Raw genomic sequence first — 144,179 nt, 5'->3', positions numbered from 1 at the left:
AGGTATCAAATCAAAGCAATAGAACACTACAGTCAAATATGACCTCAAATTGAATTGCGGATACTTCAGGTTTTATTATAGACTATTCGTAGCTTTTGGTTTTTTTTCACTATTATTACTGCTTCCATATAGTTTTATCTGTTGTTGCGTATTTAACTCTGGTTAATATCTATTACATTATAAGTTTTGTACCTATATCCCCCCTTTTTTTCCTTGCAACGTACCACACACTTCAAAAGTATTCCATATAAAAAAAGAAGATGTGATATGATTGCAAATGAGGCAACCCTCCAAATGAGACATAAATTATCAATACGTCCAGTATGGGCTTCAACAATGAGTAAAATTTATAATGCATAGTCTTCAATTCACGAAATGAATATTGTAAAACAAACGAAAAATCTCTCGACCTGATTGATGTACAAAATGAATAGGAAACAAAAAAATATAGTATATAGAAACATACGACAAACACTGCATTACCGTCTCGTGACTTGAAACAGACACAAACAGAATGTGGTGGGGTTTGACTTTTTTAAGGGCACGTCAACACTCCCTAAACCCGGGGCTGGGACCGTGTGTTTAAGTTCAACAAGCTCTGTACCTAATCAACCGTTATCTCCATCATCTTCATTTTCACCAAACGTCACAAGACATGTTTTTAATATTTCTATACATTTCACTCATGGCCACAGGTATGCACATGAAAGGTTCTGCTCAAAGCAAACACGTTATTTTGAGTTTTTCTTTATAAGTACAGACAAGGTATTGTAGGAAGTCCGAAGACATTTGTTCCCAAAGAAATACCAGCTTCAAACCATCCCTTTCAATTCATCCAACTTTGAAGATTTAACAGAGATCTAAAATGGGGTTAAGATGACATCCATACGCTTGTCTGCAAAGATGATGGGGAAACATTATGCATGAGACATACACACTATATATATTGATTTCGCTCAATTTCATGATTGGCAACACATTAGATGTAGCGTCGCACTCTACTTTAAGAAGCACAAAATCCATTGGCATTCAATATTTCAACAAGGTGTTTCGAACCAAAATCATGGTACATTTGTAAAGCCAATCCTAAGTGAAAAGGATTAAAAAAAAAATGGTCACACAAACGGTTGACCCAACAATTGCTTAAGCAATTACGCAATTTCTGTGATGCCATTTCCTGAGAATAGTCTTGGCTATGCAGTTTCATCGAGTTACCATAAAATGAATTGCAATAAAGACGAAGGCATTGACTGAATTGAAGAAGAAAGAGACAATTTATCCGAAGTTGGGAATACTTCTATAGAGTGTAGAGCTGTCTTTTCTATTGTATACTTGCAGTGGAATGACATATCTGTCCGTTATTTGTGTCTATTACATTTGACATAAAAAATTTGAGTTCAGTTTTCAATCGACTAACATCTGATATGGCATCTCAAATAGTTATTTTGCTACAAAATATTGTTATATTTGCCTTGAACTTGTTGAAGTTGTTTGACAACTGAATTTCTATAGAAATCAATGAGTTAAGACTGCATTTTAAGTAGAATATTTTAAATTAGAATCAGCTGGAAGAAAAGATCTACTACTAAGTAGTATATTTATCTGGTAACGGTGTCATGAGGAATGACCATTATGTCGTTGTCAATTGCCAAAATAATATTAGTAAAAGCTGTATCGTGATCTGATATATCTGCTTTTTTTTCGTTTTTAGCAAATAATTTGTAATGCAACCAAAATGACAGAGTGCTCAAGAAGTTTAAAAGATGGACGGGAAACTATTTCAACTTTAACTTTATCTGACACGGTTAAAACCTTCTTAATACGCTCATCTGATTCAAACTTGAGTAGTTTTTTATCTTTCTAAAATGTTTTGTTGCAACAAAATATACAAGCGCTCCAGTTGAACGACTGCATTCTAGAACGCGTACATATACCCGAAACTGAGGGACAACAGTCCGATAGTTGTATGTCGTCATTAAATATCAGATTAGAAGCTTCCTCGCTCTAAAAGGGGGGACACATATGTTTACTTGTGTAACTTTTGAAGCACGAACAATGATACACAGCCTGCACGGAGTTCTGTAAATTAACAGCTTTCGCATGGAACAGTTTGATGTTCACCTCATCTAATCATTTATTCAATACAGATACAAAAATCGACTTTCCTATACTGGGAAATTGACTCAAAATTTCAGTCCATTTTTTCAATTTAACAACTTTTGTCTTTTCTTTGGACTTAATGGAGCAAGTTGAAACATACTTGACATATCACGGAATATTTACTGAAACTATCCGTCAATTATTTTGATTTTACAATAAGACTTTTCTGAGAAAGTATATTTAATGTTTTATAACAAAAAAACAGAGAATATAAACACATACAAACAAAGAATGTAGCATATATCAGTGCAAATATGTGTATATACTAGCGAACAGGTAGTAATATCATATATCAGTTGAGAGCAAATTATTGACTAATATACAAAATGTGACGGAAGGCAAGTGATTAAGTTCCGTGTTGAAATTGAAGTTTTTTATTCCATTCTTTTTCCATTGATTTCTTAAGGTTTTTTTCATATTTTGGTTCCGAAATTTTTATCACTGATTAGTTTTATAAAATACTATATGCTAAAAATATTATGGAATAATTTTTATTGCTACTATGAAGAAGAAACTAAAGTTTGTGTCTGAATTTGCAATTAAAAATACCTCAATTTTTAACAGTCTTAACTTTGCAAATTTTATAGAGTATAAGAAAATGAAATACTAAATAGAATATTTCGATATATGATAAAAGCTTCAGGAAAAACTAATTCAGTTAAATGTAAGTGAACATACACAATTTTTCATTTTGAAAAAGGGGGGTTGAAACTCTCCAATATACTACTAGTCATTAAAACGACTTTTTATAAAAATGTGACCGTACGAAATTCTGACGACAGGGCAAAAACTTAAGAAGACATATTTGTCTTTAAGTTAAGACCATTTTTAGCCGTGTGTTATTTGGGGAGATTAAACTCGCGATCTAGACGACTTTTTACACTTCTGTCACCGCACTATTACTTGTAAGCTTACCAGCTGTTCCGTTGTACCCAGCTAATGTTAATCTATAATCGTCAGACTCGTCTGCTATTTTGAAAGTATCGTATTGGGCGTAGCGCCATTCTCCATTCACGTTTTCTATGTCAAATCTCAAACTATACGACTTTCCATTCAACAAATTAAAGAGGTTGTCGTTACCTTCAGATATAAAACAAGATTGTCTTTTCAAGGTTAATTTTGAGTATTATTTTACTGACAATATGATGATGTCATTGCACGGCAGACTGTTATAGTGATCATTTTAAAACAACATAAATTGTCGTCATTCGAAATATTTTTCCATTTTTAATAACGACATACAACGTCGTGATAACTATTTATTATTTTTTCTCTGTTGACTGACTGACTTCTGTAACATAAGTCTTTTAAGATTCAATCAATGTTCTGTTTGATTTCAACATCTTCTTATTACTATTTTCATAATACAAAGAAATAAATTCATTATAGTTATAAGGATTACAATTTGATTTTTGCACCAGACGCGCGTTTCGTTAGTAAAAGTTTCATCAATGACGTTTGAATAAAATAATCTTAAAATTGCCAATTAAGTACGAAGTTGAAGAATATTGAGGACAAGAAATTCCTAAAAGTTTTGACAGGTACAATTAATGTAACCTATCACTGATATAGTTAGTTTATAAGTTTGACCATAATTTATCAATTAAAATCCATGTCAACACAGAAGTGCAACGATGGAAAATGCTTAATCTTAATCTTATGTTATGTGAATTTTTACCTGAGTTATAATAAGATTTATCAGAGAAACTAAAGTTGTGTTTAGATTCTTGCTTTTTCAGGTGCTAAATTTCACTTTTTAATTTGGTTTGTAACTACGAAAACACAAATAACAATATGTTACTTATACTCAAACTTACCAAGCCAGTATTCTCCCGAAACGTTTCCAAATCCTTTTTTATAGTCTGACCAGTCTCTATAGAAATCTTCCGACCCATCTAGTCGTCTTTGGATAACCTATAACATAGATAATGAATCTAATCATAGTAATCCAGTTTAAATGTAGGAACGGTGTATTAAGAACTCACACGTCAATCTTAACAAACTAAGAAGTTTTGGTCCCATTGAAGGCTAATCGATTTAGTTACTTGTATAAATTAAGGCGACATTAGTCTACCGATAAAGTAAACAAAAACTTGGGTATTCGGATAAATCCTGAAAATAATGGTACTTGGTGCGTTAAAAGGGTAAGCATATCATGTTGTTCCATGCGTCCGTCTGTATTTTCTACTTAATTTTTACTAAATATATGTCTGTCTTACAGTGAAGAAGTATACAAAAAGTCATCAATGCCGTCTTTTCGTCAATTCTAATATTTGGGTAATTAACATCAAGTGAATATAATACTAATTAAATGAAAGACGGGCGAAAAATACCCGAGGACCGGTTAAACTCATCAATCGAAAGAAAAAAAAATGTCAACGGCATGACTAAAATTTAAAAAAAAACAAGAGAAATAATGGTACACGGGAAACAACATAGAACAACTAAAGATTAAGCCACAAGAACCCCACCAAAAACTGGAGGTGATATCAGGTGCTCCGGAAGGGTACGCATGTTCTGCTCAATATGCGGCACCCGTCGTGTTCCACATTTTATTACAAACCCAGTAAAAAGTCTAATTAGGAAGGTCACATTCATTAAAAGAGAGGGGGATTTCACTAACGACGTTAAAAACATTTTCGATAGCATCTGTGAACCAGTTTTTCCTTACCGATCTAACAACTCGTGATGGCGTTCGTAAAATTTACGAAGGGATGATTTCAACTTCCCGATTCGGAAATCTTGGTTTAATAGCTTTCCTGTGGGCAGCAAACCTTTATCAAGAAAATCATGGTAGGAAATACAAGCGCTGAAGTATTGTTTTAATTTGGATAAATATAATCCGTATGCAGGCGCTGATGGAATGTTGCTACAAAGAAATGAACAGTTTACAAGTTGCGTTGATAAATATATGACTTGGATTTGTATGTATAAATCCTGCATTGAGTTAATGTTCCATAGTACATCAGTATATCCTTGTCTTTAATTGTTGCTAATACGCTTGATTTATATGCTACTTTGAGCGTCTTTGTAACATATTTGTTTGGTTTTTAGTGATTAAAATGATTAAACATTATTGACAACTGTAACCATTTTTTACCTATAATGTATGTTTGTTTTATTCACGTATTGTTGTCAATATGATTGAATTTGCTGCGACTGTCATACAAATGACACATTTGACCAGCTATAAACCAGGTTGAATTCACAATGTTCTACATAGGAAAATGCCTGTACCAGGTCAAGAATATGACAGTTGTAATTTATTTGTTTGATGAGATCGAGCTCTTTACTTTGCCAATTGATTAGGGACTTCCCATTTGAGTTTTCCTCGGGGTTCATTATTTTTGTGATTTTACTTTTAAATAATCTTTAAAATGTAACAAAGTTTTCCGATAAAATCTATCTTTTATTACAATGTATTATTTATCTTTCTACAATAATAATCGGAGTATTGTCCTATGACAAAACTTAGTAAAAAAGCGATAATTTCCACTTTTGAAGTCTAGTTTAAAATACATTTCGTGTTCGCATTAATTTGTTTTTATATGAACTGGAAACGGATTAGATTGCAAAAAACTAAAATCAATTTGGATATTTAAAATAAAGATAGTTAAAAACAAGAAATATTCAATTTAAGACGACACTCATTAATGTTCATGATAATAAAGCACTTTTTGATAAAGTTCAAAACGTTACTTTTCTTCCGGTTGTAAATAACTGAAATTTATTATCGATTAATCTGTTTGAAAAAAGATTTATTTAAAACAAGAAAATTTAGTATTCAATTGAAGACGATACTCATCAATATTCACAAAAAGGATACTTTTTTCGTCCGATTATATCATCACTATATAACAAAGCTAAAACTGTTTAATTCCTACCTAGCATTATTAATAAATAACATAGTTTCCTATCGAAGTTCTTTTGTTTTTTCCGGGCATTCTAGCTCTTCCACAAAAAAAAATGGCTAAGTTTTTTTTTATATATTTTGGATTTAGTATGACGTTAGTAAGTTATCACATGAAATTAGGATACAAACTCTAAATTGGCATTCAAGTTAGAAAGATCATAGCAAAGGGAACATGACGTGTACTTGGTTTAGAGTTGTTTGGACTACCTCGACCAAAAACTTTAACCTGAAGCGGGACAGACAGACGGACAAACGAATGGACGAACGAACGAACCTACGAACGGACAGATGCACAGACCAGCCAACATAATGCCCATAAAAGTACATTAACACAAATCCATGCTTCTTTCGAAGGCAGATTGTGATTTAAATGAACAGTGACTCCATTTTTTATTTAATTTGTCTATTAAGTAAATGATAAAGTTTGTTTACAGAAAACATAGCGTTATGTTAAGAAAGAAAATGGATTGGTTTCCTCATTCCCCCTTAAATCTTAAATTGTACATACCATCCATCCACCGGCCGTCATATCGCAATACACAGTTCTACATCTGTTGTTTGCAAAAATCCAGTACACACCGTTGTCACTTTCCTGTGGAATGTTTGAACAGTCTGTTGGTTCATGACCTATAATTTAAATATACCCCTTCATATAGATAGTGTATCTAGCACCAGTGTGGTACATAACATTGATAAAATACCCCTACATATTTATAGTGTTTCTAGCACCAGTGTGGTACATAACATTGAGAAAATACCCCAACATATTTATAGTGTATCTAGCACCAGTATGGTACATAACATTGATAAAATACCCCAACATATTTATAGTGTATCTAGCACCAGTGTGGTACATTATATTGATTCTCATCATCTTTAATAAATTGGGGTTACATAAACTGATTACAATTAATACTACACCATACAGATAAACTCAATGCATTCACATTACAACACTTGGGTTACATCAACTGATTACAACTAATACTACACCATACAGATAAACTCAATGCATTCACATTACAACACTGGGGTTACATCAACTGATTACAATTAATACTACACCATACAGATAAACTCAATGCATTCACTAACAACACTGGGGTTACATCAACGGATTACAATTAAAACTGTATCATACAGATTAACTCAATGCATTCACATTACAACACTGGGGTTACATTAACTGATTACAACTAATACTACACCATACAGATAAACTCAATGCATTCACATTACAACACTGGGGTTACATCAACTGATTACAATTAATACTACACCATACAGATAAACTCATTGCATTCACATTACAACACTGGGGTTACATCAACTGATATCAATTAATACTACACCATACAGATAAACTCAATGCATTCACATTACAACACTGGGGTTACATCAACTGATTACAATTAATACTACACCATACAGATAAACTCAATGCATTCACTAAGAACACTGGGGTTACATCAACTGATTACAATTAATACTACACCATACAGATAAACTCAATGCATTCACTAAGAACACTGGGGTTACATAAACTGATTACAATTAATACTACACCATACAGATAAACTCAATGCATTCACATTACAACACTGGGGTTACATCAACTGATTACAATTAATACTACACCATACAGATAAACTCATTGCATTCACATTACAACACTGGGGTTACATCAACTGATAACAATTAATACTACACCATACAGATAAACTCAATGCATTCACATTACAACACTGGGGTTACATCAACTGATTACAATTAATACTACACCATACAGATAAACTCAATGCATTCACATTACAACACTGGGGTTACATCAACTGATTACAATTAATACTACACCATACAGATAAACTCAATGCATTCACATTACAACACTGGGGTTACATCAACTGATTACAATTAATACTACACCATACAGATAAACTCAATGCATTCACATTACAACACTGGGGTTACATCAACTGATTACAATTAATACTACACCATACAGATAAACTCAATGCATTCACATTACAACACTGGGGTTACATCAACTGATTACAATTAATACTACACCATACAGATAAACTCAATGCATTCACTAAGAACACTGGGGTTACATCAACTGATTACAATTAATACTACACCATACAGATAAACTCAATGCATTCACATTACAACACTGGGGTTACATAAACTGATTACAATTAATACTACACCATACAGATAAACTCAATGCATTCACTAAGAACACTGGGGTTACATCAACTGATTACAATTAATACTACACCATACAGATAAACTCAATGCATTCACATTACAACAATGGGGTTACATCAACTGATTAAAATTAATACTACACCATACAGATAAACTCAATGCATTCACTAAGAACACTGGGGTTACATCAACTGATTACAATTAATACTACACCATACAGATAAACTCAATGCATTCACATTACAACACTGGGGTTACATAAACTGATTACAATTAATACTACACCATACAGATAAACTCAATGCATTCACATTACAACACTGGGGTTACATCAACTGATTACAATTAATACTACACCATACAGATAAACTCAATGCATTCACTAAGAACACTGGGGTTACATCAACTGATTACAATTAATACTACACCATACAGATAAACTCAATGCATTCACATTACAACACTGGGGTTACATCAACTGATTACAATAAATACTACACCATACAGATAAACTCAATGCATTCACATTACAACACTGGGGTTACATCAACTGATTACAATTAATACTACACCATACAGATAAACTCAATGCATTCACATTACAACACTGGGGTTACATCAACTGATTACAATTAATACTACACCATACAGATAAACTCAATGCATTCACATTACAACACTGGGGTTACATCAACTGATTACAATTAATACTACACCATACATATAAACTCAATGCATTCACTAACAACACTGGGGTTACATCAACTGATTACAATTAATACTACACCATACAGATAAACTCAATGCATTCACATTACAACACTGGGGTTACATCAACTGATTACAATTAATACTACACCATACAGATAAACTCAATGCATTCACTAAGAACACTGGGGTTACATCAACTGATTACAATTAATACTACACCATACAGATAAACTCAATGCATTCACATTACAACACTGGGGTTACATAAACTGATTACAATTAATACTACACCATACAGATAAACTCAATGCATTCACATTACAACACTGGGGTTACATCAACTGATTACAATTAATACTACACCATACAGATAAACTCAATGCATTCACATTACAACACTGGGGTTACATCAACTGATTACAACTAATACTACTCCATACAGATTTTTAATAAAATCTTCCATTTACATCACACCAAACTGGTGTTTGATAGCCACTTTATATCAGATCACGATACACTTAGGCTAAAAATAACTCATTTGAATTGGTGATAAGATATGTATGTTCATATCACTGAAAACTGGTAATTGTTAAACTAATTACTTCACCCAACACCCCACACCCCACTGATTGATGATTATACCACAAGATTCATTCATACTTGTGTTGAATTAACTCTTACCAGTCACATCAAAGCAGATTGGTATTTGATACATCTTTCGCCTCTTTTCTTTTCAGAAAGAATTTTAAAATAAGTTGTTTGCTATGTACATTAACAACGTAGTATAAAGTAAAATCACAAAAATACTTAACTCCTAGGAAAATTCAATCGGAAAGTCCCTATCAAATAAAAAAATAAAATGAAAAAGCATATCATGGACAGCAACTGTCATATTCCGGTCCAAGAAAAAAAATAATATATTATTATAACTCAATCGCGATATATCTCCTTGAGAAATTATTGCCTTTTTTAAAGCTAACCTTCTTAACGTAATTCTTACAAGCGTGCTCATAATTATAATTATTATAAGTATATTCATATTGCATTTTGAAGAAAACTTCATCTGTATAATTCAATTGTGTCTCTTCCATGTTGACTAATAAATTAAAACTTCACACCAGTCTGTTGTTAAATAAAGACATTACATTTACATTACACCACACTGTTGTTAGATTTTCACAGTACATTATTCTTTTTTAATAGATCTACCAACAAAGACCAAATAAGACCAACAACGTATGGTCCAGCTATCCTGTAGATGTTGATCCATTTAATTCCGTTCAGCTCAGAAACTACTAGTATACTGTAAACCAACTTATTTTCGCGGATACTTTATTTCGCGTTTAGTCCTTTCTAATACACTTTGCGGCGATTTAATGTCGCGATTATCTAATTTGTTTGATGTAGTTAGATAGGAAAAGATCCAAGTTAAACATATTCGCGACTATTTAAATTCGCGTTATTTTTCTCCTCGCGAAAGTCGCGAAATTAAATCTCTCGCAAAAATTAGTTGGTTTACAGTATAGGCTGTACACAATGGGATCACGATACCGAGGTAATATATTAAACAGGAGGAAACGAAGATTTCAAATCCTTGTAAAGGAATCTCAAACCCATTTTATATTTCGAATGTGTGAATTTCTGAAACAATATTTTGTTTTAAATATCGGTGAAAATATTGCTAAGTGAAATATTTACATGTATCTTATATATGTTAATCTTACTTACTTTTAAAGACGAGAGTTCCAGTTTTAATTTTTTCTGTCTCTGGGTTACAGCTGGAATCCAATTTGCATTGTTCTGTGGTACGATCATAGCTTGCAGTCTCGCACCCCTGTTCGCTCGTACACATCATGATACACTCTATTACAGAATCTGCTTTAGTTGTGATTGTTGAACCACTTGAAATAATTGTCTCTTCCTTTTCTAATATGAATTTCATTTTATTCTTAATATCTAACGTTCCATGGCAAATTGGGTATATTACAAAGACACCATACATAATTATGATGAGAATCATGCTGTCCCTATTCATCAGTAGTTAAAATAGATGAAATATGTGTTCATTAATAAAACTAGCTCTTTTATAGCAGGATGACACAGTCAACAGAATTGATGCAAAGATACAGTAAAGATTTAATTCCTATATATATAGTATCCAATATATTTTCAGAAGGAAGGTAGAAAGTATCGATTTCATTTACTAGTAAATTTTTCTAGTAGTGTAATACGCCTTTCTACCGGATGTTTTTAATGTGCTAAATATTCTCATTTGTTTATATTGAACAATAATTCGTAAAATATGTGCGAGCTAATTTCTCAATGCATGTAAAGCAAGACTTTGGTTAATTTACTAGCTTTGTTTGTATAGTGTACAATTGTATTTGGAATAAAGTCCAATCAAATTTAAATATAATATATTAATATTTAACTATGCCTGTATATATTGTTTAAAGATGTCAAACTTGATAACCAAGCTTGCGTAAACGTTTATACTATCAAAGCAGGAGAAACAAACGACGTTTTATTCTACAAGTATTTAAAAAGGGCTGTAATATAAATGTAAAGAGATATGATGGCCAATAAGATTACTATCCAACAAACACCAAAATGACGTATAAAGTAACAACTACAGATCACCGTATGACCTTCATTTTCGAATAAAAAAAGACCCAAAAATGGTTAATTCATATGACGGAACTAACGACCTAATATATTTCTAAACAATAAACGAAAAGAATTACGCAAATGTATGACACACAACAACAAACTCCAAACATTGAATCTCAGCCTTCTGAATGTGGCGTGTTCAAACATTTATGATGACGCCAACCCTCTCGAAACAGAAACAATTACAATTGAAAAGTAAACCACAAAAACACCGAACTTAGAGAAAATTCTAATCGGAAAGTCCATAATCACATGGCAAAATCTAATAATAAAACACATCAAAAACGAATGGACAAGAATCTCATATTCCTGACTTGGTACAGGCATTTTCAAATGTAGAAAATGGTGGATCAAACATGGTTTTATAGCGCTAAACCTTTCATGTTGATGACAGTCTCATCAAGTTGCAAGAATACTCTGTAACATAGAATGCAGGACAGTCCAGGGTACAAATTTGTACAAAAGAAAAAAAGCAAAGTGGCAGAAAGAAAATAACCATGTGTAGCAACAGACCCCCACCCCCATGTTGAGTTTAAGAGTGTAGTCAAATTTTATATCCGCCATGTAGCCACTTCATATTTGTCGACATTATCGAATTTACACTTATTGCAGATTAATAAGTTTTCATAGAAGATATTTTTTGGCTTCGTTCGATAATTGGTTATAAAAAATGCTCAGTTCTGCTCAAATTAATCTGTTACCACAATCAATTGCATGCAGCAACGCAGACCCAGACATAGTATTGGTCTTGTTTCTGTCAGAGTTGAACAATTGTGTTTGTCCCTCCTTATTTCCAACCCCCATGGAAAATAAAAGGTCGATGCCTTAGAAACGGGAAACATCTGATTAATATTTACACTGAATTTGAAATCTTTGGAATTGGTTTAGAATTTCAGAATTTACTGAAAACGTTGATAAAAGATGTGTATGGGTCATTTTGAAACATTTTAATGCTTAACAAATGCAGACTTAAATATTTCAAATAACTAAAGAAATTCTAAGAGAAGCATTTAAGTTAAGATGTATTCTGCATACAGGCTTAGGTATAATATGTGTACAGTATAACTGTATTTTCAATAGTTTATTTTTCTGCACTTTTAGAATTAGCCAGATTCTGAGGTTAATATTATGTTACTTGTGTTTTTCTCTGTGGTGAGTGTTATTGTGTGTGTTTTTGTTGTATTTCTGTCACGTCATTTTATGGATATTTTTTTAACAAAGCGGGATGTTTGGCTATCAATTTACCCAAGTTCGGTCAACCACTTGTTCTTGACATGTCCTGTACCAAGTCAGAAATATGGCACTTGTTAACAAATATTTTGTTTCTATTTTTGTTGGGTTTGGTTTTGTTGCACTCCAATGTTTCTTTTATTCCTTTATTTTCCTCTTATAGTTGGTGCATTTCCCTTGGTTTTAGTTTGTAACCCGCCGGATGTGTTTTCTCTAAACCGATTGATGAACACCGGTATACTTCTATTGCCTTAAGTTTATTAAATTTAAAACAAAAGTGTCATACCATTCATTTAACTAACTAAGCTTGTTGATGATTGAAGAAAGAGAACTTCTTCCTGGTTTAGTAAGAACACATAATAATCAAAGTATGGTTCTTTGTATTTCTTTTTTATATTTATCGTCAGTATTTCCGTATGAAAATTGTATCTGTATATGCCATTGAAGCCAAAATATCCATGTTTATTCTTGTTATCCATATAAAAAAATCTAATCGTCTATATTCACTTTTAAATGACTAAACAGGCTGCTTTGAAGACATTTCTTTAAAAAAAATCAATAAAGGTACATTCATGTGTCGGGTACATGCTATTATTATGAGATTGTCAGTGATTTTTACAAACGCATGCCTGCAAAATCCAAACAGCTTGACAGTGGTAATAAAAGTAGCACGCTGATATTTTTAGTGTTTTATAATGTAGTGAATACATTGATTTTTTATGTTTTATATTTCCCTTTTTCCTTTTTGCATAGATTTTTTATTTTATGGTTTTTGTTCAATGTCGGTATTTCAGAATCTGAATAAAGATTTGTGACAGCATTGATGCCGTTACAATAATGAAACGTCCTTTATCTATGAGACACAAACAGAAATTGTACTGCTGATTGCATCAGAAAAGAGGAAAACAAACACATGGCAATAGTAATTTCAAAAATAAATATTCTGATGATGTCGACTGTTCAAAACTAAACTAATAATGAATAAGAAAAAATAATAAAGAAATTGTTAACATGTGACTTTAAAGAGCAATAACTCCTTAAGGGTTCAATTGACATTTGATCATGCTTTCTGATTTGTATATCTAACTTTGAAGAACATTATGGCTGTTTACAGTTTATCTCTATCTATGATAATATTCAATATGATAATAAATAACTGCACAATTTCCGTAAAACTACAAATTCAGGGGCAGCAACCACACAAAATATTGTCTAATTCGTCTGAAATTTATAAGGCAGATAGATCTCAATCTAGTAAAAATGTTAACACATTGTCAGATTTGCTCTTTTAAATGCTTATGAGATATATTAAGCCAAAATCTCTATTTTACCCCTGTGTTCAATTTTTAGCCACGTTTGACATGTTGGTTGGTAGGCAGTGTCAATGGATTCAACAAGATACGATGATGATTATTGTAGCCAGGCTGAATGAATTCAATTGATTTTTGTAAAAGATTACAAAAACAAATTTATAAAAATGTTAAAAATGACTTGAAATGGCAATAACTCCTAAAGGGGCCAATTGATAATAAAATTGAAGAGATAAGCCAAAAAACTGGAAAGTTTCCTTTTAAAAAAAATTATTCAAGGGAAGCAACACAACAGCAGGTTGTCTGAATATTTCAGGACAGAAAGATCTTGACCTGGTGGACAACTCAACGATATCAGGTTTAATTCAAATACTTTGATTCAAAAGATATAAGCCAAATTCTACATTTGACCCGATTGTTCTATTTTTAGTCTTCGTGGCCATCTTCTATGGCCGGATAGTTTATCGGACACATATTTGTTTTAAATTAGACATCACAATGAATATTTTCACCAAGTTTTGTTAAATTTTGCCTTGTTGTTTCAGAGGAGAATGAATTTGAAAAAATTATCTGACGACGACGATAAACGATAGACGACGGACTCCAAGCTATAAGCCCAATGGGTAACGCGACCTAAATATTAGAAGGCTTGTATAATTGAAAATCAGAAATTTATTAACCATAGCCTAAAGGGCAAGACATTTTATGTTTACGTTAAATCAATCTATAAAGGCAACAGTAGTATACCGCTGTTCACAACTCGTAAATATATGGACAAAAACAAAAATAGGGCAACAAACTAAAACTGAGAGAAACGCATCAAATATAAGAGGAGAACAACGACACAATATTCAAATGTAACACACACAGAAATTGACTAAGCATAAGACAAAATCTGATTAGAATAACAAATATAACATCAAAACCAAATACATGAATATGGGATAGAAAAATGCCGTCTTATAGTAATGTGAATTCACACTCAAATATAAGAGAAAACAAACGACACAACGGAAACACAACGTTAAAATGTTACACACACAGAATATTTTTTTCCAGAATGCATTTCTATTTGCTATTTAGACAGGTTCCTACGTGTTTGCATATTACTGGTCATCCATATGTGAAGCACCCTTGGTCGGTGTCAATGTAACATTACCAATGTATGTATACAGTAGAAATTTCAAGGTATGTTTAATGTTCTGGATTTCTTAATAGAATTTCAATTTTGAGCAAACTTAAAGATTGTTGCGATTCTTGTCTGTTCGAAAGTAAACTAAGCAAACAAGCTTACGTTGTCGGAAGCAGATCCGACCTCCATGGAAGTGTTCTATATGGCTTTTGTGGTAGACTAAAAGATCGCTGACGAAATAATTGCAATGGTAATTTCAAAATTGACAATGTATATATTCTAAATGTTATTCAAGACTGACTTATTAATTTGCTGAATCGTATTTGTAGTTTAGCTAGTCAGCTAAAATTGTACCTTTCCTCGCATACTTTCCTCCTGTATATTTAGTCATAAAACTTGATGAGAACCAAAGACAAAATATCTATCAGAAATTGTCAAAATTGATTAAGCGATGGGCCTTCGTTTCGTTAATTATTTGCCACTGGACTTTAAGCAACCAACAATATATTAATCCTAAGCTATCATAACATACCACCTTCTTATGTATGTATCAAATATTTGTATAAATGAAAGAACATATAGAAAGTTTTGTCAACGAAATACTTGATTGGCTACAGGATTTACTAGACATGTCTAGAAACTTTGTAAAACGCAATAACAGTCTCGGAAAAGTGAACTAATATGAAAAAATAGACCCCCATCAGAAGGGACAATAAAAACATTACCGTCCAAAAATTAATCAGTAAAATACAAATCGTCTCCATTGTCATATTTTTACATAGAGTTTTAAATGGAGTTTTTTAATGTAATTGCAGTAACAGAAAATATTGAATGTCACAGTCAAAATTTCCCGCTAAAATTCAGGGTCTAATCATTCTTTGAAAAATACATATTTTGCTCTTGCGAAGTATATAGACGCAGATATATAAAAGATATAAGTTAATTCAATCAATGTTCAGCACCATTCATCAACAACACTTTGATCGCACGTCCGGCTATATCCAGTGGGTAACGATAATTCTGAACGTCCTTTAATCTGTCAATTATATTGTAAATTCGTTTATCAACAGTAACATCAGCAAGGAACATACGCTGAAAGACTTCCACAGGAAATGAGACTGGAACTTCTGATTATCAATCTTGGATGGGATAAATAATGGGAGGGTAGGTTTTCGGCTATCGACGGCAGAATGAAAAACTTAAAATTCTTTAAATCACAAGTATATAATAGAAACAATCAAAATGCATTGTTACGTTATGAAATTCATAATAAGTTGTATCATATGTAAACATGGTAAAGAACCGAAATAATTCGAACAGTATAACGTCTGTTTCTTTGATCTCCAGTCGCCAGTTATATATTTTTAATTAATTGAAAATAGCAAAATTAATTTACGTACTAATAGAGAAATTTAACACCAAAACAAAAAATAAATGATAGATCGGATATCGAGTTACCTGTGTCACTTCATAAAGAAATGAAATGTGGATTTTAGCATTAATTTATAATTAACTACCCTGTCATTAAAGTTAGACATCTTATGACTGCATGACTTCGTTAAGGACCGAAATATGGATTTGAGAATGCATATTTTTGTTTTTATTTTTATTCATTTAAATTTCGTTCAAGATTTACGTACATTGTACATGTAAGTCAATAATTTAAGTTGATCTCAAACTTATATAATTGTTTATCAGTCTCCCTTAAATAACCAGGTCCGATCTGAATAGTTCACAAATAAAGCGCTGTTAACAGATTTTTACTCTTATATAGACTATCATTTTACTATGATTATATTTAAAAAGAAAATATCAAAAGTTTCTCGGTATTGTCTAGAATAAATAGTTTTGTGGCTTTTTTTTAATTAAAAAGTGAGTTAACGAAAAACTTCTCTGTTTTTATAGTGTGCGATATAGTTTTAGAAAGGCTAAATTTTTCTAGTATGGCTTAAAGGAGTAGGGGCATTAAGGCCTAGTTTTGGCCCAAGAAAATAAAATGTTTGATAACCATTTCAAATTGGCACATAATGTTTAGAAATGCATACAGTCAAGAAATATGAATTAAAAACAGAAAATATTTATCTGATGACGTCACAATTACGTCATATTATGTATTGTTATCACAAAAACGATGAAAAATACAGAATTTATGCAGTTTTCTATCATTATTTCTGTTGAGGAAACATCCTGCGCAGCCGAGAAACAACAAAATAATTTAACAGAAGCTTTATCATAACTATTGGCATTATCTCACCAAATATAAAGTTGTTTCTTGGGTGCGCACATACTTTTTCAATCTAAAATATACTTAAAATTTGATGAAAAAACAGGGAAAATCACGAAATTTTACAACATTTGCAAATTAGGTCATGATTCGTTGCCATGGTAACTTGTTAGATGTCAAATTTGTTTTGTTTTTCTTAGTACCTTATACCTTAGTCAAGTTTTCAGTAATTTAAAAATATGTATGATAACTTTTAAATCTGCAGTAATTTTTGGGCCAAATAAGGGCCTTATTGCCCCTACTCCTTTATAATGTTCCAAGGTTGTCATGTCTTATTTCAGTGTGGCATTCAAAATCAAAAATACTCATGTAGGATCATACAAGTTACATTGTGTTTTAAATATGCGAGATATCTTATGAGGAAATGCTTTGGTTGTGCATTTTTCATAGTTTTGGTTTTTTAAAGTATGTCTAGTGTGTTGGCCATCTTGCATTTGGATTGGCTTAACCATCAAAATTAGTATTAGGCTATTTTAAGGGCACGGCGAACTTTAGAAGGAAAGTTATAAATGATTGATCTCGGTGAGGGAAAGTGCAGAAGTAAAAAGGGACATATAGTTTCTAAATCAGGGATTAAGAATAGAACATGGTTGTCATTACCTCAAATATGGACGTAAATGTGTAAATAACGCAATTCAGTTCTTAAAATCAGTAAGGCCTTGTGAGTTTCGTCCTTTTACATGAATATTATCCAAAATTGAATCTCAATGTAGACTTGGTACTTTAAAGTAGGCAGTACAAGTGGTATGAAAAAAACTGACATCATACGTGTATTGCAATAAGCATTCTTTTTCTTTCGTAAAATACTTGATACTTTTCTACAAATACTGCCGAAAATTACCCAAAAGAACTTATTTTAAATCAATCAAATTTAAACAATAATAACTGTCCTTTTCTAGTTTTAGATATTTCGTCTTTACAGAAGAAACTCCATTTTTTTCGTCTTTATTGTTAATTTTCCATTATTGGACATTGTTGATTCTATGACACCATCTTACAAGTTTGCAATACCAGTGTCTGTTGTGGCGTGTTTGAATTAACGAACGCAATCTATATATAACTGGTAAATTATGAAGCCAGGGATTTCGTTACCATAAATTACTTAAAACTTTTACTGAATTCTTCCATAAATATATAAATTTGATTTTAAAGTTTGGTTATATCTGTAGAAAATTTATTTCAAACGGGATAACATATCCTCATTTTTACGTAAATGTTTAGAAACGATCCTGGTAAACTTATCGATCCTTTTAATATAAACTTATTCTCTATAAAGGTTGACAATTCAAAACTATAATTATATCCTTGAATATTGTGTTGGTTTATATTTTATTGATATTTATTTTGTAATTAGTAAATTAAAAGCAAACTAAATTTTATTGTTACATACATATTTACATTCATGAATCTACTATCTGTCGATACTAATATCTTGGCATTGCCCATGGTCATGTTTTTCTCTGATTGTTTATGACGTCTTTACAAGTAATCCCCTGGATGTTGGATGTGTACGGATTGATAGTTTAGTCTTAAATGCATAATTTGTTTTTATTAGTTATAAGTGGGCTCTCAGCCACTGCGAGTACTCTCAGATATATACGTAATGTCCTTTTCTTGATGGATTATATAAGTTCCCGACCACGTTCACTCTTTTTGGTATTTTTATTTGTATTCATGTGATGAGTTCAGCCTTTTCCAACTGATTTTTATAGTTAGTTCTTATGTTGTAATGTTACACCACTGTCCCAGGTTATTAGTGTTTGGATCACGCTAACATGTTTAACCCAGCCACATTCTGTATCAATGTGTCTGTCCAAAGTATGGAGCGAGCCTGTGATTCTGTGGTTGAAGTGTTACATGCTTTTTTTCTTTCATTCTTTTTATATGAATTAGGCCGTTAGTTTTCTAGTTGGAATTGTTTTACATTTTTCATTTCGAGGCCTTTTATAGCTGACATTGCGGTATGGGCTCTGCTCATTGTTGAATGCCGTACGGTGAATTATTAGTTGTTACATTCCGTGTCATTTGGTCTCTTGTGGAGAGTTGTCTCATTGGCAATTATTTTTTTGTAATATACAACATCTTCTTTTTTATATTCTTTTTGTATTTTTAATTATGCATTTCTTTTTTGTGGCCGTTTGCCAGACAAAGAGCGGTTATGTTATTGACAGATGCTTTGTGTCGGTATGATCCAAAATCTTTAATAGGAGGGATTGTGTTTGATTTTGATATGTTGAAGACATAATCTTTCAATCATTTTTATTGAGGTCTGGAGCTGGCATGTAAGTAACAGCTTGTAGTCCGAGTCCTTTTTTATTTATTTATCAATGTTATTTTGTTTTTTGTGTTACCTATTCAGTCATCGGACCTGGAATTCTTTTGAACAGGGTTTCACTGTGCATATTGTTATGTGGTGTTTCATTTTCATTTGCTAAATGTATAGATGGGATTATTATCTTATATAAAACGGTTTACCCTGTCGCATGTTTGCGTCTGTCCCAAGTTAGGACTGCGCCTCTGGCCTTTGTTAGTCTTGTATGTTTTTAATTTTTAGTTCATTTTTATAATTTTCTTTAATTCGGTGTGACGTCTATTTTCATTGAACTAATACTCATTAGATACCAGCTGAAGCCCGCTTCCGGTTGCCGGATTTTGTTGCTGTGTTGAAGACCCATTGGTGGCCTTCGGCTGTTTTCTGCTCTTTGGTCTACTGGGGATTCACTATTATTCGTTGGTATAAATTAGATGTTCAATAAATGATAAAGTTTTTATAGGCTTATATCCATACTTCAGCAAAACCACGAAATTAAATATCCACGAATATGCTAGTTTTCCTTAATCCACGAAAATAGGTACCCACGAAAATAAATGAATCCACAGTAAAAGTTATCTCTTTTTTCAATTTCCATTCAAAAGAAAGTTAGGTTCAAATAAAAATTAAATCCAGTTGTCAGAATATAACAGCCTATTTGTCTCTTTAAACGGTCATGTGACGTTATTTCATATACCTGATTGTTTGAATCCATTTTGAAAGTGTACAGTTCAAATCATTTTCATTAAGCCTGTCCTCTAGCATAGTCCTCAATAAATATTTGTGCATGTCTTCTTCAATTGTGATAATTTAATGTTAAATGTTTTGTAACGAGTCTACATTGTGTAGGGTGTACATGTTGTTTGATGATTTTCATGCATCGTTCCTTAAGTACTTTAGCTAGTAATTTACGTTCACCAATGATACATACAGCTTTCTTCTCTTCTGTTTAACTTATAACATCAACTTAATAGTTAAAGGAGGCGAGATAGATCAAAAATCTATTGTTCACGCAATTCATTTTTTTTCACAGTGAAATTTCTCTAAGTACTTCCACAATGTGATATTTATTAGTATTGTAACTTTCACTGTCATTAATAAATGTTATATCAGTCTTACATATCTTATTTTGAATTCTATCCTTATTCTATCTTATTTTTATGAAATCTTTTTAGAAATTTAAATGTGACGTCAATTTGTGCGTGGGTGGCTTTGACTAACTCGACTGTGTATTCTTATGCCCGAGAACACAGTTATTTCGTAGTGCATTTTTTTAGACAATAAATTCAAATTTAAAAAATTGCACCTGCTCTTTCTCAAAAAGATTTTAACAGTGTAGTATGCTACCAGTGAGACAAATAATATTAAAACTATAGAAACTTCTACCAGCTCTAACTCAAAATATTAAAAATTCTGTGTTAAGGGGGCGTTAAACTCAGTTTGACAGCTTCAGACGTGATAAAATTTGACCTTTTGGAACTGTACCAAATCACTACTTGGTAAAGGATAAGGATGTTCTTATCCTATGCAGAAACCCTATTCTGTCCAACTGTTTTGCCTTCTGAATTTTTTTTTATTTGCGCGTTACTGGTCAGTCTTGTATAAACAAAATGCACGTCTAGGGTATTAAATTGAAAACCTGGTACCTTTTGATAGCTATTATTCGTGTGTTTCTCTGTCCTATATGTTCTCCCATGTATTTGTATTCTAGTGCTGGCATGCTATGTTGTCATTTTAATGTTATATTTAACATAGCCATAAAAATCGGGACGGGTCGCATACAATTCAAACACGTTCAATCCATCTTTTTTTCTACTACGTCCTAAATCAAGTTAAAAAAAATGGCCATTGTTATATTGTAGTTCGTTTCTGTGTATGTTACGCGCGTCTAGCGGATTTAATAATAATCCTGGTACCTTTGATGGCTTGTTTACACCACTGGGTCGGTGCCACTGCTTGTGGATGTTTTATCCCCGTGGGTAGCACTAGCATTTCGGTGTTGACACGAATATCAATTATATGGTCATTTTTTTTTAATTTCCTGTTTAAAAAACTTCGATATTTCTTATCCTAGGAGAAGACGTCAGGCGTATTTTGGGAATTTTTTGGTCCTCAATGCTCTTTAATCTGCACTTGTTTGGCTGTTAAACTGTTTGATATTAGTGTCACCGATGAGTTTTATATAAACAAAACGCGCGTGTGTATCAAATTATAATCCTGGTACCTTCGATAACTAATTTTATTTTTTTTTTATGTTGTGTAAACTGTTTGCAAAAGTATGAATTATTCTAAATAATAAAAATGTTCTTATTAAAGGCAGAAAACCTCAGCTGTATGAGGCACAACTGTTTGGAACTTTTGGTCCTCAATGGTCTTCAACTCTTAACTTGTTTTGGCATTCGAACATTTTCATCTGAGCGTCACATTTTAATGTTGTGTCGTAGTTCTCCTCTTATATATGTGGCGTTTCCTTCAGTTTGTAACCCGGATTTGTTTGAGCGGTTGCCTTTATTTATATTAGTATTGATTATTTTATCCGATTTAACTTTCTCTTCGTGCATCTCAGGTTCAAATCGTATTATATCTTCATAGTGGCCTGCCTTCTGTACATTATTAATGGCCGCAGTAAATTTAGGATTAGGGTTCGATCGCCTATTTTAATATTTTCAGGTTATAGTTAACCTAATGAAGGCATTAGCTCTAACTGTCCTCTGGAATTTTTTAGGATTACTTTTGGAACGTGTGTACTATCTGCTTATTTTTATGAGCGTGTAAAGCTTATATATTGCATTTAATTTTTTTTATGTTGTAGTGTGACACCATCATTAAGCGTTTACCATTCTTGCGTGTGGTTTTTTTTTTTTTTTTTTTGCTCTCATTCGTGAAGTTCTTGATCAACTGTTTGAGATTTATCATTATTTGGGCTACTTGTAATGAAGTCTTTTACATTACTATTTTTTGTGTATTGTTTGATCTGCATGTTGATGTTCTTCAACTTGAGTTTTAAAGTATTAAATCTGTCAATCTAACACAAAAGTGTTCCGTGAAATCTTTCTTTTCCATTTACATATGTTCCAGACCATATGAGTATTTGGACCATACGCGTATGCTTCAGGAAATTTGTAAAAAACAATACACACTTATGTTGACACGTCTTCATTTAAGAGAGTTAGAGTCATGTCATTGATCAAGGGGGATGATTTCGGAATGGGCGTGTCTTTTATATTCCAGAAAATGGCGAAGCATTATAATCACAAGTTTTTGTTTAATCTGCAAAGTGTGGAGAGAAAAGGACGGATTGTTACCATTGGCTAGCAAAGATGAGAGAAAATACCGTTTGAAAATATGCACATACTGTTATCTGCCTCCGTGCAGATTTGAACTATCATTGTTTTGATAGTTTTCTTGTAGTTCAGTGTTAATAAAGTTTTGAAATATTCAAAAGACGATGGCTTTACAAAACCAAGATATAGAATACCTGAGAATAACTTTTTGAATTCAAATGTCCGGTTGCTAGTGCCCTTCAACTTTGTTTTGATTTTTCTATTCAGCTTTTTTAATTCTAGTTCCACTGGGGGTGCGTGTTAGTTACACAACAAATAAGTTATAACAAATATAAGCCTGGAATCTTTAATGAGTTAGCTTTTTATACACAAAATAAACAGTACAGACTGTTAATAAAAACATGATAATATGGTGCATACTTGCCAATGAGAAAATTATCAATAAAAGCCTAAATGTCATCGATGGCCTCCAACAATGAGCAAACCCATACAGTGAGCTGTAAAAGAACCTGACATGAAATAATGTAAAAAATAAATTCCAACAAGAAAATCAACAGCCTTTTTTATGAAGAAAATGATTGACTTCAAAAATATGATAGACTTTAAACAATCCAAATACGAAATAAAATCATGTCTGAGCTCACAATTTAAATCAAGAAATATATATAATTGACTCTCGTTATTTCGAAGTCGACCGGACCAAAAATAAGTTCGAGATATCCTTAGGTCGACTTAAACGAAAAGCTGAAGTTTGACAGTTCGTTGTCTTTTTGACAAGGTATGAGCTTATTCAGAGTCATCTGCTCACAATTTGCAGTATACTTATGCAATCAAAAATGTTTGATCTTCATTGTGATATATTTCATTACTTCATATGAATTTGACCATGGATACCAGTAAATCATATAGGTTTGGTCTGCCCTGTTTCTAAATTTGTACAATCCATTTGGATTGACATAGGTGCACTGACTTCTATACAATACATTTTTAGCAAACCACCATCCACCAAGCGTATAGCTAGTGCATTGCCCTCCTTGCCAGTTGTCATTGTCACGATCTATAGTTGAAAATGGTTGTCCGGATAATTGAGAGGAATTGTTCAGCATTGCATCCCCTTAGTTTAAATGAATAGAAAAAATATATATTAGTCTCAGAACTTGTATTTGTTTGACTTTAAAAATATTTTGATATGAACGTTCTTGATGACACTCGAGTCTTGCGTTCTGAATTATAATCCTGGTACCTTTGATAACTAATTATAGTCTTTGGATGATATATTGGCTCTCAATAATGACGATTTCAGTTTGTATACTAAAGACATTTATCCTTGTGAACTTACTCTTAATAAAGCAAATACCAACAATGATCACTGCCTTTTCCTTGATCTTGATATCTATATTATTAACGGGAAGCTTAATACAAAAATGTATGATAAAAGAGATGACTTTTCATTTCCTATCGTAAATTATCCATTTTTTGATAGTGACATTCCCTTGTCACCATCTAATGGTGTTTACATATCTCAACTTGTACGATTCGCTCGTGTATGTAACAACGAATTAGATTTTAGTGAGAAATGTATGCATTACTGACAAAATATAACATCAGGGTTTTCGAGATCCCAAACTAGTCAAAAAAATTACTAAATTTTATCATCGGGATAAGGAAATAATTCGTAAATATAACTCAACACGCAGACATCTTAAGCGATCAGGTATTTCACATCCAATCTTTTATGGTAATATTCTTTACAAATCACAAAAAAATTCAGTATTCACCTCAAAAGCTTACAAAACCTTTAAACAGACTTATTAAAAAGGAATATTGTTACAATACTGTTGTTAGGTCATTAAAGATTGCATATTTTGGCTTTAATATTAATTCACTTATAGGGTCTTTGCATCGGAACTAAACACATTTTTTTTTTGAAAGTTGTTGGCATGACACGGGTTATGTTCTTCTCATATATTTAAAGATAGTATGACACTAAACCCTTGACGGGAGGGATTTTTCCTGATATTCATATGATGAAGACATAATCTGTCAAACAGTTAAATTAAAGGTCTGAAGCTGACATGTCAGTTAACCGTTAGTAGTATGTTGGTATTTATGTATTATTGCCATTTTATTTATTTTCCTTTGTCACATCTTCTGACATCGGACTCGGACTTCTCTAAAACTGATTTTTAAACTGCGTACTGTTATGCATTTACTTTGCGACATTGGCTAGAGGTATAGGGGGAGAGTTAAGATCTCATAAACCGGTTTAAACCCGCGGAAATTTTGCGTCTGTCCCAAGTCAGGAGACTCTGGCCTCTGATAGTCTTGTCTAAAATTTTATTTTGGTTTCTTGTGTATAATTCGGAGTTTAGTATGACGTCTGTTATCACTGTACTAGTAATCATATTGTTTAAGGGGCCAGCTGAAGGATGTCTACGGATGCGGAAGTTTCCCTCTACATTGAAGACCTATTGGCTGTTGTCTGCTCTAAGGTCGGGTTGTTGTCGCGTTGTTACATTCCCCATTTCCTTTCTCAATTTTATATTTTTGCACAGTAATTGTTAGAATGATAAATACGCTTATAGAAAGGAACAAACTAGAGGCTCTAAAGAGCCTGTGTCGCTCACCTTGGTCTATGTGAATATTAAACAAAGGACGCAGATGGATTCATGACAAAATTGTGTTTTGGTGATGGTGATGTGTTTGTACATCTTAATTTACTGAACCTTCTAGCTGCTTACAATTATCTCTATCTATAATTAACTTGGCCAAGTAGTTTCTAGGGGAGAAGATTTTTGTAAAAGATTACTAAGATTTACCAAAACATAGTTAAAACTTGACTATAAAGGGCAATAACTCCTAAAGGGGTCAACTGACAATTTCGGTCATGTTGACTTATATGTAGATCTTACTTTGCCAACATTTATTGTTTTTTTTACAGTTTATCTCTATCTATAATAATATTCAAGATAATAACCAAAAACAGCAAAATTTCCTTAAAATTACCAATTCAAGGACAGCAACCCAACAACGAGTTGTCCGACTCATCAGAAAATTTCAGGGCAGATAGATCTTGACCTGATGAACAATTTTGCCTCTGTCAGATTTGCTCTTAATGCTTTTGTTTTTTAGTTATAAGCCAAAAACTGCATTTTACCCTTATGTTCTATTTTAAGCCGTGGCGGCCATCTTGGTTGGTTGATCGGGTCACGCCACACGTTTTTTTTAAAGTAGACACCCATGTGACGATTGCAGCTAAGTTTGGTTTAATTTGGCAACGTAGTATCAGAGTAGAAGATTTTTGTAAAAGATTACTTAGATTTACGAAAAATTGTTTAAAATTGACTTTAAAGGGCAATAACTCCTAAAGGGGTCAAATGATCATTTCGGTCATTTGACTTATTTGTAAATCTTACTTTGCTGAACATTATTGCTGTTTACAGTTGATCTCTATCTATAACAATATTCAAGATAATAACCAAAAACAGCAAAATTTCCTTAAAATTACCAATTCAAGGACAGCAACCCAACAACGATTTGTCCAATTCATCTGAAAATTTCAGGGCAGATAGATCTTGACCCGATGAACAATTAAACCACGCTGCAGATTTGCCCTAAATGCTTTGGTTTTTGATTAAAGCCAAAAACTGCATTTTGTTTCAGAGAAGAAGATTTTTGTAAAAGATTACTGAGATTTACGAAAAATGGTTAAAAATTGACTATAAAGGGCAATAACTTCTTAAGGGATCAAATGACAATTTCGGCCTTGTTGACTTATTTATAAATCCTACTTTGCTAAACATTATTGCTTTTTATACTTTATCTTTATCTATAATAAAATTTAAAATAATAACTAAAAACAGCAAACTTTCCTTAAAATTACCAATTCAGGGGCGGCAACCCAACAACGGGTTGTCCGATTCATCTGAAAATTTCAGGGCAGATAGATCTTGACCTGATAAACAATTAAACTTAGTCAGACTTGCTCTAAATGCTTTGATATTTGAGTTGTAGGCCATTTTACCCCTATGTTATATTTTTAGCCGTGGCGACAATCTTGGTTGATTGACCGAGTCACGCCACACGTTTTTAAAAACTAGATACCCCAATGATGATTGTGGCCAAGTTTGGTTAAATTTGGACCAGTAGTTTCTGAGGAAAAGATTTTTGTAAAAGTTAACGACGACGCCGGACGCCAAGTGATGAGAAAAGCTTACTTGGCCCTTCGGCCAGGTGACCTTAAAAACGGCAAAATTTCCTTAAAATTACCAATTCAGCCAGCACTCTAACAACCAGTTGTCCAATACATCTGAAAATTTCAGTGCAGTTAGATCTTGACCTGATGAACAATATCAACCCCAATCAGATTGCTCTAAATGCTTTGGTTTTTGAGTTATAAGCCAAAAACAACATGTTACCCCTATGTTCTATTTTTAGCCGTGGCGGCAATCTTGGTTTGTTGACCGGGTCACTCAACACGTTTTTTAAAGAAGACACTCATGTTACGATTGCAGCCAAGTTTGGTTTAATTTGGCCACGTAGTATCAGAGGAGAAGATTTTTGTAAAAGATTACAAAGATTTCCGAAAAATTGTTTAAATTGACTATAAAGGGCAATAACTCCTAAAGGGGTCAACTGACAATTTCGGTCATGTTGACTTATTTGTAAATCTTACTTTGCTGAACATTATTGCTGTTTATAGTTGATCTCTATCTAAAACAATATTCAAGATAATAACCAAAAACAGCAAAATTTCCTTGAAATTACCAATTCAGGGGTAATAACCCAACAATGGGTTGCCCGATTCATCTGAAAATTTCAGGGCAGATAGATCTTGACCCGATGAACAATTTAACCACAGTCAGATTTGCTCTTAATGCTTTGGTTTTTGATTAAAGCCAAAAACTGCATTTCACACCTATGTTCTATTTTTAGCTGTGGCGGCCATCTTGGTTAGTTGGTCGGGTCACGCCATACATTTTTATAAACTAGATACCCCAATGATAGTTGTGGCCAAGTTTGGTTTAATTTGGCCTAGTTGTTTCAGAGAAGAAGATTTTTGTAAAAGATTACTGAGATTTACGAAAAATGGTTAAAAATTGACTATAAAGGGCAATAACTTCTTAAGGGATCAAATGACCATTTCTGTCTTGTTAACATATTTGTAAATCTTACTTTGCTTAACATTATTGCTGTTTATAGTTTATCTCTATTTATAATAATATTAAAGATAACAACCCAAAACAGCAAAATTTCCTCAAAATTACCAATTCAGGGGTAGCAACCCAACAATAGGTTGTCCGATTCATCTGAAAATTTGAGGGCAGATAGATCTTGACCCGATGAACAATATTACCCCGCAAGATTTGCCCTAAATGCTTTGGTTTTTGAGTAATAAGCCAAAAACTGCATTTCACACCAATGTTCTATTTTTAGCTGTGGCGGCCATCTTGGTTGGTTGGTAGGGTCACGCCATATTTTTTAAACTAGATACCCAAATGATATGTGTGGCCAAGTTTGGTTGAATTTGGCCTAGTTGTTTCAGAGGAGAAGATTTTTGTAAAAGATTACTGAGATTTACGAAAAATGGTTACAAATTGACTATAAAGGGCAATAACTCCTAAAAGGGGTCAACTGACCATTTCGGTCTTGTTGACTTATTTGTAAATCTTACTTTGCTGAACATTATTGCTGTTTATAGTTCATCTCTATCTATAATAAAATTCAAGATAATAACCAAAAACAGCAAAATTTCCATAAAATTACCATTTCAGGGGCAGCAACCCAACAACCAGTTGTCTGATTCATCTGAAAATTAAAGGGCAGATAGATGTTGAACTGATGAACATTTTTTCCAATGTCAGATTTGCTCTCAATGCTTTGGTTTTTGAGTTATAAGCCAAAAACTGCATTTTACCCCATGTTCTATTTTTAGCCATGGCGGCCATCTTGGTTGGTTGGCCGGGTCACCGGACACAAGTGTAAAGGTAGATAACCTAATGATGAATGTCGTCAAGTTTGATTTTATTTGGCCCAATAGTTTCAGAGGAAAAGATTTTTGTAAAAGTTAACGACGACAGACGACGGACGACGAACGCCAAGTGATGAGAAAAGCTCACTTGGCCCTTCGGGCCAGGTGAGCTAAAAGGGACAAACAAATTTTTGTGTAAAGTTAAAAGAATAAAAGCTAGAGCAAAGCTAAGTAGACTTAAGATTCAGCAATAGAAATCCAATCTAAAAGTAACAATATGAGTTACGTTAATTCCAAGTAATATGGAGTTCTTGTTCAATAGATAAAGCCGCTGTATTAATTTTGATAATGCCATACCTAAGAGTTAAAAAGGAAACATAAAGTTTTGTATGCCGTATCTCAATCTGTCTCTTTTATTTATATATACTTATCACAACAGTCACATATATTCGTAATTTTGGCTTATCAATGCTCCGCTAACTATTTACTTTGTACTTTATTTTGCCTTCTTAACATATCTAGGCACCACTGATGATATTTTTAAGACAACAAAGATAGGCAAATTCTTGCCTTTATAATTAGATTGTATAGATATAATAAAATAATATAAAAAAAGAGTAATGTCCCTTTATGGCTAAGGCTTAGTGAGATACCGCTCCAGGAAAAAATATAATTTCATAAAGTTGAACTTCATGATGGAACCAGAAATTGAAGCATTAGTAAACAATGTCAAAAGATCATTTTAAGCGTCTTTTTGAAGACATGCAAGGTATGCAAGAAGAGTTGTTAGACCCCGAGGTGGACATTTCAAATCAAAACAAAACAAATATGGCGTCATATTCCGAGGTACTGTCAAAAAAACACCAACACAAACCAAAACAAAACAGTTGGGGCTGATAATATAATAGATGAATCATATGATCAAAGTGACTATATAAAACCCATATTTCTGACAGATACCGATATATTTGGTTCTGTTAAACCACCGAAACCCCTGTAGCTTACGAACATAGAAATTTTGTGGCGCATTTACATGGATAACGAGGAAGACAAACTGTCTCTGCTAAAGATAGGAATGATCTTATGTGGAACGCTAGTTCCACTGCACTCTCAAAATCCCCGAAATCTAGGCCATTTACAACTAGAAACCACAAAGTGATGGATTGTCGTAATGCATTCCAAGTAGTAGGCAACAAAGAATAACAAATAGTGACCACTGATGAATATGTTTCAGTAGATGATTCTCAGTCAACTGAACATGCTGAGAAACTAAACCCAAAGACAAATGTGGCAAACAAACCAAAAGGTAGAAATACAAAAACAACAGACACTAATTCAAACAATGCAAATAAGACTAATTCTTCAAAACCAGGAAAGGGAAAGGCTAGTGTGAATGAGACAAGTTAAAGCAATTCTGACAAAGCACAATCATACATGATAAAGACAAATTTATGAACACACCACAAAGTCAACGCAGGAATCTGTCTCACCAACTTATATGACAGAACTACGTGTAATAATGGTCCCAAGAAAGCCAAAGCTTTATAACTGTGGTCATATTATAGACAATGTAAAATATTTTAATGTATATATTACAGTACAATGATCTTTTATCTATATATAATATAAACCAAAAGTAAACCTTTATTCTAAAGCTATAACAAAATATATATAAAGTGTAAGATGTGTATGTCAAAAAGAAACATATTACCAACAATTTTTTATTCCTTTTTCTTCTTCATTGTAAAGTAAAGTACATATTGTAGACAGCTATTACTCTGTTAATTGTAACTAACACGCAATTCTACATGTATGTAAAATTATAAAAAAAAAAGTTTGCCAATGAAATCCCCTAGTTTTATTGGTAATTAACCATACAGGGCAGAACCTTAATGCTATTGTTGTAAAATTAAGGGGATTTGTTAACAACTATTAACTATTAAGGTAAAATAAAGTATCTGAAGTTGTAAAAAAAAAAAAAAAAAAAAAACAGTATCTCAATGAAGTATCTCATGAAATGTATCTACTATGTGCATTATTGCTTTAATACTATTTACAACTATTGTGTTTACTATTGGTCAATCGCTGTAAAAAATCGAGCAGCGAATATGTATTGATATATTTAGCATACTACTAGTATGTTGGTTTTTATCTGCGGTATTTTTATCGCAAGTATACAAATAATGTGTGCTATTAATAGTAACTGAACGAGTGTTGACATTAGGTCAAACACTGATTACAATAATATGCAACTTTTCACTGTTTAAAATGTATAAATACTTACCTCAATGTCAGCGTATTTATTCATATAGGTTATACTGTATTTGTAGTTCAACAAAATATATATTTTTGAAGCATATTTAAATAATGCGGTACATGTAATAAATCAACGAAATGCACTATTGAATATTCATTTACACTTCCTAATAGATACAAGTAAACATTGTAAAGTATCTTGCAAACAATTTACATTTTTGGTAAACATAGCCAACACAGTTTTAAAAGCAAACGATGAAGTTGACATACGTTATTATCCTAAATTTGTTTACATTCTCCATTCCATTGTACTTTTTATGTTTATGAAAATAGAGTGATATACATTGTTGATTTCTATATGACTGTTATAAACATGTGTTTTAATTGTTTTGTTTGCAGGCATGGACAGTTTTGTGAGGAAATAAAACAATTATTTGAAACTATACTTTGGAATGGCATCAACATTTCCAATAAACTTAAGTAATTTGAAGGGGCACTACCTGTCAAATAATTCATGGTCTAATTGGATTTATAACAATGTAAAGCATGTATCCAAACTACCAAAAGTCTAAAATAAACAGTTTACAGATAAGTATTGGGTAGATAATATCTAGGTTGGTTTTGTGTGCATTTTCGTCCAGACGCCATCTAATAAACTATCGATTCGACCTCAGATGACCATATAAGCGATGTAAATAAGTATATGAATAGATTCAACCAACTCGTGCAATTGGATATTTTTTAGGTCTGTTTGAGTTTATTTTGTAGATTTGACCTCAGATGACCATGTAAGCGATGTAAATAAGTATATGAATAGATTCAACCAACTCGTGCAATTGGATATTTTTTAGGTCTGTTTGAGTTTATTTTGTAGATTTGACCTCAGATGACCATATAAGCGATGTAAATAAGTATATGAATAGATTCAACCAACTCGTGCAATTGGATATTTTTTAGGTCTGTTTGAGTTTATTTTGTAGATTAAAAACATACGTTTCTCATTGTTTTTAAGCGATAAGAATGATTTTATATAGATCGAATCAGTAATCAAATGATTAACCGTAGTTTCACTATCATTGTTGACATTCTTTTTCTTTGAATAACCAGTACACGTACAATGCATGCGTTGTCAATCTCTAGCAAGGGCTTAAATTGAAGTTCACATGAATACGGATTTAATCATGTCGACTCATTCACTTGCAAGTGAATAGGTAATTATCAATGTTTCTTTGCTTAATTTGACAAAATTGAACCATTTTTCTGCTAAAAGCGAATTATTATTTCACTATAATTTCACTTTTATTATTGATTGAACAAAAACAATTCTTAATTTAGTTTTTATATATCTCGTAGCTAGCGCCCCTTTAAATTTAAATGGTACTAAAAATAAAGCCAAAAAAGAACAGAGTAATTAAATGATTAAATGTCAAAATAGTTATATTTGTTTTTACAAGAAACTCGTTTTGATTAAAACATAGAAACAGAAAAAATAAAATAATAAAAACAATTCAGAATTTGACATATTTAGCAGTCACGGAACGACCGCTAGTAGGGATGTGACTATTCCCATTAAAAAGTCACTAAATTATAAGTTGATAGATAAACATAAATATGTAGATGGACAATTTATTCTTTTAAATGTAGAAATTGCTGAAAGCGTTTTTTCACTAATTTGTAAATATGCACCTATTTGTAAAAGTAATAGAAATATATTTTTCAAAAAAATAAATAATATATCAAAAGAACAAGGGATAGGAATAACGATAATGGGGCGATAGACCGGGAAAATACTCGCTCAGAGGTAAAAAATGCCCAATCAGTAAATAGTTTAATTAACTTATCAGACGTTTGGAGATATTAAAAAAAAACACAATATACTTGGCGAAGAAATGATAAATCTCAGGCAAGTAGGATTGATATGATTTTGATAGGTTCAGATTTCATACTACTAGCAGAATGTTAATAAAATTAAACCTGCAGTTATTGATTCTACGGATCATCAAAGTGTTTTTATGAAGTTTAGAACTGGTGCATCAGAAAAGGGAAGGGGGTACTGGAAAATAAATAATTCTATATCAGAAGATAATGACTACATACAATTTGTTAATAAATAAATGGAAAGCTGCTTTATTGGTAATTGTAAATTTAAAAAACCTTGGTTCAGCATGGGATATGTTTAAAATAAAGATACGGGAGGCAACTATAGCTTATTGTAAATCTAAAGCAAAATTTACAAGAGAAAACTTACGAACTCTTCAGAAAAAAAAATAGAAATAAAATTGAAAATTAGAGATGGACAAGAATCTACGAATAACGTTATAGATAAAGAGATTAAAGAACTTGAAAATAATATTGCCAAAATTTATGAACAAAAGGCTAAAGGTGCTCAAATAAGATCACGAGAGAAACGGGTTCAATTTGGGTAATAAATAACTCGTACATTTTAGATTTAAAACACAGAGACAGATAAAAAAAAAGTCAATCGATAAATTAAAAGGGGAAAATGGTGAGATTTTAACAGATTAAAATGATAAACTTTGTATTATTACAGATTACTATAAAAAGTTATACTCGACGCAAAGCCCTGATAAAACATCAAGCGACAAATATATATTTGAGACAAAACACGATAAAGAAATGGATAAAAATGATAAATCAGTCTGCGGTGGGAATATTACATTAGAAGAATGCTCAGATGCTATTTATAAAATGAAATCTGAATATCTGAGGTCTTTAAAAACACAAGGGTTTACGTCAAGGATATCCTTTATCTGCGTTATCATTTGTTTTATCTGTGGAAATTATAGCTTCAAGATTAAAAACAATACTGATTTTAAAGGTATCAGAGTAAAACTAGACTGCAAAAACCATGCCATAAAAATTTCTGGCAGATGATACTTCTTTATTTTGTTGTTCTGAATATTATGTTCAAATAGCTTTGTATGAAATTGAGATTTTTGGTTTTTATTCAGGACTGAAATTAAACAGAAACAAAACAGAGGGGTTATGGGTAGGAAAGCTTAAATCTTGTAAAGACAAAATTGAAGGAATCACTGGAGTAATTGACCAGTTAAAACTTTTGGCATTTACTTTTGGGCATTGTAGAGAGGAATGTGAACAACTAAATTGGGAAAATAAGATTGAAAAGATGAATAAATTATTGTGTTCTTGGCAAAAAGAAATCTTACTATGTTTGGAAAATTTTGATAATCAAAACATTAATTGTGCCAATTTTTACTTTTGTGGGATCTGCTTGCAGAGTTCCAGAGAAATTTTTAAATGAAATAGAAAAACGTTGTTTTAAATTTGTTTGGGATAATAAACCAAATAAAAAAAAAATCAATTATTGGTCAATATGAAATGGAGAGAGTGGATATGATAGATATCAGAAGTTATTTCATTGCTTTAAAAGCTATGCGGGTAAAAAGACTAGTAAATGATTGTGAAGGAGGGTGGACAATGATACCTCAATACCATCTTTATAATGTTTGGTCAAACTGGTTAGTGTTTCAAACACACAGTGGGGATAAGACAGACGAAAGCATTGAAAATATCCCAGATTTTTATTAAGATATTATTAAATGTTGGAAATTAACTGGTTGAGGTCTATCAAAAAAACTAGAAACATTTACTGATATAAGAAAACAAATAGTATGGAACAATAAATTTATTAAATTTGAAAATAAAGTTTTTTTGTTGTTTTTTTTAAATTAGATTAAAAGCGATCTTATTTATGTAAATGATATCATAGACGAAAAAGGCTGTATTTCTCAAGACATCATTTTAAATAAACTAAAAAATACATCAATCTGGATAGCTGAAATTAATTTAGAAAAGAAATCCATACAAAAGACTCAGCAGCAATTTTAAAATCGAAAAATTCTATAAACAGAGTGTTAATATAAAAAAAAGAAACCAATTTATATTGGATGGTCTACCTATGAAATTAGAAGCATTAACAAATTAATCTTTATATAAGGCTCTGATAAATAAAAAAAATTAACCACTTATTGGACCCAAAAAATGGCTGCGTATATTTGATATAGGTGATGTGTTATATCAAAATTATCTATGTAATTTTTTTTCAGATATTTAAAAAAAAAAATCTTTAGATGGAAATTACTACAACATATTCTACCTACAAAGAAACTTTTATGCAGGTGGAAAATTGTAAACAATAGTTCTTGTAATTTTTGTAAACAAGAAGAAGATAATGATCACTTCTTCATACTTGTACTACATATCTGATCAAAAGACAAAAAATGTCAACGTTTTCTCAATTTTTCTCAATGAGTTCAATAAAAGAGTATTTTGGAAAATTAAAAGTAATCTTTTAGCAACTATTAGAAAACATATGAATATTCATATTAAGTGATATTATTTAATATACATATGGTGTAAAAATGTAATATGTAACAGGCAACACCAGGAGGAGCTTGGACTCCTGAATGATATTGTAACGAGCCAATAATTGAAATAAATATCTATTTATGTTTTTAAAACAAAATAATAATAAAATTGAATATAGAAATGAGGAATATGACAACAGTTCAGTGAACGGCATATCAAATGTCAAAACTTATTTCGGAACAAATATTAATAAACTTTCAAGAAAAAGGGAGAAGGTTTGGTACCATTAAAATGTTTCATCTCGCTGCAAATGTTTGCACTTGTCCTAAGTTAGGAATTTGATGTACAGTAATTCTCGTTTGTTTATGTTATTTATACGTGTTTCTCGTTTCTCGTTTTTATATAGATTAAACCAATGGTTTTCCCATTTAAATGACTTACACTAGTAATTTTGGGGCCCTTTATAGCTTGCTGTTCGGTGTTAGTCAAGGCTCCGTGTTGCAGATCTTACATTGACCTATATTGGTTTACTTTTATAAATTGTTATTTGGATAGAGAGTCGTCTCATTGACACTCACACCACATCTTCCTATATCTAAGACTAACAAAGCTCAATGACTCCTGATTTTTGGACATGCGCAAAACTGCGGCGGGTTTGACATGTTTTATGAGATCTTAACCCTCTCCCTATACCAAAAACAAATGTAGTAAATAAAAAGACACAGCATTTACTAACAGTAAACCTCAGTTTAAATGAAGTCCCAGTGCGATGTCAGCAAAGGATTGATACATAAATTAACATAGGACTAGTATAGCAGTTCCATATGATATGCTAGGTCAAGACCATAATTAACAATAATTTAATTTTGGATGTAACGCGTCTTCTAATTGGCTGACGTTATGTTGTTATGAGCCCATTAGACATAATTTAGTCATGTGACCGTGACGTAATCAAGGTTTTTTTTATGGTTTTCTACGGTTTAAAATGGAATTTAGAATCAAATTATAAGAAATGACCTGAATATTTATCTGTCTATTCGAAATAATATAAAAAAATGTAATGTGGTGCACACTGTTAAATAACCCGCTATGCTCGTTATTCAGTGTGCTCCAAATTTTTTATGTTATTTCTTCAGACAGAAAAAATATTACAGTCATTCCTTAAATAATACTAATAATAAACATTATGTCTCTACCATAAGGAAATCAAGCACAAATCCTACCGTAAGGGGTTTAGTATCATACCGTCATAAACTATATGAGAAGAACATACCCTGTATCATGCCATCAACTGGATTAAGAATAAATGTGTGTATTTCAGACGTACAAACCCTATAACATGTTTAAGTAAATCAAAATTAATACCAATTACAAGTCTGTTTAAGGTTTTGGTTATATTTTAAGGTGAATACCGACATTTTTAGGCTTTATAAAGACTATTAACATAAAAGATTGGATGTGAAATACCTGAACTTTAAAGATGCCTGCATGTTGATTATATTCACTATGATGTATATGTATTGTCTAATTCAAAATATGTAATTTTTATTGAACTACTGGGGAAAAAATGAAAAACAAATACAATTGCATGCAGACTTAATAAATGTTGGTTTCCACAGGCAGTCGTTCAAATCAGCTGTTTAAGTGTGTCCAAACATGGAATATTTTTGAATGAAATTAACAGATGCATTCTCACTATACCTTGTTATTTTTTGGTACATAATAGGAAAAAAGATGTTTTACTCCGATATTTAGTCAATAGCTTCAAAACGAGCTCATTGACCAATATGTTTTCTGATGACATTTGGCTATATTTCCATGATTATAAAGAATGATTACTTGTACTATTTTCCGTGTAAGGCACAGATAAACACTTTTTATAATTCTGAAAAAAATTACAGCAAACAAATGCAAGATTTCTTGAAATCAAGACAATCTAATAGATATGAATCACTCTTAAATATTTGTTATACACGTTAGATGTATAAACTTCGGCGTTCACAATTGTAACTCCGAGGAAAATTCAAAACTGAAAGTCCCTAATCAAATGACAACATAAAATGTACATTGCATTTCTGGAAATAATTTCTGCCTTTTAAATATAATTTGTTTTTAATTGACGTTAGTGTCTTTTTCAATCTTTAAATTTTTACATATATTACTTTATTGTTCACTTGCTTCATGTTTGATAGTAATTATTCGCTAGCTTCAGCCTGGTATATTCATCTCCAAAGGAAGCACATAAGGGCATGTGTATGTACATATTGGAATTATTCAAGTAGAAATTAAAATGTATGCAAAATTTTGTCAAAACATCACCGTGATGTCGTGATGTCCAAACGATATCGTAAACTCATAACTGTAACCTTACCAGCAGTTCCGGTGTATCCAGCTAATGTTAATGTATAATTGTTATACTCGTCTGCTATTTTGAATGTCTTGTATTGAGCATAGCGCCACTCTCCAGACCAGTTTCCTATGTCAAATCTCAAACTATACGACTTTCTATTCGTGATATAAAAGATGTTGTCGTTACCTTTAGAAATAAAAAGAGATTAGCCTGTATTTCAGTGGTTGCCGTTTGTTTATGTGTTACATATTTGTGTTTCGTTCATTTTTTTACTTAAATAAGGCCGTTAGTTTTTTCGATTGAATTGTTTCACATTGTCGTATCGGGGCCTTTTATAGCTGACTATGTGGTATGGGTTTTGTTCATTGTTGAAGGCCGTACCGTGACCTATAGTTGTTAATGTTTGTGTTATTTTGGTCTTTTGTGGATAGTTGTCTCATTGGCAATCATACCACATCTTATTTTTTATATTTTCATGTTTTTTCTTTCCTTTTTTACTGACAAGAGGATGAAGGTTACCTGGTTGTCTTGATTGTTTTTGTTTTTCGATATTTATTGTCGCTATGGTTGTATTCTGACTTCAGATCCTTGAAATTATAATTTGTTTTTTCGAAGACGTTCTCATAAATCTTAAATCGTATGGTGTTTGTTATTTGATTGTTGTTTGTTATTTTAAACAATTGTATACAAATAAATGGTTAAGCATATAGTATAAAAATTAAATATTATTTTGTCATTCCAAATTTTATTTATTACCTTTAATAGTTGTTATTTTATCATATGGTACAAAAATCAATTGTGGTTGCCCCAGGTGACTTTTAAAATGAAGACATCTCTGAAATAGCTCCAAATTATCTCCCTTTAGTTCAAAAATGCATTTGTTGCATTAAAATTGAAATATTCTTTTTTAACTCATCGGTGACCTATATTTTTTATTGTTGTTTTCGAATAAGCTGTACATAATCTAAATAATTGTAAAATTCATGCGATTTCTGTAATTTAGTTCTTTCTTTATTTCGATATTAACGTTATTTCTACTATTAGTTCAACAGAAAAAAGGACATTAACAAAAATGTATGCTTCTTTCGAAGGCAGATTGTGAGCATAAATGAACGGTGACCCCATTTTTTTATTTCATTTTTTTATTTAGTATAAGATAAAGTTCATTTATGAAAAAATATAGAGAAATCCTATATTTAAAAAAAATGATTTAGACCCGCGAGCCCCCTTAAAACGTACTTTTAAATTATCAGTATCACAGTAGATATACTAGTAGTGTCTGGATGTGATCGTGGTTTTTTGAGTGATTTCATTCGAGTTTTGTTTTCGAGTAATCGACTATTTATTTGCGATGCATTTCACCGATTTAGAAATTAATCATCTTAAATTGAAATATATTTACATCAATACGTTGTTATTTACTTCCAACTTTCTAAACAAATAACTTTCACCTTTTTGTCATTTGAATTTTAAAAAAGTATTCGAGCGTCACTGATGAGTCTTTTTAGATGAAACGAGCATCTGGCGCATATACAAAATTTTATTACATGAAGTTGCATTGATCTTAATGTTTCCAACAATACAATTAACCTCAATCTCATAGTTTCTCCGAAAAGGGATTTATTAGAGAAACTTTACGTTGTTTTTAATTTCACAAACATAAATAATTTAGTTATGCTCTAACTTACCAAGCCAGTATTCTCTAATAACCTCTCCAAATCCTTTCTTATACGCTGCCCAGTCTCTCATGAAACTTATTGGATAACGATATCTACCTACATAAAGTCGTCTTTGGATAACCTGTAACATAGATTGTAAATCTCATCATCGAAATCCCGTTGCAACAAAGGAACAGTGTATTCAAAACTCGAAAGTCAATCTTAATTAACTTAGAAAGTGTAGTTTGATTGATGGCTAATCAATTTAGTCACTTGTAAAAATAAAGGCGACAGTTTTTACCGATGTAGCAAACTGAATTTAAGGTAATCGATTGAACTCTCTAAAAAGTGGACCAAAATGTATCTCCTGTCTGGCAAGCACTACCCACCATTGGTCTTTCTGTATTGTCTACTACACTATTTATAAATTATGTTTAACTTGCTTAAAACACAAAACAAAGATGTTTTCCAATCAGACAACTTTGAACTGATGTTATTTCTTTCATCCAGCTTTAGATTTTATAAAGTGGTATCAAAATAAAGAAGAAAGAGTAATCTTTCAAATGATTATAATTTCATTATGACATCAAAGTTGAGATATTGTGTTGTGCACACTTGAATGAAATTAGCTACTTTGGATTCATTATTATTCGTTGGATACCAATTTTCGTGGATTTCGTGGGCACAGTCAAACAACGAAATTAAATGTTCAACGAATGATAATTTTTCCATAGGTTTGTATGCAGACTTCAGCAAAAAAATGAAATTAAATACCCACGAATATGCAAGTTTTTCTTAATCCACGAAAATTGGTACCCACGAGAATAAATGAATCCACAGTACTTTGTTATGCATAGCATCATAAAATGTTATAAAGATTCTTGTATAACACAGCTTGACCTCCACAACAGAGTCTCAGATTTTTGCTATTGTATTTCATTCTCTTCACTTCAATGAAGTTTTCAAACTCAATTCATATAATCATACCAAGGAATTTTAGTCTTATTGAAGAACTATTTAAGCCATTCCCTATATTTTATTCTGAATTACATTCTAAACCAGGGTAAATCATGAAAACGTTGATAACGTGACGGTCACATGACAAAATTATGTAAACATCGTATAGATCAACCACTGTTAGCCAATCAGAAGACGCGTTACATCGAAAACTCAATTATTACCGAATAACATAGCTGGAACTGCTGTAACAGTTTAAAAAATTGATTACATGTACAGTTATATTTGTAATGGTTATAACTTATACACAATAATAACATGTACACGGAATATACGTAATGGTCGTAACAACATAAGACATTTATTATATAATCCCGTTTTAGATTGATGTGTGTTTGGTTTTTTTTCATCGGCTAGAGGTGTAGGGGGAGTATTCAGATATAAAAAAACATATTTAACCCCGTCACACTTTTTCGACTGTCCAAAGTCAGGAGCATCTTCCCTTTGTTAGTCTTGTATTATTTTCTATTTTAGTTTCTTTTATATACATGTATTTCGGAGTTTAGTATGACGCAAATTATCACTGAACTTGTACACATTTTTGTTTCGGGGCCAATTTAACAAGCCTCCGGGTGCGGGATTTTGTCGCGGTTTTAAAGACCCATTGGTGGCCTTTGGCTGTTTTTCTCTCTTTGGTCGGATTGTTGTCTTTTTGGAACATTCCTAATTTCCATTCTCAATTTTATTAACATAATTAACATATCTATTAGAAAGGAGTTCAAAATTACAATTTGCACCTGAACCAGCTATGATTCTACGATTTTCAGATCCTTTGAAATTCTGATACTTCAATCTTAAATTGAAAGTGGCACGGTAGTTATTTCAAGTCCATTAGGGAAAATGATAGCCTTTTTAGAATTGTCATCACTTTCTAACAGTGCCGCAAATTCTACATACACTGTTCTTTAATTATAGTATTCAGCAATGAAATTAAATAAGTATCATGACCGGTTTCTTTTTTATTTCTATCTTTAAAAAAATAAGGTTCCTAGTGCTTTCTAGTCTTTATCATGCAGTAATTACAAAATTTGAAAAAATCTCAAAAAAATAATGTTCACCGGTATGTAAAATTATTTCCTATTGTTCTGCACCTGATTCATCCCTCAGTTTGACACTGAATATGTTTTCAATCAAACTTTTTAGATATATTGACTTAAGTAAAAGACCAACCTAAATTCCGTAATACAAATACTACCGTGCTACCTAAACATACCGTCCATCCACCGTCTGTCATATCACAGTATACATCTATACATCTGTTGTTAACAAAGATTTTGTAGACGCCATTGCTACTTCCCTGGGGGATGTTGGAGCAGTCAGTTGGTACATAACCTATAATTCAAAGATATCCCTGCATATAGAATAAAATTAAGTGTATCTAGCAGCTAGTGGTACATTATATAGTTGCACAAGACATTGTTTCGCATGATATTCAATAAACTCAATTCATTCACATTACACCACTGGTGTAAATCATATTTACATCACATCAGATTGTTGTTAGATAAACATGTTACATTTACCTCACACAATACAGTTGTTAGATACACACATTATATATACATCACACCAGACTGTTGTTTGATAAACACATTACATTTACATCACACCAGACTGTTGTTAGATAAACACACTGCATTAACATCACACCAGACTGTTTATAGATAGACACATTACATTTACATCACACCAGACTGTTATTAGATAAATACACTGCATTAACATCACACCAGACTGTTTATAGATAGACACATTACATTTACATCTCACCAGACTGTTATTAGATAAATATATTACATTTACAATACACTAGACAGTTGTCAGGTTAATTTATTATGTTTACCTCACACCGGACAGTTGTTACATGAACACATTATATTTACATCATACCAGACTGTTTTTTATAAACACAGTATATCATTCTTTTCAATAGACCTACCAATAAAAAGACCAAATATAACCAACAACGTGTGGTCCAGATATATTTCATGTTGACTCATTTAGATTTTTACAGCTTTGAAACTATACAGGCTGCGCATTTCGAAACCGAGGACTAATATAAAAGAAGAATAAAAAAAAGGAATTTCCAACCCATTTCATATTTAGAATACGTGAATTTAGGAAATAGTGTTTTCAATTATCGGAGAAAAACATTTCTCAGTGAAATATTTTATATATGTATCTTACAAATGTTAATCTGACTTACTTTTAAGAACGAGAGTTCCAGTTTTATTTTTTCCTGTCTCTGGATTACAGTTGGAATCTAATTTGCATTGTTCTGTTGTACGATCATAGCTTGCAGTCTCGCACCCCTGTTCGCTCGTACACAGCATGACACACTCTATTACAGAATCTGCTTTAGTTGTGATTGTGGAACCACTTGAAACAATTATCTCTTCCTTTTCTAATATGAATTTCATTCTAATCCTAATATCTGATGTTCCGTTGCATATTGGGTATATCATAAAGACACAATAAATAATTATGATGAAAATCATGTTGTTCTTATCCATCAGTAGTTAAAATAGATGAAATATATGTCCAATAATAAAACTAGCTCTTTTATAGCAGAATGACACAGTCGAAATAATTGACGCAAAGATATAGTGAATATACAATCCCTAGTATCCAATATATTTTCAGAAGGAAGGTAGAAAGTATCGATTTCTTTTTAAATATTTCTAGTAATGTAATATGCATTTCTGGCGGATGTTCATAAGGTGCTAAATATTCTCATTTGTTTATATTTCACAATGATTCGTAAAATATGTACGAGCTAATTTCTTACTGTATGTAAAGCAAGACTTTGGTTAATTTACTTGCCTTGTTTGTATATTGTACAATTGTAATTGGGAAAACGTCCAATCAAATTTAAATATAATATATAAAGGTTTACGTAAGCCAGTATATATTGTTTAAAGATGTCAAACTTAATTACCAAGCTTGAGTAAAGGTTATACAAACAAAGCAGGAGATCCAACCAAAATTTTATTCATATTCTACAAGCATTAAGAAATTAGCGCTGTTATAAAAATGTAAAGAAATGTGATATGATTGCCAATGAGACAATTATCCAACAAAGACCAAATGTCGTATAAAGTAACAACTTCAGATCACCGTATCTTATGACCTTCATTATCGCAATAACGCATAGAAAGCTATAAAATAAAATTGAGAATGGAAATGGGGAATGTGTCAAAGAGACAAAAACCCGACCATGGAAAAGACAATAGCAGGTGACCTTCTGGTCGTCAATGTAGCGAGAAAGTCCCGCACCCAGAGTCGTCCTTCAGCTGGCCCCTACACAAATATATACTAGTTCAGTGATAATGAACGCCATACTAAACTCCAAATTGTATACTAGAAACTAAAATTTAAAAAAAAAACAAGACTAACAAAGGCCAGAGACTCAACCCTCCCCCTATACCTCTTTTATCATACATTTTAGTATTAAGCTTTCCGTTAGAGATATAGATATCAAGATCATGGAAAGGGCAGTGGTCATTGTTAGTATTAGCTTTATTTAAAGTAAGTCAACAGGATAAATTTCTTTTGTATACATACTGAAGTCATCATTATTGAGAGCCAAAATATCATCCAAATATTTTCAAGTATTATTAAATTTGTTTATCAGATGTTTTTTCGATGGGTCTTTGCTGATTTTTGTCATAAATTGTAACTCATAACAGTACAAAAACAGGCCCGCAATAAGTGGTGTATTGCAAGTCTCCATTGGAATTCCGATAAACTGACGATAAACGGAATCTCCAAAGCGAACAAAAATAGTAGCAAGTAAAAATTCACGGGCAGATATAGTATCAAAGCATGTCTAACTGACATAGTTTTTTTTGTGTACAAGTATTGCAACTAAAATATAACCTAAAAGAACATATATACTCACATTCTGACTTTTTAAATGCCCATTTAATTAGGTGTGTGATTTTTTTCTTAATGAGAATGTGAGGCAATGTGGTATAAAGGGTATAAAAATCAAAACTTCGAACATAAGCATGAAATTTATCAAGTACTTCCAACGAGTTCTTGACACTCTAAAAGTAAATAATATCACCATTTTCGAAGGCCTTATTTGAACATTTAATTTTCAGGTTTTTGATTGTACCAAGTGTACTGGTAAGGAGAATAGACAATTTAGTTGTGGAACAATGGCAATAGTTTATGTTTGATACGAGAAATAGATTTATTGTGGTTATTGTTAATAGTAAAATGTTCTTTAAAATGTTGAATATGTATATCAATTATGTTCATTACTGAGGACCTTAAAACGGTACACTAACGTCCTGATAAATTTCTAAGCAATAAACGAAAACTTTTCCAAAAATGTATAATATACAACACTGCAAACATTGAATTCCAGACTTCTGAATGTGGTGTGTTCAAACATATTTGATGGCGTCCAACCCTCTCTAATCTGAAACAAATGTATTTGCCGAATACTATTGAATACTTTGCAACATATAATGTGGGATAGTACTTGTACAAATTTATACAAAAGAAAAATTAAATGTTTGCGCTAGCAAAGCGACAGAAAGAAAATAAGCATGTGTAGCAACAGATGAATATTAACGATCAATCCAGAAATCACCATCCCAACCCCACCCTACACCCAAGAATAATTATCATAGTGTCGCCCCCCCCCCCCCCCCCCCCATGTTGAGTTGAAGAGTCTAGTAGTAGTACTCCAGAGCTTCACACATTTTAATTCACAATCAGAAACACAGGTTGCCCTCATCTATTCTGAGAATCTTTTATTTGTCTTAATTTGTATTTGTAATACAATTAAAACATTATACACACATTTCAGGAATTTTTTTTTAATAGTGCTTGCCGTAAAACAAGTAGGAAATGTTCAGCAAACCTTTCATTTCTACCTGTTTCTAAGACTTGTCAATTCTTTTTATATTATTATATTATAAAATAATAAATGGTATCATAATGATTTTAGGAATCAAACAGTACAAGATACCATTCAACAACTAGAATTAAATAAATTACTATTCTTAATTGCTTATGTGGTATAATTTTTATTTAAGATGTTAGCATCCAAAGGGAATGCCTTGTTTGAAAGAGTGGTGAAAGAGAAATTATATAGAAGGATTGCAGCTTGGAAAAAAATGGATACAGAGAATGCTGTTGAAGGATTTCCTTCTCTATCTGAGGAAGAATTAACAAACATAACTGTTGGGGTATATCAGCTCAAACTAGCTAGTACGGGGCGCCGAATGGGACTCTTGTGGTTTTGTACTCAAAATTCAATTTTGTACGGACAAAAGTGACTTTTGTTCAACAAAAATGAGTTCAGTTTAACAAAATTTGTATCATACTACAAATTTGAAATTTTGTCATACAAAATTATCTATCAGCGGACAAAAGTCACTTTTGTCATGACAAAATTCATTTTTGTTACACAGACTTGACTTTTGTTCCCTAATTTGAAAATTGAGCGACAAAAGTCAATTTTGTATTTCAATTAGTTTAGTTTGGTTTCTGTGAACTAATTTGCATACAAAATCGACTTTTGTTACACAAAATTGACTTTTGTTACACAAAAATTACTTTTGTAACACAAAATTGACTTTTGCTACACAAAATTGACTTTTGTTACACAAAATTGACTTTGTCTCAACAAAATTGACAAAATTGACTTTTGTCTCAACAAAATTGACAAAATTGAATTTTGTCTCAACAAAATTGAATTTTGTCTCAAAAAAATTAACAAAATTGAATTTTGTCTCAACAAAATTGACAAAATTGAATTTTGTCTCAACAAAATTAACAAAATTGAATTTTGTCTTAACAAAATTAACAAAATTGAATTTTGTCTCAACAAAATTGATTTTTGTCTCACGAAAGTCAATTTTGTCTCACGAAAGTCAATTTTGTCTTATAAAAGTCAATTTTGTTGTTACAAAATTGAATTTTGTCATCACAAAAATGAATTTTGTCGTCACAAAATTGACTTTTGTCTCAACAAAATTGACAAAATTGACTTTTGTCTCAACAAAATTAACAAAATTGACTTTTGTCTCAACAAAATTTACAAAATTGACTTTTGTCTCAACAAAATTAACAAAATTGACTTTTGTCTCAACAAAAATGACAAAATTCAATGACAAAATTGAATTTTGTCTCACAAAAATCAATTTTGTCTCACAAAAGTCGATTTTGTCTCACAAAAGTCAATTTTGTCTCACAAAAGTTAATTTTGTTTCACAAAAGTCAATTTTGTCTCACAAAATTGAATCTTACCGTACACAATTGACTTTTGTGATTTAATTTCCATATCAGGTAACAAAAGTCAATTTTGTATGCAAATATGTTTATATTTGCATACCTTTAAGACAAAATTGACTTTTGTCATGACAAATATGAATTTTGTCTACAAAAATGAATTTTGTCTACACAAATGAATTTTGTCATCACAAAACTGAAGTTCTCACAAAACAAGTCTGTAGCACATAGTTTTGTAAGACAAAAATGATTTTGTTATGACAGAATTGAATTTTGTACAAAACCACAAGAGTCCCATTCGGCGCCCCGTAGCTAGAAGCTACACTTGTGAACATTTGGATGAGGATGGCGACTACATTATTATGTTAAATGATGAGATAGCCGATATACTGCGTGTAAAAATCCAACGTCGTCATACCTCATCAAAATTATACTTGCTGTGGATCGAGTATGGGCCTGCAGTAATTAAAGGATGGTATTGCCAATGCAAGGCTGGGCTTGTGCTCATGTTTCGTCAGTACTGTGGTACTTAGGACATGCTAGGTATGCTGATTCCGTGCGCAATATCAAGAACTGGTCAATGTATTTAGAGGATGCATCCAATGTACCAGAAGTGATTGAGGACTCAGATAGTGAAGCAAGTGGTCCAGAAGAGTAACTGCTTCACTTTTTATGTACATGTATATTCAATGATCTTTTCTCTGTATTTAATTATATTCAGAATTATTATGCATAAATTGCATCAATGAAAGTATGATGAGCTTTTGTCATTGTTTTGCATCTATCAGCATTTATTTGTTGTTGCTGTCTGTGAACATCAATCTTCTGTTCCATATCCATTGCATCTTAAGTAGTAGGTCATTGATCAATAGAAAGTGTGACACTGTCCTGTACATTTCTGTGTAATTCTAATGTCCATTTCAGTATCTAGTAGGTAGTAAATCAACCAAAATGTATGCTGGTATATATTTCAAGTTGAACTCAATTTAAGTCTTATTTGATAAGGATATCATTTGAATTTCATAATTATAGTTCGTTTAAGTCAGGAAAGATTTTATACAGATCATGCAATGCAGTCAATATTGCATGCTCTTATGTATTTGATTTGACAATTTTTCATGAGTAAAATGATAATCTCAAAGACAATAGAAAGTATGATGGAGAATTCCCTAATATTCTCATTGCTGTAGAATTTTAATAGTTTTTTGCCCAAAAATGATTTGATGTCTTTCAATAACTATAAATTGATGTTGTTTTAGAATCAGGTTAAGTGTTTGTTATTAAATGATTCCTGAAATTCTCATGTTATAAAGATTTTTACAGTATTTGGCCAAAAATGACTTTCAACTGCATTTTTATGTAATTTTACAACTTTGATTTGGTAAACTGTATCAATTCAAAACATATGCACCATACTTGTTATTTAAACTATTTGTGCAGTGATTGTTATTAAATTATCCCAGAAATCCTCACTTTATGAAGATTTCTACAGTATTTTGCCAAAAAAAGACTTTGAAATGCGTTCTTATGTATTTTTAAAACTTTGATATTGTAAACTGTATCAATTCAAAACATATGCACCATACTTGTTATTTGACCTATCTGTGGAGTGATTGTTATTAAATTATCCCTGAAATCCCCACTTTATGAAGATTGTTACAGTATTTTGCCAAAAAATGACTTTGAAATGTGTTCTTATGTATTTTTAAAGCTTTGATATTGTAAACTGTATCAATTCAAAACATATGCACCATACTTGTTATTTGAACTATTAGTGGAGTGATTGTTATTAAATAATCCCAGAAATCCTCACTTTATGAAACTTTTTACAGTATTTTGCCAAAAAATGACTTTGAAATGCGTTCTTATGTATTTTTTAAACTTTGATATTGTAAACTGTATCAATTCAAAACATATGCACCATACTTGTTATTTGAACTATTTGTGGAGTGATTGTTATTAAATTATCCCAGAAATCCTCACTTTATGAAGATTTTTACAGTATTTTGCCAAAAATGACTTTGAAATGCGTTCTTATGTATTTTTAAAACTTTGATATTGTAAACTGTATCAATTCAAAACATATTCACCATACTTGTTATTTGACCTATCTGTGGGGTGATTGTTATTAAATAATCCCAGAAATCCTCACTTTATGAAGATTTTTACAGTATTTTGCCAGAAAATGACTTTGAAATGTGTTCTTATGTATTTTTAAAGCTTTGATATTGTAAACTGTATCAATTCAAAACAAATGCACCATACTTGTTATTTGAACTATTTATGGAGTGAGTGTTATTAGATTATTCCAGAAATCCTCATTTTATGCATATTTTTAATGGTTTTTGCCCCAAAAATGACATTTTATTGCAGTTTAATGTCAATTAAAAATTCTGATATATTCTGACATATTAATTCTCAGTTCTCCGGTCAATGTTTACATTATCCATGTTATCGGTGTTATATGTTTTCTATATACATCTGGTTAAAGTTAAAGAGTTAATAGGAAGCTTTCTCACGGTTTTGATTCATTCTGCATTCTAACTGTACAACTATCAACATGTATTATTTCAATAGATTATCAGTACTTTAAATGTGTTTCGTTTATATATGTAATCCAAAGTTACTACACTGGTGTTGTTATATAACATATGCATTATTGGATACATTTAACTTGTGTTTAATAAATTTGTTATTTCTTAAATCCAGAAATTCTCACTTTTTCTTAATTTTTATACTTTTTTGCCCAAAAATGGTGAAAAAATGCCCCAAAGTGTTAGAAAATAACATTTTATGGCAAAGTCATGTTAGTTTCACCAGGAAATCCTTCACAGCACTAATTTTGAGAATGGGCCAAAAATGGCCCTTAATGACCCTTCTCCTTTAATATCCGCCCTGCAGCCACTTCCTATTTGTCGATAATTTCAAATTTTACAATACTTCATTGTATATGAAACAACTGTTCGTCAAAGAGATTTTTACGCTTCATTCAGTCATTGGTTATAATGAATGCTCAGTTATGCTCCAGTAAACCCGCTACCACAATCAATTGCCTGCAGCAACGCAGACCTCGGAGTATTTTTCTTCTTTCTGTCAGAGTTGAAAAACGTTATGTTTTCTTCCGCATTCCCAACCCTCATGAGTAATGAATTATCGATTTCTCAGAAACTGGAAATATCTAATAGATAAATACACAGAATTAAGGATCTTCGGAATTGGTTTTGGAAGTTCAGAAATTACTGAAAATTTTGACAAAAGATGTTTATGGATCAGTTCAAAATATTTTGATGATTTACATTAATTATTTGCTTGTTAAAAAAGTGCAGACTTCATACTTAAATTATTTAAGGAAATTATTAGAGGAACATTCAAGTTAAGATGTGTTCTGCATACAGGCCTTTGTATAATCTATCTACAGTATAGCTGTGTTTACAATATTTTAGTTTTTCTGTACTTTAAGAATCAGCCAGATTCTAAATTCATTATGTCATTTGTTTGTGTGTTACTTTGTGATTGGGTGCTATTGTGTGCTTGTGTTTTATTTCTGTCACGTCATTGTGTGATATTTTTTAACATAATCGTATGGGCGGGAGGTTTGTCTAGCCATTTAACCAGGTTCAGTCAACCTTTCGTTCTTGAAAAGAGGTACGAGGTCAAAATATGGCAGTTGTTATTAAATATTTTGCTTCTTTCTTTATTGGGTTTGTTTTTGTTGCACTTCAATGTTTCTATTGTTCCTTTACTTTCCTCTTATAGCTGGTTCATTTCCCTCGGTTTTAGTTTGTAACCCGGATTTGTTTTCCTTAAATCGATTTATGAACAGCGGTATACTACTATTGCCATAAGTTTATTTACATTGAAAACAAAAGTGTCATACCTTTCATTTAACTAACTAAGCTTGTAGATAATTGAAGAAAAGCGTACTTCTTCCTGGTTAAGTAAGAACAAATAATAATCAAAGTTTGTTTTTATTTCTTTTCCTTTTTTGGATTAATCGTCAGTATTTCCGTATGAAAACTATCTGCATATGCAATTCAAACCAACATATTGAATGTCTATTTTTGTAATTCATATGAATGAACAGTAGTCTGTCAATGAAATCTAATCGTCTATATTCACTTTTAAAGGAATATAAAAGCTGCTTTGGAGACATTTCTGCGAAAAAGTCAACAAAGGTACATGAATGTGTTGTGTACGTGCTAAAAAATTTTAACCTGTCAGTGATATTCACCAACTCATGCTAAGCCTACAAAATACAAACCTTTTTCAGTGGTTATAATAGTAGCACGCTTGTATTTAAGAAACCTAACTGGTGCTTCTTAGTTTTTTATAATGCAGTGAATACATTGATTTTATATTCATCATGTTTTCCTTTTCCTTTTTGCCTAGCATATTTTTTTCGTTTTTTGTTCAATGCCGGTATTTCGTCCAATCAGAGTAAAGATTTGTGACATCATGAATGGCTTTACAATAATGAAACGACATTTCTAAATTAGGCACACACAGAAATTACACAGACTGTATCAGAAAAAAAGAAAGGAAAACAAACACAATATAAATTTTAAAAAATGCATCCGTTAAATGATTTCCATTAAGCAAAAATAATCAAACAAATGAATATGACAAAATAGTAAAAAAAAACTAGAGGCTCTAAAGAGCCTGTGTCGCTCACCTTGGTCTATGTGAATATTAAACAAAGGAATCAGATGGATTCATGACAAAATTGTGTTTTGGTGATGGTGATATCTTTGTACATCTTACTTTACTGAACATTCTTGCTGCTTACAATTATCACTATCTAATGAACTTGGCCCAGTAGTTTCTGTAGAAAATGTTACTGGTAGTAAAAATTTACAAATTTTATGAAAATTGTTTAAAATTGACTATATAGGACAATGACTCCTTGGTGGTCAATTGACCATTTTGGTCGTGTTGACTTATTTGTAAATCTTACTTTGCTGAACATTATTGCTGTTTACAGTTTATCTCTATCTATAATAATATTCAAGATAATAACCAAAAACAGCAAAATTTCCTTAAAATTACCAATTCAGGGGCAGCAACCCAACAACGGGTTCTCTGATTCATCTGAAAATTTCAAGGCAGATAGATCTTGACCTGATAAACAATTTTACCCCATGTCAGATTTGCTCTAAATGCTTTGATTTTTGAGTTATAAGCCAAAAACTGCGTTTTACCCTATTTTTAGCCATGGCGGCAATCTTGTTTGGTTTGGCGGGTCACGCCACACATTTTTTAAACTAGGTACCCCAAAAATGATTGTGGCCAAGTTTGGATTAATTTGGCTCAGCAGTTTCAGAGGGGTGATTTTTTTAAAAGATATATAAAATGTACGAAAAATGGTTAAAAATTTACTTACTGATCAAAGAGTACTCGCTGTAACTGAAAGCTAGTTAAAATTCAATGAGTTTGCGCTGAGCATTCATCATTCATCATTTTTGTAGATATCATAAGATTTTTAAGATTATTGTTTTCTTAGTTATGTTAAGAGATAGTTACCACGCAGTTTATAATGTAATTATATCTACTTCAAGAAAGAAGATTTATTTAGTTTTGCCAGACGAGTGTAACTTGTGTGGTATTTTAGCAATGAGATTGCGCAACCACGAGACAAGCATACTAAAAAAACTAGAGGCTCTAAAGAGCCTGTGTCGCTCACCTTGGTCTATGTGAATATTAAACAATGGACACAGATGGATTCATGACAAAATTGTGTTTTGGTGATGGTGATGTGTTTGTAGATCTTACTTTACTAAACATTCTTGCTGCTTACAAATATCTATAACAGTAGTTTATGTGGAAAATGTTAGTGAAAATCTACAAATTTAATGAAAATTGTTAAAAATTTACTATGAAGGGCAATAACTCCTTAGAGGGTCAATTGAATATTTTGGTCATGTGACTTATTTTTAGTACTTACTTTGCTGAACATTATTGCTGTTTACAGTTTATCTCTATCTATAATAATATTCAAGATAATGACAACAAAAAACAGCAAAAATTCCTCAAAATTACCAATTCAGGGGCAGCAAACTAACAACCGATTATCCGATTCATCTGAAAATTCCAGGGCAGATAGATCTTGACCTGATCAACAATTTTACTTCATGTCAGATTTGCTTTTAATGATTTGGTTTTTGAGTTATGAGCCAAAAACTGCATTTTATCTCTGTGTTCTATTTTTAGCCATGGTCGCCATCTTGTTTGGTTGGCCGGGTCACCGGACACATTTTTTAAATTAAATACCCCAATGATGATTGTGGCCAAGTTTGGTTAAGTTTGGCCCAGTAGTTTCAGAGGAGAAGATTATTTGGGCCAGGTGAGCTAAAAAGGTGAGCATACGTCATATCAATCTCGTTATTAGGCGTGCATATGACCACGAATTTTCCTTTATACCCAGATAATATCTTTGAGCTATACATGTACATGTAAACGCCGCACGTCATAACAAGATGTTGCTATGTATTGTACATGAGCTTTGGTACCGACAGGAACAGAGGATTACTAAAATATTTTAATGAAACCCAAAGTTGTGGTGAACATCCTAACACACAGAACATAGTAAAATTTAAATGTCAAGCCACTGCTGTCTATTGTCGGCGAGTCTAGACTTAAATGATATGACATAATGTTTACATTGAAAGTTGTACATTAATGTTAAGTCCTTTACAGAAATAATATAAATGAAGCCATGCGAAATAAATGAAAATTAAACACCCTATGATAAAAAAAAATGACTAACAGTATAGTGTTCTTAACGCGCTGGTTTATTGATTCAAGGTCTGTTGTATTGGTCTCGGCGACGAGAGCCAAACGGCTGAGGACCAATACAGCTGACCGAGAACGACTACAGGTCCAATATAAAATCTGCATGTCCGTAACAATTTTATTATATGATCAAAACTGTACATATGACCGGTCTGTATGACCAGCCCTTATGTTAGGACGTATATATAAAAATAAACTCTATATTTTTGATGACATTGAAAAGTAAAATCACGAAAATTACGAACTTTGAGGAAAATTTAAATCGGAAAGACCTTAATGAAATAGCAAAATCAAAAGCTCAAACACATCAAACGAATGGATAACAACTGTCACATTCCGGACTTAGTACATTCATTTTCTTATGTAGAAGAGAGTGGATTTAACATGGTTTTATATCTAGATTAACCTCTCACTTATATATGACAGTTGCATGAAATTACATTACATTTAAATAAAGATTTTTAAATAAAACAAACAGAGTAACACTGAGTTGATAATTGATATACTTACTTCAAAATGTGAGAATTATTTTTTTAAAAGACAAAATATATATCAATATTTGTCAAAATTGAAATTGTTGCATCTTTAAAAGTTAGCTAGAACAAAATAGGAATAACAACATAATATATAAACAGCTACACCGAGCGCGTGATACGCCCGATGTTTTTTCAAAGAATAAAGTTCAATAACGTCTGAATAGTTATCAAAGGTACCAGGATTATAATTCAGTACGCCAGACGCGCGTTCCGTCTACACAAGACTCATCAGTGACGCTTATATCAAAATATTCATAATGCCAAACAAGTACAAAGTTGAAGAGCATTGAGGATCCAAAATTCCAAAAATTTGTGCCAAATACGGCTAAGGTAATCTATGCCTGGGATAAGAAAATCCTTAGTTTTTCGAAAATATCAAAGTTTTGTAAACGGGAAAAGAGGACTAACAGCAATAATTATAAACAATTCACCAAAATGTAATGCCATTTGGTTTAAGTGTTTTTGAGTTATTATCCGACATGCTGACGACTGACGGACGGACGGATCGACGAACGCCTATCAACGGTACACGAAAACAGGTGTATAAAAATTAGGAAGACAACTCATTATATAAAAGAATCCAGTGGTGTGGCCATCCAAATTTTCATTTCTATTTGGCGACAAAACATTGAACCATCAACCATCAAATAATCTATGTGAAGCGATAACCAAGTATCAACATTTTGTAAAAGTTGCATGCAGTAAAGCGTGTTTCAATTGATGTGCACTTTGAGCCACATGCAGTTATTGTGTGTTGACATGGTAAACAAATGAATCGAAATTTTTAATTTTCAAATATTGTACATTTATAATACCCGTATCAGGGCCTATTATAGCTGGCTATGCGGTATGGGTTTTGGTTATTGTTGAAGGCCGTTTGATGCCCGATGATTGCTAACTTTTTCATCATTTGGTTTCTGGTGGAAAGATATTTCATTGGCCATCATACTAAACCTTCTTCGTGCCATGCAATCCTCGCTAACAATTCTGGTGAACATCCTACGGCACCCTTGAGTATTTAAGAATTCAGCAAATTAATAGATGATCATCATGTACGTGTCGCTTAGAACACAGTCATATACCAAATGGTCAATACCAATCATCCATGTTATTTGCTCTATGGGATGTTTGCAAAAATTTAACGGAAGCAATTTCTTAGCATGTATTTGTATTTGTGAAACAGGGGAACATACAAACTCATAAATCGAAAATAAACTGAAAATGCCGTATGTATGGATGAATAAAACGAAGAAAAAAAACATACAATATCCAACAATACACAAAACAAAAGATAGAAAACTATAAACTAAGCAACATGAACACCATATAAAACTATGGGTGATATTATTTGCTCCAGAAAGGTAATCAGTTCCTGCTCTACATTTAGTACCCGTCGTGTTGCTCATGTTAGTTAAAAGCTGGTGTTAAGTCTAATTCGGTCTAGGTCTCATTTTTCGAAATGGACGGATTTGTAGTTACGAAATTGATACATACCCGTTGTCATCTGTGAAACAGATATTCCATAACGGTCAACCAACTCGTGATGACGTCCATAAATTTATGAAGTGATAACTTTTACCACTTTGAACTCTTGATTTTATAGCTTCCTTGTGAGCATCAGTCCTCTACCGCGCTGAAGTACCCTATCAAGGAAATCATTATGGGAAATCCAAGCCCTGAAATATCGTATGAACATGGAGATGTATATTTCGTACACAGTAAAATTGGTGCTTGGAAATTAAACACTTGTATTGCATGTCTATGTCTAAACGTGTTTATGATAGACTAGTGTTTAATTTTCTTTTGACACATCTTTTAATTCATTACTTAGAAGTTGACGTATGAAGTCAGAAAGAGTATATGATAAGTTATAAATATTATTTGTTGACAAAATCTCGGACTAAATAATTTACCAGTTTAATATATCTAGAAATTTAAAACGCAACAACAGACTAAGGCAAAGTTAATTATTTTGGAAATATAAACACTGTAAGAAGGGACCAAAGAAACAATAAGAAAAAGTTACAAAAAAACTAAATAAATCGTCTCTTTTGTTATATTTTTATAGACTTTACAAGTGTGGACACAGATGAGTGTGGATAGTATGTATCTTATGACAAAAGGAGTTCCATGTTTTTCCTATATGGTGTTATAAACTGTCTTGCACGGTGACAACAGAACTGAGCATTAGGAGAGTTATTTAGTTTTTTATATTCAAGACGGCCATGGAGGAGACAGTAATTACATTAGTTACCAAATGATTATGATAGAATATGTTCTACATCTTTGATTTTGGATACATTTTGTAGCTAGGAGAGCAACACATAATGGGTTCATTTTTCACGTGTTTTTTTTTTCTAAATGGGAGATGATATCTAGATTTGAGAACATGATATAAGGTGCCTATATCTAAGTGGTTATCATTTGCTTATGTGTTACGTAGTAGTTTTTGTTTTTGTTTTTTTTTTAAATTAATAAGGCCTTAGTTTTCTCGTTTGAATTGTTTTACATTGTCATTTCGGGGGCTTTTATAGCTGATTATGCGGTATTGGATTTGCTCATTGTTAATGACCGTACAGACGTTAAGCACGTTATTGCGTCAATGCCGTGAAATGCGACAGAGCAATTTGATAAATAGTCTTTCTATGAAAACTAAATAGTTCAGCTTTATGAAATTTATATCCATAGATGAGGCAGGTATTACTGTTTCCAAAAATATTAAAAATATTCTTTAACTTTTCATAATAGTTTCAAATAATGATACAAATATTACCAAAAACGTCAAAAATATGCGTGTCAGACGTAACAAATTATTCGCAAAATAACTTTTGCTGGATTTTTTGTGGTCTAATAAAAAGTTTAAAATCCGCGAAAATTCGCATGAATGATAAACGTCTAATATAATTTATAACGCCATTGCGGTTTTTTGTGTTGATCGAACGGTAAAAATTTATTTTTTCAAAAATGAATAATCCTCGCCATGGTCAGGTTTCTGAAAATGCTAAGTTATCAAAATTTATCGCTTTTTAAAATATCAGATGATATAAAATTTTGCTTTTATAAATTATTCCTACAAGTGTGCTTAGATAGACCATTTCAAATCCGGAATTTTACAGCACTCGCACCACAAATAAAAACGCATTGGCCTCGGGAAAATGTCTTGCAAGATTGTCCAATGTCGAATTTCGCCGCTTTTTACAAAAACACTGTCAGTTTCAACGTTATTTTATTAGATATTCAATTTGTAGCATATAAAACAGTGCTTTTTCGTAATTTTGCTTTCACCCCACAATACGATAACATACTTTTTGAGCAGCTGTTAAGTCGAAATGACTTTGATTTTTAACAAATCAAATGTCTTGCAAGTTTGTCCACTGAGCAATTTTCTTACGTTTTGAACGTTTTCGATTCGGGACGCTATACATATATGTGTTTTCAAATTATTTCTAAAAGTTTGTTATTTGTTTTGGTGTTAAACACCACTACATGTATAAGCGACATTTGTTGTATTTTATTGACCTGTCATCAAAGGTAGGAGAAGCCAAACATCAGGCGACCTTAAGTTAAAATAGTTGCAATAACTGTCGATTAGGATCGGAGTCGAACAAATCTATCCACGAGCGTATCTTAAAATTACCATGCTTTTTATCACTTTATATGAACTCATTAGGCCAATCATCCTCCTAGGCAATCGAATTTGAAAGCAGTTCGTATTATCATATGATATATGAACGATATTTCATTGTTTTTAAATAACAAGCACGGTCCGATTTTATGTTTTATGATCAGAAGACAAAACAAAATAATCAAATTACAAATTTCGAAAATAGATACATCATAGAAACCACGATAAGAACTGCAATATATAAAAGTAGTTATAATCAAATAGAAAATGAATAACTATCTAAAATGAAAAAAAAACATATGGTAATTTGTCAATAAATACTATAAATAGGTAAAATATTAATAACAGAACAAAAGAATTTCATATCCGAGACAGAGAAAATTAAATATTGTAAAGAGATAAAGAAACTAAAAAGAAAAGAGCAAAAAAATAAAAGTTACAATGAATATAAAGAAAAATACAACACAAGTCGAATTAGAAGTCCGAAAAGTGCATTTGCTTGCGTATCTATCAGTAGCAAATATTTCATACATATTCAAGACTTTTAAGTATCCATATCGATCAAAAATGATTACAATCAAAACGAACAAAGTATACTCGATTACCGACGTAAAACGTCAAATTTTGACGTTACCAATTGGGACGCAATATCGTGCGTAACGTCACAGTGACCTGTAGTCGTTAATTTTCGTGTCGATTTGGTCTCTTGTGGAGAATTGTCTCATTGGCAATCATATCACATCTTTTTTATATGTATTTGCTTACTATTGGTATGGTTCTATTTATATTACTTTGTGGTGGATCGTCAGTATCATTAGTAAATTTTTTTGTTAAAATGTCGAATTGTTCCTCAGATTAGAATACATTTATTGGTTTTTAGTAATGACAATGCCTGACATGATGCTTGGGGCTAGATGAGCTAGGAAGTAAACTTCTGTGCTGATTTATATCAATTCTTTGATTATATCTCCTCCAAAGCTAGTCGAAGCAAAGAAAATTTTATACTTTATTAGGGCGTGTTCTACATGTACACAGTCAAAATTTATCGTCAATACACAAGGTCCAAACATTTAAACGAAAATATACATAATTAATTTACGTACAACAAAAAAAAAGCAACAACCACATGGTGGACATGATAACCTGGATGACTTCTTAAAGGGACGAAATGTGGATTTAATCATGTATTTATAATTTACTTTCCTTTTGTTTTAGCTTAGACATCACATGACTGCGTAACTTGGTAAAGGAACGAAATGTGGATGTTAGCATGTATTATAATTCATCTCCCTTATCCTTAAAATTATACATCTTTTCTATACAAAATTGTATCCAATTTAAGCAACGTTTCCGCAATATTTTGTACTTTTGGTACTACTTCTAGTCTTCTACCATACTTGAAGATTAGACATGAAAGTATCTCACGGTCTGTCTTTTTGGTATCAAAAATACTAATTCAGCACATGCATATTTATAATTGACCTTTTTGCAATAAATTATTTTCTGATTAATTAGGAGTGAATGGTGTCTGTAAAGGCTAATAAGCGCATATAATTAGAAAACATGTCACGACATGGATTAGAGGCTATTCAAACAGGGGTGTCAATAATTACATGTAATATTTTTCAATAAGATTAAAGTATTTCTAATTCAATTGTGATTAAATTACCTGGGGCCATTTTCCATAGTAACGTTACATATTTCCTCAAATTAAAACTTTATATAAAAAGGTAACATCGATTTTCAAAAAGTGTGAATTTGTTTTAATAGCATAAGGACATACATAATTTATCATGGGCAAGTTTCTGGTTGCTGAACGGTTATTTCTTGGGTTAACTAATGCAGTCTTTCTGGTAAGTCTAATTATAATTTTATTTTATATATATTATAGTTGAGGTTTATAGTAACGATGCACTAACATTAGATTTATATTTTTCATATTCTAAAATTATATAATGGTCCATAAAAAAGAGCCATATAATATATTGTATGATATGATCTGCAATATGATAGAAATTAATTAATGCAGTATTTAGTATAATAAACAGGGTAATTGATTAGTGCAGCTTATATCCAAAAGGATGCAACTTTTGAAGTAAAAAAAAAATCTTATCTACATCCAAATTTATGCAAAAAGAAATAACTTCTTTTTAGTATGAAGATTTTGATTTCATTCTTACATTTACAAAATGTTCCATGACAAACCGTTATTTTCAAAACTATGGTTTGAAAAAAAAAATCCTAAACTGCGATTTATATAAAAAAAAAAAAAAAAAAAAAAACACACACACACTTAGATTACACAAAATCACGTATTACTGGCTGTTTATGAGCGGAGACGTTTGATAATGAAAATAGACTACAACTAATAAATATACATTTATTTTATCAAGTACCCATTTTGCTAAAAACTCATTTGATATTTTGAATTATTTTTTAAGACTAATTCATTATTAATTCTGATTTAAAACTTGTATTTCAGTTTTTTGGAGCAGCTTTGACAATTTTTGGATTTCTCCTTCAATTTGTAGAGGCTTTTAACAGTTATTATTCGAACACTATAATTAGTTTAGAGACATCGTTATCCGCCGCTGGATTTTCAACTCGTACATTAGATTTCAGTCTGTCAGAGTTTGCTGGCTACTTGCCCTTGGCTTTAATGGTCAGTGGAGTGTTGATATGCATTATATCGTTCCTTGGAATTTTGGGTGCTACAAGAGAAATAACGTGGGTTCTCCTGACCTATGGTGTGATACTTATTGTATTGATGATAACACAGATTATTACCTTGTCCATCTTCTACTATCAACCGGAACTGGTAAGAATCACGAACACACACACACACACACCAACACACACACCAACACACACACCAACACACACATACACACACATTTATGTAAAGCCAAGAACTTGCATAGCTAATGCTTCTTTTGATACAAATCATAAATATTAGCCTTTGTAAAACCTTTGGTATAAACATACACAAAAAAATAAGTCACAGTTTTAAATTAAACAAACTATCATATGTTTTCCAGGAGATGTAGAAATAGATTTAGAATTTTTTGAAAGATAATGTGAACCATAAGAACACCCAGCATAACACACGTTAAACAATTTCTACAAAATATTCAAACATGGCATTAACTCTTCATAGATACCAAGATTAAAATTTTGTACACCAGACGCGATTTTGATTTATTCAGGAAAATTGTTACTAATTTAAAGTACAAATGTATATCAATACAAAAATGTAAAATGTATGATTTATGCAATTTGGCCCAACAAATACACTTTTAAACTCTGTATAGAATATTTTTTTCCTAATTCAATGAAATGCATCAATGGATTATATTATTGAATCAATTTATCTTTCAGTTCACAGATCCAATTAAAGATTCCTTAAAGTCAAAGATAAAATCAGATTATAAAGGCCTAAATGGAACCAATTCTGTATCTATTGGTTGGAACTTCGCTCATCAAAAGGTAAGACATATGTCAAGAAAAACTTAGGATTGACGTGTCTGTAGTACATGGAGACTATACACACACTAAACAATTTCTCGAAATGTCTTTTGACAACAATATGATAATGAATAAAGAGGGACAAAAATATCCAGTCATAAATACCCATTGTGTTTGTTATTAAAATGTTTTTATACTTCCAGTATTCTGTTCTAAAGGACAATCTGATTTTTCGTTTTTTTATGTGTTTTATGGCTTTGCCCTATATTGCCAATCTTTATTTGGTATTTCATCGAGTTATAATACCTTATTTGTGTCTTAACTAAGAGAGGGACGAAAGATATCAAAGGGACAGTCAAACTCATAAATCTAAAATAAACTTACAACGCCATGGCTAAAAATGAAAAAGACAAACAGACAAACAATAGTACACATGACACAACATAGAAAACTAAAGAATGAACAACTAAATTATTTGCGTTCGATTGTTCCAAATGATTAATATTATGACTTTTTTTCAGTTTTCTTGCTGTGGCGTCGACAGCTATCATGATTTCATGGGAGCCACGAAATGGGTGCGTTTTTATACAGATGTGAACGTCCTAGGAACACCAATTAGCTGTTGCAGAACCCTACCAACATCAAAAGACTTTACCTGTGCCAGACATCCATTATCGGGCGCAACTAATAACTTCCACAAGGTATTTTTACTTATGATAGGCAACATTTCGGGGCCTTTTTTTTTTTTTTTTTAAAGCTGACGATTCTGTATCAGTTTTGTTTATGTTGAAGGTCTAACGGTGACCTACGTTAATTTTTGTTGCATTAGGGGTTGAAGTCATAAAACTTTGCTCAGTGCTTGGAGCACAAAAAGCATGCTCGAAACACCAAATCCAGTATTTTGATTGGTTGATTCTCGAGTCTGAGCACCAAAATCTTGCTCGAAAGTTTTATGACTGTAAGGCCTGGTCTCTAGTGGAGAGTTGTCTCATTGACAACCATACCACATCACACTATATGTGTCATATGACTATTGAAAAAACTTAGCGTTTTACATTTTAACCGGAGAGCACGAATTTTCTTATAAAAATGCTTGTCTCCACCAGGTGACGAGCCAGGTCGAGCCTGGAACTTCTGTCCTTAAATGATGCGCGTACATACCGACTGAGTTAAAAACGTGCATCCTTGGCTCAATCGCTCACGACTGACCAAGTATCTAACACATTTACTAAGGGAAGCAATCCCATCACAACATATTGAAAGCGTAATTAATTAATGAAAATTAAATACATACCAACAGTCAAAGATTCATATGTACCCCATTGATGATAGGTCTTTGCTTTTTTATGTTACATTTATTTACAACTTTTTAGACTCGGGGTCAGTTGTATAGACATCTGTCATTTGGTACATCGCAAATTATATGTGTCGTTGAATTGATGTCATGGTAGTCACGTATTCTATCTCACTTACTTATAAAAAAAAAAGATGGAAAAATGATGTAGTTTATTTTGATTTTTTATTATACACAGGGACAAGCTACTAGTTACAAAAAATTATGTTTTATTTTATTTTTTAATTTCAGGGATGTTTTAATGAGATGTGGAATATGGTTGTAGGCAATCTTGCAGTGACAGTGCCTATTTTATCTGTTTGTTTATTAATACAGGTATGTATCAAAAAGAAAACTTTAAAAACAATCCTGTTTCATCTTATGTCATGACTTTATATATATAGTACCTTAAGTATTAGGTGTTTGATGCATCGGCAGAACTAGTGTATTTTGCGCATCATGGTGACGGTCGGTAAATGTTGCTATAGATGTTTATTTATGCCATTCAATTTTACACGTCTGTTGTCGTAATTCAACATCTTCAATTACGACACATATTTTATACAATATCCATACAATAATATAAAAAGAAACACGAAAAGGAGGCTAAAATGAAGACGGTATCTATTGCTGCAATATCTTTTATGTTAGTTTTGTACCACGTTGACCGCCTTTGTAACGAATATCAACATGGGTAGACCAATCTGTTCTGAAGTGCAAGCTTTATTTGTAAGATTTGTTTAAAGTGTTGCTTTAAAAAATATGAATTTCTTTACTATCATGTTTTTCTTTTGTTTTTTTCAGATAATATTCATTATAATTACTATAGCTATAGTGTACGCAAATAAGAATGGCGATATGAAAGATGAATACAAGAAATTCAAGCCAAGTAATGATGACAGTTTCTTAGACATTTCTTCATGGAAAACTAAATTGTAAAAACTATGTTTACTCTGCTCATAAAAACATGATTGTATGCGTTACACATGTGGTCTGCTTTTCTGAGAAAATATGAAGTTGAAGCCAAGTAGGGATTCCAGTTTCTTGGACAGTTCTACATGGAAAACACTATTGTAGTATAAAAACTATGTACCCTGCTCACAACTACATGAATGAATGCGTTACACATGCGGTCTGCTGATAGTGTTTATTAAAGTGAAATACTTGTATATTTTCTCTGTTATTTTCATTGCCAGCCTTAGTGTGATTATCTACATTCTTAACACTTGTAAGCATATTGCTCATGTTCTCTGTGCAGAGTAAATCTAGAATTGAATAAAAAAAATATATATAAATGCTGTACATGCAGAAGGCGTGGCACTCTTTTTACACAATACATCAGTTAACAACCCCATTCTGACCGCAACCGGCTGTGTACTTGTACACCCCGCACATCCATACTAGTGCCCCATTTTTGCAAGGTTTTAACTACCGTTTGTCAGAAGACTATACACATTGACCATAATTCTACCTTTCGGTGGGCCCGATGAAACTCATGGTTATTGTTGTGCGTAATATAGATCACGTTTTCGTTTATGTTTTATAGAGGTTTATCTATTGTTTCATTAATTGTTATGTTGCTTATGCACCTGTATTGATCTACGTATTAAAGGTCGGAATTACAGTGTCGCTCATTTTTATAATTTCAGGAACGGTCTTAATTATAATAGAAGGTTAGTTTTTCAGCTCACCTGGCCCGAAGGGCCAAGTGAGCTTTTCCCATCACTTTGCGTCCGGCGTCCGTCGTCGTCCGTCGTCCGTCGTCCGTCGTCGTTAACTTTTACAAAAATCTTCTCCTCTGAAACTACTGGGCCAAATTGAACCAAACTTGGCCACAATCATCATTGGGGTATCTAGTTTAAAAAATGTGTGGAGTGACCCGGTCGACCAACCAAGATGGCCGCCACGGCTAAAAATAGAACATAAGGGTAAAATGCAGTTTTTGGCTTATAACTCAAAAACCAAAGCATTTAGAGGAAATCTGACAGGGGTAAAAATGTTAATCAGGTCAAGATCTATCTGCCCTGAAATTTTCAGACGAATCAGACAATCCGTTGTTGGGTTGCTGCCCCTGAATTTGTAATTTTGAGGAAATTTGGCTGTTTTTGGTTATTATCTTGAATATTATTATAGATACAGATAAACTGTAAACAGCAATTATGTTCAGTAAAGTAAGATTTACAAATAAGTCAACATGACCGAAATGGTCAGTTGACCCCTTTAGGAGTTATTGCCCTTTATAGTCAATTTTGAACCATTTTTCGTAAATCTTAGTTATCTTTTACAAAAATCTTCTCCTCTGAAACTACTTGGCCAAATTAATCCAATCTTGGCCACAATCATCTTTGGGGTATCTAGTTTTAAAAATGTGTGGCGTGACCCGGTCAACCAACCAAGATGGCCGCCACGGCTAAAAATAGAACATAGGGGTAAAATGCAGTTTTTGGCTTATAACTCAAAAACCAAAGCATTTAGTGGAAATCTGACCTGGTGTAAAAATGTTTATCAGGTCAAGATCTATCTGCCCTGAAATTTTCAGACGAATCGGACAACCCGTTGTTGGGTTGCTGCCCCTGACTTAGTAATTTTGAGGAAATTTTGCTGTTTTTGGTTATTATCTTGAATATTATTATAGATAGAGATAAACTGTAAACAGCAATTATGTTCAGCAAAGTAAGATTTACAAATAAGTCAACATGACCGAAATGGTCAGTTGACCCCTTTAGGAGTTATTGCCCTTTATAGTCAATTTTGAACCATTTTTCGTAAATCTTAGTTATCTTTTACAAAAATCTTCTCCTCTGCAACTACTTGGCCAAATTAATCCAAACTTGGCCACAATCATCTTTTGGGTATCTAGTTTAAAAAATGTGTGGCGTGACGCGGTCAACCAACCAAGATGGCCGCCACGGCTAAAAATAGAATATGGGGGTAAAATGCAGTTTTTGGCTTATAACTCAAAAAACAAAGCAATTAGAGCAAATCTGAAAATGGTCAATTGACCCACTAAGGAGTAATTGTCCTTTATAGTCAATTTTTAACAATTTTCATAAAATTTGTAAATTTTTATTAACATTTTCCACTGAAACTACTGGGCCAAGTTCATTATAGATAGAGATAATTGTAAGCAGCAAGACTGTTTAGTAAAGTAAGATTTACAAACACATCACCATCACCAAAACACAATTTTGTCATGAATCCATCTGCTTCCTTTGTTTAATATTCACATAGACCAAGGTGAGCGACACAGGCTCTTTAGAGCCTCTAGTTTCATTTCTTGATACTGTCTTGTTTTTTCTCTTATTTGATATATAAAAAAAGAAGAAGATGTCGTATAATTACAATTGAGACAACTAGACACCAGAGACCGAATGACGCAGAAGTTAGCCACTATAGGACATCATTTTGTTTAGTTTGCGGGTGATTTCCCCCATGGTGGCTACCAATTGGGAAATATTTAAAGAGTTTTTTTTCTGTAAAATTTCAAACGAAAAAATCAATCTTACTATAGGAATAGGATTGTAAAAGTATGAAGAAACAAATAAACAAGATCAAAATTAACCAAGTTGAATGCCTCTTAAAAGGTTTTGCAGGAGTGGACTATGAGAATCATCTTGCACGTAAAACCCACATGGGCATTTTGAAATGTTGCAGGTATGCCAGGCCCTTATGAAAATATATCATATCAGATAATGAACCTACAAAAATTTAGTAAACTTTGGTCCGTACATGATTCGAATGAAGTAATTATCTCATTGGTTTAGTGATGTGCTTATTTCTTTGTCCATTTATGTTTTTTTCATATCTCATTAGATAAAGGCACAGCTGTGGTTTTAAATTGTTTATACCAATTTTTTTTCTATATTCATTTCTTATTTTTTTTCGTGTAGGTTTTTACTTACTGCAAATATCCGTAAAGATTTTTTTTAAACATATGTACTGGTTTTCTGGATGAGAATTGTGTTTTATTTTATGTCTGATAATGAAAAAATGATAGAACGTTTTATAATAGTTTAATTACAGTATTTCATATCGCCAAAATTTGCAATGAAATTTTATTACAACGAAAATGTATTTTATACTCTTGATAGTTGGTTTGTATTTGTCTTATTATAAAATCGTTTTATAGTGTCCCACAATTCTTTATAAAGATGCACTTTCGTTTAGGTTACTATATCTATTTATCATTAAAAGGAGGATACTTGATCTTGTTAAAAAAAAAGTAACGTCAATATACTAGTAGTTATAAATTAAAAGAAAGATGACACACCCTAGGGAATATGCACTAAATTTAGGTTTTATATCATAATTGTGCATTTTTAATCTCCCCTAGACACCCGACCTCATGAACATTTTTTAACAAACGTGCGGCCCGAACAATGGAACTATGTTCCATATTATTCAGTTTAAAGGGAAAGCGGTTTGTCACATAAAACTTAAATATGTATATCTATCCTTGTATCAAATTCCATGTGGGTAACAGGAAGTTGTTTTATAGCTTAGGAGAAATATAAATTCTGTTATTCTGAGTAAGTCTTCATGTTTATATATGTACCTCATCTGAACCGTTTGAAAGCAGTCTGATTAAAATGTAGACCTCTGATTTCGTTACACTTCATACGAAATTCTGATTTCGTTATACTACATATGAGTCTCTGATTTCGTTTTACTAGTCTACATACATGTATGAGTCTCTAGATCTAAAGAGTCATGTGTAGTTGTGTAACGAAATCAGAGGTCCATACATTTTAATTAAACTACTTTTGTAAGTTACATAGTATTCATCATTATAAGAAGGAATTTAATCTGCTTTTGAAATTATCCGTCACGGAACAGTATAAAATAGATAGAACTATGCGCTCCGAAGAGTAGGTGAAAGAAAAGTAGACTGTACTTATTATTCTGTTGACACAAATCGTACAACTCCAACTCGTGTTCGTACCAAGTCAAAATTAGGTCTTCTGAATATAAACGTTTTGATATTGCCTCATTGATTTGTTCCTCGTATCTACATTTATTTGATGATTTAAAGAGCTGAAACTTATCTTTTCTATTTCTGTATTTTTCACCGCTAAGCGGAAAGCAGCTTGCTTCTTTTGTGGTCGTGCGACTGTGTGGAATGACGGAATATTATATAAGTAAAGACATCTTATTGAATAAACTATTTGTGTAAATATTGACAATTATGAACACGATTTATTGAAACATAAATACATAATCAGATATTTGGGGATTTAATTTAATGACAAGATTTATGAACTCAGATATTAGTTTAAAATCAATCCAGGTTTGATATCTGAAAAAAAAGATTTACTATTATAATGCAATCCGAGTGTAGCAATGTGTAGTACATGCATACAGCTGTATACAGTTCGTGTTGCTTATTCTTTAGTTTTCTATATTGTGTCTTTTATTTGTCTGTCTGTCTTTTTCTTTTTTAGCCATGGCATTGTCAGTTTATTTTCAATCTACGAGTTTGGTTGTCCCTCTGGTATCTTTCGACCCTCCTTCAATCATGAATTAGATATGAATAATTTTGGGAATCACAAAAGTTATATTATTCTATAACATGGAAACTTTCAAGCTCCATAACCCCGGCCCTTTTTTAATCCGCCTCTACTATGTAAAATTCAATTTTAACCTGTGATAAAGAGTCTTTTATGAACGCCCATATTAATTGGCTTTTCGGATTAAATAGTGGTACAGTGGCTAAACTTGCATCACTTAACAGCAACACCATATCTTTCATGGCAGTGATTCCATGTTCTTTTCATTTTCTAAAGTTCTATCTTTTTTGGACTTAATTAATAATTTTTATGTTCCATTTCTCTGCGTGGTGTTTTATTCAGTATAACCTTAAGTTAATTCTTCTTATAATAAATGTTCCCATAGTTATAAATATATGGATTTTTGCGTAAATAAGTAGTTGATAGTCGAGCAATACTGACACCATGAACACATGAAACTGATATGGAAGTTTTACAGCTTTACAAAGTCATTCCGTATTTGTACATGTTATATGATCTTGTGTTACTTGCTGCAAATAATTTGAGCTTTATTCTAATGTTAAGAAGGTAAACTGATATACAAGTAATATTACGTCACAAATTCGCAGTAATGTAACATGAGTATTTCATAAATTAATGCCTTTCCCTTTAAATTCCAATGAAATAATGTTATTCAAAATATTATGAAATTGCATTACGAAAAATAGTACAAATGTGAAAGACAAATATATAAAAATACCCTTTTCCGTTTGATATGTTAAGTTTGTGTTAATGTTTCGTAACACCACCGTTCTCTCATTTAAAGAAGGGTTAGACAGTTTGTTATAATTTATAATAACTAATCTTCTCTGGTGCTCTCAGTAAAGAAAAGCACAAAGATTTTGTACACAAAAAGTCGTTGAAAAAAAACAAAAAAGCCAATATGAAAATTACATACTTTAGCATAAAAGTATTATGATAAGTTTTAATAAAACTGCATAACATATTATGAAAAAATAAAAATGATGAAATAATATTTTATATAACTTTTTTTTCAATTGGCCATAAACTCTTTAAATATTGACAATTGAAAGTAAAAGTCCTACTTAAAGATTATTGTCTCCGAGTAAGATTGGTCCGATATAATATTAAAGAAATGCGAATTAAACAAACAGTGAGAACAAAATAAAATCAATGTTCAAAATTTTTAATTCAGGTAGGAAAGAGTAACAAAAATCAAAAAACAATAGCCAATTGTAATATACTGTGTAGGGTAAATATTTTTTAACACAATTAAAAGGGCGTCTTTGTATTTCAGGTACGCTTTTCATCATGTTTAAAGTCAAATTTGATAGAAAATGTAATTTCGTTTTTATATTTTCATTTCAAAACAAAGCACAGAAGTTTCAGTTGATTTAAGTTATTAATGGTATGTGTACCGTGGTTATAATTGAAATAAATCTTACGTTTTTTTAATTGCTGTATCAAGGACCCTTTAATCTATTTTCGAACTGAAATCAGATTCCTGATTCGGAATACTTTGTTAAGTACTTGATTAATCTTTGCACCAAATATAAATTATTCATCTTTCGCCCCTGTTTAGCCATGAGCCCCCACCCCCAGACATCTTCTATGCGTAGCTTAACGGTATCCAGCATAGTCGAGACTCACACTTTATCATTTTATCATAAACTGCAAACTTACAAATAATAGTGAAAATAGAGGACAGATATGGTAGATCTATATTTAAGTTTACAATGTTCCCTATAAAATTTATTAGTATGAGGGAGTCTAGTCTAGCTTATAAAGGTAATTTCAGTAACGCGTATTATTTAAACGGAATTAAATATGAATAAAATAGAAATTATAATATTCTATACAAAGTCAACTCACAACTTGGTTCCAGTCTTAAACTCTGAGACTACTCTTATTGTAGATACTGATTTTAAATTTGTGATATACAGTTGTTTTTTTACGTTTTGCTCATAATTATAGTTCAAAATGAATGACTCTTCTTTAGAAACAAAATCGAATGCATGATGATGTATTTTTCAACGTTTACCAATTGAAACATTTACTAGGTATGCCTTTTCAATGAGTTTATAACAGTTGTCATAAATCATGCAACACTTACATCCTTCTCCATGCCATGTACAAGTATTCCCATTACTATATTTTAGTTATATTTATGATTTTCAGTTTTTACACGGAAGCCGTACTTCTAAGTTAAGGTTAACAACACACGATCTACTCAAGTTTCAATTTATTACTTTCAAGTGTGTTGTTTATTTACTTACAAATTCAAAATAAACATTTAAATGACTTCTAAAAGAACTATGAACTTTAATGCTAGATACGTCTGGTTTTTTTTTTACTAAATTTTAAATACACAAGCTAACTTTCTGTTTATCATTTTTTTTTTTGTCTTGTTATAATTTATTTCACAGATGTCTGTGCTATATCTATCAAAAACTTCGTTCCTTATTCATTTGAAATTATGTTATTACATTTTCTTGAAGGCTACGAGCAAAGGACATTTCACAGAAACACAACAACTGAGCATTCAAAAACTAAACATTATGCTAAAGAAACAATTATTTTAAGTTTTAGAGCGTTTAGAAATGAAAAAAATCATCAAGACATCGATCTGTTCTTAAAATATTATAGAAATCGAACATCGTTAAACTAGCCCTGAAAGACATTTAACATTCTTTTAAGAAATATGGCCTACACTACGGGGCGCCGAATGAGACTCTTGTGGTTTTGTACTCAAAATTCAATTTTGTACGGACAAAAGTGACTTTTGTTCAACAAAAATGAGTTCAGTTTAACAAAATTTGTATCATACTACAAATTTGAAATTTTGTCATACAAAATTATCTATCAGCGGACAAAAGTCACTTTTGTCATGACAAAATTCATTTTTGTTACACAGACTTGACTTTTGTTACCTAATTTGAAAATTGAGCGACAAAAGTCAATTTTGTATTCAAATTAGTTTAGTTTGGTTTCTGTGAACTAATTTGCATACAAAATCGACTTTTGTTACACAAAATTGACTTTTGTTACACAAAATTGACTTTTGTTACACAAAAATTACTTTTGTTACACAAAATTGACTTTTGTTACACAAAATTGACTTTTGTTACACAAAATTGACTTTTGTTACACAAAATTGACTTTTGTAACACAAATTTGACTTTTGTTACACAAAATTGACTTTTGTGAGACAAAATTGACAAAATTGACTTTTGTCTCAACAAAATTGACAAAATTGAATTTTGTCTCAACAAAATTGACAAAATTGAATTTTGTCTCAACAAAATTAACAAAATTGAATTTTGTCTCAACAAAATTAACAAAATTGAATTTTGTCTCAACAAAATTAACAAAATTGAATTTTGTCTCAACAAATTTGAATTTTGTCTCAACAAAATTGATTTTTTTCTCACGAAAGTCAATTTTGTCTCACGAAAGTCAATTTTGTCTCATAAAAGTCAATTTTGTTGTTACAAAATTGAATTTTGTCATCACAAAAATGAATTTTGTCGTCACAAAATTGACTTTTGTCTCAACAAAATTTACAAAATTGACTTTTGTCTCAAGAAAATTGACAAAATTGACTTTTGTCTCAACAAAAATGACAAAATTGAATTTTGTCTCAACAAAAATGACAAAATTGAATTTTGTCTCAACAAAAATGACAAAATTGAATTTTGTCTCAACAAAAATGACAAAATTGAATTTTGTCTCACAAAAGTCAATTTTGGTCACAAAAGTCAATTTTGTCTCACAAAAGTCAATTTTGTCTCACAAAAGTCAATTTTGTCTCACAAAAGTCAATTTTGTCTCACAAAATTGAATCTTACCGTACACAATTGACTTTTGTGATTTAATTTCCATATCAGGTAACAAAAGTCAATTTTGTATGCAAATATGTTTATATTTGCATAACTTTAAGACAAAATTGACTTTTGTCATGACAAATATGAATTTTGTCGACAAAAATGAATTTTGTCATGACAAAAATGAATTATGTCTACACAAATGAATTTTGTCATCACAAAATTGAAGTTCTCACAAAACAAGTCTGTAGCACATAGTTTTGTAAGACAAAAATGATTTTGTTATGACAGAATTGAATTTTGTACAAAACCACAAGAGTCCCATTCGGCGCCCCGTATACACAATGTCTTTTTCAAGCACTTATTTTCTGTAATTGAAAAGCTACACGATCGTCCAAGACCCTGGTAATGAGACTGTCATATTTGAAAAAAAGTTATCTTAAAGTTGTATTTTCAGCAACCAAACAAATTAAAAATATAGAAAGACTGTTTTGAAGCACAATTTTAAGCATGGTCACATCTGTTTACTTATGTAGTTGTATTTGGAATATCGATTTTACAAACGATTCCAAAGAGGTCAATAATCAGACAAAACTATGGTCCGAAGTACAATTCTAAGGTCAATGGGTGATATATACAGGAGATTTTCTTTCACACATTTCAGTTCATGTATACTGAAAGAAAATAATTGGTAGCAGTTTTCTGTAATTTTTCTTAATGGTAATGTCTATCCATTGCTCGGACTGTTTACGTCACTGAGTGATAGTTTAGAGAAATTACAATTTCTTATTAACCATTTCTACTTTTTCCTTCTTTTTTTGCTTCAAATATCTTTTTCGGTCTCCCTTATGTCCTCTCAAAAGCGGATGTTTCACTACTAAAAATGAAAAGTGTAAATAAGTAAGTAACCATTTCTTACAAGTAAGTGAATGATTCTCGGTTAAATCTCAAATTCTATTGACACTATGAAGAGAAAATGTGAGAATTAATATATTGATTAAATCATTTGAAATGATAGTCAATATCTCGATTGACTTGATTTGCTTTGGTTACCTATGTTCTTTGTGAAGTGTTCCTTGTGACGTCTCGATTTTTATCGACTGGTTCGTGCATAAACATAAAGGATCATATTAAAGAGCTGTTAATAGACATGGAATTTAAACGGAGGTGAAAGAGTGTCATTACATAAATGTAACATAGATGTCATTTATGACGTGAAATTTAACATGGAATAAATATTTTTTAATACAATTTATTCAAAATGGGATATTAAAGCAATATTTATTTATCTTCTTGCAGTTTTAAAAAAGTGCATTATACGTAATGGGATGTCTTATGACTATCGGTAGGATATTTCTTATCGTTACCAACATCATATTTTTGGTAAGTAAAATTTTCCAGGTACATTTTATAACTTTCATTTAAATCAAACAAGGTTGGTCTTGTTTGTTTAGATTAAAAAGTGTGATCATTTTTTAAATAACCTTCTACATCATCTTTTATATATTAATGTTTTATAGTGGATTGTCATTGCATTCGGTTTTTTTTGTGTTTTAATAAACTCGTCATAGAGACCAGGATTGAAAATTGGTATTTGCGCTAAAATCTAAAACAGTATTCAGAAATTAGTTCATATAATATTCTATAGAAGAAAATAAAGCATAAAAACATTTTAGGAAAAAGTATTTATATATTTCGTTCAATGGATTATATAAATGCATATTCTGTTCAAATTTAAATATAATTGCTTAATTATGTTAATTTCAACGTGTCTTTATGCACAACTTATACGATATCATGTTTCAAACACTTAAACGTTTAAAAATAAAATACAATATGTGTAGGAAATTTTATTAAAATGTTGCATGATCGAGATCAGAATGTGAAAAAAATGGCAGAACTACACATTTGTGATTACTTCATATTTGAAACTAATCAAGTATAGTTATCAAAGGTACCAGGATTCAAACAAAAACATGTTTTTTTATTTACTTCCCAGTTTAGTAGATTAGTTGTTTGTTCACACATTCTACACATATATCATTAACCTTTATTAACACATCTACTACATCAACATCAAAAAGGATAAACCAAAAATTATGTAAATGTGGCTTTTTATACATTATCATAACCTTGGTGCTAACTGTGGGTGAATTATTCCCTTGCAATAACATCAAATATGAAAGGGTAGTAAACATTTGCACATGAAAATTACTTTTTTTTTCTTCAGTTGATAGGCCTCGTTCTGCTTGTCGTTGGACTAATTGCAAAGTTCGGTGAAAGTCTGTTCAAGAGTTATTATGAAAGCATTATAGCAAGTTTAGAAGATTCCCTGTCCAAAGCTGGATACGGTGATGTTACATTGGACTTCAGCTTATCGGAACTTGCTGGAAGTCTCCCAATAGCTTTAATAGTAACTGGAGTTATAATCGCCATCATAACAGTTATAGCAGTTATTGGAGCTGTTAAGAAAGCTAAATGTCTTCTGTTGATCTACAGTATTGTGATGTTTGTGATTATTGCTGCACAGGTTCTAACTATGGGAATGTTTTATTGGAAACCTGAAATGGTAGGTCTATATTATGAAATAAGTTTATAGAAATAAGAAGATGTCGTATGATTAGCAACTTTGGTCACCGTACGACTTCCAAGAAGGGGCGAAACCCATACCAAGCTTTAGCATGCCCCAAAATGACAAATGTATATAACAATTTTTAAACGCGAAAACTTACGGCCTGATGAAGGTACAGAATAATAAACTAAAACGAAATATTATATAAAGCAACAGATGAATTAGAGGCTCGTGACTATAAAGACAGGATGTGGCGGGGTTAAACTTGTGTGGTGGCACCCAACCTGAAAGAATAGTATTACAGCACAACGTTAGACGCAAACTTAAAAGTTGAGCATGCTGAACTTCTTGATATATACGAACCAGAAATGCAACTAAGGGACGCCATCAAATAAATTGGGGAGGGGTAAAATTGCTGCAAGTTTTGTTTATTTGACATCGATTTTACATATATCCATATTGGACAATCAATTTTTCTGGGTCAGTAAAACAAACTATGTGATATTTTTTTTTATCCTACATTGAACTTTTGATGTCGTTCATAACTAACAACAAAAGACACAAAGTTATCATGAAGATCTGAGAGTATCGCATGACATCGTGCAATGCCAACATACAAGTTAAAGTTCAAATACGATTCAATTACGACGCCTCTTGCCGAATAGAACACACACAAAAAACGTCATGCTGGTAAAGAACTAGTGTTTTTTTTTAGATCTCATCCCTCCACTACTTCATCCCGGGACATTTTGGTTTAACAGTCATGCTGGTATAGAACTAGTGTTTTTTTAGATCTCATCCCTCCACTACTTAATCCCGGGACATTTTGGTTTAACAGTGTCATGCTGGTATAGAACTAGTGTTTTTATATCTCATCCCTCCACTAGTTAATCCCGGGACATTTTGGTTTAACAGTGTCATGTTGGTATAGAACTAGTGTTTTTTTATATCTCATCCCTCCCCTACTTAATCCCGGGACATTTTGGTTTAACTGCAGTGTCATGCTGGTATAGAACTAGTGTTTTTAGATCTCATCCCTCAACTACTTACTAGTAATCCAGGGACATTTTGGTTTAACAGTGTCATGCTGCTATAGAACAAGTGTTTTTATATCTCATCCCTCAACTACTTACTAGTAATCCAGGGACATTTTGGTTTAACAGTGTAAGACCTAAGTTAAGATTCATAGCAGGTATATTTTAATTTATTTTAAGTTCATTTTAAACAATTTTGGTTTGCCTGTCAAAAACTAAATACTGGTATCTTACTATGTTTCAAACTTTAGATAACAGCACCTGTCAAAGATTCGTTAAACTCTACAATACAGTCAGATTTTGCTGGGTTAAATGGAACTAATGTTGTATCAATAGGATGGAACTTTGTTAATCAAAAGGTAGGTAGTGTTCTCAACATCTTCATTTACAGTACGATTGTAAACTATTTATGTATGCGATATAAGGTTATCCAATATTGTATATAGAATTCAGTCTATAGTCATGGCCTAGACAAAAAATGACAAAAGCACTTAAGTAATGTCACGCATCTAAAGCTCTTTTCTGGCTTTACCTTCATCAGGAACGCTGAAAGTCGAATATCTGAAGGCCATGGATGTAGAAGAACCGAAACCGTTGAAGAACTATAATATGACAAAAAGGACATAAGAATATGAAGCCTACTTATAATATATCTTTGGTCATCTTTACTTACGGAATTTGAAACCTTAGTGGTTTGTTTTAATAATTCTCAAATATACACGTACAATTTAGAAAGTTTTGATATATTAAATCATGTCAGCCCTGATTCTCAGACTACTGATCTGATGATGACCTCGGGAGAATTTACACAAAAAGGACATATTTTCAAAGCTATCATTTCGTATGATAATATTTGACGCAATGTGTTATGATTTTAATTTGAATAAGATCAGAAATTATTTATTGTGGAGGACAAGGAGCATGTTTAACGAATTGCTTGCATGCAAAAGCGTACATATTTGATGGTAGTATCATAGTAGCATATGAATGTACAAAAAGCATTTTAAAAGACTGTTATACAATGATAGGATATAACCAAAGAAAAATTAAAGGATCAATATGATGGTTTTTGAGATATAAGTCATTGAAAATTTGGCGGGAAATACTGAATTCTCAGTCTCTTAATAATTTTTCATATATATAACATTGGCACCTTTTTTGCTTCAAAAACGATAAAAAAAAATAACTATATCTTTTCATTACACTGTGACGTTCTTGTTACTATTAAACTAAAATAAGTGATAACAAACACATTTTTTTTAACATTTTAGTTTCAATGTTGTGGAATAGACAACTATTATGATTTCTCAGAAGCGACAAATTGGGTGAAAAATTTGTCAAGTGGAGCACTAGTGACACCACTCAGTTGCTGTAAAACGTTACCTTCTTCTGCTGACCTGTCATGTGCTCAGAGTCCTTTATCAACAAGCACCAACAATTATAATACGGTATATATCATTAGCATTGTGAATTTTACAGTAAGGATTTAAATTAAAGACTTCAAAAAAGTGGAAGTTTAATTGGTTGTGCTGATTTCACACAAAACAATGTAGTGGAGAGAACAATTAAATAAAAGAATAAAACCTAAACACAGATAATATTGTCTGAAAGTTATTATACATCATAATTCCTAAATGTCAAAATAAAATAGAAATAGCTCAGATAATTTGTATGACTAAAAAGAGGCATGACGTTGCATCATCAAGAATCATAATAAATTATATATATATATACGACACCAATTGTTATGCACCAGAAGCAAATTTCGACAATAAATGTATTTTCATTGATACTCGAGGCAAAATTTATTTGACCTCCAAAATCTGAAACAAATGTTGAAGAGCAGATCAAACTAAAATAAGGCATAGAGTATAGCCAAATCCGGACAAGGAATTTGTGCTTTGCATGAGGGATATTAAAAAAAAATATCCGTAGTTTTATGACAGTACCCAACTACTTTTAAAATGACTGAGGATGCCGTTGGTGACTATCAGCCCACCAACAGAGGTATCGACCTTGTGGTAATAAAAACATTAAAGGTATCAATTTCAATGCACCCGGTGTGCATTTTGACTCTTCAGTGATGCTCGAGGACAAAATATGTGAATATCACAAACGTATATATAGATGCATGTTGAAGACGTTGAATAGACTTACACAGGGCCAATGATATCTATAATACTAAAATTACGATGTCCAATTTGTCAGCCGTCATCACGTAAAAACAACGAACAAAAGAATTCAACTTTATATATAACTAATATTGTACAAAGGTGTAGATTAAAAATTACACCACTCCAGGCCCTTTTGTTTTCCACGTAATTAATATTGCCAATAATTAAGAAGTTCCGGGTCAAGTCCGATACCGATACCAATAGTATATTCACCTGCTACCTATTACCTTATCTGTACGTTCCGCATCTGACAGGCGCACCAGCAAACGGTGTATTCAGGATTAATATGCTTATTCAGGATTTATATGCTATATACACGGGTCATAATCACAGGGTTGACACTACTAAATTGTCAAATTGCTACAGGTCTATTGTAGTATTTTAATCAGTAAGACTTTCTAAGATAACAATAAGAATATAAAAAAATAAGGCGTATAGGTATGGAAAGCCAACGGTGTCAAAATTCTTACTTCGTAACTTGTAAATCTGTGTGATTTGTCAATTTGTATATTGATGTTTTGTAACTTGTCGATTCGTAAATTGTCAATTTGTGTATTGATGTTTTGTAACTTGTCGATTCGTAAAATGGCAATTTGTATATTGATGATTTGTTACTTGTCGATTCGTTAAATGTCGATTTGCAAATTGTCAATTTGCATATTGATGTTTGCCAATTTGTAAATTGCATATTGATCTTTCGTAACTTGTCGATTCGTAAATTGTCAATTTGTATATTGAAGTTTTTTAACTTGCCGATTAGTAAATTGTCAATGTGTATATTGATGATTTGTAAATTGTCGATTCGTGAAATGTCAATGTGTGAAATGTCATCGTTGTATTATGATAACGATCATTATGACGACAGATGGCGCTCGGTCAAGTTATTTTCGGTATATAAGCCTCCTGTAAGTAGGAGCACCTCCATATGAAATATAAACCTAAGTAATTTTAATTTATTAATTACATTACGGATTCAGTCACGTCTCAGTCCTTACAGCTGAACGGACGTGCTGGGTCAGCTCTCCTTTACCCGCTATCTTCGATGAGGGTTTACAGTTAGATGTTCAACGACTTACTACTTAAGATGACAGAAACCAATCCATGCCGTACAGAGAGACGTAGTAGTTGGCGTACCCGCGTTAACATGCCTCCAAAACCATTGTCTATTATGGGGAGTGTCATGCCGATTAACGTCCGAGGGCTGTATCCTAGGCTGTTGGGTGATACGACCTTCATTTCACTGCCTCACGGCTTTGGTCCTGATAACGCTTCCTGTCATCTTCTGAAATTCGTCCGAGATCATCTACCAGTACTCCTTCATCGAGGCTAGCGGGCTGCCAAGCTGACCAAACTGGCCCTGAAAGCAGCCGTTAGTGAAGAAAAACATCAAAATAGTAAACAAAGAAAAATCAACTCACCAAAACCAAGATGGCGGCCTACATATTGCGACCTCAACTACTTGTTCCTGACCCATGGCAACAAATCATTTAAAGCTCACCAAACGCCTTCGGGCACCGAGCCGACCGTGCGAGGGCCGAAAGGCCAGTCAAGGTCGTTAAACACTTCCATATATATTTATTAATTACAGCCTCTAAAATAAAACAATACAAAAATTTCATGTTTACAGGATCCCAGTTTTATTTTGTTAACTGAGTCAGACGTTGACTTTCGTTCGAGAACGGATTAAACTTTATAAAAATGCATCCGGACTAGTTTAGTCCCTCGACGTTATCGATCTATCCAAATTGCGAGTTTAATGAAAAAGTCGTTGGTCAGTGGAATACAACGACGGGATTTTTCAGGTAAATACAATAAGGAGATGTGGCAATAAACCGTATATGATTGCCAATGAGACAAATATTCACCAATGCGAAGTTCAAATAAAGACGATTTAAGCAAATATAGGCAATCTACGGCCTTCAACAATGAGAATACCATATGGTCGGCTATAAAAGGCTATATCATTACTGGAAAAACAGGTACTAGTAATAAAAGATTTTTATTAATCATAAAATGCTATTATCGGACCATTTCATTCTGACAGGAGGGGAAAGGGTTGACACATATATATATCATGTATATATTAATATACATGCCTACTGAATAGTTCTGGTCAAAAAGCTTAAAAATTGTCGCAAGTCAAAGGGATAGGGCGTCACTTTGGTTAAAAGTGGGTGTATAAAAAAGGGGGGCAGTTGAGATCTAAAAACAAATGTTTAACCCCTCAGCCGTATTTTAGCGTCTGTCCCAAGTCAGGAGCCACTGGCCTTTAAATGATTTTTAATTGTAGTTTCTTGTGTATAATTCGGAGTTTAGTATGACGTCCGTTATCACTGAACTACTAGTATTCAAATTTGTTTAGGGGCCAGTTGAAGGACTCCTCCGGGTGTGGGAGTTTCTCGCTGCATTGAAGACCCATATTGGTGGCCTTTGGTTGTTGTCTGCTTTATGGTCGGGTTGTTGTCTCTTTCACACATTCTCAATTTTATGATAATTGTTAAATCGGGTCCTTGCCAGCAATTAGTGTTCTTTTTAACGAGCTTTTTTTTTAATTGTCTGGTTCTATAACACTGAAAAACCAGCCCCTGGACCACCTCGTATAGAAATATTAGTTTCTGGCTTGAGCGTCTTGTCTGTTTGTCTTGTAGTTTCAGTTTGGTGAGCGTGTTTGAGACGCAACCAACTTCTCTGGATTTGTCTCCTGTTATAAATCTCGCAGGTTGTCGCTGTATTCTTTCAAGCTTATTGATGTTTGTGGTCCCATACTATTGACCATATGATATCCCATTATTGACCCGACCATTGAAATATATGCGGTTTTCTTGCATTCCGATAAACAATATCTCAAATTTCTTATCAGGAATCCTAGTGTTAATTTGCCTTCTTGGCTACGTTGGAAATATTGGTAGTCCATTTAAGGTCCTCGTTTAGTTTTCTGGTGCCTTCAGATTTTATTTTCAAAATAGTGCATATTCAATACAGTTTTGATATATAGTATACATTAACTAAGTGATTCATTTGAAATAATTGTTCACTTCAGTTTGTTTTGTAAAGTTCAAATATGATATGCGGATAAAACATTTTTTATCTTCATTACTCATGCAGGAACTAACTTATATAAAGATTGTTCTTCCATTTACTTCTTGTATTAAAAGATCATTAGATAATTACATTATTTTCTGAAATTTTCATATTGAGATTATAATATTAAGGAATAATGGGTGTCAAACCATTTCTCCCACTATACATTTAGTCCAAAATTTGCGGCCCAGGATAATATTAGTATAAATTTTCAAGCCCCGTCTTTAATTATATTTCATGTATTTAGTCTTCTTTTGACCCAGTTAAATATTAAGTAGAAATTTCCTACCAAGTGACAATAATATATTTGCGAAGTTGATAAGGAAGCCCGTTCCAGCGACACATCTATGTATACCTTAATACAGGAAGTGACAAACCCCATCCCAGATTTGGTGACCAGTACATTAGTAAACAAACATGCTTATTTGAGGTCACCTCTATATAAAACAGAGTCCCTGGCATACATCTACCTATATCCATATAAAACAAACAAATGCATGTATCTATTTGTTTCTTTTATATGTATGTGGTGGTGCACAAAACTGATTTAAATTACTTTGGTATATATATTCTATATGGCGGTGCACATACTTACACTCGGGAGGCTTATACACATAAAAAGAGACCGAGCGCCATCTGTCGTCATAATGATCGTTAGCTTAATACAACGATGACATTTCACACATTGACATTTAACGAATCGACAAGTTACAAATCATCAATATACAAATTAACAATTTACGAAACGACAAGTACAAAACATCAATATACAAATTGACAATTTACGAATCGACATGTTACAAAACATCAATATACAAATAGACAATTTACAAATCGACATTTAACGAATCGACAAGTAACAAAACATGAATTATATACAAATTGACAAATCACACAGTTACAAGTTACAAATTGACAAGTCACGAATTAAGAATTTTGACCCCGTTGGCTTTCCATATATAGGTACAGTTTTTAATTTGTTAGCGTGCATGACGTAAAACAGCGAATCAAAGAATTCAACTTTATTTATAACTAATATAGGACAATGCTGTTGATTAGAAAATACTCCATTCCAGGACCTTTTGTTTTCCAAATAATTAATATTACCAATAATTGATAAGTTGCAGTTCGACGGGTTCAAACAGAAAGATTTAAAAGGAGGAAACTGTATCTTATAATCGGCATGACTTTATCAGATGACAATACTAATACTAAAATAAGGCTTGCGCATACTTATATACTTTAATTCAGTCACGGACCCGCGACATCACGATAGGTACAGTTTTCAATTTGTTAGCGGGCATGACGTAAAACCGCGAATCAAAGAATTCAACTTTATTTATAACTTATATAGAACAACGCTGTTGATTAAAAAATACTCCATTCCAGACCCTTTTGTCTTCCAAATAATTAATATTACCAATGATTGATAAGTTCCAGTTCGACGGGTTCAAACAGAAAGATTTGAAAGCAGAGAAAACTGTGTATCTTATAATCGGCATGACTTTATCAGATGACAATACTAATACTAAAATAAGGCTTGCGCATAGTTATATACTTGAATTCAGTCACGGACCCGCGATATCACGGGTGTGTTCTAGTATATATATATATATATGTGAATCAACAGAAATGTTTACGTCATGAGAAGGTCTATGCTAGATAACGAAACTGCTAATAATTCCAACTTAGATGTTATAGAAAAATAATAATTTAAACGAAATTTAAACAAAGCGAAACCAGATGCAATATTTAACTCAAAACAAGACGATATTTTACATTTTCGCTCGATTTATGTATTGCAAATTTTTGCAGGGTTGTTTTGATGAAATATGGGATCTTGCTCTTGGCAATGTCGCAATCACAGCATCGATAATATCAGTATGTTTAGTTATGCAGGTATGTATGAGAGGAAAAGTGTATTTAAGATGAAGGTTAATTTCCACTCAATTTATTTCACACCAGCGATAAAAAAAAACATTTTTTTCTATGTTGTGATGTTATGCTATTGTTTCAGAAAAAGGGAGAAGGTTTGGATCCATTAAAACGTTTACTCCCGCTGCAAATGTTTGCACCTGTCCTAAGTCAGGAATCTGATGTACAGTAGTTGTCGTTTGTTTATGTAATATATACGTGTTTCTCGTTTCTCGTTTTGTTTATATAGATTAGACCGTTGGTTTTCCCGTTTAAATGGTTTTACACTAATTTTGGGGCCTGTTCGGTGTGAGCCAAGGCTCCGTGTTGAAGGCCGTACCTAAAACTATAATTGTTTACTTTTTAAATTGTTATTTGGATGGAGAGTTGTCTCATTGGCACTCACACCACATCTTCCTTTATCTATCTAAATCTTCACTTCAAAATGTACGATACTTCTGTTCCATTTTTAACCTTAGTTGCAACAACATTTTGTCTTATGCCTCAACATGTCATCAAAATGGGACTGGTGATCAATAATGAATAAAATTGCCGAGTTTTGCTAAAAATAGTGTTTTGTACATTTTCTAAATTTTAAAAGTAAAAATATGTATTGCATTTAGATACACATTATTTGTTTGTATTTGGCTTTCTTTCGGTTGCAAAAGTTTTCAAAAATTTCGAAATTGTCTAATCAAGTCAAACTTTAAAGCCTTTTAAAATATTTTGTAGACTCTTAGATATTCAATTCTATCAGATTTTTCTCTACTTTCTGATATTGAAGCCGTGCAATTGCGGAAACATTTTTTTTTGTATTAGTATTTTCAGTCTGTCTTTTAGTACAAACATGTACAATACAGATTCATGTCTAATCTTAGTTGCCTCAAAATGTAGTCTAAATTTGTATGCTCAATAATGATTAAATTTGCAGTTTTGATCTAAAGATATTACCTTTTAAATAATTTATTTAGACTTAAAATTCAATTCCACTAGTTTTTGTAGACACTTTCGGATGTTGAAGCCGTGCAAATGCAGAAACGATTTCTTATTTTATTAAACTTTTCAGTCTAAAAGTACAAAAATGTCTTTTAAATCTGTATTTTGCCTTAAACATTGCCTTCGTGTTGTGTTTATTATATTCACAGCTGGTTTTTTTTCTATTTTTACTCTCTTTTCTAATATCTCCGTGTTTTTCTTTTTCAGATTATATTTTTCCTTGTTGCATTATGTATGTATTCAGACAACAGCCAAAACAAAGTCAAACCGAAAGGATGATACTGTGACTCGAACTGACTTATATAGAAGCAATTGAATCGCTTATTATAATATATTATTGACTAATGCTAAAGCACTATATGCAGCGGATGAAAACTGGGTCCTGCACTTTATTTGTAGAATATAATAAATGTGCGTTTAGGATATAAAATAACATGATGATGGATTCAAGGAGAGTTCGCATACTGAAATTAAAATAATGAAAGCTTAAAAAACAGCAAAAATCATTCATCTTGGTCCACTCAACATACTTCATGGATTCGCCCCCTGCAAAATGCAACTAAATAAGACAACCGTTAATTGTCATTTTTGAAGAGTGCAAAGTATTCTTCACTGACATCAAAAATAACGAATCAACGAACATAACGTAACTTAGTTGACTTTTCTGTTACAGCGGATTCCGCTGAGTGTGTAGCCAAAGGTAATATCGTTGGTTACCTTGCTTGTTAGCTGAACCGTGAAGTCATTGTTAGCTTAGGTAAAGTACCCTACTTTAAGAATAGACAAGTCCGACATAAAACCAGTCTATCTGTCTGTTGGACTATGCTACTTCGAAACGAGGGTAGTATACCTGACATAAAAATGACTTTACGGTTCAGCTAACAAGCAAACTAACCAAAGATATTACCCTTTGCAACACACTAAATGGAATCCGCTGTAAATATTATGAAACTTTTCTAATAGTATCACGTCAAAAATTTCGTATTCAATACATGTTTGGAATGCAAATGTTGTGACTGTTCTTGTTATAAAAAAAAATTCACAAACGAATATCTTCAACGGTTCATTTTTGTTTTATATTGTCAAATTTAATCTTAACTGTTTTCTTCATTGTTCATGAAAAGTTTAAAATATTCTGTAAGTAGGCGAGGTCCATTTTGTCTTATTAAATTACACCCCCGTTGATTGTTATTGTAATTATATATTTAGTCCTCATCCCACTGTAGTCTTGTCTGCTGGCAGACAAGTGTTACATTGAGTAAAAAATTGTGTTTGTTTGTTACTTAATATGAGAAATAAAAGTTGTTGATATATTTATTTTTGTGTACTCAATGGGAACTTTTTGTAAGAGTATGAAAACTCTTTAGCACCATACCGCCATTCGTGTAACTGGTATGTACAGGAGAGGCAAAAGATACCAAAAGAAACATGCAACTCATAATATATATAAGAAGATTTGATATGATTGCAAATGAAACAACTCTTCATGTGTGACCAAATGACACAAAACTTAACTTCTATAGGTCACCGAACGGCCTTCAACAATGAGAAAAGTCCATACCGCATAGTTTGATTTACTGTGACAAGGCCCAGAAGGACATATGTGAAAAAATTCAAACAAACAAAAAAATAGCGGCCTAGTTTATGTACAAAAAATTAACGAAAAACAACTATGTTACACTGTAACAACTACTGAAATGCAGGCTCCTGACTTGGGACAGGCACATGCATACAGAATGTGGCGAGGTTAAACATGTGAGCCGGATCCTAACCCTCCCCAAACCTGGGACAGTGGTGCACCTGTACAACATAAGAACTAACTATATAGAAAGCAGTTGAAAAGGCTCAACTCATCAGATGGATACAAATAGCAAAAAGTCAAAAACAAACTGACAACGCTATGGCATGAAAATAAAAGACATACAAACTATATAAAGTAATCTAGACACAACATAGAAAACTACAGACTGAACAACACAAACACCACCAAACACTAGGAGTAAATCGCAGGTGTTCGACATCACATTATATTTTCATTAACAATTTGCAGTCTGTCCGTATGTACATTTGTTTGCCTTTTTCCTATAGATTTATCAACGCAATCTAGTAGCGAAAGTTAACTAGTTTATTTGTATTATGAGAATGCAGTCTATGGCTATTGAAAAGTTTATGTATATTTTATCTATTTGGAAACACAAGGCACAACAAAGCATACAAACTAAAATAAGTGTTAGGAGCTGCCTTGAACTCGTGTTGTAGGCCGGTCTCTCTGTGGATTCGTAAATGAAAGTCAGCAATAAAAAATATTAAATGCGCACAGCGATGTTAAGCATGTATATCGATTATTTAATGAATATTTAAAATTAGAGAGAGAGAAATCAGTGACACATGACTGAGAAATAATATGTGTCCATATAAAACAGTTCCTTTGGTGTTTTTCTTTTCAGTATTGTTACGAATTGTAACTTAGAATGAACAATTGGCAAACGTATGTGTCCACTTAAGACACCATAAACATACACCGCTTGTGTCATAGCTCAGCTGTCAGTGACTTTTTATTCGCCGCTATAAACCATGTACATGACGACAAAGACATCAAAACACTATGCGAATCAAAGGTGTGTATGTCATCATTCAGGTACAAACGAATTTATTTCATATCAGAAAACTATTCCAAGAAAAGTTAAATTATATAAAAAGAATACTTTCTATAGTATTTCAAAGACGGACGTTTGCTTTCAACAGCAATGCTTTGCAGTTGGTATGTATCGTAACTTGGTGAATGTTTGTAATATAATGCATCGACTCGTGTGCTAATCTTGTTAACATTAAAAGACTATTACTTTTAAGTTTTGTTGACGCCATAACGACTTTGTTGCTTGTTATTAAATATGTGTACCATTGATAATTCAATTTGTCATAGCCACTAGTATGTCTCCATTTACATTAAACCGAATGCGGATTACACTCTTCTAATTTCGGGCCATGCTGCAATACGACGGGAGCCGTTATATAGTGGGAAAGAAACTGTTTATCACTAAGTTTATCCCAGGTTTTGCATGCAAGATTCTTTTCTGTTTATATGGATTCTTTCATGTGATTTTGACATATTTGCAACCCATTTGTTTAGCTTTTAAGACTTGTGGTCAAAAGTTGTTACACAAACGAATAATATACTGATTTGTTGATTTTTATCAGTGTCCAGTGGCAAATAGTTCATGCATGTTCAGAACAATATACTTGTATGAAGTATTGAATGGATCTAACATGGCAGTACAAAGGAATGGCCTAGAATGGTTTCACTATATTGAAATGCGAATTCAATGTTCTGGCAATGACATTTGTTCAAAGTGTTGAATATAGCTTCAAGTATAAGATTTTAAAATCTATCAATTACCAGAGGTACTTTGAAATGGATATTATGTGAAGTGCTCACATGGTCAAGACTGTATTGCCATGGTTGTCTTAGGCTTTGCTGTGGTCCACTAGATATGTAATACATGACGTACAGACATGACTGTGTCCATGAATTCAATAGAAATAAAATTGAGAATGGAAATGGGGAATGTGTCAAAGAGACAACAACCCGACCAAAATAAACCAGATGCTCCGCAGGGCGTAGCTTTATACGACCGCAGAGGTTGAACCCTGAACGGTTGGGGCAAGTATGGACACAACATTCAAGCTGGATTCAGCTCTAAATTTGGATTGTGATTAAATAGTTGACACAGCATAGGTTTCTGACACAGAATGAATGTGTTCTAATGAAATTAAAAATTTTGTTTTCTCTTAGAGCAATTCACTATGCTGTTGAATATTATTCCTCTCAAAAAAATGTTAGAAGAAATTTTCTTTTTATTTATGAAATTTCAAATGAGAAAATTGAACCCAATTTTTTTAATCACATCCCCCTTTCCTTATTCCAAAACTAATCTCAATTAAAATTTCTAATGGAGTTTGCAACAATTACTACTCATTTAAATACATCATAAAATATTAAGATGTAAAAAAACTCCTTGTTATCACTGAATGGTAAAGATTATTTTATTTTATCAGTTGGTAGTAAAAAGTGAATATACATTGTATTGCATATTGTATATATAACAAAGATTTAAGTTGATTCTGGACAAAGAAAGATAACTCCAAATAAAAAAATTCTTACAATTAGATATTTCTTGCTTACTATTCTGGACAAAGAAAGATAACTCTAATTAAAAACAAAATTGCTATTTCACAATATTTTGCAATAAGATATTTCTTGCCATTGCGCAATACTGTGCAATTGAAAAGACTTGCTATTGCACAAAACTTAATATAATAATTTTAGATCCTGATTTGAACCAACTTGAAAACTGGGCCCATAATCAAAAATCTAAGTACATGTTTGGATTCAGTATATCAAAGAACCCCAAGATTTCAATTTTTGTTAAAATCAAACCAAGTTTAATTTTGGACCCTTTGGACTTTAATGTAGACCAATTTGAAAACAAGACCAAAAATTAGGAATCTACATACACAGTTAGATTTGGCATATCAAAGAACCCCATTTATTCAATTTTTGATGAAATCAAACAAAGTTTAATTTTGGACCCCAATTTGGACCAACTTGAAAACTGGGCCGATAATCAAGAATCTAAGTACATTTTTAGATTCAGCATATCAAAGAACCCAACCGATTAATTTTTTGTCAAAATCAAACGAAGTTTAATTTTGGACCCTTTGGACCTTAATGTAGACCAATTTGAAAACGGGACCAAAAGTTAAAAATCTACATACACAGTTAGATTCGGCATATCATAGAACCCCAATTATTCAATTTTGATGAAATCAAACAAAGTTTAATTTTGGACCCTTTGGGCCCCTTATTCCTAAACTGTTGGGACCAAAACTCCCAAAATCATTACCAACCTTCCTTTTATGGTCATAAACCTTGTGTTTAAATTTCATAGATTTCTATTTACTTATACTAAAGTTATGGTGCGAAAACCAAGAAAAATGCTTATTTGGGTCCCTTTTTGGCCCCTAATTCCTAAACTGTTGGGACCTAAACTCCCAAAATCAATACCAACCTTCCTTTTGTGGTCATAAACCTTGTGTCAAAATTTCATAGATTTCTATTAACTTAAACTAAAGTTATAGTGCAAAAACCAAGAAAATGCTTATTTGGGCCCTTTTTGGCCCCTAATTCCTAAAATGTTGGGACCAAAACTCCCAAAATCAATACCAACCTTCCTTTTGTGGTCATAAACCTTGTGATAAAATTTTATAGATTTATATTCACTTTTACTAAAGTTAGAGTGCGAAAACTAAAAGTATTCGGACGACGACGACGACGACGACGCCAACGTGATAGCAATATACGACGAAAATTTTTTCAAAATTTGCGGTCGTATAAAAACAACAGCAGAAGGTCACCAACAGGTCTTCAATGTAGCGAGAAATTCCCGCACCCGGAGGCGTCCTTCAGCTGGCCCCTAAACAAATATATACTAGTTCAGTGATAATGAACGCCATACTAATTTCCAAATTGTACACAAGAAACTAATATAAAAATAATACAAGACTAACAAAGGCCAGAGGCTCCTGACTTGGGACAGGCGCAAAAATGCGGCCGTGTTAAACATGTTTGTGAGATCTCAACCCTCCCCCTATACCTCCAACCAATGTAGAAAAATAAACGCATAACAATACGCACATTAAAATTCAGTTCAAGAGAAGTCCGAGTCTGATGTCAGAAGATGTAACCAAAGAAAATAAACAAAATGACAATAATACATAAATAACAACAGACTACTAGCAGTTAACTGACATGCCAGCTCCAGACTTCAATTAAACTGACTGAAAGATTATGATTTCATCATATGAACCTCAGGCACAATCCTTCCCGTTAGGGGTTTAGTATCATACCATCATAACATATATGAGAAGAACATAACCTGTGTCATGCCAACAACTGTTTTTAAAATAAATGTCTTTAGTTCCGACGCAAATACCTTATCAGTGACTAAATATTAACGCCAAAATATGCAATCTTTAATGACTTGACAACAGTATCATAATTATATCCCTTCTTAATCAGTCTATTTAAAGGTTTTGTAAGTTTCTGAGGTGAATACTGACAGCATGGCGTTATCATAGATCCACATCTTTGTTAGTATAGCCAAGGACAAAGATCAAGCCCCTTCTCCAATGTGAATGGGATCATAACTTTTGGGTAGCGAAGATGAGATATCACTCTTTTTTCAGTATCCAAATACAAACTTTTGAGCAGAATTAATTTTCGTCCAATCATACAACATCTAGGTGGTGTTAAACAACCTGTACTTCCTATGAGGGTCATGTTCAGTCAACTCTTTAAAAGTCTGATCATAAAAAAAAGTTTTCATGATGAAAGACCCCCCCCCCCCCCCCCCCCCAAAAAAAAAAGCCATCACAAATATAAATATAAATTACAAATAGTCATCCAATGGCTTCAATCATGTCAGTATTTTTGTAAAGCTTGTTTTACTTATATTTTTTTCTGTAAACTGCTCTAGTTTTCTATCATAGTTTGTCAATATAACAGGCAAATACTTTAGACAAAACAATTACATTTAAGGGCAATAAGTAGTCAGCTGGGAAGTAGTTACTACTCTGTGGTCATATTGTTGTCTCTGACATATTCCCCATTTTCATTCTTAAATTTATCATACTTGACCATAAGGGTAGGCATGACTTTTGGATTTTCTTTATCTTTTATTGTTTTCAAGATCATAGTCCATTAATATGTTTACACTTAAATACTATGTTCGATTTAAGCCATTGCAGCCATTTAGGCTTTTACAGGAACAATAAATATAACATTTTACTAGATACCCTAAGAATCATACCATTCAAATTTGGTTGAAATCAGTTTAGTAGTCCAATGGAAATTTGTTTCATTATTTTGCAAGGTGATGGACAACTAGGATGTAATGGGTGCCAAGTGAAGTTTATAGCTCACCTGGCACTATGCAAGGCAAAAAAGATATGGCATAAATGAGTATAGTATGTCTCAGATGAATGAAGTGAACAATGCTTCATGAGAAGCATTGCCTGCCAAAAACTAGTAAACCTCTTAGTACTTTTGTAATTGAACTCCTAAACAACTCCATAAATAGACCCCTTTATATTGGTAGCTAAAAGCAGACAACAACAAATTAAAAAGTACTTGCTGACAATAATGAAATTCTGTGTTACTTGAGGTTTATAATAATTACATGTTATAAAATCTTGTTGACACAAGTAGAGATTTGTCTCATTGGCAATCATACCACATCTTCTTATTTTCATAAGGTATTTCCAAAACACATTTGTGTATCCTTATTTATGTGTGTTTTTTAGTTTGCACACAGATTATAATTATTTATTGAACATGTTTATTGTCTTGGTAATCCCATAATATGACATGTATGATATTTTAAAATACATTTTATTTAAAATTCCTTTATATGATAAACATATTCTAAACAGTAATGTATAACAAAGTAAGTACATGTATAAGTAAGTACATTTAGATGTATACAATACATGTACAGAACCAGAACTAAGACATAAAAAAGACTAACTTATAAGTTTTACATAAAACTTAAATATCAATGCATGCATGGATGATTGTCATCTGAGAATTAATACAAATTGAAAACATACATGTATTTCAAAATATTTTTCTCACATTTCTTTTCTGTTCAAATACAATCTAGTCCAATTACCCTTTTATTTGAACTTGCTTCCATACATTTGTACTTCAGAGTATTTTTCAAAACTAAGACACCACATTTGGATTTTTCTTCTTCAAGTTATAAAACATTTTTAACATACAAGTAAAAAACATTTTTTTTCATTTAAATTTAAAAAAAAAAGGCTCAAAAGCCAAAATAATTTCAATTCTAGAATTTTTTTACCTGGATACATGTAACTCTACATGCACATGACATGTATATTTTCACTTTTGTTTAAAATGTTATAGAATATTGTGTCATTGTATGTCTTAATGTCTCATTGTTCCAAATTTGAAATCTATTTCTTTTAATATGATGAATAACTGTTACAAAATGTTGTAACTTCACATATTAACTTGTCAGAATAATATAGTGTGTAAAAACATGAAATATAGAAAAACATCGATCAATAATGATTATTAAAACATGCAAAGGGATATATCTGTGTAATACATTGTACATCATACTGCTTACTATGACCTGCCATATATCTATAAATACATTATAAAAATCTACATCTGTAAACTGAACAAGTTTGATGATTTTATTGCACATATTATAACTAAGCTTTTAGCACGGTGGATATACTGATTCGGCTCCCAGCATTCTATGTATGTTTATGCTCCTTGACCTTTGTACTTTGTGAATATATTGTACAATACTCGGAGGGTTGATTTCAGATCTTGATTGACCACATCTTCTGGTCTGGCTTTTGGTCTTGGAAGTCCTGCATCCTGCATTAAATCAAATGCAAACTGTACATTATGCACCTTTTGATCAAACGTTGACGCGGTTTGGTGGTAGTCATATAAAGGAACAAAATATCCTTCTAATAAACCCATCAATAAAACCAGGTAAACTCCATCATGAAATTGCGCTTCTAAATCGGCCACTTCAAAGTTAATCTTCAGTAACTGTTTGTTGACAAATGTAACCAATGTTTTCTTTACAAGATTAAGTTTGTCAGGTGCATGATCGAATAAAGTATCAAACGCATCACGCTCAAATCTTGCTCCAATATCATCGTTTATCGTAGTGATATCTTCTACTACTCTCTTGGTCTGGAGTATGCCATCTCTCTTTGTTACAACGATTAAATTGACGGACACGTTATCAGGCATTCTGATTGGTGCTCTATAATGTCTTGCTAAGGTAACTAACAAATGAAGGATGGCAACGAGATTCTTTGAATGAACTTTATCAACAGACCACCTGACTTGATTCCATTGTAACTGTAACAATCTGTTTATTACTGAGAGTATTATCTGTAACTTCTGTTTCTGTCCTTGTTCTGACTGGGTTACTTCTGGTACCTAAAATAAAAACAAGAAATTACATTTGTATTTATGAAGATATATAGCAACATGTTTTGTACAATGTACTATAAATGACATAACAGTAAAGTATGTGTTTAGTATAATTGTACATATAAGAATATGTTTTTTTTGTGTTTTTTTTTCAGTTTGTCACAAACATGTTTTCATATTTTCATGTTTAGTCTTAGAGGCATGATTTTTTATTAGTTGTTAGTGGCTTTGAACTAGCTGTCAGATAACTGCGAGTACTCTCAGATCTGTTAATTGTGTCTTTTTGTGTTGGGATGATGAGTTAAGCTTTTTTCAACTGATTTTTATAGTTCGTTCTTATGTTGTACTGTTATACATTGTACCACTGTCCCAGGTTAGGGGAGGGTTGAGATCCCGCTAACATGTTAAACCCCGCCACATTATTTATGTATGTGCCTGTCCGAAGTCAGGAGCCTGTAATTCAGTGGTTGTTGTTTGTTTATGTGTTACATATATTTGTTTTTCGTTCATTTTTTTACATAAATAAGGCCGTCAGTTTTCTCGTTTGAATTGTTTTACATTGTCTTATCAGGGCCTTTTACAGCTGAATATGCGGTATGGGCTTTGCTCATTGTTGTAGGCCGTACGGTGACCTAAAGTTGTTAATGTTTGTGTCATTTTGGTCTTTTGTGGATAGTTGTCTCATTGGCAATCATACCACATCTTCTTTTTTTATAATTTCAATCAATTTATATGACAATAAAGATTACTTCTGCAACAAAAATCAAAGTAGAAAGTTGCAACCAGACTGAATCAAAAGTGTTCAGCTTAAAGCCAATTTAATTATTTTTTTTATAATTTACAGAATATTCTTGTGCTATGATGTTTTACCACTCTCACAGGTTAGGAACTTAGGAGTTGTATTAAAAGAGTCATGAGCATTGAGATTCAGAAGATATATTTTTACTTGTATTCAAATCTGATTTCCAAGTTTAAACATTTGATGTTGTTACATGTAACTTCAAATTGTGTGTTGCATTAGGTCACTTTAACATGTTTAATAGAGGATTATTTATTGAGGGTCATTCGTAGAAAATTAGGCCATAATAAATAATAGGTTAATAGTTTGCCCAAACGCTACCTACCCAGAAAAAAGCTGCCTACTCACATTCTTTTATTGTCCTGATTTGAAGAAGTTTTTTTTTAATCAAATAGGCATGAAGACTAATAAACATCTAATGCTTCAATTTCTTTTTTTGAAAAAAAAAAAAGAAAATGCCTACCTACCTACCCACTGTCTCAACCTTTGGGTAGGATTTGGGCAAAAAAAAATTTTTTAAGTGTGGCCTTAAGGTATTATAAAATATACCTTATTGCAATATGGGTATCTGTAACACTCAACCCAAGAATTAGAGATACTTGAACTTTTTACTTCATACTACACATCCATTTTCCTTTGTGACTCAAACATTTATGATAGAAATATAATGTAAGAAAAGATATGTCATGACTACTCTTGCACACACATAAGTCTCAAAATATTAATGTTTCCCTTTTAATGTGTTAACATCTTGAATTCGTAGAGGAATTATTGGGGAGGTTACACAAATGTACAAATATAATCGATGTTGTCTCTATTCATGCAACAGACTCAGTATTAGATTCAATCATGAATCATATTCGTATTACGGCCAAATAATTATGACCTTTTGTATGACTTTTTGAAAAAAAAATCTTAGAAAGGGGTATCAGCAAAAATCAACAATAGCCTTAAGCTTTCTACATGTAAATGGCATAATAATTATTTGGACTAATTTCTACTGCCATTTTTTTTTCAAAACAAGACAGGGTGTCAACAAAACACAGCTGGGGGCTAAAGCACGCCAAAAATGTCCTGCAGGAAACACTTAACATATGGTATTTGTATTCTGAAGTCTTGTACCTGAACTCTTATATCAGCCAATTTTTCTATCAATTTTTGCAGAATTTGACCATCAAATAGATCTTCAAGAATGTCTTTCACGATAATTCTGTCATCTGCCAATACGTCATTTATCCAATCAAGCAGTATTTTTATTAATTCTTGTACTTTAGGGTCTTCTTTGGATGTTGGCTCAATCATTGACCGCTCTTCTAACTCATCCAGCAAATAACCTTCTGGACCAACGTCTGGAATTGTAGGACTAGTAGGAGATTCGATTGCCATTTTGCCTTCTTCTTCTAGAATATTTACTTCTTTAGCTTTTTTCTTGCGACCAATTGTCCCAATTTTATCAAGGAACGATTCATCCTTTTTCTTTGGCGTTCCAACGGTCGCAGGATTGGGTGAGGTTGCCATTTTCACAACAACAAAAATTCTACCGGAAGTAGTCACATTCCAATGATGGGTGCGTTTAAAGAATCATCTATAATATCCAAGTATTCGCCTAATCGGGCAAGTCTATGATCTTCACACATTGCCATTGATTATTGGAACTGATTGATAGGATAACATAAACAAACAAGAAATATTTCTTTTATCAGAGTGTTAAACAAAATAAAAAAAATATATATTTCAAAAACCTATGTTCACATGATAACTACAGTGATCTGCTGTATATGTGAGCCAAAATTTGTTCCTGTGAAAAAAATTCCAGTGGAATTAATTTCACAGGAAATATGTTCTGGGAGAACTTTTTTCACAGACAATTTCTATATAATTTGTTCCATCTCTATGAAATAAGTTCCTCACTTTACCTGGTGAAATAAGTTCTGTGTTGGTGAAATTTGTTCCTTACCTAGTGAAATAAGTTCCATGTTTGTGAGATTTGTTCCTTACCTGGTGAAATAAGTTCTGGATTTGTGAAATTTGTTCCTCACCTGGTGAAATTAGTTCCTTGTCTGTGAAATATGTTCCACTGGTTAAACAAGTTATCTTATATACTGAGCACTTGTCATCAGTAAGTTTAAAGTCATTACTAAAAACATGTATTATATTGATAATGCAAGAAATAGAAAGTGTAAACATCCAATTTGGATCATGTGGAGTAAAGCAAAAGTTTAATAACATACTCAATTAATAATACTAAAAATGACACTTATGATCCAGGAGAGAGTAGAATAAGAAATAATAATAAAATTCTTTACGAAAAAAAGTACTATAATGGTTAAAGATGAAAATTTGTACTTTTTGAAAAGGACAAAGTAACTGATCAATTATATTAAAAGACATAAAGAAACAAAAGACACACTCTTTAGAAAACTGTGCAATGACCATAACTAAGTACATGTATGATTAGAACACCCATGACAGATTAAATAACAGGAAACAAGGAGGTCGAATACCACATAAACGATAAAACATAGATACAAATTATGATACATTATGATCGCTTTTATTTCTTATCTTCATCCTACAGTCACGCCGGAACAAATTTTTTTTGAGTCATAAACTATGAATTGATTCAAGTCCGTCCTAAAAGGCACATTTGAACAAGCTAAGTGACCTTCTGCTGTTGTTTTTAATATGGTCGGGTTGTTGTCTCTTTGACACATTCCCCATTTCCATTCTCATGACAATTTTATTCTTCACAAATTAAAAATAAAGACATGCACCAGAATTTAATATTCACTGAAATGTTGATGGTTTTCTGTAAGTAAAGAAGAAGAAGCATTCCGAAGGTCTCAACTCGGCCGATTCCGTACCCTCATCTAATCTAACAGATAGAATGAGAGTAGCGGATTCTACCGATGACTGCCGATTGGCTAAGTAAACTTACTATTTTCCATACATTTATTTTGTCAAATTTCAGTTTCTGACCTTTTGCATGGCATTTTTGTACCGAAAAAAAAATAAAAAAAGAAAGTGCAAGAGATAGCAGTAAAGTTTGTGTACGAATACCATTCAAGTTCGTATCAACAGCTGCTTGTAATGACTAAGATGCGGCAACACTGCAAATTAAAAGACAAAAATCAATGGCTATTACTTTTAATATTGTCAATAAATTAACAAGTGTACATGATTTATTAAACTTTAGTGTAAAAGATTGTAGATATTCTTTCAGATATAGTAATGTACTGGATATACCACATGTAAAAACTACACAGTTTGGTAAGAAAAGTTTCAAATTTGCATCTGCTACTCTGAAACAGCCTGTCTGACAATTTGAATTAAATTAAGAAAAACTGTTTTCAGTCCTGAAACATTTCCCCCCCTCAATTTAAGAGCCTAAAAAGTCTTGGAATGGTTCAACACATTGTTGTACTGCATGTAGATAAGCTTTTTTTTATATTTTAGAAGTTCCTCTATAATATGCTATTTTGCCTTAAATTTTTTGCATGTGTGCTTTATTTTTATTTGCGCTTGACTTTAGTTGTGATTGGATTTCAGTTGCGATTCAGCTTTGGCTTATTTATATATGTTTAGTTTAAACATATTTTATTGTCTAAATATACAATAGGATTGGCTACAAGTTATAACAACTTTAAAAGATAATCCTCTCCATATAAGTACTATATATACAAAGTGTCAAGATGACAGTAATTATATATTTCAGTACAGTATGAAATCTATATATAATAAATATATTACAAACAGTTGGATACGAGTACACTTTAAGATACAGCAAAACGAATCAAATAATCTATTTGTATGGCATCAGAGACATTATATGTCTCTGGTTGAACCATGGATATTTATTAATTTTCAAAACAGGTTATTTGAGCCACAAAGTATCTGAAGATGTTTATTCAAACACACCTTATACCATCGTATGCCCAAATAAAGCATATAGAAACAAATGCATCAGGAAGTTTTTTTAAAGAGATTTTCTGAAAGATAACATATTAAAAATGAAGATAGTGTGATAAAATCTTCATATATATGTTTAAAAAGCCGCGTTCGTTGTTGTGAAAAGGGGGGACGTGACGCGAACCCGGAAACATGTTTCAGTCCGTGTATGTTTTGTAATTTATTGTAGTTGGTCACTCAAAAGTTTTATCTTTTTGTCAACAGTACAGTTTGTCCTGAAAATCGTACAAAGTTAGAAATTTATCGTTTATGATGCATTTATATTTTTGGTTCTTTGATGGTAACGAGAAGTTAAATTCAAAAACAACATCATCACACACGAATCCGTTATGGCGTTAACTTTATCTCTGTCAGATGTTATTTCAAGTCATGAGAAAAATTTCTAAGAACGCATAAATGTATTTATAAAAAAAATGAATCATACTTGAAGTGTTTGCTATGATATAATTGTCATTTTTGTGCTATTTACAGGCAGCTTTTAAACACAAACATCTTCTGTGACATAATAAAAATTGATCAAGTACTGATAATCTACATATAAAATTTTAAAGTTTGAACACCATATTTTTTGTTTTGTCTAACAATAATGAGCGGGATCTGAGGGGTCCTGATCCCAAAATCTCAAGTTTAAAAATATGAAATCCTGAGGTCATGAAATTTATAAAAATTAAATCCTGACATCCGGAAATTCTAAAAGGAAATCTGGGATTCCCAAGGATCAATTCTGAAATCCTAAGCTTAAAAATGCCCAATCTCAAAGTCCTGATAAAGATCCTCCCCCATCCCCCTCCCCACCCACCTACTACATGTATTTGGGATAATCTCATAATATCTGTAGCTTAAGTTCTGAATGACCTCCCCTTAATGACCTCTGCAATGTTGTGATGTAAGTCCCTCGCTGCTGTGCACTGGTCATAGGAGATCTACATTATGTACTACAAAATGAGAATCTGTATTTCTGGTTGTCTTATTTCCTGTACAAATATCTGTTTCAAATCATGATGCAGTCTCACTAATTAGTGATAAGAAGAATATTAGCCACAAGAAGATATAATTTAGCCACATGAAATCTTTTAAGAAGACTATTTAGCAACAAGAAAGTTAAATTAATAAATAAAGATTTATACAAAAAGTCAACATTTATACTAATGAAGCATCACATATTTTAGAAACTTAGATCTGATTGTTGCATTTATTTATCCTATGTATTTCAGCAAAAATTACATTTTTCCCGTTATCATGGTTATATTATGAACTGTGTTTTAGAACAATTATATATATATATACGAGTCTAAATTAAAAACTACGTTCAAACCTATGATTGCGTTGGATAAAAATCGCAATTTTTATATGTGTGCATTTAAAACAAATTTTGTTGTTAAAAACAGCACAAACAACATTTTCCAAAAGACCAAAAAAGTGAAAAAGTATATTTACACAAAACGCATTTAACTTACAGGTCGAACAACTGATGTATATATATTCATGTTATAATTTTTTAACACTCTTTGTCTAATATCATGAATATATATAATAAACTCACTGCATTCAAAATCACAGGCACTTGTCTCAGAAAAAAAAATCTTTATTGTACCTTATAATTACCGGTAATTTAACACGTGTTATATTACAATGTGTTAAGGTATAGACTAGAAGATTGTTTTTCCTGAGACAAGTGCATGTGTGCAAAATGCATTATTTGTACATCAATGTATAGTTAGTTTAATATATTTATTTGGAATAAGTAGTTTTAATAAAAAAAAATCTTGTTGCTTAACAGTCTTCTTTACGATTCTTGACGCTTCTTGATGCTTCTTGTCGCTAATTAGTGAGAGCCTAATGATGTATTGTTTTATGTGTACATTTCATGCTGCCCATCCAGGGCCCTTGATTGGAATAATAAATACTCTTACTTTTAGACATGGTAGTTTCGTTCTAATATATTGGATTCATATATACCATGTATATTGATGTTAGATGTGTTTTGTATTTACAACTTACAATGTAACAGAATATAGGTATGGGTTTTGCTCATTGTTGAAGGCCGTAAGGTGACCTATAGTTGTTAATGTATGTGTCATTTTGGTCTCTTGTGAACAGTTGTCTCATTGGCAATCATACCTCATCTTACATAAATTTATACTTGTAATACTACAAATTTTTGAAAAGTTGATGTATTACTCATATAACCTTCATTTTTATGATTGAATGACATGAATTGAATATTGCATTGCACATTGTCTGAATACTATACATGCTATATAAGTCTCATTTGTAGCGATGAAAATTAATGTTTTTTTGTGTAAATTTGTAGAGATATAAATTAATGTCTTTTTTTTATCTATTTGTAGAGTGTTTTTATTGAATATGCCAGAAACCTATCAGTAGAGTTTATACTTACACATACAACTTGCCATGGCCACAGAAATGATGATGGACTCTAGTGATTTAGCCACTTCTGATTCGCCAAAACACAAACAACCAACTGCACCTCGATCCTGGGACATGCTACGTCATGATATCAAACAGAAAAGAAAACTTTTATTGACATTAGCCAGCAGAGTACCCAGTAGTTTCACCTTTAGAACTGTAGACACTCAACATGGACCCCATACAAGACTTTATTTCCTGGGAATTCCACAGAATTGTAGAGAGAACACACTTTTATACGTAGATATACCAAAGTCAACAACAGAAATTGTTCCAGGACTGCAGTGGAAAAATCTTTTAGATTCTTTCCAGGTATTCTAATATGTAGAATTTACAAATTTATACACCTTTGTTGTATACCTACATCTGTTATGAAAATAATAAACAGATTTTTAGAACTTTCATCATACACATTTTTAATGTCCAATTTCTGAAAATACTATGATCTTGCAATCAAATTGAATCAATTATGAAGAAAAGGAGATATATTGTCTTATTGAGACTGCAACTCTAAAACACCAAAATAAAACCAGGTCCAGACAAATACATCTCCACGAGGACAGCTTACAGTTCAAGATCTAGAATAAATCATGTATCTACATGTATAATACCATAAATGTACAAGATAGTACTACATGTACTAAATTATTTTTAGAAGATAGTATATATCAGTATAAGTACACTGTAAAAACAGAAATAGCCACTATTGAATAGGGTTTTTGCTTTGGATAGGCACATTGTAATACGTGTAATATGGCATGTGTTATCTGAAAAATTTAAACATCAGAATAACACAAGTTCTATCAAAATTGCTGGAGATTTAAACACTATGCCATTCTAAGAACAATATAACACTTGTTTACTTTGTTAAAAATACACATTAACCATAATGCTCTCTCATCCAATTATTTAATGTTTGATGTGTGTACATGTCATTTTAATAGGCATCACTAAGTAATGGTCAGCTTTCCAGAGAAGAGCAGTTATTACGTGAAAGAAAAAGACTGGGAACTTATGGTGTCACATCATACGACATGTCTGATGGGAAATTTGTTTTCCCAGCATGCAACAGTTTGTTTTCATGTATAGATTCAAATGTTTTGGTAAGTTTTCCTGCCAAATGTATTGTAAAACAGCCTTGCAAACTATACATTGTACATGCTATATGTGCCTGTCCCAAATTTGAAAAAAAAAAACAAAAAAAAAACTTATGCATTTCTGAGCCCTGTATTTGTCATATCAATTACTACAGAATTTTACTGTTATCTCTGTCTCAAGAAGTAAATATGTATCATAAAGTTTGAATACAGATTCCTGAAGAAAATTTTGCTCAGACAGCTGATGAATATATAGCAATATTTAGCTTAAAATGATATAAACAGAAGCGAAAGAATAATCATACCACATTTCCTTATTATAATAATGAATAACAATGGATATTGTAATGTTGTATCATCTTGTCATAAGATCATTCTTTTTGTGTTGTATGTATTTTTTTTTTAAAGGTACTGTCTATGTTGAATTTATTTACAACTTGTCAGAATCAGGACAGTTTTAAGCTCATCTGTTACAAATTATTGATGGTTTCTTCAACATGTTCTTTATGTCTAATTCTGTAAGAATTGTGATGTTTGATTGCTGTCTTATTTATGTTAGCTCGCTTCTTTCTTATTCTTATTCATATTTGATATATGTTTTATATAGTCAGAAGAAACAGTATTACCATTATTCATCAATACTAGCACAACAGGAGCCAGGCTAGACCCTAAACTTTGTCCTAAGAATACTGACTTAGTCGCTTTTGTACATTGTAATGATATTTGGGTGACTAACACAGTTACACATCAGGAATGCAGACTCACATTTGCACACAAAGGTAAGTATTGTTATTTTTCTGCATGATAAATGACCAAGGAAATAATCAAAAGTTCTATTATGTTATGTTATCGAAATTATTGAAGAGAATGCAAAGTTTTGAATAGTAAAATGAATGATTAACAGAGTATGCAACATTACATTTCAGATGCACCTCTGCACACATGTTTATATATGTAAACTTGTTTTCCAGTCGATTGTTTTCAAGTTTAGTTATAAATTGATACTGTAATAACAATCATCTGAAATACATAATGCAAACCAATTTCAGTAAAAACAACTTCAAAACATTTCACCAATTTTAGGTGGTTAGAATGACTTGGCTGTAAACATGTACACTCTCTGGTCAGCATTCCTGGCTGTAAACATGTACACTCTCTGGTCAGCATTCCTGGCTGTAAACATGTACACTCTCTGGTCAGCATTCCTGGCTGTAAACATGTACACTCTTTGGTCAGCATTCCTGGCTGTAAACATGTACACTCTCTGGTCAGCATTCCTCATCTGTCTGTTACCCAATTGACAAGTCAATAGTCACATTGTGTCTAATTAGGACCTTTATATATTAACTTGACCTCATGTCACATTTTTCACAGTCGTGCAATAGAAAAACAGTCCAGCCAAATAAAGACAATCTAAACATTTTTTTCATAGTAATGTATTATATATATTGGATCAGGAATGTTACACAGAAAAAAAGATGTCTGTTAAATATGTCTGTTTAAGAACCATGCTTTAAAACCTTGTTAATTTAAATTGAATGCATGAAATAATGCTTAAGCCAATTTGAAAATGATACCATCCTTTCAAAATGGTCTAGACCTCATTTCAAAGTATAATTTTTATACGACCGCAAATTTTGAAAAAATTTTCGTCGTATATTGCTATCACGTTGGCGTCGTCGTCGTCGTCGTCCGAATACTTTTAGTTTTCGCACTCTAACTTTAGTAAAAGTGAATAGAAATCTATGAAATTTTAACACAAGGTTTATGACCATAAAAGGAAGGCTGGTATTGATTTTGGGAGTTTTGGTCCCAATATTTTAGGAATTAGGGGCCAAAAAGGGCCCAAATAAGCATTTTCTTGGTTTTCGCACTATAACTTTAGTTTAAGTTAATAGAAATCTATGAAATTTTGACACAAGGTTTATGACCACAAAAGAAAGGTTGGGATTGATTTTGGGAGTTTAGGTTTCAACAGTTTAGGAATTAGGGGCCAAAAAAGGGCCCAAATAAGCATTATTCTTGGTTTTCGCACAATAACTTTAGTTAAAGTAAATAGAAATCAATGAAATTTAAACACAATGTTTATGACCACAAAAGGAAGGTTGGTATTGATTTTGGGAGTTTCGGTCCCAACAGTTTAGGAATTAGGGGCCAAAAAGGGACCCAAATAAGCATTTTTCTTGGTTTTCGCACCATAGCGTTAGTATAAGTAAATAGAAATCTATGAAATTTAAACACAAGGTTTATGACTATAAAAGGAAGGTTGGTATTGATTTTGGGAGTTTTGGTCCCAACAGTTAAGGAAAAAGGGGCCCAAAGGGTCCAAAATTAAACTTTGTTTGATTTCATCAAAATTGAATAATTGGGGTTCTTTAATATGCCGAATCTAACTGTGTATGTAGATTCTTAATTTTTGGTCCCGTTTTCAAATTGGTCTACATTAAGGTCCAAAGGGTCCAAAATTAAACTTAGTTTGATTTTAACAAAAATTGAAACCTTGGGGTTCTTTGATATGCTGAATCTTAAAATGTACTTAGATTTTTGATTATTGGCCCAGTTTTCAAGTTGGCCCAAATCGAGGTCCAAAATTAAACATTGTTTGATTTCATCAAAAATTGAATAATTGGGGTTCTTTGATATGCCAAATCTAACTGTGTATGTAGATTCTTAATTTTTGGTCCAGTTTTAAAATTGGTCTAAATTAAAGTGCAAAGGGTCCAAAATTAAACTAAGTTTGATTTTAACAAAAATCAAATTCTTGGGCCTCTTTGATATGCTGAATCTAAACATGTACTTAGATTTTTGATTATGGGCCCAGTTTTCAAGTTGGTCCAAATCAGGATCTAAAATTATTATATTAAGTATTGTGCAATAGCAAGTCTTTTCAATTGCACAGTATTGTGCAATGGCAAGAAATATCTAATTTCACAACATTGTGAAATAGCAATTTTTTTTTTAATCAAGAGTTATCTTTCTTTGTCCAGTAAAGTAAGCAAGAAATATCTGCAAGAATTTTTTTTAATTGGAGTTATCTTTCTTTGTCCAGAATCAACTTAAATCTTTGTTATATACAATATACAATGTATATTCACTTTTTACTACCAACTGATAAATTTAAATAATCTTTACCATTCAGTGATAACAAGCAGTTTTTTTACATCTTAATATTTTATGATGTATTTAAATGAGTAGTAATTGTTGCAAACTCCATTAGAATATTTTAATTGAAATTAGTTTTGGAATAAGGGAAAGGGGGATGTGATTAAAAAATTGGGTTCAATTTTTCTCATTTGAAATTTCATAAATAAAAAGAAAATTTCTTCAAACATTTTTTTGAGAGGATTAATATTCAACAGCATAGTGAATTGCTCTAAGAGAAAACAAAAATTTTAAGTTCATTTGAATACATTCATTCTGTGTCATAAACCTATGCTGTGTCAACTATTTAATCACAATCCAAATTTAGAGCGGAATCCAGCTTGAATGTTGTGTCCATACTTGCCCCAACTGTTTAGGGTTCAACCTCTGCGGTTGTATAAAGCTACGCCCTGCGGAGCATCTGGTTAATAAATTTTTACACATAAATCTTTATTTTTTACATTTAGGTTTAAGTAGTCTGGCTGCTGACCCTATGACAGCTGGTGTCCCATCCTTTGTTGTGCAGGAAGAGTTTGACAGGTATACAGGTTATTGGTGGGAACCAGATACTAAAAAGACAAACCATTATAGAATTTTATATGAGGAAGTAGATGAATCAGAAGTAGAAATTCTCAGTATTTTCTCCCCATCTGATGTCAAAGGTGTGGATGAATACAGGTATCCCAGGGCAGGTTTGTATTATTTTTGAGGCCGGTTCTGTTTTTATAATAAAACAAATATAAAGCATTGAAATTGATAAGGAATACTAAATGTCCAGGCTAAAAATAAGGTGTAGGGACTTTTAATTCAATTACGAACCGGCACTGTCATGAGTGTGTTCTAGTATTATTTATTAATATATCATTGTTGTAGATAAAGAACAAATGAACCAATAACTATTTGGTCCTACATTTTCTGACCCTTTACAGTGGAAATTTGCTGTATACAATACAAAATCCTAGTTATGTACTGTGGATTCATTTATTTTCGTGGGTATCAATTTTCGTGGATTGAGAAAAACAAAACTTGCATTTTCGAGGATATTTGATTTCGTGGTTTTGCAAATATGTGCGCACAAAGCCAAAGCAAATTTTTGATTCGTTGAACATTTGAATTCGTGGTTTACTTGTACCTAGGAAACCCACGAAAATTGGTATCCAACGAATAATAATGAATCCATAGTATCTTAAATACATGTATTATAACAATGTTTCACTTATTTTGGACTTAACACTCTTATAACACTGAAGAAACATAAGATAATGTACACATTTTCTAAAGACTTGTATGCAGACTTTGGTAAAAGCACAAATCAAATATCCATGAGAATACATTTTTTCTTAGAAAATTAAAGTATCGATACTAGCATACATGTCTGTGGTTATCTATTTTAAATTTTTTTGGTTTTGTTTGTATAGGTACTATTAATGCCAGAAGCTCATTAAAAATAGTGGAGTTTGTAGTTGGAGAAGATGATCAGGTAATTAAAGTGAAACTTCTGCAAAATCAATATTCTAATCATTAAAAATCTTGATGAAAAAGTAAAAATACAGAACGGGTATCTATGAACTTTTGATATTTTGTTCTCAGGCATGATGATTGTTTTTTGCTCTCAGCCTTTTTACATTGCAATTTTGGTGGTAACAAGAAATGTTATGTTTGTCATCAAGATATAATTTAATTTTAGATGTAACACATCTTCTGATTGGCTGACATTATTTTGTTATGAGCCCATAGACAAAATTTAGTCTTGTGACCGTGACGTCATCAACGTTTTTTCATTGTTTTCTACGGTTTAGAATGGAATTTAGAATTAGATTACAAGAAATTACTGTAATTTTTTTTCTGTCTATTCATAAGAACATAAAAAATTTGGTGCACACTATTAAATAATCCGCTACGAACGTTATTCAGTGTGCACCAAATTTTTTATGTTATTTCTTCATAGACAGAAAAAATATTACAGTCATTCCTTAAATAACATACAGGTAGATGACGCCACCATTCTCTAAATGGAAATGGGATAGCACTTAATATATATCCAGTGTATTTACATTTTAAATCTTTTACATTTTCTTTTTATGTTTTTGGTATGTGATTATTTAAGATTGTACATTTTATGTTGATATATTTATCAATGTATTAAACCTTTCATCACTTATGTATGACTTTTGTTTTTAATTGTAGATACAGGATAATATTATAGAAAAACAATTATATGAACCCTTGTGTACATTCTTTCCATGGATGGAGTACATAGTCCGAGCAGGCTGGACACCTGATTGTAAATAGTAAGTTAGTTAAAAGTCAAGGCAGGCTGGACTGTACCTCAATACAAATTTAGGCCATGGTGAATACCTGATCATAACTTAAAAGACAGTTCATAGGCAGAGCAAAAGGACAAAATATACTATAGGGCCATTCAAAGTTGTTGGTTTTAAATAAACTGAACATGCTATTGCTAAAAAAGAATAAGACAAAAATACAAACAACAGTACACAAAATACAACATAATACACCAAAGACTGAGCAACATGAACCACACAAAAAAACTGAGAGTGATCTCTGGTGCTCCAGAAGGGTACGCAAATCTTACTCTAAAGGCTGCATACTTGATTATTAAGCAAGACACTTGATCAGTAGTGAAAACTTTTCATGATAAATGCAGTCTTGACAATTTGATATTTTCTCCACCAAATTTTGAAATGGTATTGACTCTTAGCTGTTTATTTTCAATTAATAGTTATGAAAATATTCCCTGATAATCATTGTAGTTTTTGAGATATATATTTTCAGTGTATATGCTCAGTTGATGAATCGTCCACAGATGCGTCTTTCCTTAATTCTCATTCCTATGGAATGTTTTATTCCTGTTGCCATGGATACAGATGTTGAGATGTCAGATTATGACTACAATATGAATTATCCCCCTTTACAAGTGATATATGAAGATTTTTCAGATGTTTGGGTTAATGTAAGTTTTAATGTCAGTAGAGATGACTTGTGATGTTAGGTATTATCAACCTACTAATTATCCTTGTTATTAATAATTTTATAGTTCTCTGAATATATAGAAATCTGATAACTATTTTACTTACTCTGGTTTTAGGTTTTTGGTTAAGGTAGTTTATCATAAAGGTTGAAGTCACATGTTCTTTGAGAAGTGAAATTACCAAATTACGATTTTTAGCCCCATTTTAAGGTGAACTGTACTGATTATTGACATATGATAGTGTTTGCAAGCCTATTGTCCTTTTAACACATACGTTTGTTCTTTTTATCCTAATTTTTGAATTGCATTATTATTGACTTATTTTCTATCAATTTTCTCTTTTTCATGAGGAACACATATTCATTTTGAAGGGAAGATGAGAATCAAATTGTTAACTCTTTGATATCTTACAGGTCCATGATAATCTTCACTTTTTACCAACCCAGAGTAGTTCAGAAGTAGTCTTTGTTTGGTCCACTGAAAAATCAGGGTACAGACATTTGTACAAAGTAACCTCAAAGCTGAAAAACTGTGATAATTACAAAAGTGCTTTAGATTTGATTGAAGGTGAGTTGAAAGTTATCGTTTAAATTTTATTTTTTATGATGAATTTCCTTCAGCAACATTCTGTCTTATAATATTTGACAGTGATCAGAGGATTCAAAGCTGTGGATTGGGTAATAATTTTATTGAATTATGGAAAAATTGTATTTTCATAGATATATAATTTCGTAGTTTTGTCAAAATTTGCATGTAAACGATATAAGCATATAAAAAAACTCTTGTTGAAAATTTTATTTTTTTGCAAAATTACAAAATCTACAAAATGTAGTATTCAACAAATAAAAAAGAATCCACATTTTTAGTTTAAACATATTTATTTAAAGTGGATTGGGAAACATCTATTTGCGTCTTATATTAATCCCTTTCCACTTTACGGGTGCAAGTGCTGCCTTGTAGCAGCATTAGCCTGCTCTTTTTTCTAAATCTACAAGGGTGTCTTTTATATGCAAGAGATATGGTTCTCTCTTAACACTGGTCAGCCATTTATCATCCCCTTCTGACGGACTAGCATTGTTTCCCCAAGACCATACTCGCAAATGGTGTCAAGGGAGTCCCTGAAATGGGGATTGAACCAGGCATCCACATTTTTATACATTCAAACATGAATTTGTCAGATAAATTATGAGTAATATGAAATCTTTCAAATATTTTCTTTGCAAAGAGCATTTGTTTACCCTGTAGGTTCTTTTTTCTGTGAAGAAAATATAACAGAACAGAAACTGGATCTAAGGAGTGAATGATTAGGTTAATTGTGAAGGATTACTGTCTCTTAGAATAACGGACTTCATTTTGGTTTATACATTGATAGGTAGAAAGTTCATAAATTTTATGTGAGATTTTTAAATTCCTTCTTGAGGTCCAGTTACAGTAGCCTTTTCATCTAAATTTGGGTTTTTAATGTAAAATTAGAAAAGAAGGTGAAAAAGTCTTTGTGAGACCCCGAATTTGAAAGTATTATCATTTTCTTTTATTAAAGTATTGTCAATCAATTCAAAATCATCAAACAAATAATCTTGATTTGGAACTGGCTGTTATCAAAGGAAAACAATTCAATCTCAATCTCAATGTGTTTTAATCTCAGGAGAGATAAATGTTGTTACACGAGGGGGTATCTCGTCAAGTATAGTCTATTTTTAAAAAATATTTTGGATATTTATTTTGCTTAACCAAATTGTTTTATTATTAATTCAACACTTTGTGCTCGCAAAGAAAACTTTAATAGCAACCCTGAGTATGTATTTGTTATGCAATCTTTTGTGTTTTGTGAAACGATAGTTTGTATTCTGTGCATATAGTTGATATTAACAAATACGCATGGGAGTTAAAAAATGAGATGTGTGAAAAAAAATGTCCATTCACATTAAAGCAAAAAAACCTAACTCATAATTTTTACGTATAGGAGACAAATCAGGTAGTATTATATAATTTGTCGAATGATGGGTTGTTAATGGGTGCAAGCCATTGTGACACTGATAAGGGGTTGGACAGAATTATGGGAACTATGGAATGAGAGGACTAGAAATAAAAATATGATGGATGAAAGCTTGAGGCAGGGTGATTTTAATCTCGCGAGAAAAGTGTTGTTAAAACAGAGATAATTCTTGTTGATGAAAAATGGGAGTGCAGGGGAACAGAATATGGAGGGAAGAAGAAGTTTGGGGAGGGAACTGGGAATCAATTCCCTGTGTCCACCAAACTGAAAGCCATTAAAGAAATAAAGGAGTGTGTTCTGCCATGTATGTAAATAAATTCATCATAAATACCAGGACTAAATTTTGTATTTACGTCAGGAGCGTTTCGTCTTCAAAAAGACCCATCAGTGACGCTCTAATCCAAAAAAGTTAAAAAGGCGAAATATAGTACAAAGTTGAAGAGCATTGAGGACCAAAGTTCTTAAAAGTTTTGCCAAACCAAGCTAAGGTAATCTATGTCTGAGGTAGAAAAGGATCCATTATGCAGGGGATACAGATCACAGATTGGTCTAATTTGACAACTGATAAATAAAAATACGATGGATGCCTAATGGAATAGCGCTATTTAAATAAAATAAATGAAAACAATATATATTTTTTTCAATCAGTTCAAAAGTCTTATTATGTAGACCATAAGTAGAGAAAAATAGCATTGAATGACTCCAATAAGAACACAGCCGGCAGAGCGCAGCTTCCCGTGGTCGGACTGTGAACGTCAGGCCACAAACATCTCAATCATTGGATGTTGTCAACAACTACATACAGTTTTACTGCTTTCAATCAACAGTATATTTCCAAACAACTTATAAAAAATGATTAAGTCTTTCAACAAGGGTTATAAATAATAAGCAACGATGCAAAAATTGAATTTTAGAACATAAATAAGTCTCTTTAAAAAATGATTTTAAAACAGTACTATCTATTCAATTTAACAAATATGTACTGAATAGTGTCATGTACCAGAAACAAACAATGGTTTGGAACAAACTTTATCACTACGAACGACAACTCGACCTAGAATGTTACACAAATTTGTTGATAATGTAAACAAACATCGATTCACAAAAAATGATAATATGTAGCAATTAACAACAATCGGAATGCTGTAGTGAAGATCATCAGGAAATTAATCTGGTTTGCCGCCCGGAGATGCCGATAAGTGATAGTTTACAAAATCATGTTTTCAGTGGACGTGATGAACTGTCCTTGCCAAAATTACAAATAATTCAGGTATCTAACATTTCTAACATATATTGATACCACGATAATACATTGATAATTCTGCTTTGTTAAATATACCTTATTGTCAAAGAATACAGCAATAGTTATGTCGTCAACGGCCAAAGAAAAAATCGTGATGATCAAGCATGGAATTCCGGAAATTGACCGTTTCCAAAAATATTAAATTCTAAAATTGAGTTATCGTCCTTTTCGCGCCAGACGACTATTGAAATCCTAAAGATACTAAATATTTATTTCAGATGTTTTAGAACCAGATATAATAGAGGAAACCCCCTTAACAAGTGGTGATTGGGAAGTTATAAATAAACAGGTATTTTAACTTACTTATTGCATTCACATGACAAAAGAATTGCTTTATGAGAATGATGATAAGAGATCTTATAGAAAAAAGAAGATGTCGTATGATGGCCAATGAAACACCTCTCCACAAGAGACAAAAGGACACAGAAATTAACAACTAAAATAAATGTATTACACATCAACAAATAAAAATCACTGAATTACAGTCTCTTGACTTGTTTTATTATCTAATTCATACAAAAGGCTAAAAAAACAAATCAATAATAAATACAAACAAGAATCATACCATTTCTATACTTTGAAAATGTTGTTTTCAAAACAGATATATCAACAATTGGAGAAAACAGTGGCAGATCCAGAGGATAAAAGGGGCACTGTCTGCCTAAGATGGGGCCTGCTAGAGTCATGCTTCATAACATAATTGATCAGTGATTATTGAATAAATCAAAATCAAAATTAACTCTTAATTCTGTATAATTCAATTTTATATCACATATATATATGTTTATTTATATGATGAAGACATAATCTTTCAATCAGTTTAATTGAGTTCTGGAGCTGGCATGTCAGTTAACTGCTAGTAGTCTGTTGTTATTTATGTATTATTGTCATTTTATTTATTTTCTGTTGCTACATCTTCTGACTCCAGACTAGGACTTCTCTTGAATTGAATTTTAATGTGCGTATTGTTATGCGTTTACTTTTCTACATTGGCTAGAGGTAATGGGGAGGGTTGAGATATCATAAACATGTTTAACCCCACCGCAATTTTGCGCCTGTCCCAAGTCAGGAGCCTCTGGCCTTTGTTAGTCTTGTATGATTTTTAATTTGTTTCTTGTGTATAATTTGGAGTTTAGTATGACGTCCATTATCACTGTACCATTATCACTGTACTAATATATATATGTTTTAAGGGGTCAGCTGAAGGACGCCTACTGTTGTGGGAGTTTCTCACTACATTAAAGACCCATTGGTGGCCTTCGGCTGTTGTCTGCTCTATGGTTGGGTTGTTGTCGCTTTGACACATTCCCCTTTTCCTTTCTCAATTTAATTATTTACAAGCTGGATATCAACTGAAAGTTATGTGGTGAAACATTTGAATGATTATTTTATAAAATGTTTTTTTTCTTATTAGATCTGGGTTGACACAGACAAGAAAGTCGTATATTTTATTGGTTTGAAAGATTCTGTATTAGAAACACATTTGTAAGCTCTTTGAATTTATAAATACTTTTTTAATTGATTTTTATTAGTTGTTTTTCAATTTATTAACCTTTGGAAGTATGAAAAACAAACTAGAAATACTTTTACAAGTTTGATATATCAACCTGTAACAATACTACCCAGTCGGAAACCAGGTTGAAATAGAACAAAAGAATCGAATCTCTTTGTTAGAGATGGCAATAAATGTTTACTGCAATGTTTACTATAGTGACAAAAAATTTTAAAGTTAATAGAAACAAACAAAATTACAATTTTCTTCTCAATTACGAGGTGTTTTATTTTAAAAACACCATTTGCATAAGTTTTCAATTTATCTAGTACGACATGGGTATCTTTCAAGATGGATGAAGAAAATGCATAACGTTCTTTTTTTTTTAAAAATACCACGGACGGAAAACATATCAATCTATTGGTTCAGTAATTTTCGTGTCTGCCCTTCATTAATGTGACTGGAAAAAAATTCCAAAAAATGGGTAACAATTGTATTGAAAAAAGAAAATCAAGTGCACCTTTTTATGTAAGGGCGTGTTTGAGTTGAGTATTTTGTCTTGATATCGTACAAAGTAAGAATATTTCATACATGGTCTCGCTTCAGATTCTATCATTTTCATATATTAAAGCTACAGGTTGACTTTATAACACCAAAAAATCACAGTACTAAAAGATGAAGTATATGGGTCAATTGAAATACCTATATAATGAGTCACAAAAACAGAGAAGGTGTGTTTGAATAGCTATTTTTTTACTGAAAGTACTTGACGACAGTCTTACAAGTTGGATGATAAAATTCATATCTTTGAAAAATTCTAACTTTTTGTGTGTGATAACTAGGGTTTATAGTCTCCATACACTAAAAAAATCTAGTCTGCCCTTCCACAAAATATTTGATTAGAATTTTTTTTAAATATTTATGAATTTTCGAAAATTCCACCTGACAACCGATCAGACAAAAGTTTAAAGTTGAATCAATGCAGACAAGATTATTAACTGATGCTCATTAGCTAGTTGATACATTTGTCTTTTAAAATACAACTGACATATAAGGATTGTAATGGTGCAATGTGGATAAATTTATGGTGTCTTCTGGCTATTCCTACATTTTGTATTTTACTATTCTGGCTATTCCTACATGGGGGATTAGTGGAAGAACAATGCATGTTGTTATTGCAAAATATGTTGTTTTAGTCATTAGTGTCTAATTTGGTCAAAGGTACATTTACCTGTGGACATTCGATAAAATTCATTATTTATATGTAAAAAAAAATTTGTTTAAAAAAATGCATAAAGTAATAATTTTAAGTATTTAAATAACATGGAAATTCTAAAAAAAAAAATAATTGAAAGAAAAGGAAGTAAAAGCATTGGAAAAATAAAAATAAAAGGAAAGAAAAAGTAGTAAAAGCATTTTAAAGTCTGGAAAGTCTGGAAAAAAACGTATTTAAAAAGAAAATTAATAACTACCCACACTTTCAACTTCAGCCTCAAATATACAAAAAGGAGATGTGATATGATTGCCAATGAGACAACTGTCCACAAGTGACCAAAATGACACAGACATTACAACTATAGGTCACCGTATCGCGTTCAACAATGAACAAAGCCCATACCGCATATTTAGCTATAAAAGGCCACGATATGACAATGTAAAACAATTCAAACAAAAAAAAAAATCAATAAAAATATTCCTCTGGATACTATCTTATGATCATAAACAAGCTTTTGTCTAAGTTTGGTATATAAAAATGAATATAATATCAAAAGTACTTAATTATCATAGATAGTAATAGAAAATAATGTTACAGAATGATGAACTTACTCCAGTCGAGTATGGAGATGCTGCTTCTCATCTCCTGCACATTGATTAAGACTTTGTATTCTCTTATATGTTCAATCAATGTTCAATGTTTTACTATGTGAGAGCTATCAATAATGTCAATTTAGTATACTTTTGGTGCTTTGTTTAGTGTAACACAAATTTAGTGCTTTGATTAAAAGACTGATTTAACATTGATTATTAACTTGTATATATTATTGTAAATAATTAGAATTACTAGTGCATTTATGCCATTATAGCTATCGGTTTCCAAGAGCAAAATTGGTAGCCCGTCATCCCTACAATGGCTTCCATTTCTATGATTGTGAAAATGAACTGGCGTAATGGGGAGATAATTTTGACGAAGTAGACTCCTGACTCTACCTTAATTAAAAAAAAAATATTGTGATTGAAAAAATAATTCTGTTGAGACAAACGCTTAACAATGAACATTTTTACCAGTTTTGTACACAGTACCATCTGATGCCTAATTTGTGACTGGATGTATAATGATTATATTTTCATGAATATGCATGAAGTAATTGCCTCTGAACATTATGCTAACAGCAATCAAAATGTATTAATGATGTTGTTACAGATATAGTGTAGCATATGACAATCCAAAGAATGTGGTTCGGTTGACTGAAGAAGGATTTTCTCATAATATAACCATTAGTTCTGTAAGTTTGAAATGTTTAAAAGTTAATGTTTATCTTTATATATCAGAGAGTGTCTGTATTGAAGAGTACATAGTTTCAAATATGGATAAAGTTGGTGTGTTCAGTGAAAAAGAATGAAAGATCATCCCAATTACACAAAGAAACAAAAGACAACAGAGTTTTTTCAAATTTGAAAATAACAAAATAAGTAAACATCAGCTTTTAATATATACAGATTTTTTTCATTTGCAAATCTAAAATTGAATATAATCTGATCATTGTTTTATAGTAATAAATATGAAAGTTTTTTAACAAATTTTGATTTATTTTTGCAACATATTTTAGGATTGTAGCTATTTTGTGACAGTTTATAGTTCTATACAACAAACATCAATGAGTAAAATCTTCCGACTCTGTCATGGAAGAAGAGGAATTGTTTACACAGAAACACTGGGCACTCTCATGTTATCAACAGGTACATGTAAACAAAATAATACTGTTTTAAAAAAGCTTTATTTGTGTTGTTCCCAAAGTTAAACAACTCAGAAACTTATCATAATAATGATAATGTGACCTTGATGATAATGTAGCTTGCTCATCTAGACCTCAGGAGAAAATACCAGTAGTACTGAGTAATTCTGAAAGTCTTAGATTTTTGATCCATTAATTGTTCAATCTTGACTTTAATAACTGCTTACAACTAGACTTTACTAGACAGATATCTAAATGCTTCAAATTTATACATCTACAAAATAGTCTGATTGATACATGAGTTTTACTATAATGGAAACTACTGTGGATTTATTTTTATTTTGTTAGATAATAGTTTTTGTTGATTTTGCGGGTAATTGAAAACCAGGAATTTGAATTTTAAACAAATTACAAATATTCCATATAAAAATATGCTGACTAAAGCAAAACAATGAACTTAATTATCCATGCAAATGGAAGTTTTCCTCAATCCATGAATTTTAAATACATTTAATTTTTATACTTGAGAGGACATTTGAGATTCTTTTTTTTTGTGTATTAGTGAATAAGCTATTTATATTTTCATTCAATTTATCCACAGCATGTCCTGAGTATCAGGCACCAAAGTTGTTTAATTTTGACAGTACATGTGGATACAAGTTGCATGGCCTATATTATGAACCTTATGGTTGTGAACCTGGAGAAAAAAGGCCTACTGTAGTCATGGTGTATGGTGGGCCTCAAGTTCAACAAGTTACAAATGCTTTTAAAGGAGTAAGGTATGTTCATTTTGAAAATAAGGAGATGTGGTATGATTGCAAATGAGACAAGTATTCACTCATATCAATTAAAGGCAACCATAATACCTTTAACAATGAGAAAAATTGATACCATATTGTCAGCTATGAAAGGCCCTGAGATAAAAAATATGAATCAATTGAATTGAGAAATCTAAATGCCTAATTTGAAATTGAAACACACAGGATTTGTGCTGTTTCTGTGTCAATGAATTGAGCAGAAATGTTAGTCAAAGTAAACACCATTGTTACTTTTTATAGGTTGAAACTTGCAAATTGCATTCATTTTCCTGTCTGTTTTCATATATATTTTGTCAAAGAATATCTTTCAAAATGTATTTTCACATTATGAAGTTTTATAAGTCATTTGTAATGCAATTGAATTATATAAATAACAGGAAAAAGTTATCTTTATAATTGTTTAAAGATAATTTTGTTTTAGACTATATTATAATATATATTGAAAAAAAAGTATTATTTCATATAGATATACATTTTATTTATTACTGGTAGTGAAATTAAACTTTTTTTCATTCAATGTGACTAGATTTTTGCGACACCATACCTTAGCTACTCATGGCTACACAGTTGTAGTTATAGATGGACGTGGGTCCTGTCATAGAGGACTAAAATATGAAAGTTACATAAAACATAAACTTGTAAGTACATTCTTTAAACCAGTTAATTTATCATTCTGGGAAAATTAAAAAAAAAATTGTAATGCTTTGCTAAAAAATAGAATCGCACATGACCACTTTAAGTGAGATATATATTTTGTTGGTAAGAATATGTAAACATAGCAGTATCTTTAGATAGGTTCAGGCAAGGAAGGAATTGATAACATCTAGCTAAAAAGAAACCAGCGTGTCAAAATACTTATGTTTAGACTTTCATAGTAAACTAAAGCTTTTCGGTACTTTTAAATTATAAAAAAGTACTTTTTCTTCAAACAAAATAAACAGAAATTTACTCTAAAATATAATTTTAATCAACTTGTCAATAAAAAAATAGTTGAGAATAGTAAAACAATTGTTTCTTTGAGAAGATTTTATGTCTTGCATTTACGGTAATAAGTTGAGAGCTGAAAAATGTTCTAGCAATGAATCACTCGAAGGTAAGAATAAACATTTATGAAATACCAGTGGCCTTTTTTCCCTATGGAAATTCTGAAATGTTAGAATAAATGAAATTGTGTAGATTGAATGGGTTATTCCAATTATGTTTATAATTGTTTGTGCAGATTAAAGTAGTTTATGATATACATGGTAGATATTTTATTTTTAGGGAACAGTAGAATTAGATGATCAGATTGAAGGCTTGCGATACCTAGCGTCCATTGTAGATTTCATAGATTTAGACAGAGTAGCTATACATGGCTGGTCATATGGTTTGTGTTGTCTTATGTAAAGTTTTCGATTGATATGTTTTCTAATTAAAATTTCAGAACCTGTACTTGTGCAATATTTGTTAATTAAAATTATAATAAAACGAAAAATATTGGTAAAACATATAAGTTTCTAATGGAAAACTTCATGTAATCCCAGTATTTCTGAAGTCTAATCCAGGAAGTTTGAGTGGGTTGAAAACACGTTTTAATACATCCTACCTTATAACTCCTAATGAAATTTTTGTTTTGTTTGTGATTTAATTTTCTTTTGCTTCCACACTTATTACCTACAGAAAATATCAATCAGTGTCCAACACTCCCATATATATTTTCCTTGGATAGCCCTGACAAAACAATGATGTTAAAATATTATTGATGTCATGAAATATAAGAACTTTTTTTCAACTAAAAATTAGTATTTAAAATCATTACCAAGATTCTCATTTACTCTGTTAATTTAATTCTTTATGACTATAGTATGAATTTGTGCTATTGACACTATTGAAAAGAATGTGATTTAAACCCGAAGACACTCAATTATACAAGCTTGTTGATTTTCAAATTAAAAATATCGTTTGTGCTTGTACCATATTGTATTATAATGTTTGTTTTTTTATCTTTTCTAGGTGGATATTTATCTTTACTTGGTTTAGCCAAACACCCAAATGTGTTTAAAGTATGTATACTTTCATTTGACTTTTATTATTTTATTTTTAGTATTAATATTTTTTGTATGTTAAACTTTCAAATATAAATTGCCTTATTATTGATTATCATACTTTTTGCAAGGTTCAGAGAGAAGAGAAAACAATTTTGAAATTTTAGGTTTCGCTTGAAATGGAAATAAAGTAATACCTTTATAGCTTGCTGTGCAGTGTGAGCCAAGGCTCCTTGTAGAAGACCATACTTTGACCTATAATGGTTTACTTTAAGAAAAATTGTAACTTTGATGGAGAGTTGTCTTATTGGCACTCATAACACATCATATATCTATATAGCAACAGATAGGTATATAATAGTAATAAAAACAAATGTTTTTTGTGTGTTTAAGGTAGCAATAGCAGGGGCACCAGTGGTCAGTTGGAACCTTTATGACCCAGGTTATACAGAAAGATATATGATTTAATTGTTTGTCTGTTTCAGGTAGCAATAGCAGGTGCACCAGTGGTCAGTTGGAACCTTTATGACACAGGGTATACAGAAAGATATATGATTTAATTGTTTGTTATTTTTAGGTAGCAATAGCAGGGGCACCAGTGGTCAGCTGGAACCTTTATGACACAGGTTATACAGAAAGATATATGATTTAATTGTTTGTCTGTTTCAGGTAGCAATAGCAGGGGCACCAGTGGTCAGCTGGAACCTTTATGACACAGGTTATACAGAAAGATATATGAACATTCCTGAACAAGAAGATGAGAATTATAGAGATAGTTCTATTTTAACTTATGTCGACAGATTCCCTGATATGTAAGTTGGCATAGTAAGAATTGTTTAACTGGCATTTACGATCAAAATATTTATGAACTAATATAAAGTACATGTAGTTGCAAATTGATAATACTCAAGTACAGGGAAGTAATTAAATACACACAGTGGTTTAATTAGCATGGTCACTTCAACTAAAGCTGCACAAATTAATTTTAAAGTTTTTTCAAAAGAATTCCATACATAACATTCCATACATAGCATTACATGGACAACATGGGCCAAGCTGAGATTATTACATAAACTCTATGTAAACTATAGACTGTGTAATTTACAAAACAAACCTTATTCATTTCTCTCTAAGGACCGCTTAAAGAACTTGTTGTATTATAATTAAAGATGCATTGACGTCATTCTATAAGTTGATAATGATTTAAAACTTATACAATTAACTCATTTGTTTCTTTTTCTTTTATAAATTTATTTACTGTTTTTAGAGAAAACCGGCTCCTGATAATCCATGGTTTGATAGATGAGAATGTTCATTTTCACCATACAAGTACACTTGTTAATGCTTTGATAAAGGCTTGTAAACCATACCAATTACAGGTAAGGAGAACATATTTAACTCGCATAGACTACTTATAGAATGTGAACTACTACTCTCAATTTTGTCAAACTTTCAAATTCTGCTTGCTAAAACAACTATAAATCATGAACAAAACATGCATGCTAGTCATTTAAAATTTTGAAGCAATTAAATAGAGATGGCTTAGTATCTTCAATACTTATTAATAAATGGACATCAATTATTCACTTGTATTAATATGTAAATGCCAATTTGTGTATGTTACTGAATTTAATTATTATACCCCCGCTTTAAAAAGGGGGGGTTATACTGTTTTACCTCTGTCTGTCCTTCCCTCAGTCCGTCAGTCCGTCCATCATATGAATATTTTTCGTCGCATTTTGTTTGAGTTAGATTACAATGAAAGTGTGGTCATATCAACTTGAAACTTGGTATAGATGTTCATTATGATGTAAAATATTGATAATATATATACCAATTTAGGGGGTTTACCAAGATTTCCTAATAAATTTAAACTAAACATGGAAATATGATTTGTGAGCAGGGCATTGTTTCAAATCAACAAATATTCTTGTTATTGATAATTTTACATTTATTTTTTTAAAATGAAATATGGAAATTTAATGAATAAATATAATAAATGTTAAATAATCATGATAAAGATCCAAATAGATGTATGTTTAATGTAATGTATTTTATTACTTTTTCTTTTAATTTATTTCACAGATATATCCCAATGAGAGACACGGAATACGAAACCATGAAGCGAGTGAACATTACAAAACCATGATTCTCAGCTTCCTTCAAAATAATTTGTAACTTTCCATAATTGGTCATCAGTACTGAATCTCGGTCGACTTATTGTAGAGGCAATCATTTTATTGCAAAAGTTGATTCAATCGCAAAATTCTAATCCAAAGCCAAAAATTCATTAATTCATACTGTTTATTGCTGAAATCAACATGGACAATTTAGAAAAGAACATTGTAGATATCTGATATAACCAGATTATTTTTCATCAATGCTAGTCTAATGAAAAAGATGAAAAAGGGTGAAATATGAGTCAAAGATATAACTTTGTATGGTAGCCAACCTTGCTGACTGTGGGATGATGTATAGTCATATAAATTCATATCCTTTCATTTTACAGAAAATTCTCTGATTTTTAAGAGAAATGAATTTTAAATCTCTTATACCCTAGAATTTTTTAATGACCATTACAAATTGATTGATGAAAGTTTTAACAAAAGATTTTACTATTTATCATTTCATTGTTTGAGGGGGATTTATTCTTAGTATATAGATTTCATTGTCAAATTATTAGAAATAATAGAGAACACTGTATGTGTTCTATGGTTGCACTACAGTTGTATCACAATTAATTAAATGAAGGTATTCATTCCTCATTGATTTATTTGGTACACGAAACATATTACAGAAGCAGTTGTATAAAATATAAACAGTTCTAAGATGACTTTTTAATTACAGTATATATTCATTAAGGATATTTCAATGAAATAGCTCAATGTAATTACCCTAACCTAGAAATATCCATGTGGAAATAAAAAGAGCTTTATACTTACAAAATTAACTTGAAATGATAAAATAGAATGAACATTAAGGATTCAAGCAGATTTCATTATTTTTTATTTCATTACTATATCAAAAAATGAAAATTTGAGGTTTGGAAAGTTTTCTGCGATTTTTATGCCAAATTTAAAATTTAATTTTGAAGTTATTTACTACCACTTAAAGATGTATTTCATAAGAAAAATATAAAGATAAACATTAAATAAAACATAACTTATAACCATCTTCTGTTAGATATTATATTTTGTTGCTAAAATTAATTTGCTATGTTATACTACAGGCAGTTTATCAGTGGTGGATCCAGAATTTTTCATAAGTGGGGGCCCACTGACTGACCTAAGTCACGCTTCAGTGATTTGCTATGTAAGCAACCAAATTTTTTACAAAAAAGGGCGTTCTTGGCCCCCTGACCCCCCTAAATCCGCTTCTGTTTATACTTTCAATGGATAATATTGCCAGATGTCTGGTAATAAGATAATCAACACATAACTTGTTCAAATAAATGTCTATCATTATAGAGCAATCAGTCATTTAATGAACAAAACTTTTAATTTGATTATTATTCTCTACTAAAAATATATGTGCTGTTTTAAGTATGTAAATATTACTATTAGTGCATAATTGGTTTATAACTATAGATTGTTGTTCAACTTGGTCATCTCAACGAGATTGATTTTTCAGTTTGAGCCGGTACGGCGAAAGTGAGAAAATCAATCGAGTCGAGAGGACCAATATTAATCTGTTTATCGCTATTTTACCAATGACAACGTTCTTAATTTCATTAACAACTGGCATTTTCTCCCTTAGTTTCTAGTGATAATTTGTCATATCACTCGATTATGCAGAGAAAGGAAATTATCAGTCAGTAAGATCACAGGAAAATTTCGTAAAATAGCAATAATAGATTTTATTATAACAAACTTTGTCTCCAGGTAAAAGAAAGTCAAAACCAATAATCCATTTTAATCGTCAATCATTTGTTTCAAGAGGTGGTTAATTCATTGCATTCAAGGGGTAAGCCTAGGTTATTAATAGAGAGAATTCTTATTATTTTATTTTGTCCTAAGTATACCTCCTTTAATAGACTGCTTATTGTGTATAACATGGCATTATGTAGGTATATACTGTGAACTATTACTGTGATATTTGTTGATATACTTGCATGAATTGTCATTTATTTTAATGAATGATGTTTTAATTAAATTGTTATCTGGTGGTTTTTCTTAACTCTTTGTTTATATATCACTAGAACACACCCGTGATATTGCGGGTCCGTTACTGAATTAACGTATATAACTATGCTTATGCCTTATTTTAGTATTGGTATTGTCATCTGATAAAGTCATGTCGATTATAAGATGCACAGTTTTCTCTGCTTTCAAAATCTTTCTATTTGAACCTTTCGACTATCAATTATTGGTAATATTAATTATTTGTAAAACAAAAGGGCCTGGAATGGAGTATTTTTTAATCAACAGCATTGCTCAATATTAGTTATAAATAAAGTTGAATTCTTCGATTCACTGTTTTACGTCATGCCTGCTAACAAATTGAAAACTGTCCTATACGCCTTATTTGAAGTCAAGATTTTTATGCCCCACCTACGATAGTAGAGGGGCATTATGTTTTCTGGTCTGTGCGTCCGTTCTTTCGTCCGTCTGTTCATCCGTCCGTTCGTCCGTCTGTCCCGCTTCAGGTTAAAGTTTTCGGTCAAGGTAGTTTTTGATGAAGTTGAAGTCCAATCAACTTCAAACTTAGTACACATGTTCCCTATGATATGATCTTTCTAATTTTAATGCCAAATTAGAGTTTTTATCCCAATGTCACCGTCCACTGAACATAGAAAATGAAAGTGCGAGTGGGGCATTCGTGTACTGAGGACACATTCTTGTTTAGTATTCATATTGTCATCTTAGAAAGTCATACTGATTAAAATACTACAATAGAGAACAAAGTGACAATGATTGAATTTAGTAGTGTCAACCCTGTGAGTATGACCTGTGTAAATAGCAAAATCCTAAATACACCGTTTGGTGGTGCGCCTGCCAGATGCCGAATGTACAGATAAGGTAATAGGTAGTAGCAGGTGCATATATATATATTGGTATCGTTATCGGATTTGACTCGGAACTTGCATGTTAATTTTTGGCAATTTTAATTATGTGGAAAACAAATGGGTCTGGAGTGGTGTAATTTTTAATCAGCACCATTGTCTTATATTACTATATATAAAGTTCAATTCTTTAATTTGGCGTTTTTACCCGATGACTGCTGATAAATTGGACCTCGTTATTTTAGTATTATAGATTAGTCTTGGTATTTTCACTTTTTAAATCAATTTGTGAAAAAATCAAACCAATTTCTTTGGATTAAGTATTATCAGTTGGATACCAATTATTTGTATTTGAATCATAACATTAAATGTTCAATTAATGACAAATTTCTTATAGGCTTGTTTGCAGACTTCAGCAAAACCATAGAATTTAATATCCACAAACATGCAAGGTTTCCTTTAATCACGAAAATTGGTACCCACAATCTTTTTAGTAGATCTAACAACTGTTATTTTATAAGAATGAAATCTAATCTCAGGATCCTCTTACTATACAGTGATGCCAAGGTATCCCCGATCTTAATTGAATACACATCTTGTGTCCACCTTGTGCTTACAAGGATCTGACAGTGCTGTATTCTACTTCTTGTTTTAAAGATCTTTTCAGAAACCTCTTGTTAATTTCTAATGATACTCTTCTTCAAAAATGTGATGGCTTACATTTCATTGGCCGATGTATTAATTACCAGATAATATATTATAATATATTAAGACTATTTGAAACAAGATTCAATTTTCTTTACTTTACTTTACTATTCATAAACAATGAATATTGATGCACTCCAAAGTATGGTGTATTTATTGAAGATTTCCAGAAAAACGGGTTATTTTAAGTTCTGGTAGTAGTTGTAAAACAGTCTTCCAAATGGTAATGTTTCATTAAATAGAAAACTGTCCCGTAGAAAGGTAGTACATGTAGGCATGTACAATTTAAGCTAGACCCCGTTTCTATGAAGTTTAACTTTAGGTATATATGTAGAAAGCTGTGAAAATTGAAGAAAAAAGCCTGGAACAGGATTTTGAATTAGTGGTCTGACAACTCTACTTGTTTCCTTAAAACATTAAATGAAGTTTAACTACACTCAGTTATATCCAATGGTGAATCAAAGAGTTTAAAAAAATATTAAATCAATGAATAAAAACAGCTGTACTCATACGATAAAATTAAATCAAAAGGTGGTTTTATCTATAATTAAATTGTGCATGACCATTCAGTGTGATACATTAAATCCAAGGCACATGTTGAGAGAAAACCAAACTCGCCTTGTGAAATAGCTCTATGAGCACCTCCCAATGTGACATGAATAACATCGTTTCCCTACCCAACAAAGCCAAAATTATTCATCAACAAATATTGTTTTTTAAGGGGTAGAAGGGTTAAATATGTTAAGGAAGAAAAGGTATTTAAACAAGCAAAAAGACATTCATCAGATACGAAATGGTTCACTTGCATAAACCAGAAATATATGTCTGTATCTTTGTTATTATCAACAAAGAAGCTAGGAAAATACAGTCCATACAAATATGTGATTAATGAAACCAGTGATGATACACTGGTAGCTGCAGAAAAAACAGGATATAGCCTGTATTGTTAGATATATATGTAATGGAATTCTGAATCGCAAATATTTCATGCAGAAAACCGGGATAAAAAGGAAGGAACTTGACTGCAATTGGAAAACAATTGGATAAATTAGATAGGGGCAGATTTGCCATGGCACATGCCATACAATGACAATTCAAATAGTTGTTTCAAGGCATGTTCTTAAATATACAAGAAGCCACGTAGTGTTGTTATACAAGGGAGTTGAGAGGCGGAAGTCACTACCTTTTACTTTGATCATTGCACAACTAGAAAATGAGTAAATAAGTAATTTTATTAAGAGTCGGGCATGATATGCACCAATTAACACAGTAGACATGAGGTATGTAGAGCTCTAAATCAACTAGTAACATTCAGACAACCAAATGTGCAATGTTATTTCTCTAAAAGAAACTTGACTATAACTAGAGACTATAAAGAGCATGTGTTGCTCATCTTGTCTATGTGCTTTTTAAACAAAGGATACCGATGTATTTATGACAAAATTGTGTTTTGGTGATGGTGATGTCTTTGTAGATCTTACTTTACTGAACATTCTTTCTGCTTAAAAAGCATTTACAGCAAATCAGACATTGGGTTAAATTGTTCATTAAGTCAAGATCTATCTGCCCTGAAATTTTTAGATGAATCTGACAACCGGTTGTTGGGTTGCTGCCAATGATTTGGTAATTTTTAAGGAAATTTTGCCGTTTTTTGGTTATTTTTTTGAATATTTTTAAAGATAGAGATAAACTGAACAGCAATAATGTTCATCAAAGAAAGATCTTCAAATAAGCCGACATGACCAAATTGGTCAGTTGACCCTTTAAGGAGTTATTGCCCTCAACAGTCAATTTTTAACAATTTTCATAAATGTAAATTTATGTAAATTTTAACAAAATATTATCCTTTGTAACTAATGGGCAAAGTTCATTTAAGATAGAGATAATTGTAAGTAGCAAGGATGTTCAGTAAAGTAAGATATACAAAAACATCACCATCGATCACCAAAAAAATAATTTTGTCGTTAATCCATCTGTGCTTTTTGTTTAATATGCACATGGTGAGCGACACAGGCTCTTAAGAGCCTCTAGGTTAGGGGTAGGTAGGTTTAGAGTAAACAAACGTTATTTTATGGCTCAAGCCCGTTGAGTTAATCAAATCTTCCTTTTGAGCAGCTGCGGCTGCAAAGACAAATGTATTGTTTTTTTCAAACCAGCTATATCGGTGACAGAAAAACCAGAAGTATACATAAATATCAATAATGTGGTCATTTAAATAAATTTCCTGTTTACAAAAAAAAAATGAGAATGGAACTTTATATTTTTCTTATCCCAGGCATAGATTACCTTAGCCGTATTTAGCACAACTTTTGGAATTTTGGATTCTCAATGCTCTTCAACTTTGTACTTGTTTGACTTTATAAATATTTTGAGCGTTTCTGATATAATGAGTCTTATGTAGACGAAACGCGTCTGGTGTACTAAATTATAATCCTGGTACCTTTGATAACTATTTACAGAAATGTGTTGTTGTTTCTATTACAGAATTACAGCTCGGGTCTTATCTACCATAAAGTCTTATAAAGTGCTCTTTACATTTTTACAAACCTGATAAAGGGTTTGTTCGTATTTCATGCGAATCTGCAAACATAGTTCAAAGCAGTGATAGCCTTAAATATGATTTGTACAATTTAAAAGTGTTAAATGATTGATATATAGATACTGAAATAAAATATTTATACAAAAATCATTAATGAATATAATTAATAAATATTTTACTTTAAGAACTACTTTATGTTTAATACTTTCTAAAGAAAACCGACCGCATGACTGCTGTGCGTGACTTTAATTTGGACAGTAGCTGATTCCTTTTTACCAATGTTATGAATAAACACCCGTAAGCTTAAAGAATTTTAAAACGGAGAAAATCATATTATATCTGATATATCCTGTCTAATGTTTTAAAAGTACAAATAGTGTCGAGTACACAAGTATACGTTCAACGAATAATAAATAATAAGATACTTATCAAATGACTTTGATCTAAAGGTGAAATTGGTTCGAACCGGATTTTTGTCTTATTGATAAACAGAAGATGTAGTAAGTTTGTCAATGAGACAACTCTCCACAACAGAGACTTGAAGTTGACGTTGTTGCATAAGTAAGGATAGAAGTTGAATATTCTGCAAATTTACACGAAAAACAGGATGCTCATTAGTGTACTGATAAGAGTCTATTCCGCGGTAAAAGTCAGTATAAGTAGCAACAGTAGAAAATGAATAATAACTAAAAATAATCCTTCCGTCACCCTCTTAAATACGAAAAGGCCGTCATGTAAAGGAATATGTGATGCGCTGTACAAATTATTTATGAATAATTACGATTGAACATTTTTTAAAATAAAAAATGAAGCAATTCTTGAAATACAAATTGACAATTCTGCAGAAGATATTGACAAACACATCCCATTTCCACGTACCTAGGATTTGGTCAATATCAAATTATCTTTAATTGTAAATAATTACATTAGATGTAAGTTTCATTATAATACGTTATTCTGATTGGCTAACATGTTATTCCGTAAACAATTGCATCAGACAATAACATTTATCATGCATGATGACACGAGGTCCCACAAAAAAGTGCACAGGTGAATTATAAATAAAACTGGATAAAAATCGTGTTTTCATGATTCAGTTAGCTATAAAAATGTAATTATAAGTATTGAATACTTCTTTTTGAAACTTTATAGGGTTGTAAAAGCGTTGACCGTGCGTACATTTTTAGAATGAAGCGCTTCCGCGCTTCATACAAAATGTACTTCGGTCAACGCTTTTACCACCCAATAAATTTACAAAAAGAAGCATTCAATTCTTAATTAGATTCATAATCATTTATTTTGTTATTGCAACCTAATCAGCAAAACAACATAATTTTATTGATTGAGTAAAATTCAATAGACACCAAATATGAAATTTCGGCCGAAATATTAGGTTGCCCAAGTTTAAGCATTTTCTTGATTTGTTGATATTTCACATTCTTAACTGACATTATTATATATATGACACAAATGTTTAAATAATTTTAAATATGACGTACCCAAAGCTATCAAAATATAACAAGTAAAGTCCGAGTGACTCATTTACATGTTTATTGTTGACACGGATGTCCGAAATGGTTTTAACTTTTAGGTCACCGTGACATATATGGTTGCGGTAATAATGATCTATAAATATTTACATGATAATTGATTTTCCCATTGTGTGTGAAAAACGTGTTTAAGAAAGGAAAATGGTAATTGTTATTTTATAGTTCGTTTCTGTGTAGCATTGTCGTTTGGTTTTTTGTTGTACTCTAGTGTTTCTGTTGTTTCCTGGTTCTCTTCTTATATTTGATGTGTTTCCCTCAGTTTTAATTTGTTACACTGATTATTTTCTTTCAATCGATTTATGACTTTCGAACAGCGGTATACTACTGTTTCCTTTATTTGCAGCAGATGCGTAAGTTCCATATAAAATCTTCAAAGTATAGCACAGATGCACTCAAAAATAAAAATCTACACATCAGATATCATATTTTTTCATGAAATGATAATTCATTTATTATTTCTACTGTCATTTAAATATCTAAAGGATCGAACTCAAGTGGCCGCATACGGGGTGCCGAATGGGACTCTTGTGATTTTGTACAAAATTCAATTCTGTCAAAACTAAATCATTTTGGTCTTATAAAACTATGTGATACAGACTTGTTTTATGAAAACTTCAATTTTGTGATGACAAAATTCATTTTTGTAGACAAAATTCGATTTTGTCATAACAAAGTTCAGTTTTGTAGAAAAAACTCGATTTTGTCATTACAAAATTCATTTTTATAGACAAAATTCATTTGTGTAGACAAAATTCATTTTTGTAGACAAAATTCATTTTTGTAGACAAAATTCATTTTTGTAGACAAAATTCATTTTTGTCATGACAAAAGTCAATTTTGTCAAAAAGGCATGCAAATATAAACTTATTTAAATTCAGTTTTGTTACCTGATATGGAAATTAAAACAGTTAGAGACAAAATAGAGTTTTTTTGAGACAAAACTGACCTTTGTGAGACAAAATTGACATTTATGTGACAAAATTCAATTTTGTCAATTTTGTCTCACAAAAGTCGATTTTGTGAAGACAAAACTCAATTTTGTGCGACAAAATTCATTTTTGTGACAACAAAATTGAATTTTGTCTCAATTATGTCTGACAAAAGTCAATTTGGTGACGACAAAATTCTTTTTTGTGACGACATATTTCAATTTTGTCTCACAAAATTGACTTTTGTGAGACAAAATTAACAAAACTGAATTTTGTCTCAATTTTGTGAGACAAAATTGAATTTTGTCTCAATTTTGTGAGACAAACTTCAATTTTGTCAATTTTGTCTCTCTAAAGTAAATTTTGTGTAACAAAATAGATATAGGAAGATGTGGTGTGAGTGCCAATGAGACAACTCTCCATCCAAATAACAATTTAAAAATTAAACAATTATAGGTTAAAGTACGGCCTTCAACACGGAGCCTTGGCTCACACCGAACAACAAGCTATAAAGGGCCCCAAAATTACTAGTGTAAAACCATTCAAACGGGAAAACCAACGGTCTAATCTATATAAACAAAAGTCAAAATGACAAAAGTCAATTTTGTGTAACAAAAGTCAATTTTGTGTAACAAAAGTCAATTTTGTGTAACAAAAGTAAATTTTGTGATTTTGTATGCAAATTAGTTCACAGAATCCAAACTTAACTAATTTGCATACAAAATTGACTTTTGTCCCCTTATTTTCAAATTAGGTAACAAAAGTCAAGTCTGTGTAACAAAAATGAATTTTGTCATGACAAAAGTTACTTTTGTCCACTGAAAGATAATTTTGTATGACAAAATTTTAAATTTGTAGTATGTTACAAATTTTGTCAAACTGAACTCATTTTTGTTGAACAAAAGTCACTTTGGTCCGTTCAAAATTGAATTTTGAGTACAAAACCACAAGAGTCCCATTCGGCGCCCCGTACCACATGTGTTGCTTCTGTTTTTGTGGAGCTTGATGATGGCAACCGACATTTATCATTACTTTGGTGTGCGTAAGGAACCTCTCCCACTTTCCTCAGAAACGTTCTAACTAACTTAAGTTGTTACGGGGTCTTTAAAGCCAATACCATACCTTCTCCTTTTCTGATAATTAAAAGATTTCCCTAACAAACAAAAAAATGGACCATACAAACGTTTTGAATTTCACTCAGTCTCACAATCCTTTCATTTACACGCAATGTACTTAATATGTATGTAGAAATGTGTATTGATTTAATGTTTAATTACAGTTGACTATTATAAGAATATATCTTGTTCTTTTTATTATGTAAAAAAATGCAAGCATACAACTTCTAATTGATTAAATGAAAATATCACGTTTGTTGTAAAGAAAAGTGTTTACACCTGACAAACTGTAAGAAATGAATTATTTATAGTTACATAACTTGTTAAAATAGTCAATTTATCCGACTTTCACGTAAATTTAGCGCTTTTACACTAAATATTATGCGTTCTCGTTTCGCCAATTTATTATTTGTTTACATAAATAGCCACTAACTTCCAGAACTATCTTCAATCGCTTATAGTTGATGTGTTACCCTCGGTTTAATAGATATAGGAAGATGTGGTGTGAGTGCCAATGAGACAACTCTCCATCCAAATAACAATTTAAAAATTAAACCATTATAGGTTAAAGTACGGCCTTCAACACGGAGCCTTGGCTCACACCGAACAACAAGCTATAAAGGGCCCCAAAATTACTAGTGTAAAACCATTCAAACGGGAAAACCAACGGTCTAATCTATATAAACAAAACGAGAAACGAGAAACACGTATATATTACATAAACAAACGACAACTACTGTACATCAGATTCCTGACTTAGGACAGGTGCAAACATTTGCAGCGAGATTAAACGTTTTAATGGGCGCAAACCTTCTCCCTTTTCTGAAACAATAGCATAACATCACAACATATAAAAACATACGATAAAATATCAATTAGCAGACTTAACTCAATCAAAAAACGTATGATTACACAAAGAACGAATAAATTTGATCTGCGATATCTGAATACAAATGCACAGTTAATTAAATATTAGAGACAAACAGTCATGACCAAAAGGCTATCAAATAAATTCAAACACACTGAGAAATATTTAACCAATCAATGTTCACTTTAGAAAAAAACCGGTTTTTTATAATCTTGAAGTTTATACAAATGTTGTAAGAATAAGTGAAAAATTGAAGATATTACAAATAATCAAAGCTGGTATACAGCCAAGATCCATATAAATAGAAAATGACAAAAAAGCATTATAAACAGTATCAACAGGTCGAATTAACAAGAAAATACGATTTGAGAGTACTCGCAGTTACTGACAGCTAGTTAAAAGCCAAAACCAATTAATAGTAAAAAATCATGCATCAGAGACTAAAATCGACTAAAACACATCACAGGGATTTAGTATTTTAACGTCATTAATAGTCAAAGAAGACATGACTTGTGCAATGCCAAAAATAAATGTATCGACAGGTAGTAGTATAGTGAAGAGCGACTTCTATAGAAATAAAAGTTAACGTGGCTGTGTCCCCTATACATCTCGCCTCAAAAGATAATGAAATTTAGTTATGTTTTAATTTGCTAATGACAAAATCAATATTAGTGCCAATGTGAACTATATTCAGAGATCTAATTACAATATTGGTACGATAACCCTTACTTATAAGTTTGTTCAAAGGTTCGATGAGTTTACAAGGATCACATAGTGATTTCCTCGCTTTAAGTACAATATTACCATAAAATTTAGGATGAGAAATACCATTTTTAATAAGCTTTCTACAGGTAAAGCCAAATTTACTAATCAAATCTTTGTATCTATGAAAGAATTTAGTAAAAGTTTTAAGTAATTTATGGTATCAAAATCCCTGACACAACAATTTACCAGTGATGCATTGATTACGTTCGTTAAAATCTATGACATCAGAACACACACGGGCAAACCGAACGAGTTGCGATATATAAACACCGTATGATGGAGCCAAAGGCACATCGCCGTCTAAAAAAGGAAAATTAACAATAGGAAATGAAAAATCGTCTCTTTTGTCGTAAATTTTAGTGTGAAGTTTCCCGTTTGAAATTGAAATGTCTAAATCTAGAAAAGGACAACTGCTGCTGTTTATGTTAGATTTAGTTAAAGTAAGTTCGTTTGGGTAAATTTCTGAAGTATATTTAGAGAACTCTGGATTATTCAACGAAAAAATATCATCCAGATAACGGTAGGTATTTTTGAATGTATCAACCAAATGTAACAATGATGGGTCTTTACTGAGTTTGGTCATAAACTGAGATTCATAGCAATATAGAAATAAATCTGCTATTAAAGGGGCACAGTTGGTGCCCATAGGAATACCTACCACCTAACGATACACTTTATCGCCGAAACGTACATAAATGTTATCAAGCAGAAAGTTTAAAGCTTCAATCATATCCTCACATTTCCAGTAAGTGTATCTAGCATACTTTCCTTTTTCGTTACAGAAAAAGGCCTTAAACGAGTTACAGCAAATAAAATTACAATGAGATTTTTCGAAAGACCATTTTATCAAATACAAAAACTTTTTCTTTATATGTAACCCGGATTCTCTCAATCGATTTATGACTTTTGAACAGCGGTATACTAATGTTGCTTTTCTCTATTCAAACTTTGATTGAACAATGTTATTTTTGGTTACTTCATATCATCTGATGTGTGTCAATTATGTGCAATGCGGTTTATTTCACATTGGTATATCAATTTACTAAATTAACAGTTATTACTGTCTTGTATTTTACATTTAATATTTTATACTGAACATCATCTGGAATGCAATGCAAACATATGCATTTCCTTTCGTCAATTAGCAGCTGTATGAGTGCAAATTGGTTTTTTTAAACAGATTTTAGCAGATTTTTACAGATTCTAGCACAGAGCCATACAACACAATTGTAATTTTAAAAAAATGTAAATGTAAGTGCACAGCATATAAATGACAATATTATATTATTCTCAAGAGTTATTGCAAATTTGTTAACTGTTCGTTTAATTTATTTTTGATTGCTTTTTGCTTTTTATCCCAAAATTTTAAATCATTAATAATGTTTTGATAATGCGACATTTTTCGACTCAGATTCTCAATCAAATAATCCGATGGTTAGGTCGAATTTTCAATAGAAAAAAACTTATTTATTATCCTGAGATGCTTTGCATATACCAAAGACCCCGCTGATTCGAACTCGGATAGGAATAATTATCCACTGTCCTCGAGTAGAGCATGCTACATGTGTCACATCATCAGTGGGGTGGTTGAAGTATTTTGATTTTTTTTTATATCTTAATTTCTTTTTTCTTTTTGCAAAACGTCAGAAGGTTTTAAAGTTATTAACAGTAGAACCAAGCCCTTAGAATAGTAAACATACCAAAATGTCAAGTCGATTCGAAATTTTACGTGCATTCTATTCGTTATTAAAAATATTCAATTAAATCAATTACATTTTCTTTAATTGGTAAGTCATGTATACATTTATGTTCTTATGTTTAAACTTAATAAAACGGACCAATACATCTTTTGAAAGTTAAAAGTATTTTTTAAAATAACTATTGATAATGGTAACATTACTACGTGGCTATTTCAATACACAAAATGACTTCAGCGCTTGTTTACTAGTTAATAGATGGATATCTCTTTTGAAAGTTAAAAGTATTTTTAAAGATAAGTGTTGATAATTGTAACATAATTAAGTGGCTATTTCAATAAACATCATGACTTTTATCACTTGTTTACTAGTAAATAGATGGATATTTTTAGATGAAATCATGCATGGATATTGAATAGCTATATAAACGCTATACAAGGAGATGTTTCAGGATAAAGCCCATCAATCATGAAGTAAGTAAATGTGTTAACAATAGTAAAAAAGTCTAAAATGTTAAGTTTTAACTTGATTTATTTTTAATCTAATATTTAAAAAAATGAACGTTATAAATGCAAAATTTATTTTATAGGAATGTTAGACGGAAATCCTATGCTATATTTTTTTTCTAGTTGTATACATATATGTATATGTAACAGAAGTATTCTACTTTCCAATAAATAGCAAAAAAAGTTTACATGATAACAATTTGGTAAAACTACTATATTTTGGGGGTCAAAAAGGGGTCTTGCTGGACCTACTTCTTTGATTTCAAAAGAATTCGTTTTTTTTTACCTAAACGACGATTTGAAAAAATATCTTAGCATTGTTTCATCAATCTTTATTTTTGTATTACAAGGACAAGTTTTGCTCTTGTGTTGAGCTTGTTTGCTTGTGTATTCGCAACCTACCACGTACCAATAGAGAAGACAACTCTTTGGGGTGGTGGGACATCATGGTACTTTAATGGTTATTGTGAATTTGAAATTTCACAGTCACATGGAGAGAACACTGTCACAGTAGATATGGTCCTAGATCAATCCACTTCTAACTTGCTGGTCAGTATAAAACTTACATTACAGTAGATACTAGTCTAGTCTTAGATTATATATAAAAAAAAGAAGATGTGGTATGATTGCCAATGAGACAACTATCCAAAAAAGACCAAAATGACACAAACATTAACAATTATAGGTCACCGTACGGCCTTCAACAATGAGCAAAGCCCATACCGCTTATAGTCAGGCCATGTAAAACAAGTCAAACGAGAAAACTAACGGCCTTATTTATGTAAAAACAAATGAACGAAAAACAAATAAGTAACACATAAACAAACGACAACCACTGAATTACAGGCTCCTGACTTGGGATAGGCACATACATAAATAATGTGGCGGGGATAAAAATGTAATCCATTTCAAACTTGCTGGTCAGTACAAAACTTACAATGCAGTAGATATAGTCCTAGATCAATCATCTTCAACCTTGCTGGTCAGTACAAAACTTACAAGGCAGTAGATATAGTCCTAGATCAATCATCTTCAACCTTGCTGATCAGTACAAAACTTACAATGCAGTAGATATAGATCTAAATCAATCATCTTCAATCTTGCTGATCAGTACAAAACTTACATTACTTTTACAGTAGATATGGTCTTAGATCAATCAATTTCAAACTTGCTGGCCAGTACAAAACTTACTTGACAGTAGATATGGTCTTAGATTGAATTCGTTTTTTGTTATTGATATATATACTTCAAATATTTATATTCAGTTAAATTTAATGAATAAAGAATGTAATAGCCGATAAAATCTACTATGCCTAATAGGATAAACATCTGTTCTATGGATTCATATTGTTCTATATTTCTTAGATTTGGAAATTGACCATTGGTAATATTATAAATAATGGACAGCAATATGAACTTTTCAATCAAGACGAGTGGCATACTGGTACACAAAAAGTCGATTTTATTCTACAGTACAATGGAAGTCAAGAATCGTTCCCAACCGGTACATGTACTAGTAACCTCCCTTCACCTTCCAACCAAGACACAACAACAACTACTACTACTACGACACAACCGACGACGACAACAATGACACAACCTACGACAACTACGACACAACCGACGACAACAACAACGACCCAACCTACGACGACAACAACGACACAACCAACGACGACAACTACGACACAATCCACGACGACACAACCGACGACAACGACTACGACGCAACCGACAACTACGTCACAACAATCATCGAAATATTACACTGTCCCTGTTGCAAAAGATAATGCATGGGGAAGTGGAACGACTTGGTATATGCAGGGATCCTGCACATTTGACATACAGAGTCAATATGGTGTTGGAGATATTCATATTGATATGCACTTCGACCAAACGGTGTATGTGAATCAGGTGAGTTAAAGAATGTGTTATCCTATTATATTCATTTGGTACATAATTGTGTATATAGTATTATTTATGTCAAGAACATCGATTGTATTACATACTTATTTATCTACTAAATATTTGTACACGTTTCCATTAGTATGGGTCAGGATATCATTTTCACAAATATCTCAATCTGAACAATACGATATATGTTTTTGTACAATCATTGTTCTATACCCAACCTTTATGAATGAAACATCATTATCATCATCGACGTTGACGTTATCGCCATCGTCGTCATCATTATCGTCATCATCGTCGTTTTGGCAGTCGTAGCCATAACTTTTACTTTGCCATCTTTCGAAAAAACAAAATTATAACATTTTCAAAGAAATTACTACTTTTACTAATTAATTTTCTCTTTTAATCTGGAAATGCATGTATAACACCAATCATAGCTGTTAGTTTTTTTTCAGATTTGGAATGCCTTGAACTTAGGCCATTCGAATAATTATGATTTGTATTATCTACACAATGCACATCCAATATCTAACCAATTACTTGAAATAGGATTCATTTTAAGATACGAAGGCAGTGAAGCAAGCTATCCAACAGGAACATGTGTGAGTGATATTGCATCTTCACAAGACATGATTACGACAACAACACCTGCAACCACAACAACGACGACAGCAACAACGACAACAGCGACATCAACGACATCAACGACAACAACATCAACTTCATCTACAACAACAACACCAACATCATCTTCAACGACAACTTCTAGCAGTTCCCAAAACGTTTCTACAGCACACGATTACGGACAACTAATCGAATATTCCATTTTGTTCTATGAAGCCCAACAATCAGGCTACTTGACAGTTAATCGTATCGACTGGCGTGGAGATTCGGCAACCAATGATGTGGGAATCAATGGTGAAGATCTTACAGGGGGCTGGTATGATGGTAAGACATCGTTGAACAAACTTTAAATGTATAGCATTTTTTTTTATTAAAACATATAAAACTTTAAGAGAAAAAAAACGTCTGTTAAAACAGAGAGGTATTTCGCCATTTAAGCTTACAACAATTAAAAATACTGAGGCAGTTGACGTTGTCGACGTCTAAGTCGCTCATGTCAGAAACAGCATGCATTAGTCCCTTTTCAGCGGAGAATCGGCGAGACAAACATGAATTCTGCTGGTACTTCGTATCCTCACTGAAAATTTCAATATACGGGCCATCAACGAATTGACATGAAGATATTGACGACGTAAATCGACGGAAGTCATAGAAAGTGGGTGTTGGTATGGTTGTGTTGTATTGTATGTTTGTTTTCAATGTATATCTCTTGTATATCAGTTTAGCTGCTTTTAATTTCACACTGCTGTATGCACTGCTAAGTTTCCTTCTGTATAAAATCTTCCTTCGTTCGTAACTACAAAAGTTTTTTGTTTCAATTTTATAAAATACGTAGTTATTTAAATATTTTGTACAGTTCCTTTTGGATTGCACAACTGTCACCATATGTCTGCTGGCTGGTTTGGTCTGGTCGTACTTTCCTTTTGAGTTTTGTCTTTTAATCTATAATAGATAAGAATTACAACAAATCTTTATAAATGACAACTAACTCACAAAACAAGCAAGACATAGTCATTGTGCCTATTGTGTATGTATCGTACTCGAAGTATTGATATTAACAATTTTGCTGTATTCTTTTTTAATCGACAGTACTATTATGCCTAAATTTAAAAAAATCAGAATCTTGTCATTATTTTCAGCTGGAGATGGCGTCAAATTCAACCTTCCAATGTCAGCTTCTGTAATTAACCTTGCAATGGGCTTATTGCATTGGAAAGATGCATACGAAAACTCTGCTCAATTACAAAATATGTATAACTCTATCAAATGGCCGTTGGATTATTTACTTAAGTGTTGGAGGCCATCAGATAGGATTTATTATGCTCAGGTAGGACACACCGATTATGTTATTGATAGAAATAATGAAGTCGAATTCTTAAGTCTAAGAATACTTCAATGGACTTATAACGCGATATATTGTCCTAGATTAATCAGACCTACTTTTGTTTTATGGGTTTCATTGCATTATGTCATCTTTAATTGGCTTTCAGTCAAGAAAATAACTCATGCAGTTTTAGCAAAACAAGCGCTCCAAAACTGGTAAATCGCAGTCCTTTTGTTTTAAATGCAATTTGCTGCTGTTCAACTATTTACACCCCCTCTTCGTATTTTATCTTTGATATATTTAAATATATTCTTTGTATACGAATCCAGTTTTATAATACATGCAATTCAAACATAGGTTGGTGATGGCGACCTTGACCATGCTTATTGGGGACGACCTGAAGACATGACTATGAATAGACCTGCGTATTATCTTGACGATACCATGTCAGGGGCTGACGTCACTGGTGGAACAGCAGCAGCATTGGCTGTCGGTGCTTTGGTATTTAGTGAATCTGGTAAATAATGATAGGATTCTTTGTAGTTCATATGATTGCATATAGCCATAAATGATCAAGGCTTTGTTTTGGCGTCAACTGTAGTTCTATTGCCATTATCATCTCTTGTAAAAAAAAATTGTTATGTTGATTATAGAAAAAATAAAATTGTAAAATTGCGTCAGTACTCAAGTTTAAAACAACAGAGAGATTACTTTATTATCATCCTTTCCCAAAAAGTTAAAACAAAAAACGTGAGGAAAATATGAGATATCAAATTTTACCACAGTCTCATGGTTCTTCAAAATTCGTATTTAATAGACACAATCGAGAAGTGCCAATCACATACACTAACAGAACTATACCCGACTGTAATACTTCTCATTTGTTACAAGCATGTTGTCTACAATCCATGTCCCTTATACATTGGCATTGTGTTTGTTCTTTCTAAGTGATATTATAATTTACTTTTGAACGTTGAATTTATTTATTTACAGACTCGTCGTATGCAGCCACACTTTTGTCAAGTGCTGAGAGTTTGTATTCTTTTGCAAAGGATATTCCAGGTTTATACAACAGTGACATCCATGATATAACCCAATTTTATGAGTATGTCTCTCTTTCTTTCATTAATAATATCTTCTTTCAATGTTTTAAATATTAAATTTTCAATAAAGTCATGTTTTGTCTTTTAATCATTCCGATTAAAAAAAAGTGTTACTTTAATTGCTTAACTTTTGTTAACGGACTCAGTTTTACAGTGCGGCACTTAGATAGGTGATGGTTATAATTTGAATTCATTCCCTCATTTGGACAAAACTATTTAACTTTGAAAAAAGATGAATATAAATTTTGACACCCTGCTGTCGTTCGAAAGGGATGGAAAATAGCTTGGACATTGTTGGATAAAAATGAGGAAATATTATTACTCTGAAGATGTCTGGCTTAGATTCAAATTTTAGAATATATCATAGTCCCTGCATTTCAAAAATGAATAATCTTTCTAGATGAATAAAATAACGGGTTTTTTCACAGGTCCCACGAGTATAAGGACGAGATGTGTTTAAGTGCAGTACTGCTGTATATGGCAACCAATAATCCACAGTACCTTACTGAAGCTCAAGCTTTTTACAACGACTACAACCATGACAGCGTTCCATGGGCGTTTGACTGGGACGATAAGACGGTGCTCTGTGAGGTTTGTAAAATATACACATGGAAAAATAATAACCATTGACAGAATGGATACATAAACGAATATGTTAATTAACGAAATAAACAAAGACAATACATTATGATAGCATATGCTATTTTGTAGCCATTGTTTGTTAAAAACTTTAGAGTTTTTCTCATTGAAATAAATTGTAAATATTACACAATCACGCTTGGAGTTAAAGCATCAGTATTTTAACGAAGTTCAAATCTCTCAAATCGTATTAGAAGAAAACAAAATTTACTAACAGAATCTGAGAGACTTGCATGTACTCTAAAAGGAATGAGACCCAATCGCAGTTACAGGGTATGATTGAAACAAAAGTTTTGCTCCTTACGTATTAAAGTATATTACTTTCATGATTTTAAAATACGAAATTTTGTGTTTACATCTGTTACACACAAGAAACAGAAACATTTGTGGGTTGACAAACAGTTTTCAAGAATAGACAAATGTATCTGCCACTTCGTTCTTCCAAAAAATCTTCCATCATCACCGAAAAACTAAAATAGCTCCAAAATGTCCATAACTTTATAATTGTTAAAGATAAATAGTGTCTTTAGAACTACAACATACAGGGTTAAATTAGTTTCTGTCTTTTCTATCTTTTACAGATTCTTCTTTATGATATTACTGGTGATAACACGTACAAAACACGTGTGGAGAATTTCGTCGCTGCTTGGATGCCATCAGGATCCATACCATACACAACATGTGGACTAGCATGGAGATTGGAATGGGCATCGCTTAGATATTCGGGTAAATTTTGTCGTATGAGAGATATAGTCTATAAAACATTGAAACAAAGACAATTACTATAATTTTAATACTATAGATTATTTATATATCATTTATATATCAACTTATCAATTCTCAATTTTATTTTGCTTGACACTCTTTTACAAACTTTACCTGTAACGCAAACTTTGACAAGAAAATAAGAAACAAAAGGGATTAAAGGCAACTTAAAACTTTAATCGTTTCATGAAAACTTATGACGTGAATAAACTTCAATAAAGGAAACAACATTATGTAGTTTGAAGGCAGCTCACCTGTTACGAAGCAATGTTCTGTGGTAACTTTAAAACTTGTAAAGATTGTTCGAAACCTTAACTATATGTTTGAATTGCAGCTAATGCAGCATTTATTGCCCTGCTAGCAGCAGATGCAGGGATCGGTGATGCATCAGCATACAAGACATGGGCTATGTCACAGATTCATTACATGGTCGGAGATAATGGCCAGGATTTCAGTTTCCTGATTGGATATGGAACTGCTTTCCCAAAGCGCCCTCATCACAGAGGAAGGTATGTAAACAGCAATTAAAAGAATTAAGATATATTTTGTCCGATGCTTCTCCTTTAAAAACCAAATTTTCTCAATCTGCAATCCATTTTTGGTATACTTGTTCAAGCAAATAACGTCGTTTACTATCTTGACATACATTGGTTTTTCAATTTTCTTTTACTAAAGTGCAACAAACAAAAAAGATCGCCACTGCAACATTCATAGAAACGAACTATTTTAACCTGGTGCTATATGTTGGAAAGGTGAATGATTTAGATTAACTTATAGGCGATATATGTTTACCGATGTTCCTACCTCGTAAATCCGTTCGAAAGAGACAAATCTATAAAACTAACAGAAACAGAGACAAACTTCAAAATGGGCCGATTTTAATGTTCTATATAGTTATCAAAAGTACCAGGATTATAATTTTATACGCCAGACGCGCGTTTTGTCTACATAAGACTCATCAGTGACTCTCATATCAAAATAGTTTTAAAAAAAGCCAAATAAACACAAAGTTTCACAGGCGCTTATGTAAATGATTTAACATTAAAAAATAATATGAACAAAATAATACTAGAAACATAATATCTATATATTCCTAATAATTCGTAATAGAATGAATGTTTATTATCAGTGTGATAAGGTCTAACTAGGAATCTAAAATCAGATCACATTAAATTTGTATATTGCATTTAAAAATCATCTTATAAAGGATCATGCAACTTAAATATAATGGAAATATACATGCAATTTACTCAGGTTAGTTAAAAAATAAGAAGTTGTTAGAAAGCAATTATATCTTGTGAAGTCTTAACGAATTTGGACTTTGTGTTTCGACCTGATAAACATCTGCATTTAAATTCGAGTAACACCTCTTTACATTGATTAGGCCTTCAATAGGACGCCAAAAACTCCTTGCAGTGTTTTTAGGACTGTTATGAGTTTCGTCTTGATAAAAAAAAAATAGATAACCTTGATTTTTTTCTTCAGTACCTGTGATTACTCTCCTGCTACATGTGACTGGGGTACTTATTGGAGCTCAGGTCCTAACTCTCACATACTTTATGGGGCACTTGTTGGAGGTCCTCAGGATTTGCAAGACACCTATGTGGATGATAGAGATAACCATAAGACAAATGAGGTGGCTTGCGATTACAATGCTGGATTCCAATCAGCAGTAGCAGGTACGAATTACAAAAAAAGTCAGCCGTATTAAAATGTACAACTTTCGACAATCAACGGATTTAATTCTGACGTATCTAATTTAGTTTCTTAGTTATCACAAATCATTGTGATCTAGCTAAGTCTTCAATTGACATTTGTTATTGGGAATATATTTTGTGCAATGTGTCTCATATGCCAAATAATATAGCTGAGTGTTGATTAAACTATCATGTATGTTTTAATCTTTTTGCATAATATGTATGTCAATCAGTTTGTGACATATTAATAAAATAGATTATTATTAGTACATGGTACACATTTGGACTTGGTACACTGTTCAATTAGAATGTGAATACATAAAAACCTCCCATTTCTGTTGAAATAAAATGTTAACTTTCAAAACTCCACTTACCAATGGTTGGAATTTTTGTTATGGCTGTTCACATCTACAAAATAATTGAAAGTTTCAATAATAAAAAAATTGGCTGATACGGATGTAGAATAACAAATTACTTTTCATGCGATTATTTGAATCTTGTTGCTAATATTCAACACTGCTTTCTCCACATCCATGCAAATGCAAATTAATGGTTATTAGTCTTATTTCTTGTGAAAATTTTAACAAAAATATAAATCATAAGAATACTGACCTCCGAGGAAAATTCAAAACGGAAAGTCCCATATCAAATGGCAAAATCAAATGATAAAACACATCAAACGAATGGACAACAACTGTTATATTCCGGACTTGGCACAGGCATTTTCAAATGTGGAAAATGGTGGATTGAACCTGTTTTTTACTGTCAACAAAGTGAGAGGTTTAGTGCTATAAAACCAGGTTTAATCCACCGTTTTCTACATTTGATTATGCCTGTTCCAAGTTAGGAATATGACAGTTGTTGTCCATTCGTTTTTAATGCGTTTTATCATTTTATTTTGCCATGTGATTATGGACTTTTCGATTTGATTTTCTTCTGAGTTCAGTATTTTTGTGATTTTACTTTTTATAGTAAATTATAGTAAAGGACACAATTTATCGAATGTGATAAATGCGTTTGTCTTGTAGCAGCTTTCAAAATATTGAAATACAAATAAAGACTCATACCACTATTGTTAATATACATTGGATTATATTTTTTTTACAGGTTTGCTTCACTTTGCGGTAAACGGAAACTTGCCTGCTGCTCCTATGCCTAGTTGTTAATTGTGATAACCACCGACAACTTCTACCAATTTATAATCTAGGGACATGATGTTATATGTTTTACATGATTATAATTTTACATGCTACAAGTACATGTTTTTTTTTTGTTCAATTTCTTCAGATTTTTTTTCAAGTCACAAAAATGTCTCTTGATATAATTCGAGTCCATATCTGTTTTTATTTTTAAATAAATGATTCCTATGTGTAGTCTTTAAAGAGATTCTGACAAAATTTGAAATAGTATGAGAAGTTGAGACTCCTAGTATATTTTCTGTACATTTCTTGTTTACTATGAGCTTTATAACAGTCGTTAATCAAATCAATTCATCCTGTGATATTTTATTCAGTGGAAGCTATTGAGAAGGAAAATTCTAAATGGTATGGGCGAAACCTTTGAAACCCCGTTGTGTATATTTTTTAGATGGATTTTATACTGGACTGGGTTGGTACCGCTTTTAAATATCTATGTATCAACATTTTGTACACAGGATGTTTCCAGCTAAGAATTCAATATAACGTGGCATACGTGCAGTTTTTTCTTATAAGCCAAAATTCGTAATATGCTATCAATATTCAAAACACTAAGGTTTGCGTACACAAAAAAGTAAAATCACAAAAGTACTGAACTCCTAGGAAAATTCAAAACGGAAAGTACCTAACAGTAATCAAATGGCAAAATCAAAGGATAAAACACATCAAACGAATAGACAACAACGGTCATTTTCCTGACTTGGTACAGGCATTTACAAATGTAGAAAATGGTGGATTGAACCTGGTTTTATAGCGCTAAATCTCTCACTTTTATGACAGTCGCATCAAATTCTGTTATTTTTACAATGATGCGTGAAGAAAACAGACAAAATCGGTAGAATAGTCAAAATATGGTTACAGTAGTCATCACTGTGGAACAATCTCAAGACAAACAAACATATACAAAAAACACAAAAAAGCATCTATCAAATTGAAAAACACTTTCTTTGTTACGCGTGTTGTGCGTCCGAAAATGCAACGTCTCAAAAAAAGAAATTTTGACGTTCAATGTCTATTCAAAACAATTTTAATTTCACATGGAAACTGTTGGTATGCAGGTTTATAAAATCAAAAGTTATGTTAGAATTAATCAAAGAAACAGACCGAAATTAAGAATTATGATCCAGCAGTTCTTTAGAATTATTAAGAATCCAAATATGGTTAATTCTACTACGCGAATGAAATAATCGTATGTCGTTTAATATATTATCAAATTTATAATAAATCAATAACATATGACATATAATAGAACAATAACATAAT

The 144,179-nt window shown here is 31.7% G+C and overlaps 5 protein-coding genes and 1 pseudogene across 8 annotated transcripts; 5 read left to right on the top strand and 1 right to left on the bottom strand.

Moving 5' to 3' along the window:
• Positions 1 to 45,872: 45,872 nt before the first annotated feature.
• LOC134699057 (uncharacterized) lies at positions 45,873 to 47,728 on the top strand (annotated as a pseudogene).
• An 11,953-nt stretch (positions 47,729 to 59,681) lies between these two features.
• LOC134698934 (tetraspanin-16-like) lies at positions 59,682 to 63,987 on the top strand. The gene is made up of 6 exons (XM_063560615.1): positions 59,682 to 59,873; positions 60,503 to 60,838; positions 61,399 to 61,506; positions 62,007 to 62,186; positions 63,071 to 63,154; positions 63,623 to 63,987. Exons 1-6 carry the CDS (start codon positions 59,814 to 59,816, stop codon positions 63,755 to 63,757), a joined length of 903 nt encoding a protein of 300 aa, XP_063416685.1. The 5' UTR covers positions 59,682 to 59,813; the 3' UTR covers positions 63,758 to 63,987.
• Positions 63,988 to 67,245: 3,258 nt separating this feature from the next.
• LOC134698931 (tetraspanin-21-like) lies at positions 67,246 to 85,237 on the top strand. Of its 3 annotated transcripts, none has more exons than XM_063560612.1 (7): positions 67,246 to 67,347; positions 73,449 to 73,532; positions 74,380 to 74,718; positions 76,007 to 76,114; positions 77,027 to 77,203; positions 82,826 to 82,909; positions 84,128 to 85,237. In XM_063560612.1, exons 2-7 carry the CDS (start codon positions 73,473 to 73,475, stop codon positions 84,197 to 84,199), a joined length of 840 nt encoding a protein of 279 aa, XP_063416682.1. In that variant the 5' UTR covers positions 67,246 to 67,347; positions 73,449 to 73,472; the 3' UTR covers positions 84,200 to 85,237. The 3 variants fall into 3 exon arrangements, with proteins under 3 accessions (XP_063416682.1, XP_063416684.1, XP_063416683.1); XM_063560614.1 differs by lacking the exon at positions 67,246 to 67,347 and adding an exon at positions 73,267 to 73,316; XM_063560613.1 differs by lacking the exon at positions 67,246 to 67,347 and having other exon boundaries at positions 73,336 to 73,532.
• A 6,403-nt stretch (positions 85,238 to 91,640) lies between these two features.
• LOC134699113 (beta-parvin-like) lies at positions 91,641 to 95,319 on the bottom strand. Its single transcript, XM_063560803.1, has 2 exons — positions 94,888 to 95,319; positions 91,641 to 92,972 (listed from the first exon to the last, which is right to left on the bottom strand). The coding sequence occupies exons 1-2, from the start codon at positions 95,281 to 95,283 to the stop codon at positions 92,277 to 92,279; spliced, it is 1,092 nt and encodes a 363-aa protein (XP_063416873.1). The 5' UTR covers positions 95,284 to 95,319; the 3' UTR covers positions 91,641 to 92,276.
• Positions 95,320 to 97,884: 2,565 nt separating this feature from the next.
• LOC134699094 (dipeptidyl peptidase 9-like) lies at positions 97,885 to 120,798 on the top strand. Of its 2 annotated transcripts, none has more exons than XM_063560783.1 (20): positions 97,885 to 97,965; positions 100,086 to 100,476; positions 101,109 to 101,267; positions 101,869 to 102,040; positions 104,870 to 105,094; positions 105,821 to 105,882; positions 106,590 to 106,693; positions 107,199 to 107,376; positions 107,808 to 107,961; positions 110,912 to 110,982; positions 112,108 to 112,178; positions 114,608 to 114,689; positions 115,014 to 115,143; positions 115,741 to 115,918; positions 116,484 to 116,595; positions 117,221 to 117,323; positions 117,950 to 117,999; positions 118,651 to 118,793; positions 119,249 to 119,360; positions 120,067 to 120,798. In XM_063560783.1, the coding sequence occupies exons 2-20, from the start codon at positions 100,150 to 100,152 to the stop codon at positions 120,157 to 120,159; spliced, it is 2,526 nt and encodes an 841-aa protein (XP_063416853.1). In that variant the 5' UTR covers positions 97,885 to 97,965; positions 100,086 to 100,149; the 3' UTR covers positions 120,160 to 120,798. The 2 variants fall into 2 exon arrangements, with proteins under 2 accessions (XP_063416853.1, XP_063416854.1); XM_063560784.1 differs by having other exon boundaries at positions 97,933 to 98,014.
• A 12,821-nt stretch (positions 120,799 to 133,619) lies between these two features.
• LOC134699056 (uncharacterized) lies at positions 133,620 to 143,044 on the top strand. Its single transcript, XM_063560742.1, has 12 exons — positions 133,620 to 133,624; positions 134,008 to 134,206; positions 135,023 to 135,571; positions 136,024 to 136,516; positions 137,332 to 137,519; positions 137,874 to 138,033; positions 138,510 to 138,621; positions 139,048 to 139,210; positions 139,840 to 139,984; positions 140,358 to 140,532; positions 141,509 to 141,702; positions 142,828 to 143,044. The coding sequence occupies exons 1-12, from the start codon at positions 133,620 to 133,622 to the stop codon at positions 142,884 to 142,886; spliced, it is 2,442 nt and encodes an 813-aa protein (XP_063416812.1). The 3' UTR covers positions 142,887 to 143,044.
• The last annotated feature ends 1,135 nt before the right edge of the window (positions 143,045 to 144,179 follow it).

The sequence above is a fragment of the Mytilus trossulus genome, unplaced genomic scaffold (assembly GCF_036588685.1).
Source record: "Mytilus trossulus isolate FHL-02 unplaced genomic scaffold, PNRI_Mtr1.1.1.hap1 h1tg000024l__unscaffolded, whole genome shotgun sequence".
NCBI classification, from domain to species: domain Eukaryota; kingdom Metazoa; phylum Mollusca; class Bivalvia; order Mytilida; family Mytilidae; genus Mytilus; species Mytilus trossulus.
The sequence above is the reverse complement of the archived record's forward strand: the minus strand, read 5'-3'. Positions and strand labels throughout refer to the sequence as shown.

Excerpts from the sequence above, each read along its gene's own strand:
- LOC134698934 (XM_063560615.1), top strand. The coding sequence starts at position 59,814 with ATGGGCAAGTTTCTGGTTGCTGAACGGTTATTTCTTGGGTTAACTAAT. Across the intron at positions 59,874-60,502 it reads TAACTAATGCAGTCTTTCTG|TTTTTTGGAGCAGCTTTGAC; the intron begins GTAAGTCTAATT and ends CTTGTATTTCAG. Across the intron at positions 62,187-63,070 it reads CAACTAATAACTTCCACAAG|GGATGTTTTAATGAGATGTG; the intron begins GTATTTTTACTT and ends TTTTAATTTCAG.
- LOC134698931 (XM_063560612.1), top strand. The coding sequence starts at position 73,473 with ATGGGATGTCTTATGACTATCGGTAGGATATTTCTTATCGTTACCAAC. Across the intron at positions 73,533-74,379 it reads TTACCAACATCATATTTTTG|TTGATAGGCCTCGTTCTGCT; the intron begins GTAAGTAAAATT and ends TTTTTTCTTCAG. Across the intron at positions 82,910-84,127 it reads CAGTATGTTTAGTTATGCAG|ATTATATTTTTCCTTGTTGC; the intron begins GTATGTATGAGA and ends TTTCTTTTTCAG.
- LOC134699113 (XM_063560803.1), bottom strand. The coding sequence starts at position 95,283 with ATGGCAACCTCACCCAATCCTGCGACCGTTGGAACGCCAAAGAAAAAG. Across the intron at positions 92,973-94,887 it reads TGGCTGATATAAGAGTTCAG|GTACCAGAAGTAACCCAGTC; the intron begins GTACAAGACTTC and ends TTTTTATTTTAG.
- LOC134699094 (XM_063560783.1), top strand. The coding sequence starts at position 100,150 with ATGGCCACAGAAATGATGATGGACTCTAGTGATTTAGCCACTTCTGAT. Across the intron at positions 105,095-105,820 it reads ATACAGGTATCCCAGGGCAG|GTACTATTAATGCCAGAAGC; the intron begins GTTTGTATTATT and ends TTGTTTGTATAG. Across the intron at positions 107,377-107,807 it reads TTTCAGATGTTTGGGTTAAT|GTCCATGATAATCTTCACTT; the intron begins GTAAGTTTTAAT and ends GATATCTTACAG.
- LOC134699056 (XM_063560742.1), top strand. Across the intron at positions 139,985-140,357 it reads GGCATCGCTTAGATATTCGG|CTAATGCAGCATTTATTGCC; the intron begins GTAAATTTTGTC and ends TTTGAATTGCAG. Across the intron at positions 140,533-141,508 it reads CGCCCTCATCACAGAGGAAG|TACCTGTGATTACTCTCCTG; the intron begins GTATGTAAACAG and ends TTTTTTCTTCAG.